Source organism: Engystomops pustulosus, chromosome 5 (assembly GCF_040894005.1).
Source record: "Engystomops pustulosus chromosome 5, aEngPut4.maternal, whole genome shotgun sequence".
NCBI lineage: Eukaryota > Metazoa > Chordata > Amphibia > Anura > Leptodactylidae > Engystomops > Engystomops pustulosus.
The window spans coordinates 11,730,085-11,853,062 of record NC_092415.1 but is presented as its reverse complement, the minus strand read 5'-3'; the positions used below and the strand labels follow the sequence as shown (position 1 = coordinate 11,853,062).

At 42.9% G+C, this 122,978-nt stretch overlaps 1 protein-coding gene across 3 annotated transcripts; it reads right to left on the bottom strand.

The window, feature by feature from the left end:
• Positions 1 to 1,518: 1,518 nt before the first annotated feature.
• Positions 1,519 to 106,673, bottom strand: ST3GAL1 (ST3 beta-galactoside alpha-2,3-sialyltransferase 1). Of its 3 annotated transcripts, XM_072151153.1 has the most exons (10): positions 106,384 to 106,673; positions 81,412 to 81,459; positions 48,113 to 48,206; positions 39,149 to 39,213; positions 26,636 to 27,215; positions 21,742 to 21,935; positions 15,928 to 16,107; positions 9,966 to 10,011; positions 9,369 to 9,488; positions 1,519 to 7,894 (listed from the first exon to the last, which is right to left on the bottom strand). In XM_072151153.1, the coding sequence occupies exons 5-10, from the start codon at positions 26,948 to 26,950 to the stop codon at positions 7,721 to 7,723; spliced, it is 1,029 nt and encodes a 342-aa protein (XP_072007254.1). In that variant the 5' UTR covers positions 26,951 to 27,215; positions 39,149 to 39,213; positions 48,113 to 48,206; positions 81,412 to 81,459; positions 106,384 to 106,673; the 3' UTR covers positions 1,519 to 7,720. The 3 variants fall into 3 exon arrangements, with proteins under 3 accessions (XP_072007254.1, XP_072007253.1, XP_072007255.1); XM_072151152.1 differs by lacking the exon at positions 39,149 to 39,213; XM_072151154.1 differs by lacking the exons at positions 39,149 to 39,213; positions 81,412 to 81,459.
• Positions 106,674 to 122,978: the final 16,305 nt, after the last annotated feature.

The following is a 122,978-nucleotide window of genomic DNA, read 5'->3' as shown; positions in this document are numbered from 1 at the left end:
GTTTCTTCTAGTTTAGCTCTTTTTTCAGATATTTTGTTGTCTATGATGATGGGACACGATGATGAATCGCCTCCTCCGCAGCAATAATTAGTATCAATCAGCCGCAGTCACATCCGGGAGCCGCCGCCGCCGCCGCTGGATGCTTCATTATTACCATCTGTTCAGGCAATAAAAACGTCCGATTCCCATCCATGAAATAATATTATCACTAGGAATAAAAACTGATGTATAGCGAGGAGGGGGGAGCCGAGGAGCCGGGGGAAGGACAACAAATATTCAGGAAATAATGGGTGAGCGCTTCACTCAGTGACTTCACTATCCAATCACAGACTGAGCCCCAATTACATAGATTGTGACATCACTAGACCATTCAGTGACAGTGGGGCTCATTTACTTACCCGGTCCAGTCGCGATCCAGCGGCGCGTTCTCCGACGAGGAATTGGGGTGTTCCGGCGATTCACTAAGTTTGTGCATCCGATGTCCACCAGGTGTCGCTGCTGTGCCGAGGTCGGCCGGAGTTCACCATCCTATTCCTGGTGCAGGTAAGCACGTGTCAAGCGGCACTTTTTTTTTTTTCAAATAGCGCGATTTTTCCGAATCCGTCAGGTTTTTTGACGGCCACACCCCCGTTTTTCGTTGCAGGCAAGCCGGTGCCGATGCGCCACAATCCGATCGCATGCGCCAAAAACCCGGGGCAATTCGGCGCAAAGCAGTAAAATTCTGAAAACCCGACGGAAGTACGTGATTCGGACCCTTAGTAAATGTGCCCCATTGTCATCATCAGTCACAAACTAATCAGTTCTATAGACGGTGACATCACTAGACCATTCAGTGACATCACCAACAAATCACAGACTGACCAACGGTTAAACTGTGACATCACTGGGCCATTTAATTGACATCATCATCCAATTAGTCTGATCAGTTCCATAGATTGTGACATCACTAGACCACCCAGTGACATCATCATCCAATCAGACTGATCAGTTATATAGATTGTGACATCACTAGACCACCCAATGACATCATCATCCAATCAGACTGATCAGTTATATAGATTGTGACATCACTAGACCACCCAGTGACATCATCATCCAATCAGACTGATAAGTTATATAGATTGACCTAGTGGAGCCACTAGGTCAACCCAAAGGGAGTACAAGGTAGGATGCGGATCTTCGGGCCCCCGTGCTTTGGGTGGTCGTCTTATGTGCAGGGGCAAATTCAGCCATAGGTCATGTGACTTCACTCACTGCGACATCATCATCCAGTTATAGACTCACAAGATGGACCTCACAACTTCCAGTTTATCCGATTTTGTGGATGATGACAGGAAACCATTACATAATGAAACGATTGGGAAATGACTACACCAAGAACGTACATTTTTGGAAACAAAAATACAAACCCAAAAAAATTTATTTCAAGCAAAATAAAAAGGGTATAATGCAATTTGGAATATAAAACAAATAAAAAGTGACATTTTTTTTACAAGAAACTTTGGTTCTTTACACAAATAATTTTCAACTTTTTGAATTTCTTTATTGTAAATATTTTTTTTTTAAAATGTTGTTTTGCAAAAGACAAATAAACCAACGAGATCACACAAGACGCCCGACATTACAAAGGAAGTTTTCAAAAAATTTCTGCTACTCCACAATGTCATAAGCTCCAGGAGTAAGAGGACTGGACCATCAGACTCTGGACCACAAGAACCCCAGATCATCTCTCTGGACCTCTGGGATGTCCTTAGGAGGAGGCTGCCAATACTCACCATCACAGGGTATACAAATTTTCCAAGGTCCCCGACTGGGCAATATTTTTCCAAAATTTTAAAGCAATTTTTTGAAATTTGAATATATTTATATTCGTACCATGTCTACAGTTTGGTTAATATTTGTGAAAATCTTAAAGGGGTTTGTCCTCAGATTGACTGATAAACCTTATCCACAGGGTAGCCCATATTTTCACGATTGGTGAGAGAGACTTCCACCGATCTGATGGTTATCCTCAATGACAGGTCAACAATCAAACCCCCTTAAGGGGCATCAGCCACTTGGGTATCTATGACCTATCCACGTGTGTTACAAGTTAAAGGGGAGACCACAACCATTTCCAAAGCATGACCTCAGTCTTACAGTTTGCTTGATTGGTTTGGTAGTCTGAACCCCTTTAAGAACCCATGTCTTAGGTTTGGACAGTCGTTATGCAACATGATGCCGTTCCAAGAGCGGAGATCCTAGCCAAGTGCTGTAAGTTGCGGCTTCACACGTGTAGATTTAGGTCTGTGGACCAAGGACTGTGCAGGTTCCCGATTCACGGACCCAACACGCTCTGGGGGACAGGACTCCGAGAACCATAGTCATATATGATGCACAGACTTTCTGCTTCCCTGCTTAATAGCAGTGCAGACACCCCAAGACTGTGGGGTGTGAGGCCAAAACCAAAATCGGGAAGTGTGAAACCACCCTAAAAAAATCAGACTTTATCCCATGAGGCCGAGCTTTGTAGCTTCGTATAGAAATGTCCTAGATAATCCTGTCCTAATGAGATCCAATGGGGGTCATTTACTAAGGGCCCGATTCGCGTTTTCCCAACGTGTTACCCGAATATTTCCGATTTGCGCCCATTTCCCCTGAATTGCCCAGTGATTTTGGCGCAAGCGACCGGATTGTGGCGCATCGGCGCTGGCATGCACGCGACGGAAATCGGGGGGCGTGGCCGAACGAAAACCCGACGCATTCGGAAAAACCGCCGCATTAAAAAAAAAAAATCTGTTGCGTAGCTTGCATTTACCTTCACTCAGCCCGAGCCGGTGAACTCCAGCGCGTTCCGATGCTTTTCAGCGCAGCAGCGCCACCTGGTGGACGGCGGAGGAACTGCCTTAATAAATCCCGGCCGGACCCGAATCCAACACAGAGAACGCGCCGCTGGATCGCGAATGGACCGGGTAAATAAATCTGCCCCACAGAGTCAAACTAAGACTATTTTTAGAACCCACCATTTTTCTTAAGGAATTTTGGAGTCTTTTTGATTGGTATGCTCTTATATGGAATAACAAAGACCCCAAAACATTGAACAAACGTAGAGAGACACTGATGGATCACAGGTGGACACATCTCCCTTGCAGTGGACCATAAGGTTGCACTTGGCATAAAAAAAAAAAAAAATGATTTGTTGGCCAACAGCCAGAAGGTTGCGAGATTATCCAATGTTATGGACAGGACAACTAAAGTAGATCGTTCAGAATGAGGCAACATGAAACATAGGACACCGTCTAGAAGAAGTCACTAGGGTCTTGTTTGCACTTTTCTCTCAAATACTATAGGTATTCCCGTGTCCGTCCAAAAAAATCAGGTCTAACTTTTGAGGCCTACGGAGCAATGTTTGGATCATGGAGGTAAAACGGTCAACACCTGCAGGACCATACTATGGCCACATGTAAAGGTGTGTATTATGGTCATGACACCCACTTGGTTCTTCTGGCTGTATGGACCCATGGGTGGATCCAAGGTCTCTTCCAGTAGAACCCTGTAGGAAAACTCAATTCCTTTTAACTGTTGAAATATGACGTAAAAGACAACCCCTCACCATCTCCACCATGAAATCTCTTAATAGGGGTCACTTTGCAATTTCTGACGCAGTTGGGATTTTTTCTGTAGCCCCTACCATTCCAGAGCAATCCAGACTATAAAGGGGTCTTCCTACAAAGACAAGATTCCTAAATATACTCAGAGAATTCCAACCTCTCTCTATTGGTCCTGATGTTTATATTTTGGTTGTCCCTGGATACCACCCTAAACTCCAGACTATGGTCAGAAGATTCCTCTGACATGAATAGCTTCTCTTCTACTGCAGGGGGAGGGACAGGAGGCAGAAAGCACTACAGAAACAGGCACTTCCTGTCCAGTAGCAGCTCTACAGACATTATAAGCCCTTGATCAGATTGTCGGGGGTAACATAGCAGTGCCACTGTGTTTTATAGGCGAGGTAGCAAAGCTGAGTGTTATTTTGTCTTATATCCATCTCATGACTCTGATCTGTCTCATATCTCTCTATGTGTCAGATGCTAGTAAAATGTTCAGAAGCTACGAGTGTAGATAAACCCTGCACCCTGATAATCTAAGCACATTGTCAGCACACAGCATCTCATAGCACAGAGGGATCATGAAGTGTCTGCTTGCACCCTGGAATCTTACACTGACCAAAACAGCAATAACACTGGGGAATTAAAATTTAAGAACCTTCTTTCATGGGCAAACCTCTTCAATTCAAGCCCCAAATATGCTAATTATGCCTCGTCAGGTGGGAGGTCCAGAGCCTAAATAGTAACTCTAGGGCAAAAAAAACGAACAGTACTGAATCTCAGGAATGGTGGGGTCTAGAGAAAAAAAAATTCCAAGTGTCCCGAAATCAGTGGAGAGAGACGTCTATTAAGAGATGCAATGGTTTAGTCGTAGGCTCCTCCCCCAAGCTGTACATTTAGGTTATATTTCTAGCTTCCAGTCGTCTCTCTAGCAGCACTTTTTCACTATTTTTAAAATATATTTTAAAAAAAAAAGACAAAACATATATTTGGCACAGGAGCAGAGAGAATGGAGGAAATACAGACTGAAGCGGTAAACGAAGACTCAAATCTCCAAAAAAGGAGAACGGTAACAGAGGTAGATGACGTAATCCGGGATTGATAAGGGATCATTTAGTCTCTGCATTAATGGAAGGTGCATAGATCAGCATGAAAACAACAAAAACAAGCATTCAGATATTACGGGAAAATTTTAAAAGCATTAAAAAAAAATAATTTACATTTACCACCAGGACGAAGGATTGTAAACCAAGCGCACTTACATACTGGCGTGTGCCTCCTCTGTCAGGACATGATCTTAAAGCCTTTGTGTCATAAGAACAAGGACATAAGAAGCTTAACATTATGCAAATGAGCCTGAGGGGCTCCAGTCTCCATTAACACCTATGGAGCCCAGAGCCCCTCAGGCTCATTTACATAATTTTAAAGCTTTTTTTTTTTTGTAAAAACAAGGACATAAAAAGAGCTAAAAGAAGAATGGATCCTGAAAGAAGGGGCACACACCAGTATGTCAGTGCGCTTAAAAGTTAATCTACCATCAGGATGAAGGATTGTAATTCAAGTGATAAAGTTGATTTCGAGAAGAAAAAAAAAAAAAAAAAAAAAAAAAGAAGGTTAAGGGTCAACATCGAGAGAAAATGAATGATATTTGGCTCATGGTTATACATGACTACATCCTTTTATACTGGACAATGAAAACGACCTAATATATATATATATATATATAAAAAATTCTATTTTGTTTTTGAAAATTTAGATAAAAAGTTGCACCGTACAATAAATGTATACACTGCATAGAATCTCCACAATATGTGCACAGGTTTTATACACTTAAAATCAAGACAAGATTAAAGAATAATTAAATACTATTATTAAAAGAGAAAGAAAAAAAAAAAAAGTTTACAGAAAGAAAACACTTGATTATTCAAAAAAAAAATTCCAAAAAAAAATATATAATTTTTTTTACTTTCAATAATACTTTCAGATTGGTATTGAAATTGATGGACATTGTCATAATCCTGTGTGTGTGCAAATGGTTATCGGGCGTAAAAAAAAAAAAAACATTTACAATTTTTTTTTTTTTTTTTTAAAGGCCACAGTATAAAAATAATAGCAATTATTGATAGAGGGGAAACCGTTGTCTTGACCGGGTTGCTGTTCTGTGTTTCAGGCACAAGAGGCTAAAACAGAGGGATTAGCCCTTCCCGTTACATGATAAACACCAGACGGGTAAATCTGGCCGGTGATTGGTCTATCGGGACCAAGTGATTCAGGACCTACAGTCCGGGTTGTACCGTTGGGATGATGGGGACACTGAAATCTGTTCCTTTCTTTCAGCTTCACCTGGAGATTAGCCCCCTGTGAACTGGCTTCACAGGCTGTTACACTGTTTGGCAATGTTGAACACCCCATTTAGGGAGGATTGGTGCTCCCCATAATGGGGAGCGCAGATATTTCCCAAAATGGGGGAATGAAAGTGCCGTCTGTTACTTTGCCGGAGGCATTTATTCCATGCCAGCAATGACCACACGCGTTACTGGGGTAGGGGGGGCTCAGGCCTGAACTGGATTTTAAGTTCCCATCCAGTTGGACTCAGGTGGGCCTGAGCTTAAGTCTTCTCATTCCCATCCCTGGTTTATCATGCTAGATTTTGATGGCAGATTTCCTCTAAAATGTAACCACAAAATCAACAACTCCGTGATGAAGCTTCACAGGCTGCTACACTGTGAAGGTGCACCTCCCCATCCCACTGTGTGAAATTACAGCAGGCAGGGAGGGGAAGGTAGTGACCGTGCAAAAGCCTCTGAAGTTGTGGGCACTGGTGTCACCCCTAGGAGCACTTCTGCTACATTAGCATAATTTTAATAGTTGATTTTAGAAGAAAGGAGGCCATGGATAAACATAAGAAGATTCCCACAATCACGGAGCCTGGATGTATGAGTAATGTCTATGGGTAATGAGGAGGCCAAACTGAAACCAGGAGATTCCCAGAGTAATTGTTTTTTTTTTTTTAATTTTTTTTTTATTCCTCGGATGTTTTTGTAATGTGAAAAACCCCAGACATGTGATAGAAAGTGTTTTTTTCACTTCGAGTGGAAGAACCCAGCAAAAACTTCTGCAAGAACATGGGAAAACCTACAATTTTCTGATAGAACTAAAAAAAAAAGCAAAAATAAATAATTAAAAAAAAACACATTTTTGCATAAAGATGAAGCTTCTCATGTGGATCAGTTAAAAAACTTTTTAGGATTTTAAGAGTTGGAGTTTCTCTGCTTCGTTGCTTAGTAGTCGCTCCATCACGTGGTACAAGAGGAGAGTCTACAGCCACGGCGTCTACATGTGGATAATTTGGAATAGGGTTTTTAAAAAAAATAAATAAATAAAATACCCTGTCAAAAACTCAGGTCGAACCATCAATAAAAATGAAAGCAAAAATACAATCTTATCTTTTTAATTTTGTCTTATGACTTTTGCCCACTTCCCCTCCACAATAGAAAAAAAATTAGCCATTTTTTTACTTAAAAACCCCCCCCCCAAAAAACAAGAAAACCTATTGTCCATAAAGACGTTTGTTTTCAGCATTGATATGTGAAGAAGAGTATCAAAAATGTATGAAATCGTGTACAAAAATTACAAAAAAGTTTGGGTGGGGGGAAATTTTTAAGGAATCCACCGATGTCAACCATCATGGTGGAGGAGATTCAGAGAAGTCAAGATCGAGAAGGTCCCATTGGTCCTCGTTTTGAACATAAAGAAACAAAAAAAAACAACATTCATTGCATCCGGAAGGTCCTCAAGATTATGAAAATTTTTTGGGAATTCTTTAAAATCCAAAGAAAGTTTTTTTAGATCCAGAATTAGAAGGTTTTGGCTTGATGTTTCAGAAGAAGACTCCTTGGACCTTGAAGACCACCAGCCATAATGGGTTCCGCATCTTCTAGAATGACCCATCAGAAGATAAGAGCCTCCATCACAGATTCTGTCCCATTTCCATCGTCTTAGAGGTTTTTTTTCCCCCCCGTAACAAATACTTTTCACTTATTACTCATTGCACAAAAACCGCATTTTTCGAGACCACCACAAATATGGCCTCAGGATGAAGACCCGTCCACCATGTGTAGTCATCTGCTGGGTCATCTGCCTCGGTATACTTTGATTTTGTTGATGGATGTCAGGTTCGCTATCATTTCTGCCTCGAAGTCCCCATCGTGGACACCGGTTTGCCGGAACGCACCGGCAGATGGGTTGTTCTCCCAGTAATGGTGCCAGTTTCCTTTGCTGTCGGCCCCAAAACCGTAGAGATCCACCTGAAAAGACATTCCAAAAAAATAGGAATTAAAAAAATTACAAAAAGTCTAAAATGTAAAGTTCCAGAATGTTTGGATGTTGTTCCGTTACTTGGAATACTCATGGGAGGGAGGAGCTTGATTTTTTTTCTTTTTTGTGCTGGGGGGTCCCGTTCCCGTGATCGTGGGGGTCCCAGCAGCCGCACCCAAAACTGATCATCTTGTTATCACCTGTGCAGTGGATATGGGAGGCCTGTAGATAGTTGTAGCCTCTAACGTGTGTGTTTATGCTATATGTATGTATATGCAGTATGTTTATGGTGTGCGTATACTGTATGTATGTGTATATAGGGTGTATTTACTGTATGTCCAAGTATATATTAGAACACATTCTAAAAGGTGTATACAAGGTGTATAAACTATACAGAATGGGGCTTATTTACTAAGGGTCCGAATCGTGCACTTTCGTCGGGTGTCCCGGATATTTCTGATTTGCGCCGAATTTTGGATCGGATTGGATTGTGGCGCATCAGCTTTCACGCGACAGAAATCGGGGGGGGGGGAGGGGGGGAGTGGCCGGCGGACAACCGGACGGATTCAGAAAAAACGCAGAATTTAAAAAATGATTTGTGTCGCAAGATCAGCACTCACATGCACCAGGAAGAAGAAGGTGAACTCCGGCGGACCTTGGCGCAGTAGCAACACCTGGATGTCGGGCGCACAAGCTTATTGAATCCCGGCAGACCCAAATCCGCGTCGGAGAACGCGCCACGGGATCACGACAGGACCGGGCAAGTAAATGTGCCCCATTGTGTATATACACACAGTACACATGTACAGTATATGCACATATACACTTTATTATATACTGGTGTGCCGGTGTATGATACCCCCGCCGCCCCTCCGAGGCTTAGGCCTCTGTATGTACACGGTGTGCGGCTGCGCTGTGTGTCATTTCTATCCCAAAATAAAATAATGAGCACAGTCGGGGTCTAGTCACATGTGAAAAGTCGCTGGCTACAGCAAGTGCACCGGCATAGGGACAGAAAGGCCCCAAGGCAGACTCCTCCCCTGGCCCCACCCTCCTTCATGCCCCTCCCCCCAGCATGGAGGTGGCGGAAAGGGGAAAATAATCACAAGTGCTAATGATACGATAGCATTTGCGATTATTTCATGGCTTCTGCGTCCTGATAAATAAGCCCCTATGAGGCTGTATATAATGTATGTAGGAGTGTGTATATAATATATACATGTGTGGACATTTTTATATATATATATGAGTGTAAGAGTGTATTAATGTGTGTACATGAGTGTATACATTTGTGTGATTTTACAAATATGCAAAAAAAAAAAATTTAAATAGGGGAGGGGGGGCCCCATAATAGATTTTTTTTTTAGTTACACCTCTGAGTGTGAAGGATCCCCGGTTCTCAGGCTCTGATATCTTTGAATCATGGGGCATAGCCGGGACATGATATAGGGAGGCGATCCCTACCTGGTCGCAGATGTGAAGGGCGAATATAACACTGAGCATGCCCGTAGAGGGGTAGCGGCCGTGGTGGAGCAGCCATCTGTCGTATATGTATTTCATGAAGTCTGGGTGGTACACAAGAATCTGCAAAATAATACAAAATCCAGTAAAAAAAAATAAAAATAAATCACAAATACAACAAGTCGAATCTTGGAGGAACCTGCTGGACTGTTCATCCTGATCTTTCTGGTTCATGAATAGAATACACAAGCTATAGTAAAGTCTGACCCTTTTCTACTGGTTAGTAAAAGATTATGATGTACATTGCTGTGCCATAGGTCACCCAGCTTTCTACAGGTGCTGAATGACAGCCAGCGCGGATTATAATCTCCCAGTGATAAGTGTGGGAGGGTTAAAGGATTTAATAGCCAAAATAAAAAATTGCATTAAAACATCTACAAATTAGGGAACCGAATAGGTTGTTAGATCACAGATGTAGCAGGGCCGAGTTTGTTATTTAACCTACTATGTCTATATGCAGAGTGGGGAGGGGTCACATACTTTCCAAGTCACCCATATGACTACCTACCCCAATCCCCCCCCCATGTACAGATCACTTACCTTATCTTTGGTGACTTTGATTGTGCGCGGTACTGGGGCATACGTGCTGGAAACAAGGTAAAGAGGAAAATTAGTAAAAACAGATAACATCAGCTGTGATATCAGCCTCATCTGTTCCAGGGAAAGCTGGGTGAAGACAGAAGGTACAGTGTACATGATGGTAGAATAAGCTGGGGGTCCACACACAGTGATGAGGACTGATGCTGGGGGACTCAACCAACAATTGAAACAATCGTTTTTTAAATATTTGTAGAAAATTTACAAAAAAACCCCAAAAATTTCCACACGTTGTAGAGCGCTCTGTCCACTAGGGGGAGACAACATACAGAGATTTTACGACGGTTCTCTAACTAGAAGATGCCTGTCCTGTGCAGCTCTATCCTTATAGAGGGTGACCATGTATCTCCAAAGCTGCCGTCACTGCCAGAGCCTTTAAGGGGATAATAGGGCGGAGCCAAAGTGCCACATATAGAGTGCCTAAAGAACGTTGGCACAAGATACAAGTTAATCCTTCAAGGTTTTACTTCCTCCTCACAATGCACGGTTTAGTCACATGACTCCGATCTCTAATACAACTTTCTAAAACTTAAACAAGTCCTGTAAAACTTGTGTTTTGTTTCTGGGGAGCGTTTACAGGGCAGCTTTTAATCAAGGCGGATTGGAGAGGCTGTGGAACAGCTCAAAGCTGAATGGAAAGAGCACAGCAGTGTGAGGACACGCCCACAGTGCACTTGGATGAGATACAATCCTGGAATATAAGTCCGTATTTCACAGTCCTGCTGCTACCAACAAGCACAGCAGTGTGAGGACATGCTCCCAATGCACCTTGAGAAGTTACAAGCACAGCAGTGTGAGGACATGCTCCCAATGCACTTGGATAAGTTACAATCCTGGAATAAGTCCATATTTCACAGTCCTGCTGCTACCAACACCACCTAGAAAGGTCTGATTACACCTCTCTCCAGGTACAATACTGTAGACAGCACAAAGCACAGCAGTGTGAGGACATGCCTCATTAAAGTTTCGGGACAATCTCTGGGTGTGCAGCTCCTCCAATAAGTATCCTGTTTTTGTCAGAAATTTTTTTTAAAAATTGTATATTGAAGTTACAATCCTGGAATATAAATCCATATAACAGTCCTGTTGCTACGGACAACACGTACAAAGGTCTGATCACACATCACTTCAGAGAGCACAGCAGTGTGAGGACAAGCCTCCAGTGCACCTAAGTTACAATCCTGGAATATAAATCCATCTTTCACAGTCCTGCTGCTACTAACAATATATACAAAGGAATGATTACACATCTCTTCGGGGACATTACCCAACACTGTGAAGACAGCACAGAGCACAGCAGTGTGAGGACATGCCCCCAGTGCATTTGGAGAAGTTACAATCCTGGAATATAAATCCATATAACAGTCATGATGCTACTGACAACATGCACAAAGGTCAATACCCAACATTGTATGCAGAGAGCACAGAGCACAGCAGTGTGAGGACGTGCCCCTAGTGTATTTGTAAAAGCTACAATCCTGGAATATAAAACAATATATCACAGTCCTGCTGCACCCGGAGGATCTCCATGTGCCACAAGCACGAGACGGGAACTTGAAAATGTCGTTCAAGCCAAAAAGTCAGTGCTTGGTATCAGGACCTTCATGAGGTCCATCAACTAATGCTCACCGGCCTCTTCACACCAACCAGTGACGACCCGGGTCCGGTACAGGACAAACTGACCCAAAGGCCAGAAGAAACGGCCAATGGGAACTCATGGAAGACGAATCCGGCACAGGAATGGAAGAGTCATATGACGGCAGCGCACAATGGCTTCCTGTTCAGGGACCCCCTCCCCACCCCCAGCAGATGCAAGGAGTCGCCAGGGGATTTAGGAGAAAATAAATAAAAAATTGGGCCATTGTTTGTAGAAACCACCAGACCCTGGAGGGGTCAGAGCCGCGGATCAGGAGGAGGCGGCAGCTGTGTAACCAGGACCTGAAACCCAATCACACAGGAATCCCAAAGCTTCACATCTCAATGAGGACACCACAGGCCGATACACCCCGGCAAACAGGGGCCATTGTCTCACCTGAAGAGCTCACAATCCACACAGGTAATGGAGACTAATCCACCCTCATAATTACAGGGAGAATAAGCCATAGATAAAAGAGGCACAAGAGGCACGCCTCAAGCAGGAAAAGGGGAAAACATTAAAATATTAAAAGAATAACAATGAACAACATTCCATGGTTCAGGGGGAAAAAAAAATTGTAAAATTTGTTTAGTTTTTTTAAATTAAAAAAAAAAAAATATGTGCTGAAAAACCTCACCTGGGCTTATTCCTGAGTCATGAAAAGAAAAAACAAGCCGTGTACTCACCTTCCGATGCCCCCCGGCAGATCCTCTTCTATCGGCTCCGTGTCCCCGCACGGTCTGTCACAGGCACCATGATGTCAGCCGCTCGCTGACTTTCTACTATGTGCGCCGGCATCAGCACCCACTGTGATGTCAGCGAGTGGCTGTGACAGACCATGCGGGGACACGGAGCCAATGATGAAGCATCGCTGTATAGAAGAGGATTTGCCAGGGGGGCATCAGAAGGCGAGTACACTGCTTGTTTTTTTTTCTTACAGGCATTATATTGGGGGCAGTATTATAGTAGTTATATTCTTGTACATAGGGGGCAGTATTATAGTAGTTATATTCTTGTACATAGGGGGCAGTATTATAGTAGTTATATTCTTGTACATAGGGGGCAGTATTATAGTAGTTATATTCCTGTACATAGGGGCAGTATTATAGTAGTTATATTCCTGTACATAGGGGGCAGTATTATAGTAGTTATATTCTTGTACATAGGGGGCAGTATTATAGTAGTTATATTCTCGTACATAGGGGCAGTATTATAGTAGTTATATTCTTGTACATAGGGGGCAGTATTATAGTAGTTATATTCTTGTACATAGGGGGCAGTATTATAGTAGTTATATTCTTGTACATAGGGGGCAGTATTATAGTAGTTATATTCCTGTACATAGGGGCAGTATTATAGTAGTTATATTCCTGTACATAGGGGCAGTATTATAGTAGTTATATTCTTGTACATAGGGGGCAGTATTATAGTAGTTATATTCTCGTACATAGGGGCAGTATTATAGTAGTTATATTCTTGTACATAGGGGGCAGTATTATAGTAGTTATATTCTTGTACATAGGAGGCAGTATTATAGTAGTTATATTCTTGTACATAGGAGGCAGTATTATAGTAGTTATATTCTTGTACATAGGAGGCAGTATTATAGTAGTTATATTCTTGTACATAGGGGGCAGTATTATAGTAGTTATATTCTTGTACATAGGGGGCAGTATTATAGTAGTTATATTCTTGTACATAGGGGGGCAGTATTATAGTAGTTATATTCTTGTACATAGGGGGGCAGTATTATAGTAGTTATATTCTTGTACATAGGGGGCAGTATTATAGTAGTTATATTCTTGTACATAGGGGGCAGTATTATAGTAGTTATATTCTTGTACATAGGGGGCAGTATTATAGTAGTTATATTCTTGTACATAGGGGGCAGTATTATAGTAGTTATATTCCTGTACATAGGGGCAGTATTATAGTAGTTATATTCTCGTACATAGGGGCAGTATTATAGTAGTTATATTCTTGTACATAGGGGGCAGTATTATAGTAGTTATATTCTTGTACATAGGGGGCAGTATTATAGTAGTTATATTCTTGTACATAGGGGGCAGTATTATAGTAGTTATATTCCTGTACATAGGGGGCAGTATTATAGTAGTTATATTCCTGTACATAGGGGGCAGTATTATAGTAGTTATATTCTTGTACATAGGGGGCAGTATTATAGTAGTTATATTCTTGTACATAGGGGGCAGTATTATAGTAGTTATATTCTTGTACATAGGGGGTAGTATTATAGTAGTTATATTCCTGTACATAGGGGCAGTATTATAGTAGTTATATTCTTGTACATAGGGGGCAGTAATATAGTAGTTATATTCTTGTACATAGGGGGCAGTATTATAGTAGTTATATTCCTGTACATAGGGGGCAGTATTATAGTAGTTATATTCCTGTACATAGGGGGCAGTATTATAGTAGTTATATTCCTGTACATAGGGGGCAGTATTATAGTAGTTATATTCCTGTACATAGGTGGCAGTATTATAGTAGTTATATTCTTGTACATAGGGGGAGTATTATAGTAGTTATATTCCTGTACATAGGGGGCAGTATTATAGTAGTTATATTCTTGTACATAGGGGCAGTATTATAGTAGTTATATTCTTGTATATAGGGGGCAGTATTATAGTAGTTATATTCTTGTACATAGAGGGCAGTATTATAGTAGTTATATTCTTGTACATAGGGGACAGTATTATAGTAGTTATATTCTTATACATAGGGGGCAGTATTATAGTAGTTATATTCTTGTACATAGGGGGCAGTATTATAGTAGTTATATTCTTGTACATAGGGGGAATATTATAGTAGTTATATTCCTGTACATAGGGGGCAGTATTATAGTAGTTATATTCTTGTACATAGGGGCAGTATTATAGTAGTTATATTCTTGTATATAGGGGGCAGTATTATAGTAGTTATATTCTTGTACATAGAGGGCAGTATTATAGTAGTTATATTCTTGTACATAGGGGACAGTATTATAGTAGTTATATTCTTATACATAGGGGGCAGTATTATAGTAGTTATATTCTTGTACATAGGGGGCAGTATTATAGTAGTTATATTCTTGTACATAGGGGGCAGTATTATAGTAGTTATATTCTTGTACATAGGGGGCAGTATTATAGTAGTTATATTCTTGTACATAGGGGGCAGTATTATAGTAGTTATATACTTGTAGATAGGGGGCAGTATTATAGTAGTTATATTCTTGTACATAGGGAGCAGTATTATAGTAGTTATATTCTTGTACATAGGGGGCAGTATTATAGTAGTTATATTCTTGTACATAGGGGGCAGTATTATAGTAGTTATATTCTTGTACATAGGGGGCAGTATTATAGTAGTTATATTCTTGTACATAGGGGGCAGTATTATAGTAGTTATATTCCTGTACATAGGGGGCAGTATTATAGTAGTTATAGTCTTGTACATAGGGGGCAGTATTATAGTAGTTATAGTCTTGTACATAGGGGGCAGTATTATAGTAGTTTTATACTTGTACATAGGGGGCAGTATTATAGTAGTTATAGTCTTGTACATAGGGGGCAGTATTATAGCAGTTATATTCCTGTACATAGGGGGCAGTATTATAGTAGTTATAGTCTTGTACATAGGGGGCAGTATTATAGTAGTTATAGTCTTGTACATAGGGAGCAGTATTATAGTAGTTATATTCCTGTACATAGGGGGCAGTATTATAGTAGTTATATTCTTGTACATAGGGGGCAGTATTATAGTAGTTATATTCCTGTACATAGGGGGCAGTATTATAGTAGTTATATTCTTGTACATAGGGGGCAGTATTATAGTAGTTATATTCCTGTACATAGGGGGCAGTATTATAGTAGTTTTATACTTGTACATAGGGGGCAGTATTATAGTAGTTATAGTCTTGTACATAGGGGGCAGTATTATAGTATTATATGCAGGATACAATTAAAACAAACAAAAACCGCTATAATTTGAAAAGAAATGTGATTCTAGTGAAAGGTTTACAAAATAAAGAAGTGAAAATATGCCAAAAGTTTTACTCTCCCTTCTCTGCCTGGCACCTGTGTGGCTATGAGTAATGTGTGGGCACCGCTGGTTCGGTGTACGGGTGCATAGCAATGAGACATGAGTGATGCAGGTGTGGAGGACATGAGATCAGGGTCTAGTAGAGTTACACATCGCCCTGGTATAGGACCTTAGGGGTCTAGTATTATAGTGTCTGTAGATATCGGACCCTTGGATCTCACTTACAAGTTTATAGTCCCGGAGGTCAGGGCGCTGACAATCCACTGGAGATCAAGAGTCTTAAAGGGAATGAGGACCATACTGACGTTGTCCTGCAGGTCCCGCACGCTCTCGGGGTACACAAAGTGGTGGGTGGTCTTATTCCCTACATCCTTCTCGAATTTAGCAGTGGGAGCATGATTCATCCTGAAGGAAAGACAGATTTTGGTCAGAAACATTTCAGTACACAGCGAATTACCAATGTCAAGTGTATTATTTACCAAAATATTAGAGTTAAGTTGTCAGATGTAGAAGTAAGGATTTTGTCATCCTCTATCCACATAATCTAAGCAATGGGGTGAGTTGTACCCCCAAATTGCTGGACTTACAGGAAGAACATGAAGTCTGCTGCTCCAGCTCTATGGCACAGCTGGAGGTAGTCCTGTGCTCAGATCTCTGGCCGTGATCCATCACCCCACCCTCAGCAAGTCATCTCCAAACCTGTGGATAGCTTTCTGTAACCAGAGCACCCCCCTCTCCCCGCGTGCACCTCAGAAACATCTCCAGAATACGCCAATTTCTTACCTATCATCTCATGCCAATTGGCGCTCAGATTCACTCTCGTCTAGACTACTGTAAGCTCTTCTGTCACCCCCTCATCCTCATAGACTGTAAGCTCTTGTGTCACCCCCTCATCCTCATAGACTGTAAGCTCTTGTGTCACCCCCTCATCGTCATAGACTGTAAGCTCTTGTGTCCCCCCTCATCCTCATAGACTGTAAGCTCTTGTGTCACCCCCTCATCCTCATAGACTGTAAGCTCTTGTGTCCCCCCTCATCCTCATAGACTGTAAGCTCTTGTGTCACCCCCTCATCCTCATAGACTGTAAGCTCTTGTGTCACCCCCTCATCCTCATAGACTGTAAGCTCTTGTGTCACCACCTCATCCTCATAGACTGTAAGCTCTTGTGTCACCACCTCATCCTCATAGACTGTAAGCTCTTGTGTCACCCCCTCATCCTCATACTGTAAGCTCTTGTGTCACCCCCTCATCCTCATAGACTGTAAGCTCTTGTGTCACTCCCTCATCCTCATAGACTGTAAGCTCTTGTGTCACCCCCTCATCCTCATAGACTGTAATTTCTTGTGTCCTCCCCTCATCCTCATAGACTGTAAGCTCTTGTGTCACCCCCTCATCCTCATAGACTGTAATTTCTTGTGTCACCCCCTCATCCTCATAGACTGTAAGCTCTTGTGTCACCCCCTCATCCTCATAGACTGTAAGCTCTTGTGTCACCCTCATAGACTGTAAGCTCTTGTGCCCTCCCCTCATCCTCATAGACTGTAAGCTCTTGTGTCACCCCCTCATCCGCATAGACTGTAAGCTCTTGTGTCCGCCCCTCATCCTCATAGACTGTAAGCTCTTGTGTCACCCCTTATCCTCATAGACTGTAAGCTCTTGTGTCACCTCCTCATCCTCATAGACTGTAAGCTCTTGTGTCACCTCCTCATACTCATAGACTGTAAGCTCTTGTGTCACCCCCTAATCCTCATAGTCTGTAAGCTCTTGTGTCCTCCCCTCATCCTCATAGACTGTAAGCTCTTGTGTCACCCCCTCATCCTCATAGACTGTAAGCTTTTGTGTCACCCCCTCATCCTCATAGACTGTAAGCTCTTGTGTCACCCCTCATCCTCATAGACTGTAAGCTCTTGTGTCACTCCTCATCCTCATAGACTGTAAGCTCTTGTGTCACTCCTCATCCTCATAGACTGTAAGCTCTTGTGTCACCCCCTCATCCTCATAGACTGTAAGCTCTTGTGTCACCCCCCCATCCTCAGACTGTAAGCTCTTGTGTCACCCCCCCATCCTCATAGACTGTAAGCTCTTGTATCCTCACCTCATCCTCATAGACTGTAAGCTCTTGTGTCACCCCCTCATCCTCAGACTGTAATTTCTTGTGTTAACCCCTCATCCTCATAGACTGTAAGCTCTTGTGTCACCCCCTCATCCTCATAGACTGTAATTTCTTGTGTCACCCCCTCATCCTCATAGACTGTAATTTCTTGTGTCACCCTCTCATCCTCATAGACTGTAAGCTCTTGTGTCACCCCCTCATCCTCATAGACTGTAAGCTCTTGTGCCCTCCCCTCATCCTCATAGACTGTAAGCTCTTGTGTCACCCCCTCATCCTCATAGACTGTAAGCTCTTGTGTCACCCCCTCATCCGCATAGACTGTAAGCTCTTGTGTCCTCCCCTCATCCTCATAGACTGTAAGCTCTTGTGTCACCCCCTCATCCTCATAAACTGTAATTTCTTGTGTCACCCCCTCATCCTCATAGACTGTAAGCTCTTGTGTCACCCCCTCATCCTCATAGACTGTAAGCTCTTGTGTCACCCCCTCATCCGCATAGACTGTAAGCTCTTGTGTCCGCCCCTCATCCTCATAGACTGTAAGCTCTTGTGTCACCCCTTATCCTCATAGACTGTAAGCTCTTGTGTCACCTCCTCATCCTCATAGACTGTAAGCTCTTGTGTCACCTCCTCATACTCATAGACTGTAAGCTCTTGTGTCACCCCCTAATCCTCATAGTCTGTAAGCTCTTGTGTCCTCCCCTCATCCTCATAGACTGTAAGCTCTTGTGTCACCCCTCATCCTCATAGACTGTAAGCTCTTGTGTCACTCCTCATCCTCATAGACTGTAAGCTCTTCTGTCACCTCCTCATCCTCATAGACTGTAAGCTCTTGTGTCACTCCTCATCCTCATAGACTGTAAGCTCTTGTGTCACTCCTCATCCTCATAGACTGTAAGCTCTTGTGTCACTCCTCATCCTCATAGACTGTAAGCTCTTGTGTCACCCCCTCATCCTCATAGACTGTAAGCTCTTGTGTCACCCCCTCATCCTCATAGACTGTAAGCTCTTGTGTCACTCCTCATCCTCATAGACTGTAAGCTCTTGTGTCACCCCCTCATCCTCATAGACTGTAAGCTCTTGTGTCACTCCTCATCCTCATAGACTGTAAGCTCTTGTGTCACTCCTCATCCTCATAGACTGTAAGCTCTTGTGTCACTCCTCATCCTCATAGACTGTAAGCTCTTGTGTCACCCCCTCATCCTCATAGACTGTAAGCTCTTGTGTCCCCCCTCATCCTTACTCCCAGGCACACGGCCTGCAGGGTCCTTCCTCTCCTCACTTGTGAATGATGGTCTCTGCCCAAACCTACATAGGGAGTAACAACGCACTTGCATCGCCTCCTCCACCATATGGTTAATAAGCCAAAATAAATTCTCTAATTCAATCTGCATGAAAGACAATTATGGAAGGTGATTTTTATTAAAATGTCATTCGATTCTGCCAAAACAAAACACGTTCATTATATCATATCACAGCCAGAAGGAAGGAGAGCGGCCGCCAGACCCCGGATATAACTGGATTTGGGGAAGGAGGACACTTAATTGTAAATGACTTTGTATGACATTTCATTTCCCATCTGCAGAAGGAAAATATAATCTACACAAGTTCTGAACATGGATCTTTATCTCGGCCAGAGCTATGGGATTAGGAACATGAGTCACAGCCCCCCCCCTCCCCCCCAGGGGAACCAAGAGACGTCCAATTATCATTTAACACAACGGTATAGCACTGGCTGTTATAGAGCAATGTACATGAAAATACCTGCACTCACTACGTAAAAGACAATATCTACTATAATACTGCCCCCTATGTACAGGAACATAACTACTATAATACTGGCCCCTATGTACAGGAATATAACTACTATAATACTACCCCCTATGTACAAGAATATAACTACTATAATACTGCCCCCTACGTACAGGAATATAACTACTATAATACTGCCCCCTATGTACAAGAATATAACTACTATAATACTGCCTCCTATGTACAAGTATATAACTACTATAATACTGCCCCCTATGTACAAGAATAGAACTACTATAATACTGCTCCCTATGTACAAGAATATAACTACTATAATACTGCCCCCTATGTACAAGAATAGAACTACTATAATACTGCCCCCTATGTACAAGAATATAACTACTATAATACTGCCCCCTATGTACAAGAATATAACTACTATAATACTGCCCCCTATGTACAGGAATATAACTACTATAATACTGCCCCTATGTACAAGAATATAACTACTATAATACTGCTCCCTATGTACAGGAATATAACTACTATAATACTGCCCCCTATGTACAGGAATATAACTACTATAATACTGCCCCCTATGTACAAGAATATAACTACTATAATACTGCTCCCTATGTACAAGAATATAACTACTATAATACTACCCCCTATGTACAAGAATATAACTACTATAATACTGCTCCCTATGTACAAGAATATAACTACTATAATACTGCCCCCTATGTACAGGAATATAACTACTATAATACTGCCCCTATGTACAAGAATATAACTACTATAATACTGCTCCCTATGTACAGGAATATAACTACTATAATACTGCCCCCTATGTACAGGAATATAACTACTATAATACTGCCCCCTATGTACAAGAATATAACTACTATAATACTGCTCCCTATGTACAAGAATATAACTACTATAATACTGCTCCCTATGTACAAGAATATAACTACTATAATACTACCCCCTATGTACAAGAATATAACTACTATAATACTGCCCCCTATGTACAAGAATATAACTACTATAATACTGCCCCCTATGTACAAGAATATAACTACTATAATACTGCCACCTATGTACAAGAATATAACTACTATAATACTGCCCCCTATGTACAAGAATATAACTACTATAATACTGTCCCCTATGTACAAGAATATAACTACTATAATACTGCCACCTATGTACAAGAATATAACTACTATAATACTGCCCCCTATGTACAAGAATATAACTACTATAATACTGCCCCCTATGTACAAGAATATAACTACTATAATACTGCCCCCTATGTACAAGAATATAACTACTATAATACTGCCCCCTCTATGTACAAGAATATAACTACTATAATACTGCCCCCTATGTACAAGAATATAACTACTATAATACTGCCCCCTATGTACAAGAATATAACTACTGTAATACTGTCCCCTATGTACAAGAATATAACTACTATAATACTGCCCCTATGTACAAGAATATAACTACTATAATACTGCCCCCTATGTACAAGAATATAACTACTATAATACTGCCCCCTCTATGTACAAGAATATAACTACTATAATACTGCCCCCTATGTACAAGAATATAACTACTATAATACTGCCCTCTATGTACAGGAATATAACTTCTATAATACTGCCCCCTATGTACAAGAATATAACTACTATAATACTGCTCCCTATGTACAAGAATATAACTACTATAATACTGCCCCCTATGTACAAGAATATGACTACTATAATACTGCCCCCTATGTACAGGAATATAACTACTATAATACTGCCTCCTATGTACAAGAATATAACTACTATAATACTGCCCCCTATGTACAAGAATATGACTACTATAATACTGCCCCCTATGTACAAGAATATAACTACTATAATACTGCCCCCTATGTACAAGAATATAACTACTATAATACTGCCCCCTATGTACAGGAATATAACTACTATAATACTGCCCCCTATGTACAGGAATATAACTACTATAATACTGCCCCTATGTACAGGGATATAACTACTATAATACTGCCCCTATGTACAGGGATATAACTACTATAATACTGCCATTAATATGAAAAACCCATATTTTGATCTACCAGTCACAGCTTGTAACCCAACTACTAAAAATCACCTCACCTCAAAACAAAGTCATGGCCATCAATCTCTGGTCCATATTCTGAGCCTTTCAGGTTCCCGGAGTTGCCCACTACGGCACATGTTCGGCAGCGATCTGTATTATGGTCTAATAAATCGTTGTCGCCAGGGATGACTTTAAATAATTCCTCAATCGCTTTGTTGATTTCCATGGGGTTCCTTTCACCTTGTAACCTCTAGAAGTAAAAAAAAAAAAAAAAAAAAAAAGAATTCAGAGACACGAAATGATAAAATCTAAAAATATATGCAAAGATTTACTTTTCTTAAAAAACAAACATAAAACACAGAGAGCAGTTGCGGAGGACCCAGGACTTCTGTACATTATAACGAAAACCTACCAAGTTCAGTTAAGTCTGTGCAATTCCATATTTCCCCTGCGGAGGCAGTGTAAGGAAAATAAAAAACATTGGGGGTCATTTACTAAGGGCCCGATTCTTTTTTTCCGGACGTGTTACCCGAACATTTCCGATTTGCGCCGATTTCCCCTGAATTGCCCCAGGATTTTGGCGCATCGGCGCTGGCATGCACGCAATGGAAATTGGGGGGGGGGGCGTATGAAAACCAGACGGATTCGGAAAAACCGCCGCATTGAAAAAAAAAAAAAAAAAAAAAAAAGTGTCGCTTGACTCGCGCTTACCTTCACTAGGAATAGGCCAGTGAACTTGAGTGCATTTCAGCGGGCCTCGAGGAACTTCAGCGCAGCAGCGCCACCTGGTGGACGTCGGAGGAATTACCTTAGTGAATCCAGGCCGGACCCGAATCCACCGCAGAGAACGCGCCGCTGGATCGCGAATGGACCGGATAAGTAAATCTGCCCCATATTGTCGGCTCTACAACAAATGATGTCAAGTTCCTTTAAAGAGGACATTATAGAGCACTCATTCTGCTAGTTAGGGGCTATACTGTCATGTGGGAGGTCCTGATTGGGAACAGACCGACATGCACCACCCACCTGACAGTTGCAAGCCCAATAAGCGTATCAAGTGCAAAAACACAGATTGCTCGGGAGAGAAATTACAACTGCTTTGTAGTCACTGGAGAGATGCTTATTCAGCAAAGTTAGAGTAAGTGATAGGTTCCCTTTAACTGACAGGTTCCCTTTTAAACTAACCCACACTAACAAAAATATCAAGCCATTATAAAACAAAATAGCCAAAATTAGTATTATACAGCAGTACGACTATCCCTATATTGTTCCTACCCATGCCTTTAAAATTCTACAGTTCCACAGTTGACTCATCCTCTATACAAATGACCCAAGGCGAGTCCAATCATCATCATTCTACTGAGCCGAGTCCGGAATATTCATGTTCTTCCAGCTCAGCTGCACCTCCAGCTTCCTAACTTACAAGGGACATTCCTTCTCTTCAGCAGCTCAACTAACTCATTTCCCCCCTCCTCAGGAACGAGAGAGACGCTGGCTGCGTGTGACTCACTGAAGAGAATTCATGAGGACTGGAGAACGAGGGAGCATATTTCTCATCAGTAAGTCACACACAGTCAGCATCCCTCTCATTCCTGATGTGGGGGGGTGAGGTAGTGGAGCCAATGAAGAGAAAGCATGCCCCTCGTCAGTCAGTAGCTGGAGGCGCTGCTGAGCTGCATGAACATGAAATCAGCTAATGTTCATGCAGCTCAGCAGCGCCTCCAGCTACTGACTGACGATGGGCATGCCTACTCTTCATTGGCTCAACTACCTCGCCCCCCACATCAGGAATGAGAGGGATGCTGGCTGTGTGTGACTCTGCAATGAGAAATCTGCTCCCTCATTCTCCCGTCCTCATGAATTCTCTTCAGTGAGTCATACACAGCCAGCGTCTCTCTCGTTCCTGAGGAGGGGGGAAATGAGTTAGTTGAGCTGCTGAAGAGAAGGAATGTCCCTTGTAAGTTAGGAAGCTGGGAGGTGCAGCTGAGCTGGAAGAACATGAATATCCCGGACTTGGCTCAGCAGAAAGATGATGATTGGACTCGCCTTGGGTCATTTGTATAGAGGATGAGTCAACTATGGAACTGTAGAATTTTACAGGCATGGGTAGGAACAATATAGGGATAGTTGTATTGCTTTATAATAGCAATTTTCATAGATATGTTTAGTTAGTTTGGGGAAGTTTAAACAGGTCCCCATTAGGTTTTGTGGATGTGTAATATAAATTAAAATTTGCATCAATATTATCAATGGATCTGGACATGAACACTAAGGACTCTATAATTGCATATTTAAAATAGTCAGGAACACAACCATTGACCCCCAAAATTGACAGAATCCATGGTCTAAGGGCCTACAAACATTGTTTGGTATCTAGTCAAATATGGAGAAGCCATGAGACTCTAGCCCCTCCCATACTCAATTATACCCCCATGTCTGTACTCCAATGTTTTATCATAGCATTGCAAGAGGGCTTCCTGGATTAACCCAATATTTTACTATTCCTTATATTTAAATAGAAAGTCTTCCCAGATGGCCTCCCGTCACAGATCTCATTCTAGAAACACAAAAACTGAGTATTTTATTCCGATTTAATTGGAAGTAATCAGAGAAATCTGTTACCGCTGTTACCATATGTCTGTTACAGGCAAGACCAGTATACATACACCTACACCGCATGTCATACCTACACACCGCCAATTACTGAAATAATCCGATATACAGACTGAGGCAGCGGGATGGAAAGTCACAGAGAAGACGTTATATTCATACAGACACCAACATGTATGATGAGGGGAATTACTGTATAGGAGGAACCAAATGAGCCGAGAACCATGGATCAAATATACTGTATTATACTGCCCCCCTATGTACAAGAATATAACTACTATAATACTGCCCCATATGTACAAGAATATAACTACTATAATACTGCCCCATATGTACAAGAATATAACTACTATAATACTGCCCCCTATGTACAAGAATATAACTACTATAATACTGCCCCATATGTACAAGAATATAACTACTATAATACTGCTCCCTATGTACAAGAATATAACTACTATAATACTGACCCTATGTACAGGAATATAACTACTATAATACTGCCCCCTATGTACAAGAATATAACTACTATAATACTGCCCCCTATGTACAAGAATATAACTACTATAATACTGCCCCCTATGTACAAGAATATAACTACTATAATACTGCCCCCTATGTACAAGAATATAACTACTATAATACTGCCCCCTATGTACAAGAATATAACTACTATAATACTGCCCCCTATGTACAAGAATATAACTACTATAATACTGCCCCCTATGTACAAGACTATAACTACTATAATACTGCCCCCTATGTACAAGACTATAACTACTATAATACTGCCCCCTATGTACAAGACTATAACTACTATAATACTGCCCCCTATGTACAAGAATATAACTACTATAATACTGCCCCCTATGTACAAGAATATAACTACTATAATACTGCCCCCTATGTACAAGACTATAACTACTATAATACTGCCCCCTATGTACAAGACTATAACTACTATAATACTGCCCCCTATGTACAAGACTATAACTACTATAATACTGCCCCCTATGTACAAGACTATAACTACTATAATACTGCCCCCTATGTACAAGAATATAACTACTATAATACTGCCCCCTATGTACAAGACTATAACTACTATAATACTGCCCCCTATGTACAAGAATATAACTACTATAATACTGCCCCCTATGTACAAGACTATAACTACTATAATACTGCCCCTATGTACAAGAATATAACTACTATAATACTTCCCCCTATGTACAGGAATATAACTACTATAATACCGTCCCCTATGTACAAGAATATAACTACTATAATACCGCCCCCTATGTACAGGAATATAACCACTATAATACTGCCCCTATATACAGGGATATAACTACTATAATACTGCCCCCTATATACAGGGATATAACTACTATAATACTGCCCCCTATGTACAAGAATATAACTACTATAATACCGCCCCCTATGTACAGGAATATAACCACTATAATACTGCCCCTATATACAGGGATATAACTACTATAATACTGCCCCCTATGTACAAGAATATACCTACTATAATACTGCCCCCTATGTACAAGAATATAACTACTATAATACTGCCCCTATGTACAAGAATATAACTACTATAATACTGCCCCCTATGTACAAGACTATAACTACTATAATACTGCCCCCTATGTACAAGACTATAACTACTATAATACTGCCCCTTATGTACAAGAATATACCTACTATAATACTGCCCCCTATGTACAAGAATATAACTACTATAATACTGCCCCCCTATGTACAAGACTATAACTACTATAATACTGCCCCCTATGTACAAGAATATAACTACTATAATACTGCCCCCTATGTACAAGAATATAACTACTATAATACTGCCCCCTATGTACAAGAATATAACTACTATAATACTGTCCCCTATGTACAAGAATATAACTACTATAATACCGCCCCCTATGTACAGGAATATAACTACTATAATACTGCCCCCTACATACAGGGATATAACTACTATAATACTGCCCCCTATGTACAAGAATATAACTACTATAATACTGCACCCTATGTACAAGAATATAACTACTATAATACTGCACCCTATGTACAAGAATATAACTACTATAATACTGCCTCCTATGTACAAGAATATAACTACTATAATACTGCACCCTATGTACAAGAATATAACTACTATAATACTGCCCCCTATGTACAGGAATATAACTACTATAATACTGCCCCCTATGTACAAGAATATAACTACTATAATACTGCCCCCCTATGTACAAGAATATAACTACTATAACACTGCCCTCTTCTTCCTGCAGTACTATCAGTGCGATCACTCACCATCCACCACTTGTAGGTCATCTCGGACACCACGTTGTTTTGTTTCGTCAGTAATGGGGGAATGCTGTGATTAAACCTTTCATCGAACCACAGGGAAATCTCGGTTTCAGATACACATGTATCACAGCTGCACGGCCTCCGCGTTGATGTCATGAATCGGATGAAGGGTCCTGAGAATCTGAAGTATTTTTCAGGGTTCCACAGGACCAGCCCCGCGTTCTGTGTGTAGTTCAGTAGAAAGGACATGATTGTGATGGCGAAGAGCGCCAGGGCCAGGGTGAACAGCTTCAGGTTCCGGTGCTTTAAGGCAACCATGACTGATGATGGCAGAAGTGGTGAAATCGCCTGATGCAGTAAAGCGCCAACTGCTGTAAATCCCCGTTTTGTTAACGGCGGTCTATGAGGTCCTTCTAAAAATCAAGGGTCAACTCAAGTCCTCATATTTTGGTGCAGCTCCCAACAAATATTCCCCAGTGGTTAGGAATACGTGTCCATGATCATTTAATCCAAATATTGTGTCCTAGAAGGTTCTAGAATTGGTTCTTTTGGACATCCCGATTCTTCGTCACATATGTCCAACCTGTAAAAAGAGAGAGGGGAGAGTTACCAGAAGTTGGGACCGGATTCAGATGTCTCCATCTTCCTAACTGCAGCTACATCCCCCTCCTCTCCTCTTAAAAGAAATTTTCCTGAGGGTTTAGGACAATTTAGGGGATTGTTGACATCCACATTAATGTGGTGGCCAATCAGTGGCCTCAGAAGGAAGACTGGTGACCTACAGCAGTGACTCCTCTGCTTATGCACCTACCGACACTTTGAATCTTCCAGTTGGGTCAAACTGACCAGATGGTGCACAGCGGGAAGGAAGATAGTAGATGTGACAGGAGGTGGTTTTAGATGCGCAACGCTAATATTAGTCACCAAACAAAAGGATTTTTCTACAGTGGCCCGAGGAGGAGGCGGACAGCAGATCAGTGGGCCGAGGAGGAGGAGGAGGAGGCGGACAGCAGATCAGTGGGCCGAGGAGGAGGAGGAGGAGGCGGACAGCAGATCAGTGGGCCGAGGAGGAGGAGGAGGAGGCGGACAGCAGATCAGTGGGCCGAGGAGGAGGAGGAGGAGGCGGACAGCAGATCAGTGGGCCGAGGAGGAGGAGGAGGAGGCGGACAGCAGATCAGTGGGCCGAGGAGGAGGAGGAGGAGGCAGACAGCAGATCAGTGGGCCGAGGAGGAGGAGGAGGAGGAGGCGGACAGCAGATCAGTGGGCCGAGGAGGAGGAGGAGGAGGAGGCGGACAGCAGATCAGTGGGCCGAGGAGGAGGAGGAGGCGGACAGCAGATCAGTGGGCCGAGGAGGAGGAGGAGGAGGAGGCGGACAGCAGATCAGTGGGCCGAGGAGGAGGAGGAGGAGGCGGACAGCAGATCAGTGGGCCGAGGAGGAGGAGGAGGCGGACAGCAGATCAGTGGGCCGAGGAGGAGGAGGCGGACAGCAGATCAGTGGGCCGAGGAGGAGGAGGCGGACAGCAGATCAGTGGGCCGAGGAGGAGGGGGATAGGAGATCACTGGGCCGAGGAGGAGTGGGACAGGAGATCACTGGGCCGAGGAGGAGATCACTGGGGATGTGGTCATTACTTTATGTTATGACATGTTGTGATGCTGGAGGAGGAGAAGAGTCAGAGATTTGCTGGGGAAATAGTGAAATCAACTTTGTTAACACGGCTGAGCCTTAAGCAAATTCACAAAATATTCCACATTTCCTCCTCTCCATCTCCTACTTAAAGGAAAAGTTGATTCCTTTAGTTTTATCCAGTAAGTCACTTCTGTATTTGTAACATGTGCTTTGTGCTCTTTGCAGCCAGTATTAGGGATTGGCCCTGTAGAGATGTGTGATCAGACCTTTTTGTATGTTGTTAGTAGCAGCAGGACTGTGATATATGAATTTATATTCTAGGCTTGCACATCCTCACACTGCTGTGCTCTCTGCTGCCAGTGTTGGGTAATGTCACTGGAGAATGTGTAATGGCACTTTTGTGTATTTTGTTAGTAGCAGCAGGACTGAGATATGAATTTATATTCCTGGGTTGTAGATTCTACAATGGCAGTATGGGTGTGTCCTCACACTGCTGAGCATTCATCATTGAAATGTTCCTTCAGTTTTAATACTACAGCAGCCATAGCAGACAGACGTGAAGGAACGTTTCAATGACTAATGCTGAGAACCCTGGAATATACATTCATATCTCACAGTCCTGCTGCTACTAACATACACAATGCTCTGATTACACATATTCTCCAGTGACATTACCTAACACTGGCTGCAGAGAGCACAGAGCACAGCAGTGTGAGGACATGCCTCCATTGCACTTCGAGAAGCTCCAAGCATAGAAAACAACTTCATATCTCACAGTCCTGCTGCTACTAACAACATACACAAAGGTGTGATTGTGACAACACATAGCACTGGCTGCTGTATTACATGGTCACTTTCTATAGTATGCAGGTCTGTAGCGTGAATGTAGGGAAACCTCTGTATAGATTTGGGGTGTTCTCCCTGAAATTAGGTTCTGGCCTCATGGGGCTACATCTCTGTGTACAAGGCTGTGGTATAGGTCAGCGCCATGTAATTACTTGTAAATGAATTAAATCATCTCTAATCCACTGTAAAAAAGATTTGTATATAATTTCCCCTCTTCCTCTGAAATTTAGAACACAACGGTTCAGCGCAGGGTGACCTTCGTTTTTTGGCAGGGTCTGGGTTTTTCGCATCCAGTCGCAGCTGAGCCGAGCGCAGCCGCTGCCAGTGTTATCCACATATTAATCAGCGTCCTGACAGCGCCGCCGCTTAATTACTATTTGTGTGTTTTGCTTTGTCACCATGCGTGGGACTAATGATGGATCCTACATGGCGGACTGCGGGCACAACAACACCCTGCGGGGGATTTTTAGGTCATGTGACTACCATACATTGTACAAGGTGGGCCATAGCGTCATGTATAGCCTGCTGCATGGATTGCTGTGCTTTACTTACACCTTGCCTGTGCAGTCATCCTGGGTTGGAGTCATACATCCCAGCATTGTTATGCAAAGTCTTAGTCTAAAGTTACTGCCTAAATTGCCGTGTTGGCACTTTGGGAAAAGCTAGTGTGTTTTGGGTCCCATTTTGGGCACTCTATCTCTAAAAGGTTTGCCATCGCTGGGATAGAGTATCACTATCAGATAAATGGCGGTGAGGCATTAGGAGCTCTTTGAAGCGGATCAGGGAGCGTGGTTTCTTCCTTACAGGCTGGTGGAGTCACGTCTATGTATTGCGTGTCCTGGTTACAGCTCGTCCACATTCAAGTTAACGGGGCTGAGCTGCAATACCAAGCACAGCCATAATACAATATTTGGCGCTGTACTTCCTAAGAAAAAAAAAAAAAAAAAAAAAGACCTTGGCTCTGGTTTGAAAGCTTTCAATAAATTCCAATGCTTCCAATTACTGTCAGGATAACGGACTTAGGTTCCGGAAGACAGACTATTGGGTCACGCTGGACCGCCCCTTTGACAGTTTTCAGCCCTCCAGGACCTGAGTGAATTCAGCTGCCACCACTCATCATATAGAAGGCTGATACTAATTATATGTGTATCATATATATTTATGATACTTTGTATTTGGGCATAATTTATGCAATCTAATACAAGTTAAATCAGTCACTCTGTCTCTTCTGAGTTATGGAATCGTTAGAACACAAGAAGGCGATTATTAAATTGAGATTTTAATATTAAAAAGTACAGCGCTTACAAAAGATCACAAAAAAAGAGGTACACACGATGCAAAAGTAACAGTTTGATAAAATAAAAAGAGATAATACATCACATAGGGGGTCATTTACTAAGGGCCCGATTCGCGTTTTCCCGACGTGTTACCCAAATATTTCCGATTTGCGCCGATTGTACCTGAATTGCCCCGGGATTGTGTCGCACGCGATCGGATTGTGGCGCATCGGCGCCGGCATGCGCGCGACGGAAATGGGGGGGGGGGGGGCGTGGCCAAACGAAAACCCGACGTATTCGGAAAAACCGCCGCATTTAAAAACCGAAAAAGTGTCGCTTGGGGAGCGCTTACCTTCACCTGGTCCGAGGCGGTGCATTCCGGCGCGATGAGATGACTTTCAGCGCAGCAGCGCCACCTGGTGGACGGCGGAGGAACTACCTTCTTAAATCCCGGCCGGACCCGAATCCAGAGCAGAGAACGCTCCGCTGGATCGCGAATGGGCCGGGTAAGTAAATTTTCCCCCATAGTATTAGAAGTTCTGTTTGTAAGTCTGCTGCATGGGGAAGCAGAAATACATGGATTGATCTATCCGCTAGGGATCCCCAAAAGAATGACCCAATCTCCATACCTCTCCCTAAATAGGATTCCCCCAGCCATTGATTTTTACGATAGGATCTCTGGTTGGGGTTATTGCCCCAGTTTCCTGGTTTGGGGTTAGTGGAATTGTGGGGAATATTAGAATATGGGATATTCTTTATTTACTCCACAATCTTGTCTATGTATTATGTGCCCTGGGTACAGCTCATTCGCATTTAACTTGGGCTTAGCTGCAATACCCAAAACAGTCACTATACAATGTTTGGTGCTGTACTTCATAAAGAGCAAAAAGACATTGGCTCTGGTCCAAATGCATCCAATGAATAAATGATCTTGATCTAATCTATGGATAGGCGATCAAATATCCCACAGAACCACTTTAAGCCCCCCTTCCCTTTCATAGGAATCTTAAAGCATCTACACAACCCCATCCCTTTGGGCAGTCTGACAAAATACATGAAGTTCCCCTTTAAAACATTATATACATTTACTTTGTAATAAAATGTACATATCTAGTACATGTAGTAGTGGATTATAATACAAGTGGTTTGGGCTGTAGCCCGGGGCCCAAGCCTGCTAGGGGGCCCAAACCACCCAACACGTTCTGTACTCAGAAAGACCTTCACTCATGAAATCCTCATACATCTGTTCCTGCTCTCATTACACAGACACAAGAGCCATTTCAGGACCTTTGAAGGTCCTTCCAAAATGTCCTGAAACTTCAGATTGAAAGTAAAATCAAGAATCACAATGATTCTAGTACCAGATTTAAGAATTGACTCCAGATTTGTAGGGTCCATAATATTAATACACCCCAGGGCCCATGGCTTAATCTTCTCCTGGGTACATATCTAGTCCTACTCTCAACTACAAAGTAAATTCAATTGTATCCCGTCTAGACAATGCTCTGTGAGCATTGCATGAATTCTCTTTTCTAATTTTCTACACTGCTGCATGCAGTGGACATTGAAGCACTGAGCTCACAGAGCGTTGTCAAGATTGGATGCAATAGTCTTCACCCAGAGGCAGTAGCCTTGAATGTAGCAGATCCTGCTCTCAGCTGAGAAGTGGAAACAATTGTATCTGTTACATAAACATCAGCAGCACAAATCTGGATACATTTATCAGTCTGGAGTGTAGACTGTTTAATTGTATCAAGTCTAAACAATCCTCTGTGAGATGAACAAAGACTCATTCAGAAGTATAGCAACCACAATATTAACTACAAGGGGCCGATGCAACCATTTCCTGATCTAGTGGAGAACAGCAATGTGAGGATACACACCCAGAGCACTTGGAGAAGCTACAATCCTGGAATATAAACCCATATTTCACAGTCCTGCTGTTACAAACATACACACAGATATGATAACACAGAGACAATTCACAACACATACTGCAGAGTTCTGAGAGCACAGCAATGTGAGGTCCCCCCCCATCAAAATACTTCAAGAAGCTACAAATTCTGGAATCGTGCTACTACAATTCTTCTACTAACATACACAAAGGCATGATAAAGATCTCCAGGGACAATTCCTAACAGACTAGGGCAAAGCAGTGTGAGGACACCCCTTTGGAGAAGCTACAATCCGAAAATATAAATCCATATTTTTCAATACTTAGCACTGGCTGCAGTTCTTCATTGTTAAAACCTACTAACAGATCCCTTTAAGGGGGATTTACTGGATTGTGTTAACACAAGTAAAACTCTTCCATGACAAACTCAGCTCTGCTACATCCGTCTCTGTTTATATACACAGAATTATCAAATGGACAATGTGGGAATGTCTGATGACTGGCTGTGGCTTTGGGCGTCTGACTGGCTTAGTCAGGGGATTCTGACGAAAAAGAACTCGCAATCCCCCAGAAGTTGTTGTAAAAGGCTACGAGGTGGCGGCATTATCCCCATGAAGTCATGTCTGGCTCCCATAAAAAAAAAAAAAAGGTGCTGGAATTTGCTGATGTCAAAACTGCAGCATCGAATGACACCGGAGAAATCGGAAATGAATCTATCCCAGAAATCCAGACTACAGCATCGCTGACTGCAGACTATTACACTTCTGCATCAAATGGAATCCCAACAAATAACATGAATACGTTTTGTCTGTAGAACTTATCCGCTTCATGAACGGAATGCAAGAGCTGCAGTAAAGACCGACCCTTTGCCACTGTAGAATACATTTTAAAAGTGTGGGTTAAGGTTTTAAATAAAGGGGTTGATCCAAGAATGAAAATTAACATGCTGTTAGGGGAGGTCCCAGCAATCAGACCCCCACTAAATCCCAATAATGGGGGCATACAAACAGCCACTACATTCATTCTCTATGGCAGTGCCGGAGGTAGTAATAGATAATCAACAGAGCATCAGGGGTCATTTAAAGGGATCCCCATTCTTGTGATTGGTGGTGGTCCTGGCAGTCAGATCCCAAACTATCAGCACATTATACGCTATAATTTAGACAGTGGGAGCTAGATTTAACCACTTAGATGTCACGGTCACTACTAACCATGGTATCTAAAGGGTTCTATGCCCAGTTACTTAGCCATCTACAATGCTACACATTCGGTTGATTTTATAATAAGTGACAGCACGGGGGCGCTATTGATAAGTGATCCATATCCATACATAGTAACCCTGACTAGATCAGGTGGCACAGGGTGGTAAAGGGTTACAAGTAACGGGATGGGCAGTAACATGCCCAGGCCTGCTGTATCACACGCGTGTTTGGATCATGTCAGAACATCCCCATCTATGTCAGAAGTGAAAAAAACATGAATCATCCAGCAAAAGGAAAAACATTTCTTATCTTTTGAAAAACAAAAAAACATTCCCTAAATTCCTCTGGAGTTAGTGGAGTGAAGGACGTCCTGGACTCCCATCATCTGCTGGAGAGATGAGATCCACCTGCAAAACTGTAACCAGACAGGAGGAGCGCTCCAAGAACAGTGCAGATCCTTGACCTGCAATACCTGACATAACCAGTGCACAGGGGTGGCGCCGTCACAGAATTTCTATTTTATGTTAATTAAAAGAAAAAGGACAAACTTATAGTACTATGTTTACTCCATAGAACCCAAATTTAGAGTGCTCACATAAAAGAACGGATCCCAGCTCTGTACTTACTACATTATCCCTCCAGGGAAGGAATGTTCTCAGCAGCGTCTGCGGACCCCCGCCCCCAGCCCAGAGCCCCCACATATCACAGGACAAGGAGCAGCACAGGTGGTGCACAGATGCTGAAACCAGAGAGGTCTCCACATCAACAAGTTGTATATGTTTCTATGTTTATGTGTTTGCCTCTTTGTGTTAGTTATTTAACATGTTTGTTGACAAATACAGATGTAGCAGAGGCGAGAGTGTTGTTTACACCTAGACTTGTTCTATAACAGCAAAGACTACTGGTTCCAGCTGCATCATCTGCTGCAGTCTATGGTAACGCCCAGCTCATGTCTCATGCCCTTCCACAATAAGAATTCCTATTATTTATATAGCGCACACAGATACCGCAGCGCAGCACAGAGCTTGCCAAATCAGTCCCTATGCTTTACACTGCAACTTTGCTCACTTAGTGATGGGTGCACCTGACATGGCCAGCATACATCACATTTCTAGAACTGTTTTGGGCTCCACATTTCAGCTTAAAGGGCATCTACCACCAGGATGAAGGATTGTAGGCAAATTAGCCTGAGGGGCTTCAGGCTCCATAGGTGTTAATGGAACCTGGAGCCCCTCAGGCTCATTTGCATACAGTCCTTCATCCTGGTGGTAGATGTCCTTTAAACTCATTCATATCAAGAACAGCACTACCACAGCCCAGAGTTTGTGTAGTGTATTACATCTCAAATTCAAAGTACGGAAACTGTCAGTAGGTGTGACAATGCAGACTGCAGCCAGTGTCATGAATGGTCAATGCAGGAGGGTTATGCATTGTCACTACCTTTGTGCGGGTTGTTAGAAGCAGCAGGACTGTGATGTATGGACTTATATTCTAAGATTGGCTGCAGAGAGCACAGCAGTGTGAGGATACACACCCAATGCACGTGAAGAAGCTACAGTGTTCGCTATTATTGTCCCTGGAGAGATAAATCACAACTTTGTGCATGTCAGTAGCAGCAGGAGTTTCAAATATAGTTTTATGTTCAAGGATCGTAGCTTCTCAAAGTGCACTGGGGGCGTGCCCTCACACTGTTGTGCTCTCTGCAGCCAATGTTCAGTATTATTGACCCTGGAGAGATATGAAATCACAACTTTGTGCATGTTAGTAGCAGCAGGACTGTGAAATATGGATTTATGTTCTAGGATCGTAGCTTCTCCAAGTGCACTGGGGAGGGGTCTGTCCTTACACTGCTGGAATATAAATTCATATATATCAGACCTGGAGGAAAGGTTATTTAACTTGTATCAACGTAGTTGTTTATTTGCTGAAGTTGCATCACAGTTGCGAGGGCAGAGTCACTGGCGCGTCCAGGAATCATGAAAATAACCAATTTAATATTATGCAACAAAAACAAAGCTAAAAATAAAATTCTCCATCCGAGTTACAAATCTCTAGAAATGTCACCCAACATTAACACGGGCGTTTCATCTTCTTACTGCAAAAGAGGAAGGGAGGACCCCAGAAGCAATCAGTGGCACTACACCCACATACCGGGCACTGCCAGTCACAGGGCACATGGTGTAATGAGAAATGTGTTATATACCAAAATAATGACAGAAAACTATATAGAGATAAAAAACTATGGCATCTAACCTATGGTGCAGGGCAACAGAGAGAAGAACGCTACTGGTGTTGTACATAGGGGGCAGTATTATAGTAGTTATATTCTTGTACATAGGGGGCAGTATTATAGTAGTTATATTCCTGTACATAGGGGGCAGTATTATAGTAGTTATATTCTTGTTCATAGGGGGCAGTATTATAGTAGTTATATTCCTGTACATAGGGGCAGTATTATAGTAGTTATATTCCTGTACATAGAGGGCAGTATTATAGTAGTTATATTCCTGTACATAGAGGGCAGTATTATAGTAGTTATATTCCTGTACATAGAGGGCAGTATTATAGTAGTTATATTCCTGTACATAGAGGGCAGTATTATAGTAGTTATATTCTTGTACATAGAGGGCAGTATTATAGTAGTTATATTCCTGTACATAGGGGGCAGTATTATAGTAGTTATATTCCTGTACATAGGGGGCAGTATTATAGTAGTTATATTCCTGTACATAGGGGGCAGTATTATAGTAGTTATATTCCTGTACATAGGGGGCAGTATTATAGTAGTTATATTCCTGTACATAGGGGGCAGTATTATAGTAGTTATATTCTTGTTCATAGGGGGCAGTATTATAGTAGTTATATTCTTGTACATAGGGGGCAGTATTATAGTAGTTATATTCCTGTACATAGGGGGCGGTATTATAGTAGTTATATTCCTGTACATAGGGGGCAGTATTATAGTAGTTATATTCCTGTACATAGGGGGCAGTATTATAGTAGTTATATATTCTTGTACATAGGGGGCAGTATTATAGTAGTTATATATTCTTGTACATAGGGGGCAGTATTATAGTAGTTATATATTCTTGTACATAGGGGGCGGTATTATAGTAGTTATATTCCTGTACATAGGGGGCAGTATTATAGTAGTTATATTCCTGTACATAGGGGGCAGTATTATAGTAGTTATATTCTTGTTCATAGGGGGCAGTATTATAGTAGTTATATTCTTGTACATAGGGGGCAGTATTATAGTAGTTATATTCCTGTACATAGGGGGCGGTATTATAGTAGTTATATTCCTGTACATAGGGGGCAGTATTATAGTAGTTATATTCTTGTACATAGAGGGCAGTATTATAGTAGTTATATTCCTGTACATAGGGGCAGTATTATAGTAGTTATATTCCTGTACATAGGGGGCAGTATTATAGTAGTTATATTCCTGTACATAGGGGGCAGTATTATAGTAGTTATATATTCTTGTACATAGGGGGCAGTATTATAGTAGTTATATATTCTTGTACATAGGGGGCAGTATTATAGTAGTTATATTCTTGTACATAGAGGGCAGTATTATAGTAGTTATATTCCTGTACATAGGGGGCAGTATTATAGTAGTTATATTCCTGTACATAGGGGGCAGTATTATAGTAGTTATGTTGCAGACAAGGTATAGTAGGGCGGGAAATCCAGCACTTGGAAAGGCATATAGTGAGGAGAACGCTGTTAAGACATGGTAGAAAACTTTATTCTTCTTCTTTTCTAAAAAATATACATGGTGAGAAACATGGAATGACGAAAAAACCAACAAAAAATCACGAGACAAAAAGAAAAAATAGCAAGGTAACGCGTTTCGGACTATAGAAAAATGCTATAGTCCGAAACGCGTTACCTTGCTATTTTTTCTTTTTGTCTCGTGATTTTTTGTTGGTTTTTTCGTCATTCCATGTTTCTCACCATGTATATTTTTTAGAAAAGAAGAAGAATAAAGTTTTCTACCATGTCTTAACAGCGTTCTCCTCACTATATGCCTTTCCAAGTGCTGGATTTCCCGCCCTACTATACCTTGTCTGCAACACTACTTTGTATCACACTGGACTCCCGGACCAGTTACAAGGATCTTCCGTGCACCCAGCCAAAGTCTCACATCAGGATCATTGCAGTCTTCAGAGGGGTGAGCTGTTACCGCATAAAAATTTTTTTTCGTTGCTTGCACATTATAGTAGTTATATTCCTGTACATAGGGGGCAGTATTATAGTAGTTATATATTCCTGTACATAGGGGGCAGTATTATAGTAGTTATATATTCTTGTACATAGGGGGCAGTATTATAGTAGTTATATATTCTTGTACATAGGGGGCAGTATTAAAGTAGTTATATTCTTGTACATAGGGGGCAGTATTAAAGTAGTTATATTCTTGTACATAGGGGGCAGTATTATAGTAGTTATATATTCTTGTACATAGGGGGCAGTATTATAGTAGTTATATATTCTTGTACATAGGGGGCAGTATTATAGTAGTTATATATTCTTGTACATAGGGGGCAGTATTATAGTAGTTATATATTCTTGTACATAGGGGGCAGTATTATAGTAGTTATATATTCTTGTACATAGGGGGCAGTATTATAGTAGTTATATATTCTTGTACATAGGGGGCAGTATTATAGTAGTTATATTCCTGTACATAGGGGGCAGTATTATAGTAGTTATATTCTTGTTCATAGGGGGCAGTATTATAGTAGTTATATTCTTGTACATAGGGGGCAGTATTATAGTAGTTATATTCCTGTACATAGGGGGCAGTATTATAGTAGTTATATTCCTGTACATAGGGGGCAGTATTATAGTAGTTATATTCCTGTACATAGGGGGCAGTATTATAGTAGTTATATTCCTGTACATAGGGGGCAGTATTATAGTAGTTATATTCCTGTACATAGGGGGCAGTATTATAGTAGTTATATTCCTGTACATAGGGGGCAGTATTATAGTAGTTATATATTCCTGTACATAGAGGGCAGTATTATAGTAGTTATATATTCCTGTACATAGAGGGCAGTATTATAGTAGTTATATATTCTTGTACATAGCGGGCAGTATTATAGTAGTTATATATTCTTGTACATAGGGGGCAGTATTATAGTAGTTATATATTCTTGTACATAGGGGGCAGTATTATAGTAGTTATATATTCTTGTACATAGGGGGCAGTATTATAGTAGTTATATATTCTTGTACATAGGGGGCAGTATTATAGTAGTTATATATTCTTGTACATAGGGGGCAGTATTATAGTAGTTATATTCCTGTACATAGGGGGCAGTATTATAGTAGTTATATTCCTGTACATAGGAGGCAGTATTATAGTAGTTATATTCCTGTACATAGGGGGCAGTATTATAGTAGTTATATTCTTGTACATAAGGGGCAGTATTATAGTAGTTATATTCTTGTACATAGGGGGCAGTATTATAGTAGTTATATTCTTGTACATAGGGGCAGTATTATAGTAGTTATATTCCTGTACATAGGGGGCAGTATTATAGTAGTTATATTCCTGTACATAAGGGGCAGTATTATAGTAGTTCTATTTTTATATAAAGGGGGCAGAATTAGAGTATTTACAAAAGATAAAAAAAAAAAAAAGTGTCTGCTCACCCAATGCTCTGAATCTTGGATTGCTGCTGTGCCAATATGGGCGAAACCCGTTATGGTCCTGAGAACTTGTAATGGAGATAAGGAAAAAAAGAGAAGTCTATTGGCCGAGGAAAAATTGTTAAAAGTGTTTAAGGCTTTATTAGAAAAATAAATTAAAATCGTGATCACAAAAGAAAAAGGTAACGCACTCGGACCGTCTAGGATGGGTCTCTATTTATACCCAAGTTTGTTATGGCAGATACACCAAGAGAAGGAGGAACAAAAAGCAAAACCGGCCCCTCCCTCACATCACCTGCCAAACAAACCACGTGACGCGGAAAACATAATAGTCAGATTATATTTTATTTAACTTGTCTGTTTTTGATTAATACCAAAATCAAAGTTTAGTAAACATCTAATAAATGATCACTCGTATAATTAATCCCAGTGGAATCCAGGCGTCTAATAACAGAATCCATTGTGCTCCTCATGTGGAACGTTCTGACTCCAGCAACAAAACAGGCGCGATGGAGGACACGATCCGTCACCAGAACGCGCATAGTACACACATTGCCCTGATACTGGCAAGTGTCGGATACTAGATATGGTTCTAGGGGGCAATGGCTCCTGTAATAAGTTTGGACAAGGGAACCTTTAATCTCCCGTAGGTGCAGCCCACATATGGACGATGACACATTGGGGGTCATTTACTAAGGGCCCGATTCGCGTTTTCCCGACGTGTTACCCGAATATTTCCGATTTGTGACGATTGTACCTGAATTGCCCCAGGATTTTGGCGCACGCGATCGGATTGTGGCGCATCGGCACTGGCATGCACGCGACGGAAATCGGGGGGCGTGGCCGAACGAAAACCCGACGGATTCGGAAAAACCGCCGCATTTAAGACAAAAAATGTGTTGCGAAAATTGCACTTACTTTCACCAGGTATAGGCCGGTGAATTTCAGGGCATTCCAGCGCGCCTCCGGGGAACTTCAGCGCAGCAGCGCCACCTGGTGGACGGCAGAGGAACTACCTTAGTGAATCCCGTCCGGACCCGAATCCACCACGCGAACGGACCGGGTAAGTAAATCTGCCCCATAGTGTATTCAATGAGATACACAACAAAGGGAGTTTCACAATTCATGCATCTGTGTATTCTAAAGGATCGGTTGTTGGCAGCAGATGGAAATGAAGTGGTTTTATGCATGAACTTGCAAATCTTACATCCGCTGCCACCGCCGCGATACTTACCTTCGCATGTTTACCATTTGGGTGTACGGGCTACAGAAAAAGAGGTCAGGAGCCAAATAGCGGCTTGTGTAGAAACAAAGGCGATTTCAATAGACAACATTTTCTTAAGAGTAGAATCCCATTCCAAAATAAGTAAGGGTGCGGTCACACGTGGCGTTTTGATGCAGTTTTTGGGCTGTTTTTAAGCAGTCCGTTAAAAAAACGCATGCGTTTTTTGGAAAACGCATCAGTTTTTGACCCGTTATAGATAGATGGTAAAACCGGTCAAAAAAAAAGGAAGTGTTTTCCAAAAACGGATGTGTTTAAAGGACTGCTTAAAAACGGGTTCAAAACGCCACGTGTGACCGCAGCCTAAGGGGTTTTTAACCCCTTAACGACCAGGCCCTTCTCCGTTTTTCCCCACCTTCAAAAATCCATAACTTTTATTTTTCCTGTGTACAGAGCTGTTTGAGGGCTTGTTTTCTGCCTAACAAATTGCTCTTCATAGTGACAGGATTTATTATTCCATTCCGTGTACTGGGAAGCTGGAAAAAATTTTTCAATTGCAGCGAAATTGGTGAAATTGGCTTTCACTGTGTGTCCCAAATGACACGTCTCCTTTATTCTATAGGTCGGTACGATCACGGGGATACCAAGTTTATATGGGTTTTATAATGTTTTCATACATTTCCAAAAATAAAAACCTAAAAAAAAATTCTTCATTTTACCATCTTCTGGGGCTCATATCTTTTTCATACTTCGGTGTACGGAGATGTGTGTGGTGTCATATTTTGCGGCTTGTGATGATATTTTCGATGCTACTATTTAAGGACTGTTCGCCCATTTCACCACTTTTTATAGAATTTTTTTTTTATAATTTTCAAAATGGCAACAAAGTGCCATTTTCGACTTTGGGTGCCATTTTCCATTACGGAGTTAAACGCCAGGTAAAACTTTGTTATGTTTTGATAGATCGGACATTTTGGGACGTGCCGATACCAAACAGGTTCATGATTTTTACGGTTTGTTATTTAAATCAGTTCTAGGGAAAAAGGGGCAATTAAAATAAAAAAGTTAAAAAATTCAATTAAAGAAACCTAAAAATTAAATTTTTTTTAACTATTTTTAGACTCCATAGGGTACTTTAACCCTAAGTTGTTTGATTGATCCCATCATATACCATCATTCTACAGTATACGGGGATTTTACACACCATCTATTGCAAAGTGGTAATCGCACATTATAATTAAAGAGTTAAAACGAGACAGCCTCGGGTATTTGTAAGACCTGAGGCTGTCATACTAACCCATTGCCGCTCCCCGATGACTTCACAGGGGGAGGCGACTGAATCCAAAATGGCGGGACTTAAATGCATCCAGCTGCTTTGCCGGAGGCATTTACCTGGTTAACACCTTCAATTGGTACCAGCACCGACCATGGGTGTTACTAGTGGGTGTCTGCTGCAATATGCAGCAAACATCCACCTTGTATGAAGAGGGCTTAGCCCATGAGCCTTCTCCATACAGGGAGAATCGTCGGTAAGGGGTTAATTAAATGAACAACTTGATACTCGGAGCTAAAGAGAAGAAAAAACAAGTTCTATATGTTTAGGGGGCAGACGTGCAGCCGAATAGTGTGAACAATGTTCAGTATCGGACTATTCTCCCAGCTCTGCCACAAATGGCCTCAGAGTTACCTCTCCGCCCGAGTCATGAAGCGATAGTTTTACATTCAGACTTGGACGTGGGAACTTCAGAAGAGTCTAATCTCTGGCTCTAACAAATTCTATACAATAGGTAAGTGTCTGACAACATGGCGGCCATGCCAACTGCCTGCCCTGAGTAAAGTCTTGCCACTTGTGGGTTTGCACTAGGAGGTAGGATTTTTGTGGTGTTGGCCGTCGCCCGTTAAGTAAATTTCAAGAAACAATAAACAAATGTCTTCACGTTCAAAGGGAAAACACCGATTTAAAAATCGGTCAAGATTTGTACCGGGCTGTGACATCACAGGACAGCCACGAATGATCTGACCACGACCATTGCAGCAAGAGCAGCCGCAACGTCTAATGTATACAGGAAGAAGCGTGACCAATGGCTGAAGGAGACCATCGAGCCAAGTACCAAGAGTCTCCATGAGCAAATTACTATGTAATTCTGGTACATAGGGCGCAGTATTATAGTAGTTATATTCTGGTACATAGGGGGCAGTATTATAGTAGTTATATTCTGGTACATAGGGGGCAGTATTACAGTAGTTATATTCTGGTACATAGGGGGCAGTATTATAGTAGTTATATTCCTGTACATAGGGGGCAGTATTATAGTAGTTATATTCTGGTACATAGGGGGCAGTATTATAGTAGTTATATTCTTGTACATAGGGGGCAGTATTATAGTAGTTATATTCTTGTACATAGGGAGCAGTATTATAGTAGTTATATTCTTGTACATAGGAGGCAGTATTATAGTAGTTATATTCTTGTACATAGGAGGCAGTATTATAGTAGTTATATTCTTGTACATAGGGGGCAGTATTATAGTAGTTATATTCTTGTACATAGGGGGCAGTATTATAGTAGTTATATTCTTGTACATAGGGGGCAGTATTATAGTAGTTATATTCTTGTACATAGGGGGCAGTATTATAGTAGTTATATTCTTGTACATAGGGGGCAGTATTATAGTAGTTATATTCTTGTACATAGGGAGCAGTATTATAGTAGTTATATTCTTGTACATAGGGTGCAGTATTATAGTAGTTATATTCTTGTACATAGGGGGCAGTATTATAGTAGTTATATTCTTGTACATAGGGGGCAGTATTATAGTAGTTATATTCTTGTACATAGGGGGCAGTATTATAGTAGTTATATTCTTGTACATAGGGGGCAGTATTATAGTAGTTATATTCTTGTACATAGGGAGCAGTATTATAGTAGTTATATTCTTGTACATAGGGTGCAGTATTATAGTAGTTATATTCTTGTACATAGGGGGCAGTATTATAGTAGTTATATTCTTGTACATAGGGGGCAGTATTATAGTAGTTATATTCTTGTACATAGGGGGCAGTATTATAGTAGTTATATTCTTGTACATAGGGAGCAGTATTATAGTAGTTATATTCTTGTACATAGGGGGCAGTATTATAGTAGTTATATTCTTGTACATAGGGGGCAGTATTATAGTAGTTATATTCCTGTACATAGGGGGCAGTATTATAGTAGTTATATTCTTGTACATAGGGAGCAGTATTATAGTAGTTATATTCTTGTACATAGGGGGCAGTATTATAGTAGTTATATTCTTGTACATAGGGGGCAGTATTATAGTAGTTATATTCTTGTACATAGGGGCAGTTTACGCATTTCTCTATGAGCTGAGCCACTGGAAATGTAGATATCAGATAATATTGAGTAATGAGGCTCTAACCCTGGTGTCGGTGCTGATCCATAAGGAAGGTGGGTTATAATTTGATTTTTTTGGTATTGCACATCATTTGTTCTGGAGGATCAGCTGCTCGATTGAAAAAATATGAGTAAAGAAAGTGTTGAAGCCAAGGACTTCATTTACAGACTTTGTGTTCTTTTGTGTAAAAGAGAAAAGCAAAACAAAAATCCATGTAAAATTGAATGAGGAGGGAGAAGGGGGCGTTCAGTTTCCTAGTAAGTTTCTCTTTGTGACACACAGTTGAATTCCAAAAGCAGCTGAAGTCTGGAGTTCATCAATCCCCCCTCCCCCAGGGGTCCTGGGCCCCTACAGCAACTGAAAAGAAATCTGCAGGAAACCAACTTTATTAAATGGAGTATTGGAGGGGTGTATGATTTGTAACCAAAAGCCTGAATCAGGCCACTTTCTCAGGTTACTGGTCATATATACAGGATAGGAGTGGTAGTACTGTGCTGTACCAATATATACAGGATAGGAGTAGTAGTACTGTGCTGTACCCATATATACAGGATAGGAGTAGTAGTACTGTGCTGTGCCCATATATAAAGGATAGGAGTAGTAGTACTGTGCTGTGCCCATATATACAGGATAGGAGTAGTAGTACTGTGCTGTGCCCATATATACAGGATAGGGGTAGTAGTACTGTGCTGTACCCATATATACAGGATAGGAGTAGTAGCACTGTGCTGTGCCCATATATACAGGATAGGAGTAGTAGTACTGTGCTGTGCCCATATATACAGGATAGGAGTAGTAGTACTGTGCTGTGTCCATATATACAGGATAGGAGGAGTAGTACTGTGCTGTGCCCATATATACAGGATAGGAGGAGTAGTACTGTGCTGTGCCCATATATACAGGATAGGAGTAGTAGTACTGTACCCATATACAGGGCCGGATTAAGGTTGGTGGGGGCCCCTGGGCGCAAAATCTGGTGGAGGCCCCCACTGAGTGTAGCGTACATACACGTCCTCCTGCTTCCTTTCCACAATCCCAGCAGTAACACAGCTACATACAGCCGCCTCGCCCCCAGTAACACAGCTACATACAGCCGCCTGGCCCCCAGTAACACAGCTACATACAGCCGCCTCGCCCCCAGTAACACAGCTACATACAGCCGCCTGGCCCCCAGTAACACAGCTACATACAGCCGCCTCGCCCCCAGTAACACAGCTACATACAGCCGCCTCTCCCCCAGTAACACAGCTACATACAGCCGCCTCTCCCCCAGTAACACAGCTACATACAGCCGCCTCTCCCCCAGTAACACAGCTACATACAGCCGCCTCTCCCCCAGTAACACAGCTACATACAGCCGCCTCGCCCCCAGTAACACAGCTACATACAGCCGCCTCGCCCCCAGTAACACAGCTACATACAGCCGCCTCGCCCCCAGTAACACAGCTACATACAGCCGCCTCTCCCCCAGTAACACAGCTACATACAGCCGCCTCTCCCCCAGTAACACAGCTACATACAGCCGCCTCTCCCCCAGTAACACAGCTACATACAGCCGCCTCTCCCCCAGTAACACAGCTACATACAGCCGCCTCTCCCCCAGTAACACAGCTACATACAGCCGCCTCTCCCCCAGTAACACAGCTACATACAGCCGCCTCGCCCCCAGTAACACAGCTACATACAGCCGCCTCTCCCCCAGTAACACAGCTACATACAGCCACCTCTCCCCCAGTAACACAGCTACATACAGCCGCCTCTCCCCCAGTAACACAGCTACATACAGCCGCCTCGCCCCCAGTAACACAGCTACATACAGCCGCCTCACCCCCAGTAACACAGCTACATACAGCCGCCTCGCTCCCAGTAACACAGCTACATACAGCCGCCTCTCCAGTAACACAGCTACATACAGCCGCCTCTCCAGTAACACAGCTACATACAGCCGCCTCACCCCCAGTAACATAGCTACATACAGCCGCCTCGCTCCCAGTAACACAGCTACATACAGCCGCCTCATCCCCAGTAACACAGCTACATACAGCTGCCTCACCCCCAGTAACACAGCTACACACAGCCGCCTCACCCCCAGTAACACATCTACATACAGCCGCCTCACCCCCAGTAACACAGCTACATACAGCCGCCTCGCCCCCAGTAACACATCTTTGTATCTACCTTCACCCCTACCAGATATGCAGTCCCATTTAACATACACCTCAGCCCACACCAGACACCCAGTCCCACAGTTTATACAATTACACACATTTATACACTGATATATACACACCTTTATATACACACATAAAGTTCTACACTGGTATGCTTGCACCCATATATATACATGTACATATACATTTATACACTAATACACAGAGTATACACAAACTCATAAAGTATATACACACATACAGTATATATACATCACACATACGGCATACACATTATGTATGTATATATATATATATATATATATACACACATTCAGTGTACACTGACCATATATACATATACATGCAGTATAAAAACACCATATACAAACATGCTGCATATACATACAGAATATACACACATACAGCAAATACAGACACATTCAGTATATACAGCATGTTCACACACATACGGGAAATACACACACTTTCAGTATACAGAGCATATACATACATACCATATACACAGCATATAAACATAAACATCATTTATACATACATATATATATGCATATATTTAAATGTGCACATATATATGCTTATACAAATAAATGCGTGTATAAATACAGTATATTCATCTATACACAGTATTTACATATATACACAGTAGATGCATATATACACATATATACACTAGCTGCATATATACACAGTATATACACATATACACAGTATATTCAAATACACACTTTATATACACAGTAGAATCATATATACACAATATATAAATATATAGACAATAGATGTATATACACATATACACAGTATATACACATATACAGAGATACACAGTATATACACATATACAGAGATACACAGTATATACATATATACAGAGATACACAGTATATACATATATACAGAGATACACAGTATATACATATATACAGAGATACACAGTATATACATATATACAGAGATACACAGTATATACATATATACAGAGATACACAGTATATACATATATACAGAGATACACAGTATATACATATATACACACAATATACATCATATATACACACTGCTGAATAAATATGTAATGTATACTTACCCTATTAGGGTGTTCGGCTGTCCCGTCAGGAGGGTGTTCGGGCGGGGGGGGAGGGGGAGCTGAGGACGGCTGCTTGTTCCAGCGGGCGGGAGAACGGCTTCTTGCTCTCGGCGGCGGGGGGGGGGGGTGTCTTGGTGAACGGAGGCCAATTGCATGTTACCGGGGGGGTGGGGGGGCGTTGGGATGCGGAGGATGACTGCTTGATACCTGGGGGGGAGGGGGGTGCGGGATGGGAGGTATTGGACGGCTGAATGTTCCGGCGGGGGGGGGGGGGCGGGGAGCGGAGGACGGTTGAATGTTCAGGCGGGGGGGGGGGGCATCGCGCGCGGGGAGCGAAGGACGGCTGAATGTTCCGGGTGGGAGTGTGGGGAGCGAAGGACGGCTGAATTTTTCGGCGGGGAGGAGTGCGGGATGCGGAGGAAGCAGGGTAAGGCTACTTGTTCGGGGGGTCGGGGGGAGTACGAGCGGGAGTCCGAGCGGGCGGGGATGCCTGGCAATACAGCGGGATGGGCGGGCAGGGGGCGGACAGCTCGGCCATGCAGCTGAAGGGAGGCGGTAACTTGTGCCGGGGGGCGGACAGGTGGGCGGGCAGGCCATGCAAGGGGATATGCGTGGAGGTGGTGACGTGTGGCGAGGGCGGCCGCGGACGACTAAGGGAGGCGGCGGCTGAGGAGTCAGGGACCGGGGGACGCGATCTGGTGGGGGCCCCCTGGGGGGGCAAGATGGTGGGGGCCCCGGGGCTCTAGCCCCGGGAGCCCCGCCTATAATCCGGCCCTGCCCATATATACAGGATAGGAGTAGTAGTACTGTGCTGAGCCCATATATACAGGATAGGAGTAGTAGCACTGTGCTGTGCCCATATACACAGGATAGGAGTAGTAGTACTGTGCTGTCCCCATATATACAGGATAGGAGTAGTAGTACTGTGCTGTGCCCATATATACAGGATAGGAGTAGTAGCGCACACAATAAAGAATTATAGGAGTAGTAGTACTGTGATCATATATAGAGGATAGTAGTAGTAATATTGTACAAAGGATCAGAGAAGGGAGCATTGCTACTCAAAAATATACAGATTGGACTCACCTGCATGGATTTGAAGGAGCAGGTCATCAGCGCTCCTCCCAAAATCTGGATGGCTGATAGATGTACATGTGCTGCACATAGCACAACATTGCACCTGAAAAGTAAGAGAACAGAGTTACTTAATAGTGTATTTTTATGCGTTAATCTACATATTAGCATAGAAGATCTATATATGTGCATTACATTACTTCTCCTGTACTATATTCTAGAGCTGTACTCAATATTATGCTGTGCAATCACTAACATAGGTACACAGGGACCACTCCACCAGCAGAATAGTGAGTGCAGCTCTGGGGTATAATACAGGATGTAACTCAGGATCAGTACAGGATAAGTAATGTCATGTATGTACACAGTGACTGCACCAGCAGCAGAATAGTGAGTGCAGCTCTGGAGTATAATACAGGATGTAACTCAGGATCAGTACAGGATAAGTAATGTCATGTATGTACACAGTGACTGCACCACGAGCAGAATAGTGAGTGCAGCTCTAGAGTATAATATAGGATGTAACTCAGGATCAGTACAGGATAAGTAATGTCATGTATGTACACAGTGACTGCACCAGCAGCAGAATAGTGAGTGCAGCTCTGGAATATAATACAGGATGTAACTCAGGATCAGTACAGGATAAGTAATGTCATGTATGTACACAGTGACTGCACCAGCAGCAGAATAGTGAGTGCAGCTCTAGGGTATAATACAGGATGTAACTCAGGATCAGTACAGGATAAGTAATGTCATGTATGTACACAGTGACTGCACCAGCAGAATAGTAAGTGCAGCTCTGGAGTATAATACAGGATGTAACTCAGGGTCAGTGCAGGATAAATGATGTCATGTATGTACACAGTGACTGCACCAGCAGCAGAATAGTGAGTGCAGCTCTGCAGCATAATACAGGATGTAACTCAGGATCAGTACAGGATAAGTAATGTCATGTATGTACACAGTGACTGCACCACCAGCAGCAGAATAGGGAGTGCAGCTCTGGGGTATAATACAGGATGTAACTCAGGATCAGTACAGGATAAGTAATGTCATGTATGTACACAGTGACTGCACCAGCAGCAGAATAGTGAGTGCAGCTCTAGGGTATAATACAGGATGTAACTCAGGATCAGTACAGGATAAGTAATGTCATGTATGTACACAGTGACTGCACCAGCAGAATAGTAAGTGCAGCTCTGGGGTATAATACAGGATGTAACTCAGGATCAGTACAGAATAAGTAATGTCATGTATGTACACAGTGACTGCACCAGCAGCAGAATAGTGAGTGCAGCTCTGGAGTATAATACAGGATGTAACTCAGGATCAGTACAGGATAAGTAATGTCATGTATGTACACAGTGACTGCACCAGTAGCAGAATAGTGAGTGCAGCTCTGGGGTATAATACAGGATGTAACTCAGGATCAGTACAGGATAAGTAATGTCATGTATGTACACAGTGACTGCACCAGCAGCAGAATAGTGAGTGCAGCTCTGGAATATAATACAGGATGTAACTCAGGATCAGTACAGGATAAGTAATGTCATGTATGTACACAGTGACTGCACCAGCAGCAGAATAGTGAGTGCAGCTCTAGGGTATAATACAGGATGTAACTCAGGATAAGTACAGGATAAGTAATGTCATGTATGTACACAGTGACTGCACCAGCAGAATAGTAAGTGCAGCTCTGGAGTATAATACAGGATGTAACTCAGGGTCAGTGCAGGATAAATGATGTCATGTATGTACACAGTGACTGCACCAGCAGCAGAATAGTGAGTGCAGCTCTGCAGCATAATACAGGATGTAACTCAGGATCAGTACAGGATAAGTAATGTCATGTATGTACACAGTGACTGCACCACCAGCAGCAGAATAGTGAGTGCAGCTCTGGGGTATAATACAGGATGTAACTCAGGATCAGTACAGGATAAGTAATGTCATGTATGTACACAGTGACTGCACCAGCAGCAGAATAGTGAGTGCAGCTCTAGGGTATAATACAGGATGTAACTCAGGATCAGTACAGGATAAGTAATGTCATGTATGTACACAGTGACTGCACCAGCAGAATAGTAAGTGCAGCTCTGGGGTATAATACAGGATGTAACTCAGGATCAGTACAGAATAAGTAATGTCATGTATGTACACAGTGACTGCACCAGCAGCAGAATAAATAGTGAGTGCAGCTCTGGAGTATAATACAGGATGTAACTCAGGATCAGTACAGGATAAGTAATGTCATGTATGTACACAGTGACTGCACCAGCCGCAGAATAGTGAGTGCAGCTCTGGAATATAATACAGGATGTAACTCAGGATCAGTACAGGATAAGTAATGTCATGTATGTACACAGTGACTGCACCAGCAGCAGAATAGTGAGTGCAGCTCTAGGGTATAATACAGGATGTAACTCAGGATCAGTACAGGATAAGTAATGTCATGTATGTACACAGTGACTGCACCAGCAGAATAGTAAGTGCAGCTCTGGAGTATAATACAGGATGTAACTCAGGGTCAGTGCAGGATAAATGATGTCATGTATGTACACAGTGACTGCACCAGCAGCAGAATAGTGAGTGCAGCTCTGCAGCATAATACAGGATGTAACTCAGGATCAGTACAGGATAAGTAATGTCATGTATGTACACAGTGACTGCACCACCAGCAGCAGAATAGTGAGTGCAGCTCTGGGGTATAATACAGGATGTAACTCAGGATCAGTACAGGATAAGTAATGTCATGTATGTACACAGTGACTGCACCAGCAGCAGAATAGTGAGTGCAGCTCTAGGGTATAATACAGGATGTAACTCAGGATCAGTACAGGATAAGTAATGTCATGTATGTACACAGTGACTGCACCAGCAGAATAGTAAGTGCAGCTCTGGGGTATAATACAGGATGTAACTCAGGATCAGTACAGAATAAGTAATGTCATGTATGTACACAGTGACTGCACCAGCAGCAGAATAGTGAGTGCAGCTCTGGAGTATAATACAGGATGTAACTCAGGATCAGTACAGGATAAGTAATGTCATGTATGTACACAGTGACTGCACCAGCAGCAGAATAGTGAGTGCGGCTCTGGGGTATAATACAGGATGTAACTCAGGATCAGTACAGGATAAGTAATGTCATGTCATGTATGTACACAGTGACTGCACCACCAGCAGAATAGTGAGTGCAGCTCTGGGGTATAATACAGGATGTAACTCAGGATCAGTACAGGATAAGTAATGTCATGTATGTACACAGTGACTGCACCAGCAGCAGAATAGTGAGTGCAGCTCTGGGGTATAATACAGGATGTAACTCAGGAACAGTACAGGATAAGTAATGTCATGTATGTACACAGTGACTGCACCAGCAGCAGAATAGTGAGTGCAGCTCTGGAGTATAGTGCAGGATGTAACTCAGGATCAGTACAGGATAAGTAATGTCATGTATGTACACAGTGACTGCACCAGCAGCAGAATAGTGAGTGCAGCTCTGGGGTATAATACAGGATGTAACTCAGGATCAGTACAGGATAAGTAATGTCATGTATGTACACAGTGACTGCACCAGCAGCAGAATAGTGAGTGCAGCTCTGGAGTATAATACAGGATGTAACTCAGGATCAGTACAGGATAAGTAATGTCATGTATGTACACAGTGACTGCACCACCAGCAGAATAGTGAGTGCAGCTCTAGAGTATAATATAGGATGTAACTCAGGATCAGTACAGGATAAGTAATGTCATGTATGTACACAGTGACTGCACCAGCAGCAGAATAGTGAGTGCAGCTCTGGAATATAATACAGGATGTAACTCAGGATCAGTACAGGATAAGTAATGTCATGTATGTACACAGTGACTGCACCAGCAGCAGAATAGTGAGTGCAGCGATGGGGTATAATACAGGATGTAACTCAGGATCAGTACAGGATAAGTAATGTCATGTATGTACACAGTGACTGCACCACCAGCAGAATAGTGAGTGCAGCTCTGGAGTATAATATAGGATGTAACTCAGGATCAGTACAGGATAAGTAATGTCATGTATGTACACAGTGACTGCACCAGCAGCAGAATAGTGAGTGCAGCTCTGGAATATAATACAGGATGTAACTCAGGATCAGTACAGGATAAGTAATGTCATGTATGTACACAGTGACTGCACCAGCAGCAGAATAGTGAGTGCAGCTCTGGGGTATAATACAGGATGTAACTCAGGATCAGTACAGGATAAGTAATGTCATGTATGTACACAGTGACTGCACCAGCAGCAGAATAGTGAGTGCAGCTCTGGAGTATAATACAGGATGTAACTCAGGATCAGTACAGGATAAGTAATGTCATGTATGTACACAGTGACTGCACCAGCAGCAGAATAGTGAGTGCAGCTCTAGAGTATAATATAGGATGTAACTCAGGATCAGTACAGGATAAGTAATGTCATGTATGTACACAGTGACTGCACCACCAGCAGAATAGTGAGTGCAGCTCTAGAGTATAATATAGGATGTAACTCAGGATCAGTACAGGATAAGTAATGTCATGTATGTACACAGTGACTGCACCAGCAGCAGAATAGTGAGTGCAGCTCTGGAATATAATACAGGATGTAACTCAGGATCAGTACAGGATAAGTAATGTCATGTATGTACACAGTGACTGCACCAGCAGCAGAATAGTGAGTGCAGCGCTGGGGTATAATACAGGATGTAACTCAGGATCAGTACAGGATAAGTAATGTCATGTATGTACACAGTGACTGCACCAGCAGCAGAATAGTGAGTGCAGCTCTGGGGTATAATACAGGATGTAACTCAGGATCAGTACAGGATAAGTAATGTCATGTATGTACACAGTGACTGCACCAGCAGCAGAATAGTGAGTGCAGCTCTGGGGTATAATACAGGATGTAACTCAGGATCAGTACAAGATAAGTAATGTCATGTATGTACACAGTGACTGCACCACCAGCAGAATAGTGAGTGCAGCTCTGGAGTATAATATAGGATGTAACTCAGGATCAGTACAGGATAAGTAATGTCATGTATGTACACAGTGACTGCACCAGCAGCAGAATAGTGAGTGCAGCTCTGGAATATAATACAGGATGTAACTCAGGATCAGTACAGGATAAGTAATGTCATGTATGTACACAGTGACTGCACCAGCAGCAGAATAGTGAGTGCAGCTCTGGGGTATAATACAGGACATGTTATCAGTACTGTGTCTCACATTTGCTGTTAAGTCTTTTTGCCTCCTCCCTGTGCATCTGTCTTGAATATTTTTGTGATTGGAGCCTCGTTTCTCGCTTCCCAAAATAAGTGTGTCTCTGAATGGAGACGTCTCATGACTACACCCTGCACCTGCACTCCTTTCCATAGGCTCCAGAAGTGAGCGCGTGCCTTTGGCAGATGGGAACTTTCAGACTTTCCACTCTCTTGCTCATTAGCGGCTTCTAATTAGCGGCTAATTGCGGGGAATAGTTGTTATGAATTAGAGATAGGAAATGGTCTGTACTTGATAATCAGACGCTGAGGATCATCATGTGGAGGTTCTCTGCCGCCGGCTGTTCTGGGCTGGTGTATTATATAAGTTTTGGGGGGAGGGGGCAGAATAAATGTTAGTCATTACCCCTAAAAGTGAGATCTGCCTATGTACTTATGTATATGGAGTCGCACAATCACTTGTATCCAAACCCCATCGTACCGTTGGGACCACCACAAATATCGTAGGGGGTCCTTGAAGCAATTATGACCTGTCCTCAACTACACAACACTGTCACCATACAGGGTGGTATATGAAGCCTCTAGTGCAATGAACAGCGTGCTCCTTTTAGCACCCCGAGGGGCCCCAAGCCCCTTAGGTTATAAGAACGCATCATTATGAGTAGCCCATTGATGGGGGATGAGAAGGGTCACACTATGGATGTGACAAGGATATGAATGGGATCCACACAGGACACCCAATGGCTCCTCCGGCCATGGATACATAATTTAGGCGCATGGAAGGTACAGTATTGGCACATAGGGTATACATCCGTTCCACATGGTTTGATATTATAGGATGGCGGGGGGGGGGGGGGGGGTACAATGTTCTTCTAGCAAACACCCAACTTGAAGCCCATAGGTAGAGATGAGCGGACCCGAAGTGTAGGTTCGAGTTTGGCCAATCATAGCCATGGCTTGTAATTAAGGTCGTTAATTTGCCAGATTCAGCAATACGTCCGGGTCAGGAGGGACGTGCCCGAATGCCGAACCTACACTTTCCGGCTGCTCATCTCTACACATGGGCTGCCATGATATTACTGGCCATTCTTAATTTGCCACTATTGTAGCTAGTACAAGAGCCCCGCCCCTTATATCAGCCAGTAATTTTGAAGCTCTTTTCACCCCTCCCCCTATCGTAGACGTTTTTTTTCTATCCCATTCTTTATTGTGGACGGCATTTCCGCCGACTCCTTTTTTCACTCGATTCATCTGCCTATGGAAACTATAAGTTGTCTGGTTAGCTTAAGGTTTTTGGGTTCAACAGTGATTGGCCCCAACTGCGGTCCTGACCACATTTCCCCTTTGTAGGACACTAGACCTGCCTTTGATGTTGTACCGTGGAGGTGCTATTGTAACACCCCCCCATAGCCCTTCTGACTCTTTAGCGTAATTATAAAAGTTGATTTTTAGAAGGAAGGAAGTCATGGATAACAAATATAAGATGATACCACATTCACGATGGCTGGGTCTACTTTTAGAAGCTACAATCCTGGAATAAAAGTCCATAAGTCCCGGATCTATGCGTTAATGCCCCTGGTTATCATGATGGATTCTGTGAATTTAAACAAACTAAACAGCAATGAAGCAGAGGACTGGGGTTGGGGGCAGGAATGACACTTCTATAGAGCAAACATGGCGGCTTGTCTCCCCCACTGGGAACTGAAAACATTTTTCTGGGACTCTTGTTTGTTTGGAAGCCTAGCGTGACATGATCCATCACCAAGGAGGAAGACATCTCTACAATACTGCTTAGGTCATGTGGCCTCCGTATACCCAGAGCAGGGTCATTACCCCGGAGCCTGTATATACAAATACCCCCAGTATAAGAATTCATGGAAACCAGCAGGATGCGTGTGATGCATAACAAGGACCAACCAGGAGGTCATCAGGAGGTTGTCTACTATTTAGAAAGGTTTCTCACGACTAGGACCTGAAGTGACCATCAGTTATTGATGGATAATTAGTATTTAATTTCCCTATAGCACCCCCAGAGGCAAAACAAAGAATTACACAGACTGTCCATGTTATGTATAGACGTGTTTGGTCCTCCAGAGTGATAGATACTCTGTATCTGCTATGGGTGAAATACAAGAGAGTCCTGAACAGGGACCCTCCCCTCTCATTATCCCCCAATTCAGATTTTATCGCTCATTTTACCAAATTTGTTGAAAGAACAAAAAAAAAAAAAAGTTTTTGTGCCGAGTTTCCCTTTAAATGACTGATCTCAATATCTCAGTAACAAAGTATTTCACATTTTTCTTTGAAACAAAATAGAAAACTTGTAATGGAAAGTAAAAGCGGGGATCAGATCCCCCGCAGTGACCTCATTCCCCACGCAGTGATTTGCTCTGTGCTCCACTATGATTAGAGGAGCCGGAGAGATGATCTGAGCTCACCGGGGCCTTCAGCCACCGCAACATGTGAAGATTGGCAGAACACAACGTGATATAAAGCTGGGAATTGGGGATTTGTTCTGACGAGGACGGAGGATCTGGGAAAAAAAAAACCTTTACAACAGGTCAAACCGGGGAAAGGAGAATGAAAGTGCTGCAATGGTTTAATTAATATGTGGTGGTGGTGGGGAGGGGGTGCAATTATGATTAAAGAGATACAACGTATAATATAAATCATATTCAAAACATCAAAAAAAGGAAAGGGAAAAAAATAGCAAGTGTATTTTTAGCTCTCGTTTGCTTAAACGATCTTCAAAATGTCATATTTGCATATGCTGAGCCACGCCCCTAACTCCTCCCAGTGTCCTTTGAGAAAATCTATCCCACCCATCTTTGTGACCCCCCCATGCAATCAAGCTCTGGATCATGCTCCCTGCATACCACATCCTACATGGCAAAATGCTCCCTTATAGTCCCCATATAGTACAAAGCCTTCCTTGTGGTTCCCAGGATATAAAGAGCCCTCCATTGACCTCCACAAATGTCCTCCACAGCAGGACCTCCCTGATGTATGCAAAGGTGCAAATTCCTTCTCCATCCAAGCCACTGACCCCAGCGGCATAAGAGAAGAGCTGACCACAGAGTAAACACCTCCAATCCAGTCTGACTGCAGTTGCCACTAGAGGGAGCTCAGAAGCTTACTGCATACTGGGGCACATATACTGCATCTGTGCACCAGTTTTCTGTAGGTCTTAGCATGTTCTTTTATATGCAAACTGCTTACACGTTCCACATAGGTGTCACAAGTGACCCTTTTGTGACGCGGTTGCACTATATATAACTGAAATTGGCGTTCGGACTGCACTCCAGATTTCACATGCAAAGTAAAAGAGAAATGCATTGCACGGCCAAGGTTAAAAGGTGCACCAAAGAAAGTTGGTGCACTCTGTCGGAGCAGTGCAGGGGCACCAGATTCATTAAGAAAGGGCGCCACAATTCCTGAATCTAGTGCCCCCTGCAAACTACACAGGGAACTGCACATAGAACACATTGTAGCATATTTACTAAGAACAGTGCAGTGTGTACTAATTGTGTTCAGAGTATTAGCAGTCTGGAATGAGCTAGTGAGCGCCCTCCAGTGGTGCCTAAAGGTGCACAAATAATTCATCTTCAAGTAAATGCAGGGAGTTTATACTGCAGTAGCCAAACAAAAACACACAAGACTTCATTCCTACCATTAAACAAGACGATCATTAAACAATGAGAAGGTTTTTCTCCAAATTAGAATACAAAAGTAAAAGGAATGTTTGAAAAGCTTAGTCAGCAATGTTTGTTGCTCCAGAACAATAAAAGTTTCTAAATTATATGCAAGGTTAAAAAAAAAAAAATGTTGGGGGCCAGAAGTTCTGATTCTCGTTAGTCCAAGTGCTTAGACCCCACTGAACTCTAAAAGTGCAGAAACTTTCAGCCAAAAATTGTGCCCTTTGGTCTCCGATGCTCCATGGAGTGTGCAGTATCCAGTGTAAGAAGGTCTAGATTTCTTATTCCATCTTGTTTGCTCAATTTATAGGACTTTGGGCTACTACTTAGGCTGTGAAGACCCCCTCCCAGTTTTCACCATTGACTGAAATATGGACGCAAGTCACAGGTGTGCAGGAAAGTCACCAGGCGACTACCTCTTGATGTAATCCCCAACTTAGTTACTGGATGATCCAGAAGACATGAGAAAAAAAACGTCAGTGTTTCATCAAGGGAACAAACAGGAGCATAGTCTAGGTACAAGCCAAGGTCAGGGCAGAGAAGAGAGAGGATGTAGACGGAGAAAGGATGGATGGAAACACCAGACCAAGAACCATGAGCACAAATGGAAGAACATCAATGTCCATAGACAGCAAAAAGTAAAGCATTTGTTTGAGCAGTGGAGGGGTAGGGCAGGGGTCCTCCTAACTCTCCAGGGGTCCTCCTGACACAACTATGCTCTATACTTCTGATATCAAAGTGTAAAAAAAGAAAGTGGACTCTTTAAGGACCTTTCATCTAGTTTTGTTTCTATGCAGACTGCAAACAAGCAAAGTGTGGAAAATTCTAGACAAACTGGGAAGGTAAAAGCTACAAAACTACTAACAAGTCCAGAACCAATTTTGCAGCAGCTTCAACTAATCTCATCTTTTCTGCTCAAGATTATCCATAGTGCCCCCTCCCCTCCTCCTCCTTTCCTCACAGGTTGAAATTAAGCAGCAGCAAGGATAGTGTTAAATTGAACATCAGCCGTATATTTCCCATCCGCTCACCCCCGTGGTGGAGAACACTCGGTCTCTGTCTCCTATCACCAAACAGAAGACTTTTCACTTAAAATTAACTGATCAATTACGAGAGCGCAACGCGGCATAATCAGATGAATTATTAAACAGCCAGACACACGGAGGACGAGGAAATCCTACAGGACGCCTGAGGGACCCGCAGCACATCACACCCAGAACACAGCAGGGGGCAGCCAGATGATCTGCACACAGTTTAATAGGGTTGATGAGCAAACAGATAGGTGAATGTGAATGGAGGAAAAAGCAAAGCAAGAAACCTAACCCACACATCTGTCTATAACTACTATAATACTGCCCCCTATGTAAAGGAATATAACTACTATAATACTGCCCCTATGTACAAGAATATAACTACTATAATACTGCCCTCTATGTACAGGAATATAACTACTATAATACTGCCCCCTGTGTACTAGAATATAACTACTATAATACTGCCCCTATGTACAGGAATATAACTACTATAATACTGCCCCTATGTACAGGAATATAACTACTATAATACTGCCCCCTATGTACAGGAATATAACTACTATAATACTGCCCCCTATGTAAAGGAATATAACTACTATAATACTGCCCCCTATATACAGGAATATAACTACTATAATACTGCCCCCTATGTACAAGAATATAACTACTATAATACTGCCCCCTGTGTACTAGAATATAACTACTATAATACTGCCCCTATGTACAGGAATATAACTACTATAATACTGCCCCTATGTACAGGAATATAACTACTATAATACTGCCCCCTATGTAAAGGAATATAACTACTATAATACTGCCCCCTATATACAGGAATATAACTACTATAATACTGCCCCCTATGTACAAGAATATAACTACTATAATACTGCCCCCTATATACAGGAATATAACTACTATAATACTGCCCCTATGTACAAGAATATAACTACTATAATACTGCCTCCTATGTAAAGGAATATAACTACTATAATACTGCCTCCTATGTACAAGAATATAACTACTATAATACTGCCCCCTATATACAGGAATATAACTACTATAATACTGCCCCCTATGTACAAGAATATAACTACTATAATACTGCCCCCTGTGTACAAGAATATAACTACTATAATACTGCCCCCTATGTACAAGAATATAACTACTATAATACTGCCCCCTATGTACAAGAATATAACTACTATAATACTGCCCCCTATGTACAAGAGTATAACTACTATAATACTGCCCCCTATGTACAAGAATATAACTGCTATAATACTGCCCCTATGTACAAGAATATAACTACTATAATACTGCCCCTATGTACAAGAATATAACTACTATAATACTGCCCCTATGTACAAGAATATAACTACTATAATACTGCCTCCTATGTACAGGAATATAACTACTATAATACTGCCCCCTATGTACAAGAATATAACTACTATAATACTGCCCCCTATGTACAAGAATATAACTGCTATAATACTGCCCCCTATGTACAGGAATATAACTACTATAATACTGCCCCTATGTACAAGAATATAACTACTATAATACTGCCTCCTATGTACAGGAATATAACTACTATAATACTGCCTCCTATGTACTAGAATATAACTACTATAATACTGCCCCCTATGTACAAGAATATAACTACTATAATACTGCCCCCTATGTACAAGAATATAACTGCTATAATACTGCCCCCTATGTACAGGAATATAACTACTATAATCCTGCCCCCTATGTACAAGAGTATAACTACTATAATACTGCCCCCTATGTACAAGAATATAACTACTATAATGCTGCCCCCTATGTACAGGAATATAACTACTATAATACTGCCCCCTATGTACAAGAATATAACTGCTATAATACTGCCCCTATGTACAAGAATATAACTACTATAATACTGCCCCTATGTACAAGAATATAACTACTATAATACTGCCTCCTATGTACAGGAATATAACTACTATAATACTGCCTCCTATGTACTAGAATATAACTACTATAATACTGCCCCCTATGTACAAGAATATAACTACTATAATACTGCCCCCTATGTACTAGAATATAACTACTATAATACTGCCCACTATGTACAGGAATATAACTACTATAATACTGCCCCCTATGTACAAGAATATAACTACTATAATACTGCCCCTATGTACAGGAATATAACTACTATAATACTGCCCCCTATGTACAAGAATATAACTACTATAATACTGCCCCTATGTACAGGAATATAACTACTATAATACTGATCCCTATGTACAAGAATATAACTACTATAATACTTCTATGTGCATTATGTGAGTAGAATGTTGTGTGCAGGTTGCTACATATAACCAGCATTTCTTCTCTTTGATATACTTCCTTTGTCTTTGCAGAAATCTTCATCAAAGCCTCGTCCATCTGTGGCGACGCTCACCTGTAATTCATTAGTGGTGGTGGGCACAGCTGCAGAACCTTCCCATTTACAAAGGCTTGTATGGGGCAGGTGAGGATTGAACAGCAGCTCATCAGATTCACCATTGTCACTTCAAAGAATGAGCTGTAAGATCTCCGGGTAACGTGAATAATTGTCAAAGATCAGAGCAAAAATTCAGTAAATATAAAAGTTATGTGTAATTATAGTGACATACAAGGAGCAAAGACTAAACCACACAGTATATAAGACTGTAACCTGTTGTGATCGATATTCTTCTCCATCAAATTCAGTATTATAGTAGTTATATTCCTGTACATAGGGGGCAGTATTATAGTAGTTATATTCTTGTACATAGGGGGCAGTATTATAGTAGTTATATTCCTGTACATAGGGAGCAGTATTATAGTAGTTATATTCCTGTACATAGGGGGCAGTATTATAGTAGTTATATTCTTGTACATAGGGGGCAGTATTATAGTAGTTATATTCTTGTACATAGGGGGGAGTATTATAGTAGTTATATTCCTGTACATAGGGGGCAGTATTATAGTAGTTATATTCCTGTACATAGGGGGCAGTATTATAGTAGTTATATTCTTGTACATAGGGGGCAGTATTATAGTAGTTATATTCTTGCACATAGGGGGCAGTATTATAGTAGTTATATTCCTGTACATAGGGGGCAGTATTATAGTAGTTATATTCTTGTACATAGAGGGCAGTATTATAGTAGTTATATTCTTGTACATAGGGGGCAGTATTATAGTAGTTATATTCTTGTACATAGGGGGCAGTATTATAGTAGTTATATTCTTGCACATAGGGGGCAGTATTATAGTAGTTATATTCCTGTACATAGGGGGCAGTATTATAGTAGTTATATTCTTGTACATAGAGGGCAGTATTATAGTAGTTATATTCCTGTACATAGGGGGCAGTATTATAGTAGTTATATTCCTGTACATAGGGCAGTATTATAGTAGTTATATTCTTGTACATAGAGGGCAGTATTATAGTAGTTATATTCTTGTACATAGGGGGCAGTATTATAGTAGTTATATTCCTGTACATAGGGCAGTATTATAGTAGTTATATTCTTGTACATAGGGGGCAGTATTATAGCAGTTATATTCTTGTACATAGGGGGCAGTATTATAGCAGTTATATTCTTGCACATAGGGGGCAGTATTATAGTAGTTATGTTCTTTAGGATCAGTGCAGTAGTATGATGGTTAAATTATTGTAGAAAAGTTTTGAAGTCTTAATATGAATTTACATTTTACAAAAGTTCAAAGTGTGATCTCCTTCCTCTTACCCTGGTATATATTACACATCTTGTTTATTTGCAGATACTATTATGTGATGGGGCTTTGAGGATTTGCATTGTCTGTCCCTGTGCTTGGAGCGCTGCTCTTTATGAGTGTTATATACAGGTTATTCGCACACAATAGTCCGGGATTAGTTGTGCACTTAACTCCTGGTGAGTAGACAAGGCTGTAGGACAATGGGCAGATAAGTGACTCATATCCTGAGCGGTGCCATAGCCAGCAGCTCATCAATATCTCATAGCCCCGGAGGCCACTGACTTCTGTAGGTGTCAACTGGGAAAGTGAAGAGTTACACATCCTATTATTGCAAAACCACAAACACAACAAGTTTTTTCCCTGAACCTTCTGAAATTTCGGATGAAATCTGTAATGGGGACTTCCCAATCATCTGTGACAGACATGGGAGCCCTGCAGCTGCTGACTAACTCGACTCCGCTACACGAGTACTGGGCCGGCACTGCTTATCCTCACATCTTACCCCAGACCGCCAGCTATTCCTCACTAAGCCCCTCGCCCTGCGCCTCCTCGGCTGCCATCTCACCGCATAACTCAAGGATCTGTCTGCATATTAATCACGTCGAGGTCTTGGCTCCGAATCCTTGAATCTAATCATATTTGGAAGGGCAGTTCTACTCTTGGAATTGAAGGCGCTTGAATCGTTTCCACCTGATATCGGACCAAGAACCCGCGCCAAGGAATATAAGCTGCGGTATAAAAGCTGTCAATTTGTGGAGCTTATTAATGAGCGGCTTATCTTATCAGGCAACACGAGATCCGAAATCAAATCAAGGAGCGGCTCCTGAAAGGGACAGAGAAACGAGAACTGGCCCTGAACCCAAACAATGGCCAACCACAAGGAGGGGCCAGAGCGCCAATGTGTACGGAGAGGGGGGGGGGTGTATTGTACTTGTTGGATTTCCAAAAACTCTGATCCTTTGTACTCCCCGGCAATGTAGATTATACAGCTTAAATCCGGGATCATCTTATTTCCAACTCAAGGCGTCATAGAAAGGTCGTAGGTTTCGAACATGACCAATTCTTTAACCCTATGGTGTTATTCAACTTTTTCTAAATGTAGATCCAGCCAGGCAGAGGATGCATGTGCAAAAGAGAGCACTGCAGGAATAGCTACCGAGCAATCGGGGGCTGCGCCAACAGCCGTCTTTGGGTGCATTCACATCTGGCGTCCCGACGCACGAGTCTAAGGGTGATGCCACACATGGCGTTTTGAGCCAGGTCCGTTTTAAGCAGTCCGTCCAAAAACGCATCTGTTAAAAAACGCATCCAGATCATTGGTAAAACCTGTCAAAAACAGATGCGTAGAGTATACTCAAGGTGTGAAAAACTCATCAAAAAAAAAAAAAAACACACCCTCAAACTGCTCAGGTGATGGGAAATTAAAAAAACTATACAATATAAAGATGCAACAAAAATTAGATTTTTTTAACAGCAGGGACAGCAGAGAGCTCAGGCGCTGGTCACAGCAGGGACAGCAGAGAGCTCAGGCGCTGGTCACAGCAGGGACAGCAGAGAGCTCAGGCGCTGGTCACAGCAGGGACAGCAGAGAGCTCAGGCGCTGGTCACAGCAGGGACAGCAGAGAGCTCAGGTGCAGGTCACAGCAGGGACAGCAGAGAGCACAGGCGCTGGTCACAGCAGGGACAGCAGAGAGCTCAGGGGCTGGTCACAGCAGGGGCAGCAGAGAGCTCAGGCGCTGGTCACAGCAGGGACAGCAGAGAGCTCAGGCGCTGGTCACAGCAGGGACAGCAGAGAGCTCAGGCGCTGGTCACAGCAGGGACAGCAGAGAGCTCAGGCGCTGGTCACAGCAGGGACAGCAGAGAGCTCAGGCGCTGGTCACAGCAGGGACAGCAGAGAGCTCAGGCGCAGGTCACAGCAGGGACAGCAGAGAGCTCAGGCGCAGGTCACAGCAGGGACAGCAGAGAGCTCAGGCGCAGGTCACAGCAGGGACAGCAGAGAGCTCGGGCGCTGGTCACAGCAGGGACAGCAGAGAGCTCAGGCGCAGGTCACAGCAGGGACAGCAGAAAGCTCAGGGGCTGGTCACAGCAGGGACAGCAGAGAGCTCAGGCGCTGGTCACAGCAGGGACAGCAGAGAGCTTCAAGAAGGGTCTAGATGTCGTTTTACACCCAAATAACATTGATGGTTATGTTATATAGAATTGTTTCCCCTAAATCCCTTCCTCATCCAATCCCTTCCCTTCCTTGGTTGCACTTGATGGACAAGTGTCTTTTTTCAACCGTATAAACTATGATACTGTGATAATTTTGATTTGGTATAGTCAAAACCATATATACCAAATATACTGCGGGCATGTCCCCACACTGCTGTGCTCTGGAGTCTCTGCATGGAGCCATTCCACAGCACTGTGCTCTTGAGTGGCCAATGTATTGCTCAACCACAAGCCTGCCAAAACTTGTCCTTATAGCAGAGAGGGGACCTGTGAACACAGTAATGAAGAGAGCACAGCAGTGTGAGGACAGGCCCACAGTGTAGGTGAAAATATTCCAATCCTGGAATACAAATCCATATGCAAGTTCTGCTACTACCAACAACATACACAAGGGTATAATTACATAGATCTCCAGGGACAAACTAACACTGGCAGCAAAGAGCACAGCAGTGTGAGGACATGCCCACAGTGTAGGTGAAAATATTCCAATCCTGGAATATAAATCCATATTTAAGTTCTGCTACTACCAATAACACACACAAGGGTATTATTACATAGGTCCCCAGTGACAATACCAAACACTGGCTGCCAAGAGCACAGCAGTGTGAGGACACCCCAGAGCACTTGGAGTAGCCAAAATCCTGGAATATAAATCCTTATTTCACAGTCCAGCTGCTACTAATACTGAGACATGATTGTGCAACATTTAGGGCTCCATGTAAATTTATTTTTGTGAGGGTCGCTCTGAAATTACATTGTGACATCAGACTCTCCAAGAAAATGTTGTGATGTATTCAAAAAAATTTTAAGCCCCAACTTTATCCTCATAGGACAGCATAGAATTAATGCGTCAGTCGGTGCTCCGTTGCGACTCGCGTACCCATAACGGTCAGGGACACAGACACCGGGAAACATCCTTATTTTTATTGGTTTAATTTTTTCCTTTTAATCTCCAAAATCAAATCCTCTGGAAACCCCACGGAAGGAGCCTTCCCAGCAGAGCAGAGCAAACGATCCCAGCGCTGGAACGTCTCCGCATCCAGGAATGTGATAAGTCATCCACACCGCGACGCCCTGCCAAGTGCACTAAATAAGGTCCGTTCAGAGCCCCTGAGACCTGAGCCGTGCCGAGAGGGGCTCCAGACAATGAGACAGATATTGGAGTTTGCACAAAAGTTAAATGAGCTCATGAGGGACACAGGTAGATTTTCATCCTGGCCGAATGTTATATGGAAGATTACGGAGAGTAACAAAAGAGGAGTGGAAAAATCTCCGCTGCCCAAACACAACAATGTTCTCACAACTCATAATTTAGAGGCTTTTTTTTGACAATCGCACCCTAGGAGGCAGACAATGAACCCTCTGTACCCGCTCTCCCACAGCTCAGTGTCAGTCTATACTGTACTTCCACCATTATATTCAGCAACCACGTAAATAAACAGAGGTGCAGGTCCAACTCCTCCAAGCAAAATAGGATTGGTCTCCACTTCTGATGGTTTGCTACAATGAAGAGGTGAAATGTTGCAATCACGCTTGTTCCAAATCAGATAAAGCTTCTTTATTCCAATCGACAGGTTTATATTGGACACCGCAAGTTACAAAGCCGACGCCTTTCTACTGCTCTAATTACCCTTACTCATAGCTAACAATCCACTTACTATTTGATGTGGCCGCGGAGCAAAGCCAGAACATAGGAGCATACTGTAGTGTAAGGGTGATGCCACACATGGCGTTTTGAAACCGTTTTTGGTCCGTTTTAAAGCAGTCCGTTAAATGCATGCGTTTAACAGATTGCTTAAAAATGGACCAAAAACTATCTGTTAAAAAACGCATGCATTTAACGGACTGCTTTAAAACGGACCAAAAACGGTTTCAAAACGCCATGTGTGGCATCACCCTAAGGGAGCGTTCACACGTTGCGTTTTGGTTGCGTTTTCATTGCGTTTGAAACGCATATACAACAGCTGATGAGAGGTGATTTGCCTAATTACATTGCCGTTTGTTTGTAAACGCAATGTTAACGCAAACGTTAAAAAAACACATGCGTTAACATCACATTTACGATACGTTTTGTAAAAGGAAATGTTTACAGTGATGTAATTAGGCAAATCACCTCTCCTCAGCTGTTGTATATGCGTTTCAGACGCAATGAAAACGCAGGTCAAAACACAACGTGTGAACACGCCTTAAGGGCGATGTCACACATGGTGTTTTTTAGAGCGTTTTCAGATCTTAAAAAAACCATTCGTTAAAAACGCATCGGTTTTTGTCCGTTTTTAATTGCACAAATTCGGAAAACCGGACAAAACCGCATGCATTTTTTACAATCTGAAAACGTACTAACTAAAAACGGCCTAAAAACGCCATGTGTGACATCACCCTAAGGGTGGTGGCACACCTGGCGTTTTGAACCTGTTTTTAGGCCGTTTTTAAGCAGTTCTTTAAAAAACACATGCGTTTTTGACCATTTTTCCCAATTATCTTAATTAAAATTATTGGAAAACGGACAAAAAAAACGGATGCATTTTCAAATAACCGCATCATTTTTTAAAACTGATGCGTTTTTTAACAGACTGCTTAAAACTGGCCTAAAAATGGGTTCAAAATGCCAAGTGTGCCACCACCCCAAGGCCTAGAGAGCACGGGCAGCAGGTAAACAGTTCAGGTAATAACCAGCCGTCTGCTGTAGCTAATGTGCTCAAAACTGGGCCCTGAGGGACAGTATGGTTATACTGAGTAACAGTATGTTATCCTAAATATATTTAAGAATATTGTTTTTGTGAGAATACCCCTTTAAGTTACTTCGAGGTTTACCAGGACACGATACAATTGTAGCAAACAAGCTATAAGAAGCGTTTCACATGCCCTTGAAGAAACTGGGGGTTTTGAGAACTTTGAGGAATGCAGACAAAAAGGAAATTAAAAAATCCGGAATGATCGTAAAGCCCCTTTAACATGAGAAGAGTCAGGGACCGGGTCTCCTTGGTACAAGATCGGGCCGGAGACGTATTTCCCAGTAAAAGTTCTCGCTTTTGTCTGCAGCTTTCAGCATCTTCTCCCCCGAACCATCATTAATGTCCGCAGCCTCAAGAATAGGTTTTAATTAATTTGATTTACACCAGAAGCTTCCGAGCGGACCCCGGGGTGGGATTACACGCCATAGATCCGACAGAAGCGTCTACTACATAGCGGCCGGGGGACTGTAATAATGGTGTAGAAGTCATAGATAGAGGAATCATATCATGCGATGGAAGGAAAGAAAACTACATGACGAGACAACCAATTAGGGGCCACCACTAGCCAAAAACATCCCCACACCCCCGAAATGTGAGAATCTATAATCCCCATGTTATGCTGGTACTACACCTCCCAGCAGGCTGGACATCTGCTCGCTGCCGCTGTGTTATACGAGATTTTCATCATCAGAAAAGTTATTCCGAGGCAGCAGTAGAATCTTGCTGGCATAGCAGATAAAAGTTTGTGCCCCCCCTTAATACATCTGATATATAGATACATAGAATAGGGATTATACTATACGTATCCACTCCCTACCATCGCTGCAGGACCTCAAGCGCCTCCCTAAATTTCAGATCTCATTATAGGGAGCAGCGTGACCCGATCGCAGGGCAGGAAGGATTAAACCTTCCTCTAATATTATAATTCGCTGAGGAATTCTGCATCCTCGTGGATTTTCTACCCGGCCGATAAGAAGGAGCTAATGAGGAGTCGGAACGTAAGCGGTGACCCCCGTATCACAGCTCCAGCCACACAAAGGCTCCTTCATACTTTGCGGGATATTGGTTTCCTATAGGACCAGTACCGCTCCAGCGCATCCTCCGCTCTCACCTGGGGCCTGCCCTGTGCTCATCCATTCTTCAGTAACTACAAGTTTGCTGTGAATTAAAGATTAATTACCATATAATGAAGGATCTAGAAATTCTGCTTGCTGTTAATGAACAGAAACCGTACATTTATATTTGGAAAGTATAAACTTTTCACAGCATAGGTTTTGCTTCAGTTGCATCTAGTCTATGCCTCAGATAGAGAAGCAGATAGAGACATTGTATAAAGAGAAACCTTCCATATAAAATGTATCTGTGCAGGTACATCTGCTATAGATACTGGAACAGTTTCCCTCTACTAAAGATACTGTATCCAGCCATCTGCTGCCGACTGCACCCATCACTATACTGGATCCTTCCACCCACTGTCTCCATGGCTTACATCTACTAAAACTATATGCATCTATGTGCCGTCTACTGCATCCATCCGCCATCTCTTCTATATACATCTACTACAGATAGTAAATGAGCCCTATTAAGGGCCCCGCAGACAGCTCTTTTGTCGAACATCCCGTCAATTTCCTATTTGCGCTGCTGGGACAGGATTAAAGGGTTTTTTTGCCGCACGCAATCGGATTTTGGCGCAATCGCGTTGGCTTTCATGCGACACAGACCGGGGGGCGGGCCGTCGGATGATCCGACGGATTCTGACAAACCGCAGGATTTAACTTCAAAATTGTGTCGCAAGCCAAGCACTTACATGCACCGGGAGGAAGATGGCGAACTCCAGGGACCTGAGCGGGGAAGCGACACATGCAGGATATCGGGAGCACAATCTAAGTGTATCGCGACGGACGGACAATGCACTTTTGGGAACTCCGAGGGACCAGGTAAGTAAATGTGCCCCATAGTAGCCATTCACAGTATCCCTCTACTAAAGCTACTGTATCCGACAATCTGCTGTCTACTGCATCCATCCGCCATCTCTTCTATATACATCCATTATAGATATTGTATCCAGTCACAGTATTCCTCTACTATAGCTACTGCATCTTCTGTGTCCATTCTACCAAATCCATCCACCCACTGTCTCTGCTGTATACATATACTATAGCTACTGTATCCAACCATCTGCTGTATCTATCCACCCATCATCCAATCTACTGTATGCATCTTACTATCCATCCCTACCCGGTGTCTCTCAGTATCTATAGCATCCTTCCTCATACTATATCTGTACATCCATCTACCACCACTATCCTCTATCCATCATCTACATGTGCTCTGCCATTGCAGGGCCACAGCATACAATCCCTTGGCAGAAGAGCTGACAATCAAATTGCAGTTCCCCCCACACCGAGCTCATCGGGGGAAAAGAACAGTAGTGATCACTACATGGATTTGGTAGTGATTTGTGGCAGAAAATAAAGTGCTGTGGCACATTTATCCACTTTCCATGGTCCATGCTGCCATAAACAGCGCCACATGTGTCCATGAATTGGCACTGCAGCAATCAAACTATGTTGCAGTACCACCCATCACCTGAAGACTGAAAAGGGTTCTCCCAAGGTTCAGAAACAAGGCTGCTTTCTTCCAAAAACAGCGCCACACCCAATCATGGTTTGAGCAGGTATTGCAGCTTAGCTGTATAGAAATGAATGGAACATAGCTGCAATACAACGCCACACATGGTCAGGTGGGGCGCTGTTTTTGGAAGAAAACAGACATGTTTTTCAACCTCAGAAGAACCCTTTAAAGGGGTTGTCATAAAATTAGAATAATATGTCTTAAATATAGTATTCAATACTACATGTCCGCATCATGGGGTTATAGTCATGGGGCTCAGCTTACATGGATCATTGGGTAATCACAATGGCATTTATATCAATAGAGGAGGGGGGTGGATTATCTTGTAATATGTCATTTCAATCCATTAATTCTGGATTTTTTCTGTCACCCTATAACATAATAATAATTCCTTTATATAGCGCACACAAATTCCTCAGCGCTGCACAGAGTTTTGCCAAATCGGTCCCTGTCCCCAATGGAGCTCACAATCTAATCAACCTACCAGTATGTTTTTGGAGTGTGGGAGGAAACCGGAGGACCCGGAGGACACCCACACAAACACGGAGAGAACATACAAACTCTCTGCAGATGGAACTGGAACTCAGGTCCCCAATGCTGCAAGGCTGTAATGCTAACCACTGAGACAACGTGGTGCTCTGGACAACAGGTCACCTGAGACGTGACTGGGTGCCACAGATAAACACAAATTATTTTGCTCTTAATTCAGGAAGTCACCAGTGCATTTTACCATTTTGGATACATTTCTATACTGTATATCAGACAAGACGCATCTATTTAGTTTGCAGCTCATCACCATTCGGTGCACAAAGAGGAGGAACCAGTCGGATATCACGCGATACAAAGCCGCATCACATATTTTCCAATTTCAAAATCACAGTAAAGAGATTGGTGAATAGAAGGCAACTCCTACAGCAGTAAAGACTGACACAATTAGAGAGTAGAAGGGAAGGAGCTGCAATCACTAGACATTCACATGTCGTTCCAGGTCGCTAGCAGCTGGTTTTAAGTCTTTCCATCAGGTGTTTGTGCTGAATGTGGCCATTAGAGAAATAAGTTGTTATTTGGGGGAGGGAGGGGGGGCACGTTAATGGCGGAGCGATGAAAATACCAGCAGCGTTCAGCGGTAAATACCATTTTAAAGCATCTCTCGGGGCTCAAAAATCGCAGATGACGGAACCGCCAAACAATCCCCAGTTCTGGCTTGCACTCTCGGAGAAGTGAAATTTCTTTTTGGAAAGTAATTACTTGCCTGTGGGGAGGAGGAGGCAGCGGTGGGGGGGGGGGGGGGGGGGGAGGCAGCGGGGGGGGGGGGGGGGTCCTTACTTTGCTTCATGTTTATGCCAAGACTTACAACCGATCGATACTCGCCGTCACATGGCTTCCTAAAAGAACGCCTCCAATCTCAGAGTACGCCGCCGTGTAAGAGAATAGCCGCTCGCACACCTGCAGTTTTTGGAGAAGTTTTCGTCCTTACTTTACATTTTTCATTCTCAAAATCAATTTCTGACTTTGTCTCAAAATGTGCATTAAAATGGTCACTAAAATCCTGTAATGTGTTTTTTTCCCCAGTTCCATTCTTGTCTCGTTTTAAGTACTTTGGTTCAGAGCAGCCAACGCATGGTAAACATTCAAAAATGCACGCCTTAAAATGGTCCAAAAACGTGACTTGTGGCTCCACCATTAGGGTGCGTTCACCAGGGCGCGGCCTTACACTTATGCAAATAAAGAGAAACGCTTCCAGAGAACCGTATATACTCGAGTATAAGCCGACCTGAGTATAAGCCAAGGCCTCTGATTTTAAGACTAAAAACTTGGAAAACCTATTGACTCAAGTATAAGCTAAGGGTGGGAAATGCATTGGTCCCAGCCCCAGTATATAGCCAGCCAACTGTTCCCCTGTGGTATATAGCCAGCCAACCCCTGTTGTATATAGCCAGCCAGCCCCATGTACTCACCTTTCCAACGTCCCCTGGAGGTTCTCTTCTGCTTCCGATGCTCCGGTGCCTCCTCTAGTCTTTCGGTCTTCTTCGGCCCCTCTTTCTCGTTCCGCTCCCCTAGGGTTTTCGTGCTCGGCCAGCACACAGAGTCAGCCGCTTGCTGACGTCATTGTTTGTGAGCCGCCAGCATCGCAGGGGGCCCCAAAGAGGAGCGCAAGAACCCGAGGAGGAGCCGAAAGACCCGAGGAGGCAATGGAGCATCGGAAGCAGAAGATGACCTATTGGGGATGTTGGAAAGGTGAGTACAGTGTTAATTTTTTTATAGACTCGAGTATAAGCCAAGTTAGGGGTTTTTCGGCACAAATTTTGTACAAAAAAAACTTGGCTTATACTCGAGTATATACAGTAGTCAAATGCATTGTAACATTTAAAAATGCATGCGTTATGAAGCATTTTGATGCATCCAAAATGCCACGCATAAACGCAACCTCAATGCGGTTTTAGGTGCAGTTTTGTTAACCTAATGTGATGAATTTGATTTTATGGGGAGACCTGATCAACAAATGTGAATCACCTGTATAGTCCATGTTGTTCACCTGTTAATAACATAGTATCAAAGTATATAAGGTTGGAAAAAGACTCAAGTATAAGAAAGTGCACCAAAAATTACGTCAAAACTGATGATGCCGTTTTAAAAGCAACACTGCACCCGGAGGGTGATGCCACACATGGCGTTTTGAACCTGTTTTTTTTCCGTTTTTAAGAAGTTTGTCCAAAAACTGAAAAACGCATGCGTTTTTGACCAGTTTGAATTAAGATAATTGGTCAAACCTGTCAAAAACAAAATGCATTTCCAAAAAACGCATGCATTTTCTAACACATGCATTTTGACGGACTGCTTAAAAACGGGCCAAAACCACGTTCAAAACGCCATGTATGGCATCACCCTTAGGGTGAAGACAAACTTGGCGTTTTTAGGCCGTTTTTGGGCCAGTTTGGATTAAGATAATTGGTCAAACCTGTCAAAAACGCATGCGTTTTTAACGATCTGAAAACGCACTAACTAAAAACGCCAAGTGTGTCTTCACCCTTAGGCTGTGGTCACACTTTCCGCTAGCAGTCCATTTCTAACGCAACGCTAGAGCACAGGGGGCGGTCCTTGGCCCGAACACACATGTATTTCCATGGAAATGCATGTGAATTTGGCCCGAGGATCGCCCCCTGTGCGCTAGCGTCGTGTTATGAACGGACTGCTAGCGGAACGCATCCGTTTTTTGAAAATGCATGCGCTTTTGTTCGTTTTTCATTGCGCAAATTCGGAAAAACAGACAAAAACGCGTGCTTTTTTTTTTTACTATCTGAAAACGCACTAGCTAAAACGGCCCAAAAACGCCCGTTTTGTCCCGTTTGTAACCAGTCCATTAAAAAATGCTTCAGTTTTTGGACTGGTTTTTCCCAATTATCTTAATTAAAACCGATCAAAAACGGATGAGTTTCAAGAACGCTTGCATCTTTTGACGGACTGCTTAAAAAACGGGCCAAAAATTGGTTAAAAACGCCACGTGTGACCGCAGGCTCAGCTTATGAAGTTGCTCTTTGAAGCTTCTCTCATCACTAAGAAGGGTGATCTAAACCTTTGGATACATCCCCTGCAAGTCAATGCCGGGGATTTGGAACTATGTATCAGTGGCCAAATAAATATATATTTTGGAAGTATAGGACAATTATTCTAGTCTAAAACATGTTATTTCGTTAAAAACAATTACATGTTACAAGGTAGCAAAGAGAAAAAATCCTTAATTTTCTAAAAACCCCAATCTGCCAGGAGTTAATTTTAATTTTTTTTTTGCGGTACAATCCGGCAAGACAAAAACTGTCAGCACAAGGTGGCGGCTCTCGCCTCGTACCTAGAAGAGCGCGGCGCTGTACAAAGCCTCAGAAAATAGAACAGCTGCCTGAAAAGCTTTCAGTGCCAGAAAAACAAGAGACGTGTCAAAAATACTCCTGGAACACAAAATGACATAAAAAAAGGAGAAAGAAAAAAATAATAATCATAAAAAGAACACAATTGCTGGGAATAAATTGCTCCAATTACTAATTGGCTGAAGGCTAAACAAGAGGGGAGGGAGGGGGGGGGGTGGGGGGCTTTCAGAAATATGAAAAAGAAAAGCACAAATTATGGTCTTTAAAAAAAAAAAAATAAATACGAAAAATTTCGAGCTACAAACAGAAAGTCACACCAGGTAACAAGTTGTAAGCGAACATAAATGAGCCCAAATGGTACACCCACAATATCAGGAGAGGCACAAGATTTAGGGGCCATTACCTCCTATGTGCTTGTAGAATTTTGGACAATTTTACTGAACAAAAACCTAAAATATTCTTTAAAAGGAAACCTACCAATAAAATCCATTCTGATAAACCGTGGACATTACTCATAGATCCAGGCACCGGGACTGTGGCATCTTCTTATACATTTGATATCCATGGCTCATTTGCATAATTATAAAAGTTGATTTTAGAAGGAAGACTAGCCGCATATTCACGCGCGGTTTTACTGTGCAGGAGCACTTCCACCCCTCCCTCTATTAGATTTCATCATGCAGAGGGAAGTGCTGAGGGTGCATAGGGGATTCAGGCTCCTGCACAGTGTAACAGCCTGTGAAGCTCCAGCACGGAAGGGTTCTGGTAGCATCTCCCAAAGTCCTTCTGGCTTATAAAATTAGGTTTTAAAAGTGATGTTAATACGGAAGGAGGCCATGGATAATAAATAAATCACGGTGCCTGGATCTATGATTAAGTGACCCAGGTTGATTATGATGGATTCTAATCTTAAATTTCCTTTACTGTATTTCCTTATCCACATCTTTGGGCATCAACCCTAAAAGATAACCAAAATGTACCACAGCTCACAGCATATCCCATTTCCAGCACAGTTTATCTGTGTAGTTGGCCAGACTTCAGGCCATGTTCACACCTTGAATTTCGGAATTGGGGAGGGGCTTGGACGGAACACATGATACGCATTTCCACTAATGCTTCCTGGAATGAGCGCCAGTTGTTGTACACAGCCTCAGGCTTCTACATTGTATCTGTACAGAACTTCTCACAGTTTAGATTATGTAACAAATGTATCCAAAATGTCTATGAACCAAGCAGTCTGGACTCCTAAAGATGCATCAGCAGGACCAGAACCGACCCGTTGTATCGAGCGAGACAGTTGTAATAAGAACCTAACAAGCCTGATTCCTGTGCAACAAGTAGAGGGTCTCTCCTTTACAGATCAGTTGCTTCTTTCCATTGTACACCATGTCTAGGACTAGGACTGGTATTACATTTCACCGGACCGGACTGGTACCATTCAGCCCTCAATAAGAGGTAGTAGTAATTAAAAGACGCCCCAATCAAAACTCATATTTTCTTATGATTAGCCATATCATAAAAACAAACTAACAAACAAACTAACAAACAAACCTCTAGCCGAAACAGCGCCACCCCTGCCCACAGGTTGTGTGTGATATTGCTTTCAGCAGAGCACATGGACAGTGGTGGTGCCGTAACTAAAAGAAAGCAAACATCCTTATTCACAGACAGAATCAGAGATGATGTGGAATTAAGGTGCAGTCATAAAAGAAATCGGTGCTGAACCTTTAATTATAATCCAAGTAGCAGCCGCCTTATTTGTGGTCTTATGTTGCGTCCACATAACAACATTGTATAGAACGCTGCAAAGTGACTGGCGGTTTATCATTTTCCCACAGAATTGTCCTTTATTGTGTGCATCAGTATATGGGACATCAGGAAGGAATCCTGGCAACAAGCGGCCGTAATTAATAACATCAGCTAACAATAGCGCTCATTCTACGAGAAACTGCAGCCATACGATGAGGGAATGTGACCATCTGCTGGACAGGAAGCTACTGACATTACAGGGGGCACCGGGGGCTCCTAATGTATTTGTAGTAATGATTACTGTATGGTGGATTATATAATATGTGACAAATATAACTACTATAATACTGCCCCCTATGTACAAGAATATAACTACTATAATACTGCCCCCTATGTACAAGAATATAACTACTATAATACTGCCCCCTATGTAGAGGAATAAAACTACTATAATACTGCCCCCTATGTACAAGAATATAACTACTATAAGACTGCCCTCTATGTACAAGAATATAACTACTATAATACTGCCCCCTATGTACAGGAATATAACTACTATAATACTGCCCCCTATGTACAGGAATATAACTACTATAATACTGCCCCCTATGTACAAGAATATAACTACTATAATACTGCCCCCTATGTACAAGACTATTACTACTATAATACTGCCCCCTATGTATAGGACTATAACTACTATAATACTGCTCCCTATGTACAGGAATATAACTACTATAATACTGCTCCCTATGTACAAGAATATAACTACTATAATACTGCTCCCTATGTACAGGAATATAACTACTATAATACTGCTCCCTATGTACAAGAATATAACTACTATAATACTGCCCCTATGTATAGGAATATAACTACTATAATACTGCCCCTATGTACAGGAATATAACTACTATAATACTGCCACTTCTTACAAAAGTGAAAAACAAGAATTGAGTCTCAATTCTTGAGAATAAATATCAGTGTTTCTTATACCGATATTTAGTGCACTCTGCTCCTCCTCCGAGTTCTGCCTAATAACTTCAGAACGTTGTGTTATTGTTACGGATCAAAACAGGAAATTAAAACAGATATAATCAGAGAGAAGATAAAACGGCAATATTATAACCGGGAGTTTATGACAACGACAATAAAACACAGGCGTTACACAATATTAGTCACATCAGGGACGGGGGGCTGCGCTTCAATGTGATACTACCCCCTAACTACTATAATACTGCTCCCTATGTACAAGAATATAACTACTATAATCCTGCCCCCTATGTACAAGAATATAACTACTATAATCCTGCCCCCTATGTACAAGAATATAACTACTATAATCCTGCCCCCTATGTACAGGAATATAACTACTATAATACTGCCCCCTATGTACAGGGATATAACTACTATAATACTGCCCCCTATGTACAGGGATATAACTACTATAATACTGCCCACTATATACAAGAATATAACTACTATAATACTGCCCCTATGTACAAGAATATAACTACTATAATACTGCCCCCTATGTACAAGAATATAACTACTATAATACTGCCCCCTATGTACAAGAATATAACTACTATAATACTGCCCCCTACGTACAAGAATATAACAACTATAATACTGCCCCCTATGTACAGGAATATAACTACTATAATACTGCCCCCTAACTACTATAATACTGCCCCCTATGTACAAGAATATAACTACTATAATACTGCCCCCTATGTACAAGAATATAACTACTATAATACTGCCCCCTATGTACAAGAATATAACTACTATAATACTGCCACCTATGTACAAGAATATAACAACTATAATACTGCCCCCTATGTACAGGAATATAACTACTATAATACTGCCCCCTAACTACTATAATCCTGCCCCCTATGTACAAGAATATAACTACTATAATCCTGCCCCCTATGTACAAGAATATAACTACTATAATCCTGCCCCCTATGTACAAGAATATAACTACTATAATCCTGCCCCCTATGTACAAGAATATAACTACTATAATCCTGCCCCCTATGTACAAGAATATAACTACTATAATCCTGCCCCCTATGTACAGGAATATAACTACTATAATCCTGCCCCCTATGTACAAGAATATATCTACTATAATCCTGCCCCCTATGTACAGGAATATAACTACTATAATCCTGCCCCCTATGTACAAGAATATAACTACTATAATACTGCCCCCTATGTACAGGAATATAACTACTATAATACTGCCCCCTATGTACAGGAATATAACTACTATAATACTACCCCTATGTACAAGAATATAACTACTATAATACTGCCCCCTGTGTACAAGAATATAACTACTATAATACTGCCCCCCATGTACAAGAATATAACTACTATAATACTGCCCCCTATGTACAAGAATATAACTACTATAATACTGCCCCCTATGTACTAGAATATTACTACTATAATACTGCCCCCTAACTACTATAATACTGCCCCCTATGTACAGGAATATAACTACTATAATACTACCCCTATGTACAAGAATATAACTACTATAATACTGCCCCCTGTGTACAAGAATATAACTACTATAATACTGCCCCCCATGTACAAGAATATAACTACTATAATACTGCCCCCTATGTACAAGAATATAACTACTATAATACTGCCCCCTATGTACTAGAATATTACTACTATAATACTGCCCCCTAACTACTATAATACTGCCCCCTATGTACAAGAATATAACTACTATAATACTGCCCCCTATATACAGGAATATAACTACTATAATACTGCCCCCTAGGTACAAGAATATAACTACTATAATACTGCCCCCTAGGTACAAGAATATAACTACTATAATACTGCCCCCTATGTACAAGAATATAACTACTATAATACTGCCCCCTATGTACAAGAATATAACTACTATAATACTGCCCCCTATGTACAAGAATATAACTACTATAATACTGCCCCCTATGTACTAGAATATTACTACTATAATACTGCCCCCTAACTACTATAATACTGCCCCCTATGTACAAGAATATAACTACTATAATACTGCCCCCTATGTACAAGAATATAACTACTATAATACTGCCCCCTATGTACAAGAATATAACTACTATAATACTGCCCCCTATGTACAAGAATATAACTACTATAATACTGCCCCCTATGTACAAGAATATAACTACTATAATACTGCCCCCTATGTACAAGAATATAACTACTATAATACTGCCCCCTATGTACAAGAATATAACTACTATAATACTGCCCCCTATGTACAGGAATATAACTACTATAATACTGCCCCCTATGTACAAGAATATAACTACTATAATACTACAACCTATGTACAAGAATATAACTACTATAATACTGCCCCCTATGTACAGGAATATAACTACTATAATACTGCCCACATGTACAAGAATATAACTACTATAATACTGCCCCCTGTGTACAAGAATATAACTACTATAATACTGCCCCCTAACTACTATAATACTGCCCCCTATGTACAAGAATATAACTACTATAATACTGCCCCCTATGTACAAGAATATAACTACTATAATACTGCCCCCTATGTACTAGAATATTACTACTATAATACTGCCCCCCAACTACTATAATACTGCCCCCTATGTACAAGAATATAACTACTATAATACTGCCCCCTATGTACAGGAATATAACTACTATAATACTGCCCCCTATGTACAAGAATATAACTACTATAATACTGCTCCCTATGTACAGGAATATAACTACTATAATACTACAACCTATGTACAAGAATATAACTACTATAATACTGCCCCCTATGTACAGGAATATAACTACTATAATACTGTCCCCCATGTACAAGAATATAACTACTATAATACTGCTCCCTATGTACAGGAATATAACTACTATAATACTGTCCCCCTATGTACAGGAATATAACTACTATAATACTGCCCCCTATGTACAAGAATATAACTACTATAACACTGCCCCCTATGTACAAGAATATAACTACTATAATACTGCCCCTATGTACAAGAATATAACTACTATAATACTGCTCCCTATGTACAGGAATATAACTACTATAATACTGCCCCCTATGTACAGGAATATAACTACTATAATACTGCCCCCTATGTACAGGAATATAACTACTATAATACTGCCCCTATGTACAAGAATATAACTACTATAATACTGCCACTTCTTACAAAAGTGAAAAACAAGAATTGAGTCTCAATTCTTGAGAATAAATATCAGTGTTTCTTATACCGATATTTAGTGCACTCTGCTCCTCCTCCGAGTTCTGCCTAATAACTTCAGAACGTTGTGTTATTGTTACGGATCAAAACAGGAAATTAAAACAGATATAATCAGAGAGAAGATAAAACGGCAATATTATAACCGGGAGTTTATGACAACGACAATAAAACGCAGACGTTACACAATATTAGTCACATCAGGGACGGGGGGGGGGGGTTTCGGGGGATGCGCTTCAATGTGATAAAAAATCCACTTGGGGGAGCAAATCTGGGAGAGTCTCTCGTTGAAAAGGACCTGGGTGACTAGTAATCATGGATTAAACAACAGCACAATGTCAATCAGCTGCCTCTAAAGCCAACAAGATCTTGTCATGTATCAGTAGTGGTCTGGACTCTCGGGATAGGGATGTAATTACCACTGTACAAGAATTAGAATTATCTTTGGAAGTAAAGATTACTCGGAAACAGAGGCAATTCTGTATAGCGTATATCGTGCCCGACACGATGCAGTCTGGTTATTAGACTCCCTTTAAATAGTCCTTAGAGTGGAATCTGGAGTCTGAAACTCTTTAAGGAGGACACTTGGCCCCTGGGGTGACCTCTAAATAACACAGATTTAAAAGGCCTGACCAGAAATCATGCGAGCGCCAAGAACAGCATAGCCCCCCACCAGTGCGGGCAGTAATATGGAGAATTCCTCGCATACACGTCGCCAGGAATAGACCTGGTCATTTGAGGTTAATGGAAAAAGTCACATTGAGGTGCGAAGCGCGTCTCAATACCAGAGAGATCTGACAGGGGGGTCATAATTGCACTTAAAATGACAAGAGTTCTGTGCAAAAAATCCTCAGTCCTAACGATGTACGTACAGGAAATATAACAAGACTGGAACGTCCGAACTCACGCGCATCATGCTTAACCCTATGGAGGATGTATAGGAGGGGAATAAACTCCGTGCAGGTTCCTATTTCAACAGCTGACTGGTACAGAGCCGGATTGACAACTTTAAATCAACGCGTTTTGGATTTGCGATCGTATATTGTTTTAGTATTTTAAAAGGGGAGGGTCTGCGGCTACCGGATAACTTACAAGTAAAACAAGCGTCAGCTTTCCAGACATTTCCCGTTTCCCAGCAATATGTAATTTTAGAGAAACTGCTCGTTTTATTTATATGCAAATTATCTGCTCATCACACAAGGGCGAGGCCACAACTCTAAAATTTAAACCAGAAATTTTCCCTTAAAAGATAAAAATCACTGGAAAAACTAGATAGATATTGCAGAGATGTCACTCCCTGGTCAGTTTCATCAACTGTAACAAAATCCCAGCTGTAATAATAATAAAAACGATTTGTATGGATTTTTAGCATCTGTCGACAAAGATGCGGTCGTTCACTGACAACAAGCAGAGGTATGGGAATCAGATTTCCTGGGATCCCCATTGCAGATGGATGTGACTTTGTAGAAGATCACTTGTTGGATTAAGCAGCAGATCCTCGTCCGTCTCCAACAAGCGTCATTTCCCCCCGATAAGAACGCAGAGCAGAGCTTAAAAGATTGAGCGGCCAATTATAGAAAGACTCGTCGCCTGCTAATCCCCCCGAAACGAGAAGAGACGCTCCTCAGAAGTATTCTAATTATTATTCAATTTCTTATGTTTCACTGAGGAATAAGGGAGGACGGGGCGCAGGGAGGACGGGGCGCAGGGAGGACTACTGCCAATGACTGACAGCGAGGCCGAGAGGATAAGATTCTATGGAGAGGGCAGGGGCCATGGGATTCTCACCTCCAATATGATAGATGTAGCAGTGCTGAGTGTGTACAGTGTTATACTTGTGTCCTAGGGCATCGGTCACACCAGGAAAATTCTGAACTGCCGCTTTGCCTTTCTAACGCAGATGTTTACTTGTATTCCCTAGATTTGAACACATCCTTTGTGCTGGGGTAAATACAAATGCGTTTTCTAGACGCACCCAGAGCGTTTGGGGGGGGGGATACTTTTAAGCCAAAAGGGGAGCAGCAAGTCCATTTCATTGTTAGATTATCTAGAAATTTCTGAAAAATGCATAATCAAAAAATGTAAAGATGGCTGCCACCTACCTTCAAGGCCCATCCGTTATCTGCTGCGCTCACCAAGTTCACTCTATCCTAGGGGAAAAAAGAGAGAGATGGCGCCATTAGTGGATGAAACTACTGAAACTCATGTAGTAGCATCATGTAAACAATACAAGACCCCGTGTGCTCGTTACCGATTCAATGTTTACAGGCGTAGCCCCGCCCACGTAATCTGATTGCATTGTGTTTAGAAATGTAAACGCAACATGTGAATGCTGCCTGAAAGGGATTGTAGTGGCCTAGAAAAACAGCACCACGTCGTCCCCATTACTTGTTTTTCAGTATTACCTCACAGAACTGTAACACCACGGAAGTAAATGGTGAAAATCTAAAATACCAGCAAAAGCAAGGTGCCACTGTTTAAGGGAGAGAAGCCATATGTTTAAAATCATGGACAATCCCTTTAAAATAGGCCCCTTTCTATGTAAACAAAGCAGGAACTAGGTGAGCCCATGGCATCCAATCAGATGACAGCTCACATTTTTAAAAAGCTCAATAGAAAATATAAGCTGCAGCCTGATTGGTTGCTAGGGGGAAGTGAGAAATTAGAATCATTTCTGATAAATCTCCCCCCAGAAATGACATTTTCACACAGAAACAAGTAAACCGCATTCATTTCTGAAGAATCTGGACAATGATCAGCATGGCTGCCATGAACGCTCCCTTGTGGGTTGTCCTGTCAGCCATGTTGTCCCATTAATGCAATTATGACAAAAACTAAACAAATCTGACATTAGAAAAGCTGAGTGATGTGCCTCAAAGCGAGCGGCATATTGGTGATCACTCAGCTTTCCTGGATACAGATTTTAAGCTGAAAAAATTCAAAAAGGCCTCAAATTTATGATAGGTTTTTTTTTTTTTTTTTTTTTACGGACGTGTCCCACTCCCTTAAATGTTGGCCATGTCAGAGCGATCTGCACCCGGCAGCGGTGACGCGTCCATTTCATAGAATCCGAAATTGCCTCATTGTTCTTCATTTTGAGACCAGATGACGGTAATGACACCGGGAGGGAAGCGGCGGCGGCAAACAAACACATTCCGGCTCTGCCTGATTTATGACGGTCGCCCTATAAATATGGCTGATGGATTGCGTTCTCGTAACGCAAAATTCATTTCCAGACTGGATGACAATAAATTGGGAACAAGTACTCACCGCAACACGAAAATACAAAACGCAGATGAAGCAGAAGACATCAGAGATTGCAATCTGCGGCCGGTCATTATGTGTCGTGCAGCAGAGCTGGATGCGCCAATTAACCCTTTGGGGCTATAAGTTTGTGAACCTGTTTACCAGCAGTCCCATGTAAAAAGTCGAAGGCAACACTGGACAATTGGAATGACAAGGACTGGGATCCGCAACATCTGTATAGCCGAATATAACACGGCTTGTAACATTAATTCCGGGCATAGGCGAATCACCTCCTCTCAGCTGTTGGTGCGTTTTGGTCGCGTTTTTGAAACGCATTACGTGTGAAAAACAGAAAAAGGGATGCAACTATATGGCAAAAAATGGCAATGTTTATTGAAAAATGACAAAATATGTACATGCAAAGAGACACAAACCAATAAAAACAATTAAAAAGTGTGCTACACAGAGCACAAACAACCCCCCTTTTTTAAGGGTATGGGATAAAAATCCCAACCCAATCCCAACATATTTTGTCATTTTTCAATAAAGATTGCCATTTTTTGCCATATAGTTGCATCCCTTTTTCTCTGTTTTTCATTCATTTGCATTTTTGATGCACTTTGGCTTATGGTTATTACTATTGCTGTGCCGTACCCTCGCCCTTGTTGAGACTACAATTCCTAAGGCTGGCGCCACACGTGGCGCTTTTGTCTGCGTTTGCGAAAGCAAACGCAGACAAAGTCGCGCCCACCGGGGAGGGCCTCGGCCCGATCGCATCGGCGTTTCTATGGAAACGCCTGCGATCGGGAACGAGCCGCCGGTGTTTCGTGTTAGTTTAACGCGAAACACCGGCGTCTCGTTCCCGATCGCAGGCGTTTCCATAGAAACGCCGATGCGATCGGGCCGAGGCCCGCCCCGGTGGGCGCGACTTTGTCTGCGTTTGCGTTCGCAAACGCAGACAAAAGCGCCACGTGTGGCACCAGCCTAAGACTATAACATAAACTGGAGCTCCAGATCCCCAAGAGCAAAGTCAAAAAAAGGGTCAACATTTTACTGTCAATTTTAGATCATCGGGTATTTCAAAAGAGACCCTTTACTAGCAGGCGGCCCAAATTAAACATTGTTATCCCATCAAGGAATTTAAGTATGAAACCACAAACCTAGACCACCCTAGAGTTACTGCTCCAAAGCCGGAGCCACTGCGCAGATGGCAGGCTTCGTGGACAAGGGCTGTGCGCCAAAGTTATCTGATAGGCGGATCACAGAGGCTTCTGGGGCGTGGAGTAGCCGCATCGTGTAGCCTCAGCTCCGGCTCCTCCACGCCCCAGTATCCTAATTTACATATTAGCGAAATAAAAAGTTATCAAAAGATTGCGGGACGTGAGGATTAGCCCTTTAAAAGGGTTATCCTCACGTCCTACAGATGCACCTAGCACCCAATCTACCTTAGGCTGGCGCCACACGTAGCGCTTTGTCTGCGCTTGCAAACGCAAACAAAGTCGCGCCCGGCCGCCCCGGTGGGCGTGACTTTGTTTGCGTTTGCCAGACTACTTCTGAAACTAAGGGTGGTGTCACATGTTAGCGTTTTGATTCCATTTTTAAGCATGCGTCTTCAGTCTGTTAAAAAACGTGTGCGTTTTTTTAAAACGCCTCAGTTTCTCACCATTTTTAAATGAAGATTATTGGGAAAACCAGACAAAAATCGGATGAGTTTTCAAAAAAACTAATGCTTTTTTTAACAGACTGAAAATACATGCTTACAAAAAACGGAATCAAAACGCCACATGTGACACCACCTTATTGGAATAATTGATCATTGATTTTTGCACCAGGGAGCACAGAGGTAGAAGTCCTCCCATGTATCTGGATTCTGATACTACAGTAGCGACCTGTGACTGTTCTCATCTGTATAGAACCTAATGACGACGCTCCGACTCTCATACAAAACCGCTCGCACTCAATCCACCGCAAGTTTATTAATAGAGGCGGCTGCGTGCGAGAAACGAGGGACATGGAACGAATGTCGACAAGAAAACACTTCTCTGAGCAAACACGATTATTAGCCCTCACGCTACGCCATTCCCAGAGCCGCCCCCCGCGCGCCTGCCCTCATGACTGCTGTACAAGTGTCTTCCACAGAAAAGTCAGATGTCAACCGAGCAAGAGAATTAAAATAGGACAAGAGAAGGAAGTCATGTGTAGCCTCTCAGGCGTGACCCCACCTCCCCCTCTAATCAGAGCCTGGCATGTTACAATCTGTGTATACACAGCAGACACATTGTATCCGGCAGGGGAGAGGGGGGACACAGAAACATAGGTGCTGATGTAGCAGAGCTGCGGCTGTGATTGGAGATTTGTTCACTTCATTAAAGATAGAATGTATCAAAATAAAAAAACAAAGGATTTACAGAAATGTACAGATGAACATTCCGGAGAACAGAGCCAAAAATTTCTCTTCAGCTCATTAGGAACGCTGTCACCCAAACAATCAGAAACATTGTAGCAGCTTATATATAAGATAAGATAATCCTTATTAGTCCCACAGTGCGGAAATTCACAACGTTACAGCAGAAGAGAGAGGACAGTACAAACAAACAATGATATAAACTTTTTTCTTATTTTTGTTCATTTATCCGTAATATTATTGTTCTAAAATGACAAAAAGAAAACAAGCAATGATTGGCAGTTTGGTATTCAGGCTGTGGATGGGACCTGCAGGGACTGGTTGGGGGGGGGGGGGTGCAGGTTACTTCTGTTTGGGTCTTGTTTGTTGAACAGCCTGATCGCAGCGGGGAGGAATGACTTACGATAATGCTCCCTCTCACACTTGGGGCGAAGCAGTCGGTCACTGAAGGTGCTCCCCAATGCCACCCCAGTCTCATGCATGGGATGGGAGATATTCTCCAGAATAGATGTCACCTTACCCAGTGTCCTCCTCTCAGCTACCAGCTGCACTGTGTCAGGAGGACCCCCCAGGACAGAGCCGCTTTCCTAATCAGTTTATCCAGTTTGCTCCTCTCCTTACCTGAGATGCCGCTTCCCCTACAGACTATGCCAAAGACGATGGCCGATGCCACTACGGAGGTGGAGAAGGTTTTAAGAAGTTCCCCCTGCACTCCGAATGCCCTCAGCCTCCCCAGCAAGTATAGCCTGATGACAAGGTCAACTCTGCTACTCTGAGGGTGATGTCACAAGTGGCGTTTTGAATGCGTTCTTTTTTTTGCCCGTTTTTAAGCAGTCCGTCAAAAAACGCATGAGTTTGATGGACTGCTTGAAAACAGGCCAAAAATGTGTTTAAAACGCCACGTGGGACATCACCCTTTGGTATTGTCCCTGGAAATATGTGCAATCAGCACTTTGTGTAATGTTATTAGTAGAAGCAGGACTGTGAAAAACAGACTTGTATTCTAGGATTTCTACAAGTAGATCTTCTTACATTTTTAATCCTTGGCCTTCTTCCTTCCAAAAATCAACTTTTAACTTTATGCCAATGAGAAGGAGGGGGCTATGCTCCTGCACAGTGTAACAGCCTGTGAATCTGCAGCACAAAAGAGCTCTGATAACACACCCATAGCCTTTGTGGCTCATTATCATAATATAAAAAGTTGATTTTAGAAGATTAAAAATTAAGAAGATTACCAGTCATGGTGCCTGGATCTATGAGGAATGTCCCTGGTTTATCGTGATGGATTTACTTGAACTCTGCTAGCCCCAATATATCCCCAACAAGCTGAGCTCTGCTACGCGTATAAAATATACACGGATAGTCAGGACTGATCCATTTCTGTTAACCTGAGCCAAATTTCACAATCTCAGATCCGCTATACACTCCATTGGTATATTAGAAAAGGTTAATTATAGGTAGTGTATACAATGTAGCAATCAAAGATTCCAGCAGCGAAGGCTTGTAACATAGTGCAGCACAGAGGAGGAAGTGTGCACTCAGGTTCATGTCTGGGGTCAGGTGGAAGTGCACGCTACATCACAATGCAGATTTTCCCACCATTAACCACCAGTGTAGAATTAGCTGAATAGATACTTTTCTTTGGCACGGATGTAGTAGATGCATGTAACAAGCTTTATGTCAAAGGATTCCAGGAATAGGTAGCTACAAAGGGGTCTGGGAGTTGTAGTCCGTGCACAACCCAGAGGATTCCTAGCGTACTTATCACTTCCAGGAGAAGCTATAATGTGCACACATAGGAGGGAGCGGACACCAGCACCGAGGGGTTACTCAAGAAGTAAAAACGGTGTGAGAATAACAAGGCGCTGACTCAGGAGATGCGACAAGTTCAGGCGCAGCGAAAGCTCAACGCCTCGTGCACTGCGCAGCAGGGAATATCCGGGAGCAACAAAGTATCATGAGAAAATATAGATCGGAATACAAGATCCATCGGCCACAGTAACCTGTACATATAGTCAGGATATCAGAGCAGAAATAATACCGTCTCACAGTGCACAAAATATATCAACATACTAACACGACGACAAACTGGACAGGCATATAGTTCCACGGTTATTGGTTACATTGGAGGGTCGGTATTTATGCAAATAGTGCCCCTTGATGACAATAATTATAAAAATAATAATTCACCCACCATTCACTAGAGCAGTGGTGGCGAACCTATGGCACTGGTGGCACTCATAGCCCTCTCTATGGGCACCCGCACAATCACCCCAGGGTAGAGTCTGCTAGACAGGACTCAAGGCCTCTTGCAGTCCCAAGCAGCCCAAAACCCTGGAAGTAAACTACAATGATAATCCAAAACTTCTTCTCCTTCCTTCTACTGTATTGGTGTCCTCGGGTGCCTTTACAATTTAAACCTGTGACAGAGCAGGGAATAATAAGTTACTGCTTCAATTGTCCCATTGGCACTTTGCGAAAAATACGTGGGTTTTGGTTGTAGTTTGGGCACTCGGTGTCAAAAAGGTTTGCCATCACTGCACTAGAGGGTGCGGTCACAGTGCGTTTTTGGTTGGTTCTTGATGCTTTTTTAAAATGCACTAAAAACGCATGTGTTTTTACCATACATTTGGCTGGTTTAAATCAGTTTTTGTGAAAATTTAAGCAGCTGTGAAAGTTTTAATACAGGATTCAAACAATTCAAAAACGCAGGCATTTCTGTGCGTTAAGAAAGCACCGAACTGGGCGACCTAAGCCAAAGGCCGTTGGTACATGGCGTTTTAAACCAGTTTTTAATCATGCGTTCTCGGATCATAAAAAACATATGCGTTTAAAAAAAAAAAAAAAAAAACGCATGCAATTTTTATGAAAATGCATCCGTTTTTTTCCTTTTTTAATTAAGATTATTGGGAATACTGGACAAAAAAAATGCATGGGTTTAACGGATGCGTTTTTTTACGGTCTGAAAACGCACAACTAAAAACGGGTTCAAAACACCATGTGTGCGACCACCCTTAGGGTGATGCCACACATGGCGTTTTTGGTCAGTTTTTACCCAATTATCTTAATAGATAAACAGGTTGTAAGCAGCCAAAGGCATGGTAAATGGGCGAAAACGGATGTTTAAAAACGGACCAAAAACGCCCCATAGGGGTTCCTATGGTTTGATCAATATAAGGTCTTGGGAATTTCCAATCAATCCCCAAGCAAGCGACATTAAAGGGGTCCTCTGAGGTTCCAGGGGTTTGTATTCCAACCCCATCAATCATAACGGAGCAGGCCATTCCATAGAACCACAGGTACAGGTATGAATGATATAGTCCCGGAGTTCCCCTTTAAGGACTCCCCTGCTGTGTTATCGTACAGGCTAATCTCTCCGATCTGTAAAATACGGAGCGGGTCCCCCCCTGCCAGACAACCCCCCCCCCTTCCCCATGACACTTTACTCTCACATTTTGGAGAGCGTCCCCCCTGGGGGCGAGGAATGAGAAGCACTAATCTCGTTTTGCAGATTTTGAGAGTCTACACGACGTGATCTCTCGTCTTGTGCGTCGTGGATTCTGCCAGTAAAAAGTTTATCTCCCGCTCCGGTGACAGATGGTCGTCATAAAACGTGCCGCAGGACAGATTCACACAGAATATGGCCAAGAGTTATGAAACGCGACACAAAGCCGGGGGAGGAACGCACGGAAAAACCGCAGTCCTGTCCGGGATCGCTAGAGAGGATTCCGATAATCCGGGAAATTCTCAATGATGGGATTGATAGCCATTCAAATGGCTGATGACAGAGAGCAATAACCTGCAATCAACTGGAGAGCGATAGTCATGGTCATCATTTTCCAAAACTGAACTGGCTGATAACAGGTAGCAATAGCTTGAACTCAAATAAACTGTAATCATCCCCTCAGACAATTTTGTGTTCCCTCCCATGACGTGACGTGACTAGAGATATAAAAATTATCTTCCTGCCCTGAAATGGCTGATAACACAGAACAATGACATAATACAACCTCTTAATCTCATAGAACCATCCCCTTAATGGCCCATAACAGATAGAAAGATCCTGGTATTATATCCTGGTGTCAAAACACAATTGCCTGAAATGGCTGATAACAGCGGGCAATAGCTTGCAGTCCGCTATACAGCTGGCAAGAAGGAGGGCGCGTTACCAACCAGAGCTACAGTCACCACCTCCCCAACCATGACATATCCGAGCAATCCAACACCATTCATTATACCCCTCCACTCTTCAGCCCGATATGGCTGATAACAGGGAACAAAGCCGGGAAACACACTGGTTGATAACTAAGAGCAACAGCCTGTGTGCAGATCAGAGTACAGTAGAGTTACTGTGGTTGTTAACAGTGAATGGAATGCAATCAGCTGGTCATACAGTAGTCAGACATGGCTGATAACAGGGAGCAATAGCCTGTAATCATAGGCAAATGCACTAAATACAGCCTTTTACCCGCCCCCTCCCCCCAGCTTGAAATGGCTGATAACAGCTCACAATAGCTTGCAGAGTAGCACATTATAATCATCAAGAGAGTACCCCCCCCCCCTATATTGAAATGACTGCGCAACTACGACATAATACAGCGCCCCCCCTGTTAGCTAAAGTGGCTGATAACAGGGAGCAATATGCTGTATATAAAAGGAGATATTCCCCAATACTGGAGATCGAGTCACAGTACAGGCAATACATGTATGATAACTGATATTCGGTCTGAGACCCCCGGAAATTATAGCAATGGGGGTCCAATCTCCTCTTCAAACGCAGATGAGTTTTATTCTTGGGATGACCTATAGGGGGCAGTGTAGAGCAACAGCTGAGACACAATGTAACTTCTTGTATTAAACGTGTAAGAAATCAGCAGTTTGGTGGATGAAGGGGGAAGGGGGTCCGACCACAGAGAAGGGTCACATGGCTGCGATACCGCATGACGCTCAGCTGATATTACTCTATACATGGGTCACAGGAGATAGGGGGCTGCTAAGGGGGATGCCACACGTTGCGTTTTTGGACCGTTTTTTAAGCATGAGTTTTTTAAGGTTTGCTGTGTGTTTGGCTGGTTTTCATCTGTTTCACAGCTGCCGACACTTCTAAAATGAAGATTTAAAGCAGACAAATACATCGTAAACATTCAAAAACACATGCGTTTTACAAACGCACTGAAAACGCACGCTTAAAAACGGTCCAAAAAACGCAACACGTGGCATCACCATGCAATCCAAAGGTTCCAACCTTTATCACCTGCGGAGAGATAATCGCATTTCCAAATGTGATGGAAACGCAATGTCACCTCAATATGGAGTGGGGGGGATTATAGCTTTTCCTTGTGCAGCAGGGCATGTCCTCACACTGCTGTGCACTTAGCTCTGTGCACGGAGCTGCCCCATAGCCAGCTAAGAGCCTCTTGAAGGCTACTACAGCAATCATTCACAGGAGAAGGTAGGGCTGTGAAGCAGTCCACTGCAGAGAGCTAAGAGCACAGCAGTGTGCAGGAATGGCGCTGTAGGAGGGACCTCCGTCACATGATCTTAGGGTATGAAATATTTCCATAATGAAGTATTGCAACACCTCCATCTACCCCCTTATGATGAAAGCTGCTATGATCTCAGGGGCCTCATATAAAGAATGTAGTTTGGTGCTGAGGGACCCCTTTAAATCTACTCCATCCTGCAAGGCATGGGATCATTGAAATAACAATTCCGCACATCCCATGCACATACATAGTAACAACATCCCATGCAGGGAACACATCACCCACTACCCCCATCATCCTCCACATGACATCAGCCGCAAAGTGTTTGGAGCTCAATGGTCAGAGAAATATAAATGTCATCCCCCAAAATTAGACAAATATTTGGTCTGTGATCGGTCCTGGGCTCAAAAGTCACCGACCTCCAGAATGTTATCAGGGTCATCCTGCACAAATATCTCTACAGATAGGGTGACACCGCAGGTCACCCGCTACCATGTCCTCCATTATACACAGGACAATGACACCAGGATACAAGCAGGGCCGGATTAAGGCTGGGGTGGGGTGGGGGGCTTCCAACAATGCTTTTGGATGTATATAGCCCGCCAGCCCCCTGTAGTATACAGCCGCCAGTCTCACTGACACAGCAGGCATCCTAGACCCCATGTGCGATGCGGGCAACTACGGGCCGCTGACTCTGACAGACGCTGACTGTCGGAAACTGGTGGGGGCCCTTTTAAAAGTGAAAGTGGTGGGGGCCCCGGGACATGAGCCCGGGAGCCCCTCCTTTAAACCGGCCCTGGATACAAGTGTTAGCAAGTACCTGTCCTGTCCACATGTCACCCTCCTGTAACCCAAGTGTCATTGCTCTGCTATAGGCTAGATCTGCAATGACTACCCCCTCACTCCGGGCCGGCGCCGGCACTGGGCATAACCCACATTAGGCTGTAAGGAATTTATGGAGGTGAGGAGGCTGTATCTAATGAATCCATAGGGAGTGAGGGAGGCTGTATATAAAATAACCGTGAGTGGGCTCTTTGCCATGATAAACTAGGGAATATTTTAGCAAACAGGAGTTTTAGTTTCTGAGTTCACTGCAAAAGTCCACTGAGGATCCCAGAGGCGCCTACTGACACCTGGAGCCAGCCCGGCCCTCACTCTTGGGGTGTCAAGTCCCAGCAAAAGTTCTGGGAAATTTTAGGTGGTCTCACCTGAACACATTGTCAGAGTACTTCACAGCTGGACACAAGAGATTGCAATTAGAAAAGGGGTAGAAGTCCAACTCCTTTTGGGCTGTGTTCACATGTTGTGGTCATACAAAGTGCCGATGGAGCCTTATAATCCTGCCACACATGTTTAAAAACTACAACAGAAGCAATTAAAATAAAAATCTACCATGAGAATCCATCCTGATAAACCAGGGACATTACTCATAGATCCAGGCACCGGGACTGTGGTATCTTCTTATATTTGTTATCCAGGGCCTCCTTCCTTCCAACATTATGCTAATGAGCCACAAGAGCTCTAGGGGGCATTACCAGAGCCCCTCTGTGTTGTAGCTTCACAGGACATAACACTGTCTCCTCTCCCCCTGTTCCCTCAGCACTTCTGCCCTCGCTCTGCCTGCTGTAATCTCACACAGTGGTAGGGCGAAGTTCTCTGTGTGAATAGTGTAACAGTTTGTGAATCTACACCACATTGGGGCTCTAGTAACACCCCCAGCAGCCCTTCAAGTTCATTTGCATAATTTAGAAAACTGGTAATATTCTTATATTTGTTATCCATGGCCTCCTTTATTTTAAATTCATAGTTACAGGTCCTGTATCTATGAGTAATGTCCCTGGTTTATCATAGGGGAATATAATGGTAGATTTCCTTTAAATGACCACAGTGTATAAACATGGCATTAAAGGGGTTTCTGGTTTAGAAGAATTAACTCAAGTACTTTTTGACTGACAGAATAGACAGGTCGTCATTTGTTCTCTGTGGAGGACCGGACACATCCGAGTATTGCATGTGTAGTCCATTGATTTCATGTAGTACTTCATTTCCCCTCTAGAGGCAGTGTAGGGAAACCTAGAAATCAAAAGTGATTGGACGAGCAGAAGATCCTTCTAATAAAAGGCATTGACAATCCCTTTAAGAAACAGTGGAATAAAAATTTCCTTTATCCCCCTATATACTTTGGAAAGCCGCCTCTAGGTGTGAATGACTGTTGCCCTTTAAGCTTGGAGAAGGTTTTCCGGGCTATTTATATATAGAGGTAACGTCGCCCGAGGCGCAGGAGTCGCACTCAGAAGACACAGACGGCAGAGATAAAGGGGAGGCTTCACATCACATCAAAGGGGGCACATGATGGCTTCAAACGCGTCGCTCCCACTGTGTGCCCCGCACCGGCGCGCTTTGAAGCCGGAGATCCATCCCTCAGATATGTTCTGTGCCGACACAACACGGGATATTGTTATTCCTTACAAAACAGCAAGAACATCACCAACCCCTGCAAGAGGGAAGCGGAATAACACGCAGATGTAGCAGAGCCGAAGGCGGCAATACACTGCGTCCAGTGATCATCTATCCCTCTGCCAATATCCGATGTATCCAAAGTGGAAAAAATATACAAATTAAAAAATAAAATCGTATCAGGAAGCTCTTCACATAAAGAAACTGAATTCTTAGCATAGATGTTCTTCTCTATCCATCCGTCCACAATAGTATCCATCCATCCATCCGTCCACAATAGTATCCATCTATCCATCCATCCACAATAGTATCCATCCATCCGTCCACAATAGTATCCATCTATCCATCCGTCCACAATAGTATCCATCCATCCATCCGTCCACAATAGTATCCATCCATCCGTCCACAATAGTATCCATCTATCCATCCGTCCACAATAGTATCCATCTATCCATCCGTCCACAATAGTATCCATCCATCCGTCCACAATAGTATCCATCCATCCATCCGTCCACAATAGTATCCATCCATCCATCCGTCCACAATAGTATCCATCTATCCATCCATCCACAATAGTATCCATCCATCCGTCCACAATAGTATCCATCTATCCATCCATCCACAATAGTATCCATCCATCCGTCCACAATAGTATCCATCTATCCATCCGTCCACAATAGTATCCATCCATCCGTCCACAATAGTATCCATCCATCCATCCATCCATCCACAATAGTATCCATCCATCCGTCCACAATAGTATCCATCTATCCATCCATCCACAATAGTATCCATCCATCCGTCCACAATAGTATCCATCTATCCATCCATCCACAATAGTATCCATCCATCCGTCCACAATAGTATCCATGACGATTACAGCACAGTGGATACAAATTCTAGCAGACAGACGCAGTTCACCTGTTTTACCACTAGTCGGCTCTAACCCCTGTATTCATGGATAGGTGATGCATAGGACCCCTTTAAAATGCCTTTAAGTGATAACTTTCCCAGACTGGGTGTTCAGATGAGGGATAATCTGCAGGGTCCTTGTTATTCTCGCAGACTGCTGCCCCCCTCCCCCCTACATAATAGGATGGCAGGAAGTGCTGCCCCCAGCCATGTCCTCTCCACTACTGGCATAACCATTGTTTCTGGTTTACTGCCCCTTAAACACCTGGATGGTCCTTTGATCCGATGTGTAAGGTCTTTATTACTGTCTATGATCTTCATTCTCTACACAAGAACCTACCTCATCCATATATCCAGCACATCCCCCCCCCCCAGACCAGGATAATTACACAGCACCTCAGGCCTCCAAGTGCAAATCCCCCCCCCCCCCCCCCGCTACTACCCCAGGACCATTACAACTTTTACTGCTAGAAATCCTTAGAAACTACATGTTACCTGATCAATAGTGTACAGAAAACACATCAACCTTAAAGGAAATCTACCACCAGGATGTAGGATTGTAAACAAAGTACATATCCCTGCCGGTGTGTGTCCCCTCTGGTAGGATAGGTTCTTTTCAGTCCTTAGAACCTTGTTTTATGAAAAAAAGACTAACATTTCCACAAATGAACCTGAGGCTCCTTAGCTTTTAATTGAGCACTTAGCCCACTTAAGCTCATTTGCTTAATTTAAGCTTTTTTAATAAGGGCATCAGGAGCTAAGAGAAGAGTGGATCCTATCAGAAAGGGGAACACACAAGGGGCAGTATTATAGTAGTTATATTCTTGTACATATGGGCAGTATTATAGTAGTTATATTCCTGTACATAGGGGGCAGTATTATAGTAGTTATATTCCTGTACATAGGGGGCAGTATTATAGTAGTTATATTCTTGTACATAGGGGGCAGTATTATAGTAGTTATATTCTTGTACATAGGGGGCAGTATTATAGTAGTTATATTCCTGTACATAGGGGGCAGTATTATAGTAGTTATATTCTTGTACATAGGGGGCAGTATTATAGTAGTTATATTCTTGTACATAGGGGGCAGTATTATAGTAGTTATATTCTTGTACATAGGGGGCAGTATTATAGTAGTTATATTCTTGTACATAGGGGGCAGTATTATAGTAGTTATATTCTTGTACATAGGGGGCAGTATTATAGTAGTTATATCCTTGTACATAGGGGGCAGTATTATAGTAGTTATATTCTTGTACATAGGGGGCAGTAATATAGTAGTTATATTCTTGTACATAGGGGGCAGTATTATAGTAGTTATATTCCTGTATATAGGGAGCAGTAGTATAGTAGTTATATTCTTGTGCATAGGGGGCAGTATTATAGTAGTTATATTCTTGTACATAGGGGGCAGTATTATAGTAGTTATATTCTTGTACATAGGGGGCAGTATTATAGTAGTTATATTCTTGTACATAGGGGGCAGTATTATAGTAGTTATATTCTTGTACATAGGGGGCAGTAATATAGTAGTTATATTCTTGTACATAGGGGGCAGTATTATAGTAGTTATATTCCTGTATATAGGGAGCAGTAGTATAGTAGTTATATTCTTGTGCATAGGGGGCAGTATTATAGTAGTTATATTCTTGTACATAGGGGGCAGTATTATAGTAGTTATATTCCTGTATATAGGGAGCAGTAGTATAGTAGTTATATTCCTGTATATAGGGAGCAGTAGTATAGTAGTTATATTCTTGTGCATAGGGAGCAGTAATATAGTAGTTATATTCTTGTACATAGGGGCAGTATTATAGTAGTTATATTCCTGTACATAGGGGGCAGTATTATAGTAGTTATATTCCTGTATATAGGGAGCAGTAGTATAGTAGTTATATTCTTGTACATAGGGAGCAGTAGTATAGTAGTTATATTCTTGTGCATAGGGGGCAGTATTATAGTAGTTATATTCTTGTACATAGGGGGCAGTATTATAGTAGTTATATACTGTGTACATAAGTCGTTGTGACATTGTTACCTTTAGTATCTAATGTGGGTCTGGTTTGGGTTTCCTTGTAGTTGGGTTTTCAGCCCCCATCTGCTTCTATCCCAGGTGTTCCCCCTGTGGTTGCCATGATGACTGTATGGAGGGGGCTCTATGACACCTGGTAGTTTTATTCTTACTCGTAAGTGTTAATTTTCTGTTTCTTTCCATCAGGCTAAAGAAAACCGCACGCAGTGTAATCTCCTAATGACCATGAACCACAATAACTATGAAGGAAAACAAATACATAACATCATTAAACGGCTTAAAGGTGATGCACATCTTAGCAACCAATCTTTATTATGCTCTTATACAGCGAAAACGGAAAGAGAATTTATTTATTTGCCAGGAGGCATCAATTTTCAGTTTGTTTTCCATTCCCTCCTGGAAACATCAAATTTTTAAAATTTTATATCAAAATATCCATGGGTGGGCTTGTTTTTTGCAGCAGGGAGTTGCATTTTTTTTAACATTTTGGGTGTATTTTATGTACTGAAAAACTTAAACCTATTAAAAAAGGAGGAAATAAAGAATATCAGCAATCGCACATCTTTTGGTTTAATCTTTTATTTTCTAAAGCCACGGTCTTGTTTTTTTTGGGATGAACACAATTTTTTTATTTTTTTTTTCACAATTTTTTTTATTCCACAGTATTTTTACTTCATCAATGTAAAACACTGCAATTCTTCCATAGGGTATATGAATCTTACCATAGAACAGACATCCTATTAGGCCAGGGGTAGGGAACCTATGACTCGGGAGCCAGATGTGGCTCTTTTGATGGCTGCATTTGACTAACAAAAAAAAAAAAATTAATAATTCCTTTATTTATATAGCGCACACAGATTACGCAGCGCTGCACAGAGTTTGCCAAATCGGTCCCTGTCCCCAATGGGGCTCACAATCTAATCAACCTACCTGTATGTTTTTGGAGTGTGGGAGGAAACCGGAGGACCCAGAGGAAAGACACGCAGCGCTGATCACTGGATGGAGGCAGCAATGTTACCACTGCTTCCTTTGTGATGCGTCCTTACCAGATATCAGTATCCACTCCCCATACAGCATGTGGCTACCTAGTTACTGGGGAGGGGAGAGTGCATGTTCCGTGGCTACCTAGCCAATGGGGTAAAGAGGGGTCATGTGCTGCAGCTCTCAACCAGAAAAGGTTCCCAACCCTTTTATTAGACCCTGCCTACATGTATAAGGATGGGAGAACTTTATTAGGTTTCCAAATTGCTTTGACATATTAAGACATTCCTCCCAAAATCAAGCTGCTGAATGGGAAGCTCTGGATGGCAGTACTCTGTTAAATGTTGACCACAACATTTAAGGGGTTAATGGCCAGGAACAGAGTGATCCATCGGTTATGTTGTACCCGAAGAAAGGGAGGACCATCTGGAGTCCCGGAAAATTCATGAGCAATGTAAATTTTGGCTTGGTATGGGTGTATTAGAGGTTGCGCAGTAAATAAGGAAAAAAGGGGAACAAGAGCGGGTGTGGTTGGAAAAATATATATCTGCACAACACGCAAACACGGAGATATAAAAAAAAAAAAAAACTCTATGCAGATGTTGACCTGGAAGGGACTTGAACCCAGGACCCCAGTGCTGCAAGGCTGTAATGCTAACCACTGAGCCACCGTGCTGCCCTTGACTTTACACTAGAAAGAACGTGCAAACTACTTGCACAGGTATTTAAAAAGTGTCAGCGCCACATTTGTGTCACGTCTGCACTAGTCTTCATGCAACACAAATTCCTGCACTGAAGTGGGCGTCCGGTGCTCAGTCGTATCACGCAACAGTTTTATCATGCAAAGTCCAACAGAATTGTGTAGCACGTGCCATGTTAAAGGTGCACTCTGTCAATGCAGTGCATTGAAATCCTCAATCTGGTGCCCTCTGCACACGGCACATAGCGCGCACATAGCACACACACACCACGGCACATAGCACACATACACACACCACGCCACAGAGCGCGCGCGCACACACACACACGCCACAGAGCGCGCACGCACACACGCCACAGAGCGCGCGCACACACGCCACAGAGCGCGCGCGCGCACACACACACACACACACACACACACACACCACGGCACAGAGCACACGCCACAGAGCGCGCGCGCACACACACACACACACACACACGCCACAGAGCGCGCGCGCACACACACACACGCCACAGAGCGCGCGCGCACACACACACACGCCACAGAGCGCGCGCGCACACACACACGCCACAGAGCGCGCACACACACGCCACAGAGCGCGCACACACACGCCACAGAGCGCGCACACACACACACACGCCACAGAGCGCGCACACACACACACACGCCACAGAGCGCGCACACACACACACGCCACAGAGCGCGCACACACACACACGCCACAGAGCGCGCACACACACACGCCACAGAGCGCGCACACACACACGCACGCCACAGAGCGCGCACACACACACGCACGCCACAGAGCGCGCACACACACACACGCCACAGAGCGCGCACACACACACACGCCACAGAGCGCGCACACACACACGCCACAGAGCGCGCACACACACACACGCCACAGAGCGCGCGCGCACACACACACGCCACAGAGCGCGCGCGCACACACACACGCCACAGAGCGCGCGCGCACACACACACACACACACACACACACGCCACAGAGCGCGCGCGCACACACACACACACACACGCCACAGAGCGCGCGCGCACACACACACACACACACGCGCCACAGAGCGCACACGGCACAGGTTTTGATATATCTGCCTACTCATTTTGCAGTTGCTCCCGCACAGATGTGAACGGAGCCTTAGGCTGAATTCAGAATTTCTTACAAAGTCATTGGATGTGGAAGAATTTCTGGGGAACTTTAGAGCTGTCGCAGCGTGCGAGGTCATAAAACGAAAAATGTAAATTTCGTTTTTAGCTTTGTTGTGCATTTTTTTTCTATCATCACAACATGCAACTTCTACTGAGAGCTGCAATGTAGAAACACAAAAAAAAGTTATAAAAGTTGAAGATATGACTATACAGTGGACTGTGGTCGCCCCATTTAAAGGGATTTTTCATGGCCAACATTAGGATAACCCATCAATATCAGGTCGGTGTCTGACACCCAACACAACCACCAATCCGTCTTCTTCCATCAATCACAGCGCTGTACAGTGTATGGTGGCCGTGCTTGGTACTGCAGCTCAGTGCCATTCATTTATAATAAGGCTGCAAACAAACCAAGTGAAATCACAGGTTTAGAAACAGTGCACAGGAGCAATGCCGGAGTATGGGGGCCTGATGGGGACCACCACCAATATAATACTGATGACCTATCCCTTTAACCCTTTATCTCTGTAAGGATTTTCTTCATTAATGCCCTGGCCATTTTTTTTCCGTAAAGGCCTTCTACAAGCTACAACCATTTCGCTTTTCTGCCACTATAGTTGAACGGGGACTTGATTTTTTTAGGATGAAATGTAGTTTTAACTCAACACTTACTCATAGATCCAGGCACCGTAACTGCGGTAATCCTCTTATATTTGTTATCCATGGCCTCCTTCCTTCTAACATCAACTTTTATAATTATGCTAATAAGCTGGAAGGGATTTAGAAGTTTTACCTGAGCCTCTCTGTGCTGTAGCTTCACAGGCTGCTACACTTCCTCCTCTCCCCTCTGCGTGATGTAATCTAACACAGTGAGAGGGGGAATTGTTTCTGCACAGTGTAACAGCCCGTGAAACTTCAGCACGGAGGGGCATTGGTAACACATCCCAGGTCCCTGGGCTCATTAGCTCAATTTTAAAAGTTGATTTTAGAAGGAAAGAGGCCATGGATAACAAATATAAGAAGATTTCCACAGACAAGGTGCCTGGATCTATGAATAAGGCCTCTTTCACATGTGCACATTGGGGGTCATTTACTAAGGGCCCAATTCACGTTTTTGCAACGGGTTAACCAAATATTTCCGTTTTACGCCGATTTTCCCTGTATTGCCCCGAGATTTCGGCGCACGCGATCGGATTGTGGCGCATCGGCAACAGAAATCGGGTGGCTGGGGTAGCGTGGCCGTAAAAAAACCTGACAGATTCGGAAAAACCGCTGCATATTTTATTAAAAAAAAAAAAAAGAAGTGTCGCTGGACACGCGCTTACCTTCACTAGGAATAGGATCGTGAACTCCGGCGGACCTCGGTGGACTTCAGCGCAGCAGCGCCACCTGGTGGACGTCGGAGGAACTGCCTTAGTGAATCGCCGGAATACCCGAATCCACCGCAGAGAACGTGCCGCTGGATCGCGAATGGACCGGGTAAGTAAATCTGCCCCATTATGTCAGAGTGGAATGTGACTAAATGCAGGCAAAAATGTCCGTTTTGCACAGTTTTTGCATTTTTCATGCATAGGTTTGCATTTTTACTGCATTTCCGGTGTGTTTTTCATGTGCGCATTTCAAATCACGATTCTTCAATTGGTGCCCAGATGCCACTTTCTGCCTTTTTCCCCACATCACCTAGCAACCCATCCATTAAAAACGCATTGCATATGCCTCAGAGTAAAATGTTTGATTTGGTGCGTCTCCATAGACTTGTATGGTGCGTTTTTCCACGCACGCGACATGCAAAAGTAGCGCATGCTGAGATTTTAATATGTGTGCGCGAAAAAAAAATGCTAACAAAACCCATTGAAAAAAAACGGGTCAGATTACAATGCGAGTTCTGCACGTCAAAAAAAAAACGCAAGTGTGAAAGGGGCCCAAGTTTATCGCGATAGATCTTGATGATAATTTCTTAGGTTTCCCCCATATTGTGAACGTGTTTGCACCAGAATTTCATCCGGTTTAGGCTTCTGCTGACATCAGGGTCACGGTCACTCTTGGTTTGTACAATGACCCCGCACATTACACAAGTACAAGTTTCAGTGCAGCCAAAATCTGACTTTTTCCTATGACTTTCCTTCAAAGTAATTTGTAGGAATTTTGTAGAACTTTTGGATCTGTTCGGCACATTACGCTCTAAGACCCCCTAAAGCTTGGCTTCCATAGAAAAATTATCCCTACAATCCAGCTGCACAGAGAAACCGGACATGATTTACGACGTAGTCCAAACTTTGGATTTCACTGGCTAATGGAGACCACCAGACCAACCCCCACGCAAATTCCATTGTGACAGCCCCCCTGAGGTGTTATACTGACAGCCAGACCCCCAGCCCAGGAAGTAGGGGGGCTGCACGCTATATCCTGTGCCAAGGACTCAATGAGGGGGGAGTTAAAAAGTTACACTTCCTGGCAAACTTTTTACAAGTACAGAAATGACCCCCCTACCCCCAATACCCGATCCCATAAGTGCTATTAACCTCTTCACTGCGGAGAAGCAGCAGATGTGCTGCAAGAAGACAATATGCCCAATCTGCAATCCTGAATGCAAATATAAACTGATTATTTTGGGAAGCGTATAAGTTACCGCAGCCCCCCCACCCCATGCACAGATTACATCCTAATGCGAGCAGGACTGCCAGCGAGAGATAAGCTTGTTACTACAAGGGTTTATCTCAGAGGTCACTGCCAGACAATTCTTGTTCCTGTTGCAGAGTATAGAAACCAAACCACAAATCTATAGGGTCACACTGAAACAAGAGTAATAAGCGGCCCCCCAATATATCACTCACTGACATTTACAGGGGTCCCAAACAATACAGACATGTAAACATCCCCAGGACAATGGCAACGCCACAAAACTTGTAGCAAATCATCCTGACACTTTGTATCTTTGACCATACAGTACTTTTACACACAAACTTTTTGGGGTCCAAATCATACTAATACATAGGAGACCCCTGGATAAAGGAAAGTGGGATCCTTAAAGCAACACACACATTGGAGCAGCGCATCAAAGCGATTTTTTAAGGATTCCATTATAACATCACATTACAAGTTTGATCATGGGGATCTAAAACAAACCTGTCACCAGATTTTACCCAACTAAACTACGAGCCCCTCAGGTAGGGCATCAAAGGTCCTTTCTAGAAGTCTCTGATTTATGGAAAATCTCACCCGTTTACCTATAAAGAATCTCCACAAAATTCAGGCAAATATTTTCTCATAGGAAAATCCCATTTTAGTGGATGCAGGGGGTGTGTCACTTCATAAGTCCCTATCTATAGCACCTAGAAACATGTTGCTGGTGTCATAGTAAAGATAAGAATCTCATTAAGCATATGGTATATAAAAGTAGGCAGGAACTGTAAGATTACCTGCAGTTTGCTTTTCCAACTATGTACTTAGTTGCCTGTATCTTCAGTTCTGTAGATCACAAAGCATCTGAAGGAAGAGATGCATACTTATCTTTAATATGACACCAGCAGCATGTTTCTAGGCGCTATAGAACAGAAGATAGGGGCTTCTGAAGTGACTCTCCCCCTAAAGCCTTTAAACTTCACTCATCTCATTTGAAAATGAGTAAGAAGAAGAGTCATTTAAGCTCCACATGATTATACTTTTCCTTACTGGACCCATGTTTTAGTTATTAGTGGACCTCAGCAACATCAATCTTGCATCCCCCCATCTTGTGCCATGTAAGCAAAAGCCAACCCCCCCATAGCCTTCTATATAGGTCCCAAATACTGTAATGGAGTTTCAGGTTATAAGTATTACCCAGGGATTTTTGAGCACAATAATTGCTGATCCTTGGAGGTTACAATGTGATGCAAGTTTGTACTTGGACCCAAAGTTATGATATGTTTATAGCTGAGGGTCCTAGAATACACTTAGAGCGAAGAAAAGTGTATACCTCTGCTCATTCCTCACATACAGCTGCCATACATGTAGGCACACGCATGTACAACGCTTCACGGCTAATCATTCCCATAAGTCTGTAAGCCGATCCTTCTCCTCGGAGCCAACGCTGCCTCATGCCGCCGCAGATACAGCCAAAGAAATCCTCACTGGAATGAGCAATACTCCATATCCCATTACATGTTCCCCAAATATGAACCCCTTCCAATTCCTGACCACATACTGCAAGTAAAGACCTACCCCACCTGGCACCATCCACCCACAAAGACCAGACCTTGTGCCAAACTGCTCTCAGGATGGGGCAGAATAGAAGAACTTTGGCTTATTGATTCTCAGGGAAATATTTGGTAAACAGAACAAAGATGCTGGAAACATTGTAACACTGTACAGTCCATGGTGCAGAACCCGCACATAGCACAGTGGTGGCGAACCTATGGCACGGGTGCCAGAGGTGGCACTCAGAGCCCTTTCTGTGGGCACTCAGACCATCACCCCAGGACAGAGGTCACCAGACAGGAACAAATCCACCAAATCTTCCTGCAGTCCCAGGCAACTTTAGAGATGCTGCTCTCAGCGCTATTTTTAAGTGACACTTCATTGGCTTTTTGGAACTGTAGGAAAAGTGAGAAGGTGTGGAGAGGGCTTTAGTATCTTTTTGAGCTCCCCCTGCTGGACCCTTAATTCTTCCTCTACAGAGAGACCCTGAAGAGAAGCTACAATTAGAGTCTGAATTTGCCCTCTTTCTTTCAACTGTATTGGTGGCCTCGGGGGGCGATACAATTGAAAGATGTGGAAGAACAGGTAGCAATACGTTACTGCTTAAAATGCTATGTTGGCACTTCATGGTAAATAAGTGGATTTTGGTTGTAGCTTGGGCACTCGGTCTCTAAAAGGTTCGCCATCACTGTTATAGCACATATAGCATAACCCTCAGCATGCCAGTCTGATGAGCAGCCACTGGTCCCTTTCTTCCTCCAGAAGTCTTAGATTGAGAAAAGTAACAGACGTAAAGCAAGCACAGCTTGTAGTTGAATTCCTAGAAAGTACATCTGATCTCAAGCAACATCTGCATCCCATGACAGCACCACCAGACCCTTCCCCCTAATCAGCCCGGGCATGAGAACTTCACATCAACTCTTAGAAATCTAGGTTCTTGTTCCACCAACTACTGATGACCTTAGTACATATAGAATGCCCCAGGCGTTACCCATCTACTGTATATGCAGATTGCCCAATTTCTTATCTGTATATGTAGAAGTTACTACCTTCCGTGTCCAAGGGGGGAATCAAGTATTAGCTCACGTGCATCCATCAGTATCCATACTGTCCATTCTATGTACCTAATCTATACAATACTACACCCATTATCCAGACTGCAGGTTTGGCGATGCCCTCCACATCCAGGGTGACTGAACTCCTTCCCCTTTACACAGTTTTCCCTCAGTCCAGACAACATCAATCAACATCTACTATACTACTATAGTATAGCCAAGCGGATATACACCCCCTGATCCATTCAGCGATCTCTGTATACCCAAGCAGTACAGATATCTAGCCTCAATATACATAATACACCATCTTCTACCCTCTATATACAAGCAGCACCTCTATGGAGGAAATTAGACTACCCCATCTCAAATCCTCTGTATACACAATCTTCCATATCCAACTGTAAACAACTACATATCCATTACATGAAGTACCTGGTATATACAAGCAGCACCAATATGATCATCTATCCAGGAATGTCTCTATATCCAGACTGCTCCATCTCATATTCTCTGTTTACAGGCTCTTGTAACCCTCCATATCCAGACTGTAGGAACAGATACTATCCTTATTATACACAAATATAACAACTACTAAACCCCCCCCCCCCATCTTCAAATGGGACAAATAGTATACCCTATCCAGCTTGTCTCATGCCATGGCCAGATGTCTAACCTATGTCTCTTTATACAGACTAGAATAAGTCTTATTATAGCCCCATAACACACACACATACAGTAAAATATATATATATATATATATATATATATATATACACACAAACTCCTACTATCAATATGCATAGGACACACCACTACCCTAAGTATCTACACTGCACAACCCCATCCTGTCTGATCTATACATGGAACCACAACTACTTTATACATCCTACTACCTCCTCCATTCTCCTATCATCCAGATACAACCTTTATATTTTATTATCTTTCCATAAACAAAACATACAAACTACCCCCCTCCATTAGTCTATATCCAACCTATAAACTGCCTGCAGCCTCTATATAAAGATTGCAACCTACACTAACCACTACATCTAAAACACTAAACCACATCCAGGCTTCTGTTCTGTCCACTCTTTAGACCGAAGCTACAAATACCCCCAATAAGCTTCCTACAATAACTACTACCCTCTATATACAAGTTGCACCACCTCCACCAGGCTTCTATCCAACCTCACCGTCTTATCTCCTATCATCTTGATCCAACCTTTAGACTTTCCTACAGTTCTGTAAACAAAACATACAAACAACTACCCTCAATATTACCTCATCTACCCTCCTCTACATCTATAGTCTCCTTTATTAACCTATATCCAATCAATATGCATATTACACTAACTGCTTCTCTGAATATACATACTACAACATAAACTATCCTCTACATCCCAGCTGTACACAATACTATGACCCATCCAGGTTTCTATCCATCAGTCTCATACTATGAGCCCTATAGACTATCCAGTGTCTCTATAGAAAGACTATACTACTATCCTCACTATGCACCCTACACTAACTACTACCCTTCAAGTTGCACTACATCATCCAGGCTTCCATCCAACCTCACCGTCTTATCCCCTATCATCTTGATCCAACCGTTAGACCTATAAACAGAAGATAGAAACTACTACCCCCAATATTAGATTATCCACTTCCCTCTACATCTACAGTTTAAAATTGCTAGACACCATTCAGGCTTCTATGCATTCGGCTGTCCAAAATTCTACCCAATAGACCAGTGATGGCTAACCTATGGCACGGGTGCCAGAGGTGGCACTCGGAGCCCTTTCTGTGGGCACTCAGGCCATCACCAGAGATGACTCCAGGTATCTTCCTGCAGTCCCAGACAGCCCAGGACTTGCTGTGCACAGAGATATTTTAAAGTGACAGCTCTACCTGGGTCTATTTTCTGCTTTATTGGTGTCCTCAGGGGCTGATATCAATGAAAACTGTGACAGAGAAGGAGTATAAATCACAAATTAAATTTCTGTGTTGGCACTTTGCGATAAATAAGCGGGTCTTTGTTGTAGTTTGGGCACTCGGCCTCTAAAAGGTTTGCCATCACTGCAATAGACTGTCTGATGTATCCATATACAGACCGCACATGTATCCTGCATTAACTACTACTCTCAATATCCATAATGCACAGATTACTACACCCCATCCAGGGTACAAGCCCGCTAGTTGGAGGCTGCACACTCTATATCCATCCTCAGACTCTGCTTTAGATCTATAGCTAGTGAGCATGAACCACTATCCCCAGCATGCACACTCCACAACTACTCCTAGCTGGCAGTATATAAGGAGTTCTCCCCTGCAGCCAGCCTGCCCATCCATCCAACAGCCCCCCATAGTCTACAGACAGGGACCCCCTCTGCCTGTGCTGCTCTTCAGACACATCAGTGCACACAAAAGAAGAAGAATCCATGAGAGCCACTTACCTCCTCCCGGCAGATTAGAGAGTCAGTGCTTCAGAGCCGCAATCCCACCTCTGCCCTCCCTCCATGGACTTCTCCCTTCTGCCTTCCTGTGACTCTAATATAGTAACTCAGGAGCCACGTGGATTGGAGAAAGAAGCTAAACATAGGAGGACAAACTCCGCCCCGACTCCACCAGCCAGAGGGGCTTTACAGCAGCAGACAGGCGCAGATATCGCAGCGGTACCGCAGGAGGCGCCCGGAGGTGCGTCTGCAGAGAGAGCTGAGGAGCTACTGATCCCTGTGCATAGTCTGGAGCTGAGGATCATACATGTGGGTGGGGACCCCTGGAGACTGCACATAGTCATGCAGAAAGAGCAGCATGCACAGAGGAAGGAAGAGGATGGGCTGCCCTGCAAAACTGCACAAAAAGAAACCAACCAGACAAAGGAATGCACAAAATGACATCAAGAAGTAGGATGAAAATTGTCATTCCATAAAAAGAACTACACACAAAAAGAAACAAAGCGATGCACAAAGAGAAATAGAATGAAAATTGTATCAATATAAAAAGAAATACACAAAAAGAAACAAAGCGATGCACAAAGAGAAATGGAATGAAAATGGTATCAATATAAAAAGAAATACACAAAAAGAAACAAAGCGATGCACAAAGAGAAATGAAAAAAAAAATTGTAAATATACATGAAGAAATGTGCAGACACAGAAACAAAGGAAATGAAAACAAAATATTTATAAACATACAAAGGAATGAAATATAGAAGAAACCATAGACGAGATTCACAAAGACGATTCATTATAACTCATGAAAACATAAAGGGATAGAATGAAATCTCAAAATCTAGTAAAAAATATGAATATTATTTATCAAACAAAAATAAACAAAAATAAATAAATGGAGTCTATCAGCTTCCAAATCAAATGCAGATGAGACATCATTCCAGATATTACCTGTAACTAAGTAATTATCATTGTAACAAAAAGACACCAGGGTAATTCCTGAAGGTCAGGGGTGCATCAGCCATGAGGGAAGGTGAATCTATCGCCTCAGGCAGCAAGATGGCGGCAGAATGAGGGGCTTAGTCACTGCTACAAAGCACAACTTGACACTTAACAATAACATTTCTTTACACTAGATATCAGCACAGGTGTGAGACACTGCATGGAGAACCCATAACCTGGTGTATTACTACTGGAGGGGGTGAGGGGGCGCCGTTCTATAATGCAGGTCTACCCCTGCTGATGTTGATCCTGAGTTACATCCTTTGTTATACTCCAGAGCTGCACTCACTATTCTGCTGCTGGTGCAGTCACTGTGTACATACATGACATTACTTATCCTGTACTGATCCTGAGTTACATCCTGTGAAATACCCCAGAGCTGCACTCACTATTCTGCTGCTGGTGCAGTCACTGTGTACATACATGACATTACTTATCCTGTACTGATCCTGAGTTACATCCTTTATTATACTCCAGAGCTGCACTCACTATTCTGCTGCTGGTGCAGTCACTGTGTACATACATGACATTACTTATCCTGTACTGATCCTGAGTTACATCCTGTATTATACTCCAGAGCTGCACTCACTATTCTGCTGCTGGAGCAGTCACTGTGTACATACATGACATTACTTATCCTGTACTGATCCTGAGTTAGATCCTGTATTATACCCCAGAGCTGCACTCACTATTCTGCTGCTGGTGCAGTCACTGTGTACATACATGACATTACTTATCCTGTACTGATCCTGAGTTACATCCTGTATTATACCCCAGAGCTGCACTCACTATTCTGCTGCTGGTGCAGTCACTGTGTACATACATGACATTACTTATCCTGTACTGATCCTGAGTTACATCCTGTATTATACTCCAGATCTGCACTCACTATTCTGCTGCTGGTGCAGTCACTGTGTACATACATGACATTACTTATCCTGTACTGATCCTGAGTTACATCCTGTATTATACCCCAGAGCTGCACTCACTATTCTGCTGCTGGTGCAGTCACTGTGTACATACATGACATTACTTATCCTGTACTGATCCTGAGTTACATCCTGTATTATACTCCAGAGCTGCACTCACTATTCTGCTGCTGGAATCACTGGGCCAAATTTATTAAAGCCCCTGCGGTAGTTTTCTGTCGGACTTAGCACATGGATTCAAAAAACTTCATTTGTGTTGCGGCTACACTTTACCTGACGCAACACAAAATTCTGCACTGAAAGGGGCGTTCAGTTGCACAGTTGGATAGACTTGTATTGCACATCCCATGTTAAAGGTGCACCAAAAAAAGTTGGAGCAGTGCGGGGGGACCCAGATTCATGAAGAACACGTGATAAAAATCATGAATCTGGCGCCCCCTGCACACTACACAGGGAACTGCACATAGTCAAGCCCTGCATTGTTTTTATTAAATGTGTGCCATTTATGATACATCAGGTGATTGATGACTTTAAGTTTTCTTTGTTCAATACCAGTTTTCCTACCTTTTTTCCTGTTACCCCAGTGGTGAGGTGTGCACACGGCCTTATTCTTCTGATGTGCAGTGATGATTATACCGCAGCAGATGAAATATCGCTGAGTCGGCACCATGATAAGGAGACTTAGTTTAATTGCAAGAGAATTCTTCATCATGAAGTCGCTCGGCACTGGATAATTAATTAAAGAACATGATGTAACGAGCAATTAATAATCAGACGCTTCTAATGCATCATCCGCAGCATTTACAATATAGTCCCTGTATTTATGGCACAGGTTGGCAGCGCCACCATAAAGATCCCTACACCCCCAGCTCTCCTCTGTCTCTATATGAGAGGATAATAATAGTGGTCCGATATAATAGTCACATACATACAGGGGGACAAACTATTTTATAGGATGTAACTAGGACCTTTATATTAGGGTTTCACTACGCTTCGCTGCTGTCGTGGGCGCAGTGATCCCATATTTCCTTTTGCTACGTGACAGGAAATGGAGCGGCCTAAGAAAATGGGTGAAATGAAGTGGGCACCTGTGTCTGGATGGGGGTCATTGAGTTGGAGCTGCTTGTGTTTGTCCACAGCTCAAACCATCCTCTGTCTGGGTCTTCCGGAGCCTGTTCACCTTGTGTGACCTCATGTGACCCCTGCCCCCCGACATCTCTTCTTAGCAGGAAAAGCAAAATTGTGAAACTTGCAGGATATAAAAACTTCATATGGTTTGTGCTAACTGTTTCCCTTGACTGCCCCTGGTGGCCCTGACCCTTTATTACACCCACACATACAACATTATGGGGCTCATTTACCGAGGGTCGCGCTGCTCACTTTTGTCGGATTGTTCACCTTTTTCGGGGATTACACAGCTAGCACATGTATTTAACAGGTGTCTGCGCTGGGATTGTGGCACACATGACCCGTTTTATGGCGCAGCTGCGCTGCTTCCATGCAACACAAATTGGTTGGACAATCCGACTGATTTGGACTGAGTGGGGGATTTAACTTTCAAATTTGGGCTCATTTACTAAGGGTCCATCGGGCGCATTTTTGCCGGGTTTCCCGACAATTTCCGTTTCGCGCCGAATTGCCCCGGTATTTTGGCGCACGTGATTGGATTTTGGCGTATCGGATTCGGACAACGTGCAGGATTTAACATTTAGAATTGTGTTGCAAGACACGCAGAAGTTGTACTCCGTCGGACCTCGACGCAGAAGTGTCGCACGCACTATGTTAAAGGTGCACCACAAAAAAGATGGTAAACTGTATTGACCTGAGCGGGGAAGCGACACATGCAGGATCTTATGAATCGCGAAACGCCAGACAATGGACTTTCTGTGATCTCCAGAGGAGACGTAAGTAAATGTGCCCCTATTTTTCGTAATGATCAATGGGGGACATGTATCTTTACTTCTGCTAATTTTTTTCTTTCTTTTTTCGAGACTTTTTTTTTACTTTTCACTGCGACTTTTGCTGTTTTTTATCAAGTACACCTTTGCACCTTTTACATTCACAGTTTATTGAAATGCATTGGTTACTTCTACATATTGCCAGGCGTTTGGTTAGAAAGCGTTTTCCCTTTATTGCTGGAAGTGTAAGCAGCTGTGAAAATGATAACGCAGGAGCTTACACTTTCAACAATGAAGAGAAACCCTTTCAAACCAACCAAAATGCAGGATAACATGGAAAACACATGGGATTTTGCAATGCATTTAAAAACGCATCACAAACGCCATGTGTGACCGCGCCCTAATATGTCATCATGGGATGAAAGTGCTCAAAAATGCAGGCCACCACCTCAAATGCAAAATATACAGTAGTGTCCACTAGTGCATATAACCCCCTCACGTGGCTTGTGTCCATGTGGATTTGAGACATTTGCAACAAAAAGTCTCAAAAAGAAGCCAAAATTTGCATCTGCCAGGATAGGAAAAACTGAACATATATCACAAGTCAAAAGACAGGATCATACATAAGGTGCAAAAAAGAGCCGCCAAATGTCTCTATTATACACCAAAGAATAAAAAACTATGATACATGTGCCCTAATGTCTCACACTCCAACCTCTGAGCCTTGACAGCAAAGCTCGACGCCAAGAAGAGGACACAGCAGATCATCACAGATTGGCTTATTGTGAGCTGCGAGTCCTGGAACAATTCTAATCTCTCAAAGTGGTTTATTCAATAAAGAAGGACAATTGTATCACATGGTACAGAGGATCGTCACCGAAATAATGGGACCTGATAACTGTATTACAGCAATTCTATCTGTTATATTCCTGTACATAGGGGGCAGTATTATAGTAGTTATATTCTTGTACATAGGGGGCAGTATTATAGTAGTTATATTCTTATACATAGGGGGCAGTATTATAGTAGTTATATTCCTGTACATAGGGGGCAGTATTATAGTAGTTATATTCTTGTACATAGGGGGCAGTATTATAGTAGTTATATTCTTGTACATAGGGAGCAGTATTATAGTAGTTATATTCCTGTACATAGGGGGCAGTATTATAGTAGTTATATTCTTGTACATAGGGGGCAGTATTATAGTAGTTATATTCTTGTACATAGGGAGCAGTATTATAGTAGTTATATTCTTGTACATAGGGGGCAGTATTATAGTAGTTATATTCTTGTACATATGGGCAGTATTATAGTAGTTATATTCTTGTACATTGGGAGCAGTATTATAGTAGTTATATTCCTGTACATAGGGAGCAGTATTATAGTAGTTATATTCTTGTACATTGAGGGCAGTATTATAGTAGTTATATTCTTGTAAATAGGGGGCAGTATTATAGTAGTTATATTCTTGTACATAGGGGGCAGTATTATAGTAGTTATATTCCTGTACATAGGGGGCAGTATTATAGTAGTTATATTCTTGTACATAGGGGGCAGTATTATAGTAGTTATATTCCTGTACATAGGGGGCAGTATTATAGTAGTTATATTCTTGTACATAGGGGGCAGTATTATAGTAGTTATATTCTTGTACATAGGGAGCAGTATTATAGTAGTTATATTCCTGTACATAGGGGGCAGTATTATAGTAGTTATATTCTTGTACATAGGGAGCAGTATTATAGTAGTTATATTCTTGTACATAGGGGGCAGTATTATAGTAGTTATATTCTTGTACATAGGGGGCAGTATTATAGTAGTTATATTCTTGTACATAGGGGACAGTATTATAGTAGTTATATTCTTGTACATAGGGGGCAGTATTATACTAGTTATATTCTTGTACATAGGGGGCAGTATTATACTAGTTATATTCTTGTACACAGGGGGCAGTATTATAGTAGTTATATTCCCGTACATAGGGAGCAGTATTATAGTAGTTATATTCCTGTACATAGGGGGCAGTATTATAGTAGTTATTTTCCTGTACATAGGGAGCAGTATTATAGTAGTTATATTCTTGTACATAGAGGGCAGTATTATAGTAGTTATATTTCTGTACATAGGGGGCAGTATTATAGTAGTTATATTCTTGTACATAGGGGCGGCATTATGGTAGTTATATTCTTGTACATAGGGGCGGCATTATAGTAGTTATATTCATGTACATAGGGGGCAGTATTATAGTAGTTATATTCTTGTACATAGGGGGCAGTATTATAGTAGTTATATTCTTGTACATAGGGGGCAGTATTATAGTAGTTATATTCTTGTACATAGGGGACAGTATTATAGTAGTTATATTCTTGTACATAGGGGGCAGTATTATAGTAGTTATATTCTTGTACATAGAGGGCAGTATTATAGTAGTTATATTCTTGTACATAGGGGGCAGTATTATAGTAGTTATAGTCTTGTACATAGGGGACAGTATTATAGTAGTTATATTCTTGAACATAGGGGGCAATTTTATAGTAGTTATATTCTTTTACATAGGGGGTAGTATTATAGTAGTTATATTCCTGTACATAGGGGGCAGTATTATAGTAGTTATATTCTTGTACATAGGGGCGGTATTATAGTAGTTATATTCTTGTACATAGGGGCGGCATTATAGTAGTTATATTCATGTACATAGGGGGCAGTATTATAGTAGTTATATTCTTGTACATAGGGGGCAGTATTATAGTAGTTATATTCTTGTACATAGGGGGCAGTATTATAGTAGTTATATTCTTGTACATAGGGGACAGTATTATAGTAGTTACATTCTTGTACATAGGGGGCAGTATTATAGTAGTTATATCCTTATACATAGAGGGCAGTATTATAGTAGTTATATTCTTGTACATAGGGGGCAGTATTATAGTAGTTATATCCTTATACATAGAGGGCAGTATTATAGTAGTTATATTCTTGTACATAGGGGCAGTATTATAGTAGTTATATTCTTGTACATAGGGGGCAGTATTATAGTAGTTATATTCTTGTACATAGAGGGCAGTATTATAGTAGTTATATTCTTGTACATAGGGGGCAGTATTATATTAGTTATATCCTTGTACATAGGGGGCAGTATTATAGTTATATTCTTGTACATAGGGGGCAGTATTATAGTAGTTATATTCTTGTACATAGGGGGCAGTATTATAGTAGTTATATTCTTGTACATAGGGGGCAGTATTATAGTAGTTATATTCTTGTACATAGGGGGCAGTATTATAGTAGTTGTATCCTTGTACATAGGAGGCAGTATTATAGTAGTTATATTCTTGTACATAGGGAGCAGTATTATAGTAGTTATATTCTTGTACATAGGGGGCAGTATTATAGTAGTTATATTCTTGTACATAGGGGGCAGTATTGTAGTAGTTATATTCTTGTACATAGGTGGCAGTATTATAGTAGTTATATTCTTGTACATAGGGGGCAGTATTATATTAGTTATATCCTTGTACATAGGGGGCAGTATTATAGTTATATTCTTGTACATAGGGGGCAGTATTATAGTAGTTATATTCTTGTACATAGGGGGCAGTATTATAGTAGTTATATTCTTGTACATAGGGGGCAGTATTATAGTAGTTATATTCTTGTACATAGGGGGCAGTATTATAGTAGTAATATCCTTGTACATAGGAGGCAGTATTATAGTAGTTATATTCTTGTACATAGGGAGCAGTATTATAATAGTTATATTCTTGTACATAGGGGGCAGTATTATAGTAGTTATATTCTTGTACATAGGGGGCAGTATTGTAGTAGTTATATTCTTGTACATAGGGGGCAGTATTATAGTAGTTATATTCTTGTACATAGGGGGCAGTATTGTAGTAGTTATATTCTTGTACATAGGGGGCAGTATTATAGTAGTTATATTCTTGTACATAGGAGGCAGTATTATAGTAGTTGTTTTGATACTTATTGCTACATTTTGCTTTTATATTATGTAGATATCCCAGGTACTTTCTAACCCTTCATTAATTTTATGACATAGAAGAATCCCATTGAGCACACTCCCAGCATGCTTTGCACTGGTATGTAGAGAGCGTTGCCCTGACCCTGGAAATGTTCCACTAAAACCTTTGCCTCACAGAAAATTTTACTTTTAAACTTTTGCCAAACTTTAATCAAATTATAGGAACTTGTTAAATGCAATTCTTTTCTTTAGAGGCGGGAGGTTGTGAAGTGACCGCAATGCTGCAGGCCCCGGCCCCTCCGGTACATGACTCCAGCTGTACTGCAGAGACTTTATAGAGTTCAGGCTTCCCATACATAACACACAGCACTGGAAATACTTTATTCTTGTGTCTTCAGTTCTTTTAATTGACGGCCACCTTTTACTGCCCATAGTGTATTACATTTTTTATCATCTTTTCATATTTTGGTTCATTATCCATTGACACAATGGGGCAGATTTACTTACCCGGTCCATTCGCGATCCAGCGGCGCGTTCTCTGCGGTGGATTCGGGTCCGGCCGGGATTTATTAAGGTAGTTCCTCCGCCGTCCCCCAGGTGGCGCTGCTGCGCTGAAGAGCATCGGAACGCACTGGGATACACCGAGCCGGGCTGAGTGAAGGTAAGTGCAATTTTCACGACACATTTTTTTTAAAAAAATGTGGCAGTTTTTCCGAATCCGTTGGGTTTTCGTTCGGCCACGCCCCCCGATTTCCGTCGCGTGCATGCCAGCGCCGATGCGCCACAATCCGATCGCGTGCACCAAAATCCCGGGGCAATTCAGGGAAAATCGTCGCAAATCGCAAATATTCGGGTAACACTTCGGGAAAACGCGAATCGGGCCCTTAGTAAATGACCCCCAGTACGTGAGCTGGTGACTGCTGTTAGCGCCACCATGTGGGGACAATGGACGACTTAGGACAAACAGTATAATGTAGGACAATAGTTGAGAACATGAGTACAAGGATATAACGTGAAAAATACTTTTTTGTTTTTGAAATCTTTATTGTTTCAAGAAGAAGATACTGGGGCACATTTACTTACCCGGTCCTGTTGCAATCCAGCGGCGCGTTCTCCGACGAGGATTCGGGTTTGGCGGGATTCACTAAGGTCGTGCGCCCGATATCCACCAGGTGTTGCTGCTGCACCGAGGTCAGCTTGAGTTCACCAGACTATCCTTGGTGCATGTAAGACACTTTTTTTTTTTAAAATAGCGCAATTTTTTCCAATCCGTCAGGTTTTCCAACGGCCAAATCCCCCCCCGCCCCCCCGATTTCCGTTGCATGCAACCCGGTGCGATGTGCCTCAATCCGATCGCGTGCGCCAAAAAAAAAACTCTTGTTGCTACTTACCAGACACAAGTATTTAGGTCTAAACATATCTGCGTTCATGGAGGAGATATTCTAGATTCAGGTGGTTCCCTACTTAAGAACATCCGACTTACAGACGGCCCCCAGTTACAAACGGACCTCTGGATGTTGGTACTTTAGCCTTAGGCTACAATAATCAGCTATAACAGTTATCACAGGTGTCTGTAATGAAGCTTTATTGTTCACCCTGGTTCTGATGACAACCCAAAATTTTTAAAATCCAATTGTCACAGAGACCAAAAAAATTCTGGCTGGGATTACAATTATAAAATATACTGTTCCAACTTACATACAAATTCAACTTAAATACAAACTTACAGAACCTATCTTGTACATAACCCGGGGACTGCCTGTACAAAAAAAATTTAATTGAAATGTATTTTAAAATGTAATTCAGTCTTGAGATCATGGACTTCAGGTCCAGTATTAGGAAGGAACTATTGCAGTATTAAAAACAATCGGTGCGCCTTTTAGCTCCTATTGTGATCCCTTCATCTTCTCCTTATATTGTGGCCTCTCATATGTTCCTTATTTTGTGGTCTCCTCATATCCTCCTCATGTTGTGGCCCGTCATCTCCCCCTCATATTGTGGCTCTCTCTCCTCCCTCTCATATTGTGGCCCCTCATCTCCTCCTCATACTGTGACCCCTTATCCCCCCTCATATTGTGGCGTCTCATCTCCCCCTCATATTATGGCCTCTCATCTCTCCCTCATATTGTGGTCCCCTCTCATCTCCCCCTCATATTGTGGCCCCTCATCTCTGCTTCATATTGTGGCCCACTCACCTCCACATATTGTGGCCCCTCATCTCCTCCACATATTGTGGCCTCTCATCTCCTCCTCACATTGTGGCCCATCATCTCCCCCATATATTGTGGCCTCTCATCTCCTCATATTGTGGCCCCTCATCTTCTATTATATTATCGTGTTTTGGGCCTCCTCCTCTCCCCTCTTCTTGTGGCTTCTTATGTTCACCTCATCCTGTTGCCCCCTCATATTGTTACCCCCCTCAGCTACATTTTATCCTATGGGCCGTTGTATAAGTGTATTTCAAAATTACGTTTTTCGTATTTTTAAAACATTACACACCTCTCCCCATTCCCCAGCAGCTCTACCTCTTCTCTTCTTCGTCTGCTGATGCTATAGGCAGTGACTCCTGCAGGCGTGTCATCACATCACGCCTGCCATCCTCTGCTGCATATTGCAGCAACAGGGGGAACAGTGATAGTGCAGAGAACTGAAGGCTCCCATTAGAATTGAAATACCAGAAGCCAGGGAGCAAAGTCAGTGGGCGGAGGGGGTGGGGCCCACCAGTGCCTTCACTGACACATTAGATATATAAAAGTATGTGTGTCAAATATTTTACAAAAATCTATCCAATGATACCAAACTCGTCTTCCTACACCCTCGACCCGGGGGATGGGACGGGTGGCTAACATTACACCAGCTCCAGATATGTGAGAGGTGGGGCCTCACATTACAACAGCCCCCAATATATAAGAGGCGGGGACTCACATTACACCAGCCCCTGATGTGTGAGAGGCGGGAACTCACATTAAACCAGCCCCCGATGTGTGAGAGGTGGGGACTCACATTACACCAGCCCCCGATGTGTGAGAGGCGGAGACTCACATTACACCAGCCCATGATGTGTGAGAGGCGGAGACTCACATTACACCAGCCCATGATGTGTGAGAGGCAGAGACTCACATTGCACCAGCCCCCGATGTGTGAGAGGAGAGGACTCGCATTACACCAGCCCCCGATGTGTGAGAGGGGGGGACTCACATTACAACAGCCCCCAATATATAAGAGGCGGGGACTCACATTACACCAGCCCCTGATGTGTGAGAGGCGGGAACTCACATTAAACCAGCCCCCGATGTGTGAGAGGTGGGGACTCACATTACACCAGCCCCCGATGTGTGAGAGGCGGAGACTCACATTACACCAGCCCATGATGTGTGAGAGGCGGAGACTCACATTACACCAGCCCATGATGTGTGAGAGGCAGAGACTCACATTGCACCAGCCCCCGATGTGTGAGAGGAGAGGACTCGCATTACACCAGCCCCCGATGTGTGAGAGGCGGGGACTCACATTACACCAGCCCCCGATGTGTGAGAGGCGGGGACTCACATTACACCAGCCCCCGATGTGTGAGAGGTGGGGACTCACATTACACCAGCCCCTGATGTGCGAGAAGTGGGGTCTCACATTACACCAGCCCCCGATATGTGAGAGAGGTGGGAACTCACATTACACCAGCCCCCGATATGTGAGAGGTGGGGACTCACATTACACCAGCCCCCGATGTGTGAGAGGCGGGAACTCACATTACACCAGCCCCCGATGTGTGAGAGGCGGGGACTCACATTACACCAGCCCATGATGTGTGAGAGGTGGGGACTCACATTACACCAGCCCCCGATGTGTGAGAGGCGGAGACTCACATTGCACCAGCCCATGATGTGTGAGAGGTGGGGACTCACATTACTCCAGCCCCCGATGTGTGAGAGGTGGGGACTCAGATTACACCAGACCCTGATGTATGAGAGGTGGGGACTCATATTACACCAGCCCCCGATGTGTGAGAGGTGGGGACTCCCATTACACCAGCCCCCGATGTGTGAGAGGCAGGGACTCACATTACACCAGCCCCCGATGTGTGAGAGGTGGGGACTCAGATTACACCAGACCCTGATGTATGAGAGGTGGGGACTCATATTACACCAGCCCCCGATGTGTGAGAGGTGGGGACTCCCATTACACCACCCCCCGATGTGTGAGAGGCATAGACTCACATTACACCAGCCCCTCATGTGTGAGAGGTGGGGACTCCCATTACACCAGCCCCCGATGTGTGAGAGGCAGGGACTCACATTACACCAGCCCCCGATGTGTGAGAGGTGGGGACTCAGATTACACCAGCCCCCGATGTGTGAGAGGTGGGGACTCACATTACACCAGCCCCCCATGTGTGAGAGGCGGGGACTCACATTACACCAGCCCCCGATGTGTGAGAGGGGGGGACTCACATTACACCAGCCCCCGATGTATAAGAGGTGGGGACTCACATTACACCACCCCCTGATGAGTGAGAGGTGGGGACTCACATTACACCACCCCCCGATGTGTGAGAGGTGGGGACTCACATTACACCAGCCCCCGATGTGTGAGAGGCGAGGACTCACATTACACCAGCCCCTGATGTGTGAGAGGCGGGGACTCACATTACACTATCCCCCAATGTCTGGGAGGAGGAGGCTCACATAACAGCAACTCCAGATGTGTGGGAGGCGGGGGTTCACATTAGACCAGCCCCCGATGTATTAGAGGCGGGGATTTATCTTACACCAGCCCCCGAAGAGAACAGAAAACTACTTCATCCACGTTGGTTACGGGTTACGCTGAATTTAGTTCTGATGTAAAAATTTGGTTCTCACCTCCTCACTCCCAGTGGATAAAAATACAACTTCAGTATCATTGAGTAGATTTTTAAGAAAAATTTGTCACATATGACTTTCATTTTTGATCCGTGTTCCTTGAGTTATCCCCATTTTTTATCAATTTTTACTCATTTTGGAATCATTGTTTTTTAAAAAAATATTTGACAGGTAAATTTTTTGTTATTTAATTCAATGTGTATTTCGCAAGATATTCCAGTCCCGAACTTTTTGATGCGCTATATATAAATATATTTTTATATAATATATATTATACTGGCTGTGGCTCAGGATAGTAAATAAATGCTCTTAGCTATAACAGAATAGAATGGGTTAACAAAAAAATATTTTATATCTCTATATCCACCTCTATCTCTCTCTGTCTGCATCTATCTGTCTCTCATTCTCTGTCTGTCTCTCTATGTTTGTCTTTCCCTTTCTGTCTGTCTGTCTCTCTGTCCCTGTCTGTCTATATCCATATTACTTCACACATAAGCTGTCTCATAATAATACTCATTCTGGTAGATTTATCAGAAGTGTCTGAGAATAGAACTTTTCTTGTTGCTCATAGCTCTGAGCTCAGCTTTCATTTTCCTACAGCTTTTTATAAAAATGAAAGCTGAGCTCTGATTGGTTTCCATGGGCTACTAGAACACTTTTATCTCAGACAATTCTAATAAATCTCCGCCATTGCCTATAGTAACCAACACATACATTCAACTTTATATGTTCGATATATGATAATTATCTATTTACCTATATTCTATCCATCTCATCTCATTATTGTCAGGCTACGGGTGTGGATCCTCTGGACCACTGCAGACGATGACACAAGCCACTACCTGGGACTGGAGTCTAAGTGGTAACCGATTTTCACCAGAGCCCGCCGCAAAGCGGGTTAGACAAGCTGCGGCGTGGTACCACCAGGTCGTTCCACAGGCGTGACTTGTCTGCAGTGACGGCCAAGGTCGAGGTACAGAGACGGCAGACAATCTGGAGGTCAAAGTCCAGGCACAGGGTCAAGGCAGGCGGCAGAGATGCAATGTCAGAGTCCGATCCAGGGTCAGCAGGAGGTCCAGATGGGTAGGGAACACAGCACACATGACAGCAGCACGGAGGAACACTTGTACACGGGAACACAAAGAAGCTCAGGTAACACAGGAACGCAGGAGACACAGGAACACAGGTAAATAGCAGGAGAGCTTTCTCTCAGGCTGTGAGGCACAAAGATCCAGCAAGGCAGCAAGGAAGTTGCTGGATTTTTAAAGGGGTAGTGATCAGCCAGCACACCAATTAGCGGTGTGCTGGCCCTTGCCGCATGCGCTCTAGGAGATGGGGACGCGCGCGGACGGAACTAGGCTGACATTCAGGAACGGGGAGAGGTGAGCTGCGTTGGCTACGCGCCTGCGATCCCCGGGGAGCACAGGTGAGCCCGCTACCCGCGATATGGGTCGCAGGACCACCCGTGACAGTACCCCCCTCCCTTCGGCCTCCCCCTCCTCTTGGGCTGTAGAAATCTCTGTAAGAGGTCATGGACTCATGGTCCATGATGTTGTCTTTAGGCTCCCAAGTTTGGGATGCACATGGTGGAAGGAAGGCACAGCTTGTAGGACACCGGATTTATGTGGGAAAGAACCTCGAAAGGACCCAAGAATCGTGGACCAAGCTTGTATTCAGGAATCTTCATCCGGATGTATCTAGCGGACAACCAGACCTTGTCCCCAGGAGAAAAAACAGTAGAAGGCCTGTGTTTCTTATCTGCTTGGTACGGGCGGAAGCCTGCAGCAATGAAAGGCAAATTTGCTCCCAATTGGTCTTTAGATCTCATACCAACTCATCAACAGCAGGAACATCTGTGGATACAGGAAGAGGAGGACGTGGATGCTGTCCATAAACGATGAAGAAGGGAGTAGAACCAGAAGTTTCAGAGTCCAGAGAATTGTATGAGAACTCCGCCCATGGCAACAAGGCAAACCAGGGACCAACGGGCTTGACGAGGATTAAGTCACTGAGCGGTCTGGAGATACAGGAGATTTTTGTGGTCAGTGTAAATATGGACCGGGTGACGAGCTCCCTCCAGAAGATAGTGCCATTCCTCTGACGCCAGTTTTATGGCCAGAAGTTCCTGATCACCAATGGAATAATTCTTCTCGGCAGGTGTGAAAGTCTTTGGGAAGAAACCACAAGTGAGAGTACGACCTTTGGGCCCCTTTTGGGTAAGAACAGCACCAGCACCAACAGGTGCCACTGAAGTACGGCTGCCAACTTGAAAGGATCCATTTGGAGTCCCTTACCAGAAATGACATATCCCAGAAACGGAAGACTACTCTGGTGGAATTGACATTTCTCGAGTTTGGCGTATAAAGATTAGCCCTTAAGCGCCTGAGAACGTGGGTGGGGTGAGACTGTAAATCTGGAGAGAACACCAAAATGTCGTTCAAGTAGACTATGACACAAGAGTAGAGCAGGTCTCTGAAAAAATTATTAACGAACTCTTGGAATACTGCTGGAGCATTGCAGAGTCCAAAAGGGATTATCAAATACTCAACATGTCCGTCACAGGTATTGAAAGCAGTCTTCCACTCGTCGCCTTCCCAGATACGGATGAGGTTGTATGCCCCTCGCAGATCCAGCTTGGTTAAAACCTTGGCACCCTGTAGGCGGTCAAAGAGTTTGGTAATGAGAGGCAAAAGGTAGTGTTTTTTCACCGTAACTTTATTGAGACCGCGGTAGTCTATGCACGGTCGGAGGGAACCATCCTTTTTGGAGACAAAGAAAAACCTAGATCCAGCAGGGGAAGAAGAATTACGGATGAATCCCTTCTGCAAATTCTCCTTTATGTACCCGGCAGCAAGTCAATGGGACAGTTATAGGAGCAGTGTGGAGGCAGGACCTCTGCTTGCTTCTCAGAGAAAACTTTGGCAAAGTCTCGGTAGCAGACTGCAAGGCCCTTCAGAGGCTTGTCGACCACGGTAGTTAGCATGAGTGGCAAAGGGTGAGGAGCCTCCAAGCAATGGTAGTGGCAGTCTGGACCCCAATGAAGAACCTCCCCCTCCTCCAATTAAGGACTGGTAAGTGGAACCGCAACCACGGAAGACCTAGTAGGAGGGACGAGGCAGAATGTGGCAGAACCAGGAAGGACAAACTCTCCTTATGCAGAGCACCGACTTGCATGGCTATCGGCTCCGTGCGGTATCGTACTGGATCCAAGAGAATTTGTCCACTAACTGAAGAAATAACTAGTGGTTTGTCGGGTAGTACCACTGGGAACCGGGAAAACAATCCATGAAATTCCCAGCGGAGCTGGAGCCAGAGCCAACGCTGAGAAACACGGGAATCAACAGGTGTGGAGAAGCATTGTTTACACCTAGGGACGCTTCTCCCAAGAACCCTAGGTGCTGGCGAATCCTGGACGTTGGGGTCGGATAGGACAAGACGCAAGGAAATGCTCAGGACTACCGCAATAGAGGCAGAGGTTTCCCTGGTGTCTTCTGATACGCTCCTGAGGTGACAATTTAGCTCTATCCACCTCCATAGACTCCTCTGCAGGTGGTGCGACTGGAGGCTCGAACGGTCTTTGAAAGGCAGGAGCTAGGCGAGGAAGGATGGAATGGAGGTTGCTCAAAACGTGACTCTTCAGCACACATCAATCCGGGTGGCAAGGGAGATTGGACCACTCAGAGAAGATGGCAGGTCATGAGAGTCCAGAGCGGCCTTAACCTGAGAGCATAGACCCTACTTAAAAGCTGCAGACGAGGCTGCGTCGTTCCAGGAAAGTTCCGGCGCCAAGGTACGGAACTGGACCGCATACTCTCCCACGGAGGAATTCCCCTGACGCAAATTCAATAAGGCAGACTCAGCGGAGGAGGCCCAAGCCGGTTCTTCAAATACAGACCGGAATTCAGACAAAAAGGTTGCAAGAGAAGCCGTAACT

What these genes read in the sequence shown, in the direction of transcription:
- ST3GAL1 (XM_072151153.1), bottom strand. Translation starts at nt 26,950, where the DNA reads ATGGTTGCCTTAAAGCACCGGAACCTGAAGCTGTTCACCCTGGCCCTG. An exon ending in TGACCTACAAGTGGTGGATG is followed by an intron (nt 21,936 to 26,635) that starts GTGAGTGATCGC and finishes TTTTACTTCTAG; the next exon opens with AGGTTACAAGGTGAAAGGAA. An exon ending in ACCTCCGGGACTATAAACTT is followed by an intron (nt 10,012 to 15,927) that starts GTAAGTGAGATC and finishes CCTTGTTTCCAG; the next exon opens with CACGTATGCCCCAGTACCGC.